The following is a 140,419-nucleotide window of genomic DNA, read 5'->3' as shown; positions in this document are numbered from 1 at the left end:
TGCCCCTCCCCACCTCTCTCTCTCTCAAAAAAGAAAAAAAAGAGTATTGTCCCATCCATCTGATCCCCAGCTCCCACAGCCTGGGATTTAATAAAAAATTTTTAATTTTAGAATAGTGTTGGGTGTGCAGAAAAGCTGGGACGGTAGCTCTCCGTTGCCCCACACCTGATGTCTCCAATATATTGCTGGCATCTGACGTTACTATGGTACATTTGTCACAACTAATGAACTAATGTTGATCCATTATCATTAGTTAGTTCTGATTCCTCAGTTTTTACCTAATGCCTTTTCTCTGCCCCAGGATCCCACATTGCATCGAGTCATCAGGTCTCCTTAGGCCCCTCCAACTTGTGACAGTCTCTCAGACTTTCCTTGTTTTTGTTGACCTCAGCAGTGTTGAAAAGTCAAGTATGTTTTGTCTGTATCAGTATGGACTGGTGAATATTCATTTTATTTGGGTTATAATCCAACACTATTTTATTTTTTATTTTTTTAAAGATTTTATTTATTTATTTGACAGAGAGAGACACAGTGAGAGAGGGAACACAAGCAGGGGAAGTGAGAGAGGGAGAAGCAGGCTTTCCATGGAGCAGGGAGCCCGATGGAGGGCTCAATCCCAGGACCCTGGGATCATGACCTGAGCCGAAGGCAGACGCTTAACGACTGAGCTACCCAGGCGCCCCCCAACACTATTTTATTGACTTTGTTGCTCAAATTGTTCCAGCACTGGCCCCTGGGAGCCCTTTCAGCTGGCTCCTGTGTCCCTTTAACAAACCCCATATTTTTAGAATGTCCCTCAATTTGGGCGCCTGGGTGGCTCAGTTGGTTGAGCGACTGCCTTCGGCTCAGGTCATGATCCTGGAGTCCCGGGATCGAGTCCCTCATCGGGCTCCCTGCTCAGCTGGGAGTCTGCTTCTCCCTCTGACCCTCCTCCCTCTCATGTTCTCTGTCTCTCATTCTCTCTCTCGCAAATAAATAAAATCTTAAAAAAAAAAAAAAGAATGTCCCTCAATTTAAGTATGTCTGATGTTTTTCCTCCTCATAGCCGGACTGGTTTAGTAGAGGAAGGTCACAGAAGCTAAGTGCCATTCACATCACATCAGATGAAGGGCACATGCCATCAACCTGATTTCTCCCCATTGCTGTTAACCTTGATCACCTGTCTAAGGTCGTGTTTGTCAGTTTCTCCGCTGTAAAGTACTGTGATACCCACCCCTTCATTCTGTCCTTGTTGGAAGGAAGTCACTATGGAAGGAAGCCCACACTTAAAGGGGGGAAGTTATAAATTACTTGGAATTCTTCTGCATGGGAGATACGTCTCTTCTCCCCTATTTATTCAACCATTTGTTTATATCAGTATAGACTCATGGATATTTATTTTATACTTTGGGTTATAATCCAGTACTATGTTATTTATTTTCTGCTCAAATTGTTCCATCTTTGGCCAATGAAATCTCTCTCAATTTGCTCCTGTGTCCCTTTGACAAACCCCATCGTACATGGCTGCATGCACTTGAGGGTGAGGGTATGTGTGTGTGTGTGTTTAGCACTTTTGTACTCTCTGGCACTAGAAGATGCTCTAGGCTCATCCTGTGTCCTTCCTGCCCCAGGCCTAGAATCAGTCATTTCTCTAAGCATCCCGGGCTCCTTTTATTGGAGAATGATATTAGAAGCCGAGATCTGGCACTAGATGTGCTCATTGCTGCCGGGGTACCTTGCTTCCATGCCCTCTTGCTGACAGAATAAGCAGACATACGTTCATATACTAACCTATGCATGTACACAGATCTATAAATATTTCTATATGTGTCCATCTGCAGCTGTAGTAAGCTGAGCATGAGTTCATACTGACGTCCCTGACTCTAATCCAGTACCGCACGGATTATTCTAGCCTTCCCCTTTGCTTGCCTGTAACCTCCCACTCCATCAGAGAGAAACCTGGCTGCCACAGTCTATTTACTAATTGTTCAATTCCAGCATGCACATGTGTGATTTCAGAATTGTTAACCCGTACCCCGTGGGAAACAGCTTCCCCAGCTAGAGGTGTTGTGTTCCATATGCCTTTAATTTTGCAGATTCCACTCACTTCCAAAGTTACTTCGGTGAGCATCTTTTTGCCCATCCAAACCTTTTTTCCTGGGCTGGATCTCCCCTTCTTCTGACGATAAATCTGACCGTCGGGGCTCCGGCAGTGATATTCTCCGTGGAGACCGGGTCCCCACATCGGTCCCCTCTGCCTTCGCTGGACTGAGGGACACCCCCTCATCTCAAAACAGCCTAGATGAACCTTCTCGACCCACCTGCCAGGTTCCATGACCTCATGGGTGGACCCAGCCCATGGCCCAGCTCCAGCCAGCCTTCGCTCCTGTCTGAGCATCGTTGCTTGCCCCCCAGGACCACTCAGCAGGGGCTGGCCACTCTGGGCCCTGGCCAAGCTGTCCAGCCATCCTGCTGGTCTGCCTGGTAACTGGGGCCTTCTCAGGTTACTCGGAGGATCACTTTGCCTTAGAAACTCCAGCTGTCACCTCGGGTGCATCAGTAACTGACGCCAAGGCCCTGAGCAGCAGAGGGCTGGCAACAAGCTAGTGTCCTCAGGCATTCCACAAGCCCTGTGCTCTGTCCCTGCGACCACTGAACTTGCCAGTGAGGAAGGTGAGCAAACTTGGGAGCATGGGGTTCAGCCCCCAATATTCTGGGACGGGCGGCCCTGGGATGCCTCCCTCTCATGCCCTGAGATAGTCCATCAGCCCTGCCAGGAGCCTGGATTCCAGTTTCTGGGTGAAGGTGAGAGAGCAGAGAGCGACCCACACCAGGAGCTCGGGGTGGGTGGAAGAGGGCTTGAGTCACTCTGCAGGGCTGGGGACACACGGGAGGGCTTGACCTGGTGTAGAAGCCCAGCGGGGTCCGAGTGATGGCAGCCCCTTTGGATCTGTGGGCTCCACAGGCTGGGTGTAGAGGAGCTAGGCATTGTCTGCTCTGGCCTCTGAGAGGCAGCCTTGCCACAGCTGTGCCCCAGCCCCAAATTCAGAGCTGCCAGCCAGCCCCTCTTTGGTTGTGGAGGAGCTGACTACTTCTCACGGTACAAGAACTGACCTCAGGCTCCTCTAAGATGTGGTGATGCCCCCACCCCATCTGGGCCCAGGGCACCCAGGAGTCCAGCGAAGCCACCAAATGACAGAGTAAGTGTCCCCGAGGCCCCGGGGCAGCATGGCCACCTGGCAGAGGAGGACCACGTCCCCTGGGATGGGCTCGGGAGGCAGCTGGCCAGCCTTGGGGTGTGACAGCCTCCACCATACCCAGGTGAGGAGTGCTCACACTGTCCTCTGGTGTCCCGGTGAGACCGATTCTCCCTGGTTGTCCCTTAAGTGTCCCTGGTTCTTCCTAGTCCACAATGCTGCTGGAACCCCGGGTCTCCTCCTCGCCCCAATTCCCCAGCCGCTAAGACGTGTTCAGGTGTCTTGGGAGAGGGAGCTATGGGCAGATGACTCCATGTGGAGGGCCTTCAAATCCAGCCCTCAGACGTTCTCTGAAGCCAGAGTCAGGAAGTCCTCTGAACTAAGGACCCTTCCCCGGAAAACAGAGCCTTCACACCACATACGGCCTACAGTTTCAGAGGCTGTCCGTGGACTGTGAAAAACCCCTGCCCTAAACAGACCTACAGGAACACACATAGATTGTTCTATCCAGGACAGTCACCTTCGTCTCCCTGGGCTGAGTTTGTTAACCTCAAAAATAAAAGTTATTTTTCCAGGAAAAATGGGTTAACCCAGGAATGGTAGAGAATAGCAATTCAGGACAAGCAAGCTATGGCAAAAGCCATAGACGAGTCCAACAAACAAAGGAGAGGAACTTTATAGAGAAGAACAAGGAAGCTGGGAGGGGTGGTTTTGAACAGAAGTCCATTGGAGAGAAGCAAGAGATGGGGGTGATCATGGTTCCTCATTGGCTGAGTTGCAGGGGTGGTCCTTTTCTTGTAGGAGAGGCAATGTACATCTTTTCCTGTTGGACTTGTAATCGATGATTCTTTTCTGTTTGATGATTCTTCTGTCGGGCTTTGGAATAGATAATCCTCACTGTAATTGAGGGAGAATTGTATGGCTCCCCCTTCTGGCCTCCTGACTCCGTTTTAGGAGGTCTCCCTTTATTAATGTTCACTTTTGTGTCTCCCGCCCACTCACCAGCCCACACGATCTGGCCTCTTTTGGAGGACAGAGGCACCCCCTCCCCTAGACCCAGGAGCTCAGAGACCTCCAAATCAGCCATACCATGCTTCCCCAAGGAAGTCAAAAAGGAGAGTCATACAATTCAAAAGGCAAATACCCGCCAAAGTCAGTGGGAATTTGTGAGCTCATGTCACTGAGAAGTCCTTTTGTCACATGGACGTTGGTGAATTTCAGGCACAGCTGGATCCTGGAGTTGAGCCACTATCTTAAGACCTAATCCTCCACCCAGAGGCAGAGAGGAGCAGAGGCCCAGACTGGCCCATCTCCTGGGTCTTTAAGCGGCCTGCAGCACGGTGGACAGGGCCAAAATGAACCGCTGTGCGGTCTCTCTCTCTCTCTCTCTCCAGCCGCACTTCCAGCGCTGCCATGCCGGCCACCAACCAGGGCTGGCCCGAAGACTTCGGCTTCCGGCTGGGCGGCTCGGGCCCCTGCTTCGTCCTGGAGGTGACAGAAGGGAGCAGCGCACACGCCGGGGGTCTGCGGCCCGGGGACCAGATCCTGGAGGTGGAGGGGCTGGCCGTGGGTGGCCTGAGCCGCGAGCGCCTGGTGCGCCTGGCCCGGCGCTGCCCGCGCGTGCCGCCCAGCCTCGGCGTGCTCCCGGGCCCCGACGGCGACGACCCAGGCGCGGCATCCGGCCATGCTTCCGCGACCCCAGCCCTGCGGCCCCCGCGCCCCGGCCGAGGCCTCTCCCTGGGCCGTGAGCTTCTGCGCCTGGCCCGCCGCAAACGCCCCGAGGCCGTGCACCGGGAGCGCAGGTGCAAGGCCCAGGAGTTCAGCCGCAAGGTAGGACAAACGAGGGGTGGGGCGTGGTTGGCAGGGTCCCCCCGGCAGCTGGGCAGGCTCTTCTGGGGCCTAGCGTGGGCCCGGAGCTGAGGAGTCTTCTCGGGACATACTTACCAGAAATATGACGTGCGAGCTTCAAGGCCCTGTACCTAATTTTGTGATTCTGTGTGGTTTTGTGGGGGTTGCTTTTCTCTTTTATTGAGATGCACAGCTGTACAGAAAAGTACATTAAGTGTACAGCTTACAGGATTTTACAGATGCCCTCACCCTTGTAATCACCCCCTGATCAAAATGCAGATGGACAGAATATAGATAGAGTGTAGAAAACAGAATGATTCCTTCACCCCAGAAAGTTCCCGCGTGCTCCTTTCTCTGTCTGTCCACCCCATGAAGAGGTAGCTGCTATTTTTTTTTTTAAGATTTTATTTATTTATTTGAGAGACAGAGAATGAGAGAGCACATGAGAAGGGGGAGGGTCAGAGGGAGAAGCAGACTCCCTGCCAAACAGGGAGCCCGATGCGGGACTCGATCCCGGGACTCCAGGATCATGACCTGAGCCGAAGGCAGTTGCTTAACCAACTGAGCCACCCAGGCGCCCCGGTAGCTGCTATTTTGACTTGTGTCGTTATAGATGACTTTTGCCCGTTTGTGAACTTTATATTACTGAATACACAGCATGTACTCTTTGGTGCTGAGCTCCTTGTGCTCAACACTTTGCTGTGACTTTCATCCATGTCGTGTGGCCGTGGGTCATTCCTCTTATTGCCTGTATTACTAACAGTGTCTTAGTCTGTGGCGGCTGCTGTAACAACATACCAGAGACAGGGAGGCTTAGGAAAAACAGGCATTTATTGCAGTGTATTTCTCACATTTCTGGAGGCAAGAAGTCCAGGATCTCAGGGCCAGTGGATTCAGTGTCTGGTGAGAGCCACTTTCTGGTCCATAGCTGGGGGCTTCTCACTGTGTCCTCACATGGTGGAAGGGGCAAGGAAGCTCTCCGGGGTCTCTTTTCAAAGGGCACTAATCCCATTCATAAGGGCTCCACCCTCATGACCAAAGCACCTCCCTGAGGCCCTACCTCCTAATACCATCATCGTTGGGGCTTAGGATTTTAAGATATGAATTTGGGAGAAACACAAACATTCAGACAATAGCACATAGTGTTCTTTTCTTTAAAGAGCCATACTTGTTTCAAGCCCCCACAAAACTGGGGCCTGGCCCTGCCTTACACAGTAGTCTGGCTGGCTAGTTGGCAACAGGAGGCCCTGGTTCAAGCCCCCTGACCTTCCAAAGGCATTTCCTATCAGACTTTGGCAGGAACAGACCCTGAGGGGTGGCAGGTGGAAAGTTAGGGCTTCCCCGAGGACTGAGAGTCAGATCCTGGAATGGCCAACATCCTTAGCCACAAGAGGAGTCCAAGGTCTGAGTCACCTACAGGAAGCAAAGGGTGGCCACCAGGAGAGGTAGAGACCCAGAGCTGGAAAAGAACATCTGAGGATGGAGTTGTCCTCTGGCCAGGATCCTGAGCAATCCCCGATTTGCAGAAACCTGGCCCTTTTCTGGACAAATCCAGAGAAATCCAAGAAACCTGGATGTAACACAGGGAAGAGGCTGACCAGTGGGTCCACAGGAGCCCCCTGGAAGGTGTCACTGCAGTAACTACCTCAGGCCCTCCGCCCTCATATACCTGTCCTCCGGGGCCTTCAGATGTGGGTGCCCAGCCCAAGATCTTGGAAACTCAGTTTGATGACTGGGACACTTGAGTTCACAGACACCCTCCCTTGTCCTCCATGGAAAGGGCACTGCTCATTCGTTCTCTTGGCAGAGCGTGGCCATGATGTTTTGGGGGGCAGAGGGCTGGGAGCCCTGCTGTTAGAGAACTGGTTCCCAGCCCACTGCCCAGGTATCAGATCTCCATTCACCTGGCCTTCTCCAGTGCCCAAGCTTGGTCCAGTCCTTCCTTCTAAACTGAACCCCCTCAGGAGCTTCACCTCCACCATGTACCCTGACATGACCCCTTGTCTGGGCAGGACCCCAGCTTGAGCCTTTCAGCCCATGGCCCTGGAGCAGGCCAGCCTCTGTAGCCAAGTATATGCAGTCACTCACACATACACACACGACTCAGCTCTGGCCTCACCAGTGTCCAGCTCCTCAGAAGATGTGGCTTTCTTTCTATCCCCAGAACAGGCTTTGCTGTTATAACAGACATCAAACATCTTGGTGCCTTTGCACACCCCACGGGTTTATTCTCCATTCGCACAAAGTCCTCTAAAAGTTCAGGCGCTCTCCAGGCTGGCTGACCTCTGCACGAGGCCTCAACATGCCAGGCGCCCCCATCTCAAAGTACAGCTTCAGGAGTTTCTGTAGAGGAGGAAGAGAGCGTGGAAACGTGCCCATCAGCCCTTAAGGACTTCAGAGAGGGAGCAAAGCGCTGCACCTGCAGCCGGCGCTCATTGGCCAGAACTAGTCACACCACTGCTCCCAAAGGGTGCCGGGAAATGCCGTCTTCTGTGCACCCAGGGAGGGGAGGGGAGCTAGCAATATTGATGAGCACGAGTGGCTCAGTCCGTCCCTGCTGCTGTAACAGAATACCAGACTGGATGGCTTAGAAACCACAGGAATGTATTTCCCACAGCTCTGGAGGCCAGACGTCCAAGATCAGGGTGCCAACATGGTGGAGCGAGGACTCTCTTCTGGGTGGCAGACCTCTCGTGTCCTCACGGGAGGGAAGGAGCTGGGAGCTCTCCGGGCTCTCTCTCGTAAGGGCACTGATCCCATTCACAAGGACCCCACTCTCATGACCTCATCCCCTCCCAAAGGCCCCATCTCCTAATACCATCATATTGGACAGTAGGTTTGCAACATATGAATGGGGGGGCGGGGCACCACCATTCAGACCGCAGCAACTGGTAATGTCTGCTATAATCCCAGATGACCTGCTACAGAACCCAAGGCCTGTCCCAGACTCCATCTGACCCCTGGAGAGTTGGAAGGGGGCACGGTGAGAGCCCCCAGAAGGGCAGGATGGATGGCAGACCTGGCCGCAAGGCAGGGCCAGGGTGGTGAGCAGCTGCCCAGGCCAGCCAGGGTGTGTGTTCTGACAAGGGGGAGTGGGAGCGGTGGGTTCTGGTTTGAGCTCACCAAGCACCTCCAAAAACCGAGAGCAAATCCCCAGAAGAGACTGCCTCAGGACAAGCAAGGGCTTTCTGACAATTAGCTCCCGGGTTCTCACCGGCGCTCTCCCTGCCCCAGTTTTTTCTCCTTGAAGAGTCTGATATTTAAGAGAAAATCCATTAGTGTCCCGTGATGGTGCCTCACGCTTAGATGTAGGTTGACACCAAAACCACACTGTGGCACAGGACCCAGGGGGGAGGAACTATTTTTTCTTCTTTCTTACGTAAAAGTCTTTCCAGCTAGCCACGTTCTCCTTTGAATTGAGGCTGCCGCTGACTTTGATCGCAAAACCACTAACCTTCCTCAGCACAGTGGGTGCATGAGGTGGGGGCGCTGGTGCTGAGGCCTGCCCTACTCACCGCCAGGGAAACTGAGGTCAGCAGGAAATGCAGCGAGAGGACAGCCGGCCATCTGTGGCTCTTGGGTTCAGCTCCATGAACATTCACTGAGGGCCTACTATGTGCCAAGCCCTGTGCTTGGGGCTGGGCGGGAGCAAGACCTCAGGTCTGGGTCTCAGGCCCTCACGGCAGGTCATGTCAGATGGAGGAGACAGACAGCAACAGACTTTGTGGGGTGCACGTGCTAGGACTCAGACATGAGGCCCCTGAAGGCCCCTGCTTCTGTCACCGCCTCTGGAAAGCCGGCCTTAACCCCCTTGTGCAACTATCTAGGAAGGAGTTGGACATGCAGTTCTGAAGCTCTGGGGCAAGCTCTGGGCTGAAGATCGAGGTCCAGAAGTCACCATTTGGGGTCCTTGCCCAGAGTTGCCATGGAGCGCTGCCACTAGGGGGCGCCCTGCAGTGGGTCAGGGCAACTGGATAGAAATAGCAAATGTAGACAGCTTTGGGCCAGGAAAAATAAGAGGATGCTCGGGTTGCAGGGTAAGAAGGACTTTATGTACTCATGTATTTATAGGTTGGGAGAGACTCGAACATTTATATAAGCTGAAGGGAAGGAGGTAGTAGAGACACTGAAATCCATGTGTTTTGCCATCACTGATGATTGGACCTGTGATGCCCAGGGGCCCTGGGAGACAGCTGTGATGAGGACAGGCAGGGAACCTACTCCCATGCAGCGGGCGTCCCTATGGGGAAAAGCCAGCGAGGAAGTGTACAAATGTATAAACAAGCTATCTGGGGATCATGATCAAGGAAGTGAAGAAATAAACAGGGAGATGAGAGAGAGAGATGGGGGCCGCTTGGCCACAGTGGTCAGGAAGGCTCCCTGAGGAGGTGACTTTCGCGAGCTGAGAGCCGAGTGGCAAGTAGGTGGAGGAAGAGAAGGTGGGGACGGGTGGGGCAGTGGGGTGTCTGTGGACTGGAGGGCCAGCCTTGGTCAGGAAGGCAGAAGCTCTTCATCCTCTGACAGCAGAGGGTGGTGGGGAAGGATGCTGTCTGTGGACGTTGGGGGTGGATGGAAGGTGATGAATGTGGTACGAACAGCCCTAGCTCTGGCTGAGATTGCGCCCACCCTCCCCTGAGAGAGAGGCACGGCAAACCCACACACTCACTCCGTTGCCCAGCCTCCCACCTGCGCTTCAGGGTCAGCTCAGGGCATCGGTGTCCAGCTACACCCCAGAACCCCTGACTATCAAGGGAGGGCTCTCATGGAGTACGGACAGACAATGCTTAACTGCTGCATAAACAAAAACTAACCATTTCAGACACAAAAGCCGCATACTGTTATGATTCCACTCACAAGAAGTATCCAGTAGAAGCAAACCCATGGAGACAGAAAACAGATTAGTGGTTACCAGGGGCTGGGGAAGAGGAGAGTGGGGAGTGAGTACTTCGTGGGCACAGAGTTTCCATTTGGGGGAGTATGAAACTGTTCTGGAACTGGACGGTGGTGATGATTACACCACACCGTGGCAGGTACTTAATGCCACTGAATTGTACACATTAAAATGGTTACAATGGTAGTTGTATGTTATGTGCATTTTTTTAAAAAGATTTTATTTATTTATTTGACAGAGAGAGACACAGCGAGAGAGGGAACACAAGCAGGGGGAGTGGGAGAGAGAGAAGCAGGCTTCCCGCAGAGCAGGGAACCCGATGCGGGGCTCGATCCCAGGACCCTGGGATCATGACCTGAGCCGAAGGCAGACGCTTAATGACTGAGCCACCCAGGTGCCCCTGTTATGTGCATTTTTACCACAGTAAAAAATAAAGGGGAAAAAAAGGAACAGTGATAACATGCCTTCCTTTTCCTGACTGTATAAGTCATATAAGCTCACTATATATTTTTTTAAAGATTTATTTATTTATTTGAGAGAGTGAGAATGAGAGAGAGTACATGAGAGGGGGGAGGGTCAGAGGGAGAAGCAGGCTCCTCGCTGAGCAGGGAGCCCAATGCGGGACTCGATTCCGGGACTCCAGGATCATGACCTGAGCCAAAGGCAGTCGCTTAACCAACTGAGTCACCCAGGCGCCCCCATATAAGCTCACTATAGAAAAGATGGAAACCATTGACTTATTTTAAAAAACTCCAAATTACTATAAAACTTAGTGCATATTTCTAATTCCTAGATATATGTGTAATCATATATGTCTACAAATATAACACTGTGTATTCCATTTGTAAACTGTTTTTCTCACTTGCCTGTTTATCACATTTTTCTGTATATCTTATAACAGCTTTATTGAGATAGATTCGCATATCATACCATCTACTCATTTAAAGTGTACAATCCAGTGGTTTTGGGTATATTCACAGATTTGTGCAACCATCACCATGATCAATTTCAGAACACGCTAGTCACCCCAAAAAGAACGCCCATACCCTTGGCCATCACTCTCCATTTCATGGTTTTATTTTTTATTTAAGATTTATTTATTTTAGAGAGAGAGCAGGGGGAGGGGCAGAGGGAGGGAATCCTCAAGCAGACTCCTCGCTGAGCATGGAGGCCAGCGCAGGGCTCAATCCCAGGACCCCAAGATTATGACCTGAGCTGAAATCAAGAGTTGGACACTCAACCAACTGAGCCACTCAGGTGCTTCTCATGGGTTTTGTTTTGTTTTTTTAAGATTTTATTTATTTATTTGAGTGAAAGAGAGTGAGCAAGAGACAGAGAGCACAAGTCGGCGGAGGGGTTGGAGACAGGCAGAGGGAGAAGCAGACTCCCCTCTGAGCAGGGAGCCTGATGCAGGACTCGATCCTAGGACCCTGGGATCATGACCTGAGCTGAAGGCAGATGCTTAATGACTGAGCCACCCGGGGGCCTCAGCCCCTCATTGTTTTCAATAAGTATCTACAGCATCATTCTTTCTGGCCAAAAAGTACCACATTGCATCAAATTGAAAACATTGTCAATTGAAAGACATCCCATTTTTTTATCACAAAAAGAGAAATACCCCTGGCAATAAACCCATGACACATACTTCCTTATCACCTACTTGTCAGTTAATTTAGTAGTTATTAGAAAAGGACTTTAGACTTATATGAACATATTTAGTACCAGCAATGCACATAAGTCAGTGTAAGTAACAATATGAACACCTACGACCACATCCATATGCATGGCAGCTAGCCATAAGATACATCATGATTTCAGAGATTTTAGAATATGAAAAATGCTCACCCCAGAATCAACGCTATCTGGTACCACAGAGTATCAAGTGAACTTGGCTCTCAAACAACAGACATTGACTCTGCTAACTTAGTCAGGAAAGGGATTTGTGGGAGGAACAGTTTGCAGAATCCGCGCTGGAGATCCAGCCTTAGAACCAGGACAGGACCTGGAGCCCAGCTGTCCTTCATCACCCTGTCAGGAAGAGTCTGCTCAGGGTGCACTGTGGGGCTTGGCCACCACCCTCAACAAGCTCTGCTGTCCCCGCATCTCTGCATCATTTTTTCAAGAGCCAAAACTCTGGACCAGAGCCTCCAACTGCCCAAGGCTTCCACATAACTGCCAGGATCCTTCCTCCCACGTAGCCTGGGGTTTCCTTCTTTCTTAGCTGAATAGCCAGGACTACAAATATCCCCCAAATGGATGTGCTAAAACGATTTATTCCATATTATCAGATATCTCTATTGCTTCCAATGTCTCCGTATTATAAACAACACAGAGGTGAGCCTCTTCACTCAAATATCATTGCGCGTCATCCTGTCTTTCAGGACATCTCTAGGATACATTTCTAGATCATTGGGTAAGGTGATGGGTGCATTTTCAGGCTCTGGACGCACTTACCAAGGCTGGCCTCCAGAAACATGGTGCCTACTTGCATGTCCCTTTCCAAGGAGGCATGGACTCCTCTGAGTAGATGTACTTTGATTGGTATCAGCTGGTTGGTACACACAGCAGAAGAAAACAGAAGTCCCAAGGAAGCCCTGAGGGAGTCCGAATTCAGGGCTAGGCACACACTCCAGGGCTTTTCGGTGGAGCCAGAATGTTCTCGGTGGGATCTCTCAGCGCACAGTGTGGTGGAAAGGAGTATAGTGTTATAATAATAGTAACTAGCAATTACTGAGCGCCTGGCACATTGTAAAGCTCTTGTATTGATTCCTTTGATCCTTATAATACTCAGTAGAAGAGCTGTCTCTGAATTTGAGTCCTGACCCTGTGGCCTTGGGCAGGTCACTCCACCTACACCAGCCTCTGTGTGCTTAGATGTAAATGAAGATATTAGCCATGTCCTCTTGTCTGTCTGTTAGGAGGTGGGTAATGTGATTTGGGTAGAGAGCTCACCACAGAGCTCAGGCAGTGCTCCCATGTCAGCTGTCCCATGGAGGTAAACTGAGGGCGGAAGGGAAGGAAGTGAACAGTGTTCTGCTCTGGTCCCCTGTGGTCATTCACCAAACCCTTCTGCGCAGGTGGATGAGATCTTGGGGGACCAGCCGACTGCCAAGGAACGGGTGTTTGCCGCCCTGAAGCAGTTTGCGGCCGAGCAGCGGGTAGATGACCTGGTGTGGGCGCTCACCCTGGAGCTGCCCCGTGAGGCCCGCACACCACTCCTGGACAACCTCAGGTACCTCGGTTGCGCGGAGGGAGGGGCAGGCAGGGTGTGTCTCGCTCGGTGGTGCCCACTCTCCCACCACCACCCCCGGCATTGCGCATCCTGCTACCGGACGGGGCCCCAATACCGACAGAAGGGCTGCTAGATGCTGGGCTGGGACATGCTGCAGAGAGGACCCACCTCCTGCGGAAAGGACATCCCCATGCTAGAAACAGGGTGTGCTCTCCACCCTTTGATGATGCCAGTTGTGTGCTGGCATCGCCAGGGCCCTAGAGGAACACTCTCTGGCTGGATCATCTCGGTGCTATTATTATCCCCATTTCCCGGAAGCAAACTGAGGCTCAGAGAGGTTAAGAGGCTGGCCCAAAAGTCACACAGCTAATGAGTGGCTGTCACAGGACTGTGAACCCACCAGCTGTGCACTTTCTGTTCTTCTGCTCAGCTTTGGACCCTGTAAGTTTATCCTTTAGGAAAAAAAATTCCTGGTGAGTTGACACTTGGAGTGGCCCCTGAATCTCCCAAGCCCCCCCCACACCCACCCACTTTCCTGCCGGGGCATCACGGCCCTGCACGGCACAGCTTTGATCAGGCCCTCACTGGGCCTGAGTGAGGCCTTCCCTGTCAGGATCCTGGGTGGGGGTGCCTTTCTCTCCTCACCGTGCCTCCAGGGCCTGAGACTCCTCCCCCCCCCCTTCCTGGGCTCAGCCTGCCCCCTCCCCTTGCTGCCATTCACCCCGCAGCCTGCCCCTCCCTCTGGGCCTGGCCAATGTCAGGGACGGGGCTGGCCACCACCACCCCCCCACGCCCAAAGTCCGGGCGGGCGCAGCTGCTTGGCTCTGCAGCTGAGCACAGAAGGCCACCGAAAGAGGCCACCATGAGCTGCCTGGGGTGAGTTAGGGGCCTGCCCCTTGCTACGAAAATCCAGAGAGGAAAAAAAAGTTATTCCTACAGCCTAATTTGCAGTGGAGATGATGTGCTGGTGCTGAGGGCTCCCCGGGGGGGGGGGGGAGGCGCGTGATGGATGGACAGCCCCCCACCCCACCCATCTCTACCAGGGCTGGGCCAGGGGCGCGGGCGGCTGGCTGTCCCCTGGGAAGTTGGCATGCGTGTGTCGCAAGGCTGCTAGCAGCCGGACTCAGCTGGAGGCCCTCTTGATTCTCCTTATCTCCCTTCGGAGCTGCCCTGGCTTCGGTCTGTGTCGCCTCTGCCTCCCAGGACAGCCTGTCTGCCTCCCCACGCCTGCTTTCCCGTCTGCAGTTCGTCCCCAAGCGACCGCCGGCAGCGGGTCAGGAAGAGCAGGGTGGGGGAGGCGCCCCCTTGGGCGTGCTGGATTTAGAGCCTGGGAAGCGGGAACCCTGGACACCGGGGGATGCCCGGTCCCCGCAGCATCCCCGGGGCACTGCTGGGGAGGATGAAACAGCAACCTCTATTGTCAGCGTGTGTCAAGTGCGACAGGAAAATTGGGGAGGATGCTGGAGGGGGGGGCGGCGCCCAGCTGGGCTCTGCAGGGAGAGGGGTACCTTGGCAGTGCGGCTTCAGCCACCCCAACCCCACCTCCTTCCCCTCCATCTCCCCACCCCCACCCCCAGGCTCTGGTGGCCCACATGCTGGGTTCCAGGGTTGCAATAGCGATCCCCATGCAGAATTTTCTAGGGGAGAGCTCTCAGGGGGCAGGGAGGAATCACAGGTATACAGTCATCTGTGATTCTGAGGGCTGAGTGCCAGCAGCCCAGGGCTAACTTAGCAGGGCGGCAATCGGGGCAGGCTCCCTGGAGGAGGCAGCAGGTGCCACTGCTGTGGCTCAGTGACCCTCAGAGTCTGTCTGGCAGGATGTCCTATGGGGTGGAGAGACAGACCCTAAGAGGAGTTCATTGGGGCCAGGCATCTAGCCACAGAAATGGACGCTGCCACGGCGAGTGGTGCCACTCTGTACCCAACACTGAGTACATGACAGTACCGGGCTGTGAACCACCTTGCCTAGGATGGGTGGCCACAAAGAGCGACAGTTTTGGCCTTAGGATACCCCACTGAGAGACAGGGTTTACATGAGAGTGAGCGCAAACAGTGAGTGGAGCTGTGTGTGTGCATGTGTGTGCATGCGTGTGCACGTGTGTGTGTGTGTGTGAGCTTGGCAGAGGCTGGAACCCACCCAAGTCACTGTGTGGCCTCTGAGAGGTGGTCCCAGTGGCCAAATCAGAAGGCTCGGGGAGAAAGAAGCAGTGAGACCATGAAGCACGGTAGCCACATGTGGCTTTTTAAGATTAAATTTAATGACTACTAAATCAGATTTGAAATTCAGCTTCTCAGTCTCACTAGCCACATATGACTCGTGGCCACAGTGCAGGACGGTGCACCTTTAGAACGTGTTCATCATCGAAGAAAGTTCTCTTGGACAGTGCTGCTGTGAGCGTAAGATTTGGGTCAGTGGTGGTAATGGAAGCAAAGGGTCTCATCTTCCTCTATGACAGCAGTTCACCCTGCAGCTCAGAGCTTAATTTGGGTCTATCCCCAAAGGGATCCGAGTTTGATGAAGTGACAAAATGACTTTCTAATTAGGACAGGCCAGGCCAGGCAGCTTGGGAAGTGTGACGTGGTTAGGAGGGAGCAGGAAAGCAAAGGCAGCTGTGTGGTCTTGGGTGTTTCAGGAAATCTGGAAAGAGAGGGAGGAGCCAGCGGGTGGGAGGAGAAGGAAGCGCAGGGACAGTGCTGGAGGAAGCTGGGGTCTGGAATCCCCAAAGACCTTGGTCAGACCCCCAAGTCCACTCACGGGCTGTGCAACCTTGAGCAGGTTCATTGACCTCTACAGTCTGTCTGTAAAACGGGGTGGGTCATCCTTACGTGTTCCCAGCAGAGTGCTCGGTAGGCAGTCACAGAAATGGACCCTGCCAACAGGACACAGAAAAGAGATTAGCTGAGAATGGGGGGGAGGGTGCGAGGGAACACCTGTACCCCCTCCATCCTCCTCTGCTTTAGGGACCAGTGTCGGAGACACCATAATACAAAGTGATCGGGAGAACTCTATGAAACCGTGGGACATGGTATGTGCTCAGTTAGTGTGGGCTTCCCCTACGGAAGGTGTCTTTCTCCCTAGAGCAGGTTTCTCAGCCATGGCACTTTGACACTTGGGGCCCGAGAATCCTCTGTGGTTGGGAGTTGGCCTGTGTGTTGTAGGATGTTTAGCAGCGTCTCTGGCCTCCACCCACTAGAGGCCGGTAGCACACTCCCCATCCCTATTGTCATTTTGTGACCATCAAAACTGTCTCCAGCTAGTGCCAAATGTCCCCTGCGGGGCAAAATCCCCAACTGAGAGCTTCCGCCCCAGAGTGATCTGCCTTTGGTAGCACCCTCTTGCGGGGGCGGGCACTTCAGCAAACTCCATCTGTTGCTTGACCCCAACCCGCCCGCCCCCCCCCCCCCCCGTTGTCTTGGGCTATCTGATGCACCAGCTGCTCTCCCCTTCTGATGGCTTCCCTGTGTGCTGGGGCGCTGGGACAGAGGGGTGCCATGCAGTGCGGACAGACAGGGACAGGGATAGGGGATGACAAGGACACCGGGCCCCAAGGCAGGATGTGCACTTCTGCCTCTGTCCGGATGCAGGCATGAGCATTTGCTCCATGCTCACTCCTCCTCTGCCCACAGTGAGGTGGACAGTTTTCGTAGCCTTTGGGCTGGCCTGGTTCTGGATGCTGGGCCGTCACACCCAGAACCAAAGTACCCAAAGTGGCTCTGTCATGATGGGACGGCTGTGGCCTTGCAGATGTCAGGGAGCCGTATCACTGTAGAGGTTTTCAGGCATTTCTCTCCCTGGCGGGGCTGAGGACAGGCCTGGGAGGATGCGGCATGCGTTCTGGTTCCGGCTTGCTGTTGCTGCAGGGGAGAAAAGCAGCCTTGGCTGATCATGGGAGGGTGGTGGTCTTACTGGGCCAGGAACGCGGGGCTGAGGTGTGTTGGGCAGCGTGGTCTGAACCGAGCACCAGGTCTGACCGGCTGCAGGAACCTATAGGCAGAACCACGTAAGATGTCCCTTTCTCCCAGTGACTGGGACAGAGGGAGGGTCCCAGGGTTTTCTGTCTCTGCAGCTCCTGTCTGTCTGGGTAATGGCCAACTCCTGGTTGGCCTTGTGCTGATGTCCCCCCCAGGAAGTCCTGGGCTGGCTCCCGGTATCTATGTGCCCTTTCCTGCAGGCAAGCGGGACAGGATCAGGGAGAAAATGACAACACAGTGGGTTTCCTGGGGTCTACTCCTGCTCTGGCTTCCGGGAGTAGCAGCCCCAGAGCCAGAGGAAGGGTCCAAACTCCCTTTCTTGTCATCCCCCTCTTCTCCCCTTAGCTCCCTCTCTCCCAGTAGGAGGCCCTCCGTCCACCCCCCCACTTGGGAGTTGCCCCAGCCCGGCTGCCCCTCCTCATTTCTACTCATTCACCAGATCATATACGAGATCTCCTTTCCTCTGATTCCAGAATCTCACCACGCGTCCCACCCCAAACCCTTCCCTCTTCCCCTCCAAGCCTCAAGCACTCCCCTGGTGCACCAAAACCTCTGGGGTCCCTCCTCCTCTCCTTAAATCCTTAGACCCCCCCCCCCATTGAATTCAGTCTCAGCGGCTGGCAGTAGCAATGGCATTCAAGGCCTCCCTCACAAACCGCTTCTTGATTAGCGCTTCCCCCGGGTAGGTGAGGGGGGCTTCCCCTCGCTGACCCACTCCCTGAAACCTAGCGCAAAGGCCACGCCCTCCGGAAAGCCTTCCCATGCTCCACAAAAGAAAGTCGGGGCTCCTTCCGAACCTTGGGGTTCAGTCTCGCTGCAGCCAGGGGCCGGGACTCGCCACGGTGCAGGGGACCTGGGCGCCCCGGCCCGAGGTAGGAGGCGAGACACCTGGGGAGGGACTGATGGAGCGAGCGGAGAGGAAGCAGCGTCGACAGCTCTGAACCGCCCCCAGTTCCCCCGGAGCTAGCTGTAGGGTCCCCCGTGGGGGCGGGGCGGGGCGGGGCGGGGCCACCGGAGGGGGCGGGCGCCGGGCCGCGGGCCGGGAGGGCTCGGGAGGGGGCGAGTGCGCTCGCCCGGCAGTGACTCGTGGAGTCGCGGCGCCCTCGCTCTGCTCGCGGGCTCAGCCACCCCTGCCTGTCGGCACCTGCCACGCCGCCGTCGCCGGCCAGATGGGGAAGGACCAGGGCTTCTCTCGGCACTTTCGGTAGTTTCCTTACCGCGCCCCGCGCCCCCGGGAACTGTGCGCCCTAGGCGCGGCGGACCCGCCTCGGGCGGCCTGAGAAGGGGTGGGGCTGGGGCACTGAGGTGGACACCCACCCGGCATAAGGGGGCGAGTTCCCCGCGTTGGATGCCTGGAACCTGCACGCGCCCCTGGGGGTCGGGATGGGGATCGGAGGGGGGACCAAGGGCTGGGACTGAAAAGCTCTCTTTCCTTCCTACAATTGGGCAGGTCGAGGGAACTGGCCAGAGAGCTGAGACAGGGAATGTGGTAGAGAGAGAGGACCCTAGGGCAGCCCCTAGGAGGAATCTGGACACGGATTTACGCCTGACCCCACCAGGCAGAGGGAACAGAACTGACTGACTGGAACGTCATTGTGTGGCCAGGGAAGCGTCCTGTGGTCTCAGAGAAGCCTGTTGGCGTGGCGGGGACCTGGGAGTCCTGGGGCAGCCATGCTGTCAGGGTCAGAGGAGCAGTGATCTGCCACAGTGGTCCACGAGGCCCCATTGTGCCTGGCTCTCCTGGGTTAGTGGTTTCAGAGCAGACCCGGGCTGGGGTGCCTGGCCAGACTGAGCTGCATGGAGGGCCAACACAGGCCAGGAAGGGCATCTGGCCTCACAAGGCAGCCTTGGCCTCTGGCTTAGTCCCAAGGACACCAAGCAGAGAAAAGGCCACCAATCTTCTCCCACCTGTGCAGTTGGTGACTCACCATGGTTACCACCCTGGGGCGGGGGTGGGGGGTGGCGGGAGGTCTTTTCTAATTGCTGCTGGAGGGTGGAGCTGGAATGGTCATCTGGCCCCTGCCCAGGTTGGACCTAGGGCCTTCTGGAGCCTGGGGCTGGAGCCCAAAGTGTGAGGTGGACAATTTCTGGCTTGTCATCCCTCCTTTGCCTGGGCATGAGGCATGTGGTGGGTCTGGGAGGGTGTGGGGAATGTGTGGGTCAGGCAGATGGAGGTGTCAGGCTCCAGAGACCTTGAGTGACCATTTGGGGAATGAGGCTGAGGCTCTAGATTTTTGGGAATCGCTGTGGGTGGACAAGGATGAGCATCAGGCCAGAATGCTCCTGGAGGAGTTGAGCAGGCCTTTCATTTTGGCCTCCTGGTCACCTAGAACGTTCAGACCTGGAGCAGAGCTCACTGAGGGGCAACCCTGATGCACCCTCCTCCTGGAGGACCCACATCTCTTCCCTCCTACCAGGCAGCTTATTCTGCCTGCCTGGTCTTATTAATCCTACCCATAGAGGTCAGGGAAACCGATTGGGGGCCACTGGATGACCTCAGAGGGGTTGTATTTCAGCTGGCTGCAGAACCATTGTTCCCGTCTTCCTCCCTCTTCCCCACCATGCCCTTGGCACTGGCTCCTGGTACAGAGAACATGGAAGGGAACATTGGGATGCGGCCAGGGAGGTCTCACTAGACACCAGAACTTCAGAGGCCCTCGGCAGAGTCCTGCCACAGTGCCGAGGCTCAGAGGCTGGCCTTCTGTCCAAGCTGTGTCACCCTGGAAAGTTACAGATCTCCTCTGAGCCCCCCGGATCCTCTGCCATGGACAGGGGAGTCCACCAGGATATTAACTGTGCCATTACTGGGAAGTATGGCTGTGCTGCTGGTGGGCCCTCTGTTTACTGAGTCACTGATCCCTCCCCTGTGTCAAACCCTGACCGGTCACTGTGGCTCCCAGCCAAGCTACAGACTAGCCCTCAGAGAGCTTCCAGCCTCGCAGGAGACACCCACAGGCACTAGGGAATCATCCCAGGGTGTAGACCCCACACAGAGTCCAACCAAGCCTCCCCACTGCCTCTCACCACTTCCTCCTCTGAGAACAGGAACCACAGTGCCTTCAGCTTTGAACCCAAGGGCACGGACAGCAGGGTCTTACTGAAGCTTGTGGGATTGAACTGAAGGAAGGCCAGCGTTGGGTGCTGAAGGTCGAGCCCAGTGTAGCCAGGAAACAGAGAGAGTGTACGGGGCAAGGACAACAGCGGGGCAAGAGTGTAAGAGGTAGGACTGGATGTGGCCGTCCTGGCAAATTCTGAGGCGGCAGCTGTAGAAAGGGCTGGCCAGAGAAGCGAGCAGGAAGGCGGGGCGTGTGATGAGGGTCTGGGGGAAGTCTGATCCCGGCCAGGCTGTGGCTTCATTTTTTTTCCACCGGAGCTGCCTGGAATCAGGTAAGAAGATGGGTGGCCAGGGATCCCTGGCTGGCTTTGGCTGGGCAGGTGCAAGGGCATGAAATGAGTGCGTAGGGGAGAGGCCAGAAATGGGAAGAGGGAGGCAGGAGGAGGAACAGGTGCACGGACGGGCTTTGGGGGCACTGAGGTTCCCCAAGACCACAGCAATGGGGATGGTCCCATTGTGACTTTCCCGAGGTGGAGAGCCGGGCACCGTGGTTCTGGTGTGGCCCAGGCCAGTTGGGGCACAAGTTCCGACACCGAGGGGGGAGACTGGAGTGCCGGCTGCTGATTCCCCTGTTACCCCTGTGTAGGGGCGCGAGAGCCTAGGGCGGCGCCCGCAAGAAGGAGCCTTTAGGCCGCGGTTTGGCACGATCGGGGCGCGGTCTGGGGGCGCGCCCCGACTCTGCGGTCCTCGCCGGCAGGATCTTCATCCCCAAGAAGCACCGGGCGCGCTTCGACGAGGTGGTGTCGCAGGGTCTGCTGGGCAAGCTGTGCCGCGCCCGGAGGGCGCAGGGCGCACAGCGGCTGCGCCGGAGCCGCAGCGAGGAGCGCCCCGAGCGCCTCCTGGTGTCCACTCGCGCCAGCGCCGCCCCGCGCCGCCCCGACGAGCCGCCCCCGCGCAAGGCTGCCTCGCTGCTGGGCGGCCGCGCGGGCCCGGGAGGCACGCGCAGGTACCCGGGGCGCGCGGGCACGGGCCGCGGACCCAGTCAGTGGGCTGGAATGAAGATCTGGGCAGAGGGCTCGGGGTCGGGGCGTGGACACCTGGGGTGGGGGTCAGGAGAGATTAAGGGGAGCAGGACACGGGACATCTCTATCCCCTACGTCCCCCAGCCTCCCTCTCCCCAGGGCAGGGCACGCTGCCAGCCCCCCACCCCACCCCTTCTTTCTCCCCAGGACAGTCCGAGTCTACAAGGGCAACAAGAGCTTCGGCTTCACGCTGCGCGGTCACGGGCCTGTCTGGATCGAGTCTGTCCTGCCTGGTGAGGGGTGGGCGGGTTGTCCAGGATGGGGTGAAGGACCCTCTTAGGCCCATACTAAGTAGCCCGTCTTCCCCCCACCCCCGGCTCTGCCCCCAGGTTCTAACTTCATGTAGTCCGTGTCCTCTAAGTACCCCAGAGGGGACATCCAAGTTGGGGCAAACCCCCTCCAAGTTCAGGGTCACCTTTGAGCCAAGAGAGCCAAGTTCTCCATCCAGACCTTTCCTATGTCCCCAGGGAGGGCTGAGGGCACTGCCCCAGACACTGGGGGAGCCAGGACACACCTGACACCCACCCAGGCTGCACCCAATCAACCTGCCCTGTGTGGGGTGCCCACTGTGAACTTGGCACTTGCTGGGCAGGCCAGACTCAGAGAGGCATCAGGCCCTCAGGGCCTCTGCCCACTATCCAGTCCCCTACCCCCAATCTGGACTCTCCTCCTGCCCCCACCCAGCCTGCCTCTTTTTGCTCCTGGAATGGTGACATCTTGAAGAAAGCAGAGCCTTCTCCGTGCAGGAATTCTTTCTTCCTGCCTCTCCAGGGTGGGTGGCGGGGGGGAGTGTGGAGAGAAACTCATTTCTTCCTGTGGCAGCACATTCCACTGTGGAAGGTCTCTGTGGGGCAGAAATGTCTCCTGGTGCTAAACTGAACTCTCCCTCCCGGTAACCACCGGGTCACCCGGGTCACCCGCTCTCTCTGTTCTGCACCCATACCCTCCCAGCACCTGTGGATGATGCTCCTGGTGACACATCCCCATTGCTGAGTCCTTTCTACCCTACCTCATCTCACACCTCCAGTGCAGGGATTTGTGGGTTGGACATCTGATCCCCAGGAAAGTGCCTTAGTGCCTTTGCATCATTGTTCCAGCCATCAGATCATTTTAAGACCGAATCCTGATGACTGATATGTTGTAGTTCTCCTCGGATTTGTGCATTACTAAGTTGTTGACACAGTGTTGTAGGGGAAAGGCCCACGTTGGTCCTCTAGAAAGGAGTCATCTCTCCTCTTTGTCTCTTCCAACTGTGCCACCACGAGCACCACCAGTTCCCACCACCCCCATGTGGGGTGCAGCCAGGGATACTTTGCCTGGGGCCATGTTTAAGATCCAGGGGTGCTATTCTCCCCAACCTAGCCTCCAGGCTGGTAACCCCATGCCTTCCTCGTCATGGGAAGCCAAGCGGATGCTTCAGTGAGAGCTTTTACAGATGGGGAGACTGAGGCCTTTAGAGGCTCTGGCAAAGCAAGGACCAGAACCTGGGATTTCCTGACTCCTGATCCAGTGATCTTGAATCCCCAGCTACAAACCCTCTGGCCCTTCCACCCCAGGCTGGCCCAAGCTTCCAGACAGGCCAGGTTGGATTCATCACCACCATCACCTCTCCCCTCCCCGCCTCTTCAGTCTGGGGGTAGGGAGGAAGGACTCCCCTTCCCCAGCAGGTCTTCCCTGAGCATCTCTCTTCCTCCCTTGACAGTACCCACAGCCTGAGAGAATGCCTCACAATCTGAGAGTACATTTTCTTTAGGCATTTGCCACTTGTTGCCCAATCAAATTTAGAGGAACAGCTGACAAAAGAGGCAGAAATCCACAAGAGCATCCACAGGAGCAAACTACCAGCCCCATCCCTAGGTGTTAGGTACTGGGTTAGGTCTGACCTTCAGCGCCACCAGGGCAGAGAATCAGCTGCTCCTTTGTGTTTAAAACGCAGGTTTTACCATTATTATTCGGGTATGGTGAGGCCAACAGATCAGGAGATGATGGCCATTGGAAAAAGAGTTTGTCCCTCACAGTTCCCAAGAGGAGGGGGCGTGGCCACACCCTGCACGGCCACACCCTGCACGGCCACACAGGGGAAGGATCGGGCAAGGCAGGCTAAGCAGGTACAGGATTAGTTGCAGCAGGCTCTGAGGCATAGGAGCTGTCCCCAGTCAGTCTGCAGGTACCTGGCCCTGGGAGCTTAGGGCAGGGCGCAGTCATGGCCCAGGGTGTGAGAGCTCCATAGGGAAGGGCGTTGGGTGTGGGCTCTGGACTGGTTGGTTTGCATACAAGAGGCATTCTTCAGAGCCAGTTATTTACCACGTAGGGCTTGGCTAGCCACCGAAGGGCAGTGTTTCCAGGGTCAGCAATGGCCCCAAGATGCCAAAGCCTCAGGAAGTACAGAAACAAACAAGCGTGATTAATACACCATGTTTCCCAGCCTGGGGGAGGAAGCTCCCTCCCTGTAGACAGGTGCATTTTCTCCTGATGACAAAGGCACAGAGGAATCTAGGATGTGAACCGTTATGGGTGGGGCAGAGAACAGTATGGAGTGGGCTTCTCAGCAGGTGCACAGATGCTACAGAAAAATGGCTCCCAAGACCTTCTTTATTTTTCCCCCTTCTCCAACAGCTCAGGGCTGACCAGCGGTCCACACTGAGCCCCAAACCCTCCCACCCCCACCCAGGGGCTCACTCCCTGCTCAGAGCAGCTGAGAGCAGAGGGGTGCTGGGTCTAATGTGGGATCTGCTGGCCTGAATTTGGCTCTTCTTGGCAACTCATCCCATTTGGCACCTGTAAAATGGGTTCACAGAGTGCAGCCCTGCCCAGCTGACCAGCACATGCTCTCTTCTGGCTTCTAGGGAGCCCGGCTGACAATGCGTCCCTCAAGTCAGGCGACCGGATCCTCTTCCTCAATGGACTGGACATGAGGTCAGAGGCTACTGGGGACGTCAAAGCTTGGTGACAAACCATCCTCTGAGACTCCTGGCTCTTGGGACACCTAGGCCATGGTCCCGATCTCCTATGACCAGTTTGTCCCCAGGATCTGCCCCTCTTCCTATGGGATCTCTTGAATCTGTACCCTCAGACTAGACAGGATGTCAGTTTAGTCTTCCAACTAGAAAATACCCCAGCTCCATGCAAGGGACACAGAGAGTTTTTTGTTGTTGCTGTTTCATTTTTGTTTTTATTTTTTTATTTTATTTTTTTAAAGGACTCTTTTTTAAAAAAGATTTTATTTATTTATTTGACAGAGGGAGAGAGATAGCGAGAGCAGGAACACAAGCAGGGGGAGCAGGAGAGGGAGAAACAGGCTTCCTGCCGAGCGGAGAAACAGGCTTCCTGCCGAGCAGGGAACTCGATGCGGGGCTCAGTCCCAAGACCCTGGGATCAGGACCTGAGCCACCCAGGTGTCCCTGTTTTTGTTTTTAAAGATTTTATTTTTAAGTAATCTCTACACCCAACGTGGGGCTTGAACTTACAACCCCAAGATCAAGAGTCACATGCTCTACCGGCTGAGCCAACCAGGTTCCCAGGCAACACAGAATTAAATGGACCATGAGTGTCTTGCCCTTGAGGGGGAGCCCTGCCTACGGATGACATGGGCACAACCCCTCTGCACCCAGAAGTGTCCAGCTTGTCCTGGGCCTGGAGCTTCTCCTGCAGAGAAGATAAATGAGCAGGAGAGGCAGGGCCCTGGCTGCTGTGCACTGCTGAGCAGTCTCTACAGGCAGGACAGGGAGATCTGGTGGGTGGCCGTGGACATCGCTCATCCTGGTCAGGCCCTCCTGGGCCATCTCTTCTTGGCAGGAACTGCTCCCATGACAAGGTGGTGTCCATGCTTCAAGGCAGTGGCGCGATGCCCACACTGGTGGTGGAGGAGGGGCTCGTCCCATTCGCCAGCGGTGAGACGCCCACGGCCACTTGGCTTTGTGGCCCACGGAGACCCTGCCAGGGCCTCCACATGTGGGACTTACAAGTCTGCAGAGGACTCTGCTTTTCCCCCAACCCTGCAGCTTCCCTCCCCAGGTGGTGCTGTAGATTCCAGTGGGGCAGCCTCAGGGCCCTGCCTGGGGCTGTCCCATCCCCATCCCCAGCTCCAGGCAGTAGGTGTGCCTCCCAATGCCCAGCTCTCACCCCAGCTGCTAGAGAAACCGCATCTGACCCGGGATGCTGGGTCAGATGTGTCTCTCCTGCCTGTGGCCCCAACAGACTCTGATTCCTTGGATTCCCCCAACCCGTCCTCGGCGCTCACCTCCCTGCAGTGGGTGGCAGAGATCCTGCCCTCCAGCATCCGGGTGCAGGGGAGGACTTTCAGCCAGCAGCTGGAGCACCTACTCACGCCTCCCGAGCGCTATGGGGTCTGCCGGGCCCTTGAGAGCTTCTTCCAGCACAGGTGGCTGGGCCAGAGCGGTGGTGGGAGCTGCCCTGGGTGGGCCCCAAATCCTGCTCAGACTCACCATTCGGGTCTCCCTGCCTGTGCCTCCTGAGCCCCCTGCTCCTGGGAGAGACTCAAAGAAAGCAGCCGCTGGTACCAGGGGCCCCCGGGTGGTGGGCAATCAAGGTGCCCTACCACAAACCCTGACTCTGAAACCTCCTAGCCACGTGACCTAGCCTCTGTCAAGTGAAGCAGTGACCTCTGCAAAGTTGTTTGTGGGAAGGTCACAGGACTACTAGCCTGTGGGCATTTGCCACCAGCCACTGAGCCTGTTGGGGTTGGTTTGGTGTCTTCCTTTTTGTGCCTGAGTAGCAGCAGCCTGCGTCTGTAGGGTCATTGTCATGGTCTGTGCAAACCCCTCACCCGTTCACGCCCTTTTCCTTTTTTGTTTAAACAGCTTTATTGAGGTAAAATTCACACACCCTATATACAGTGCACTGGATTTTAATTGACAAATCTGTGCACCCATCACCACACTCAGTTTTTGAACATTTTCACTCAAAAAGAAACCCTGCAGCTCTTCACTATCACCCCCTCCTCTCCTGCCCCTTCCTCCCCTGCACAACCCCCCCCCCCCAACAACAACCACGAATCTACTTTAGTGTCTCTGTGGCTTTCCCTATTCTGGGCTTTCATGTGAATAGGATCCTATAGTATGTGGGCTTTGATGTCTGGCTTCTTTCACTCAACATCATGTTTTCAGTGTTCATCCAAGTGATAGCATCTACTTCTTCCCTTTTTCATGGCCAAATAACATTCCATTGCGTGGATAGACCACATGTTGTCTGTCCATTCATCCGTGATGGACACTTGGCTTGTCTCCACCTTTCCTTCCCTTTTAGCTCCACTCCCTCTTCTGTGTCCCTCCCCTTCCCAAGGTCACCAGTCCAATGAGTTTAACAGGGCTCCTTTTGTCTGACATGTTCTTGAAGTGTGGGCATTGTGTTTTGTAGGATGTGGGGGTTTTTTTGTTTTTTTTTTTAAGTTTCATTTATTTAAGTAATCTCCACACCCAATGTGGGGCTCGAACTCATGACCCTGAGATCAAGAGTCAAATGTTTTTCCAACGGGGCCAACCAGGTGCCTCCCATGGGATGTATTTTTGGTCTACATTAGAATTGTGGCTATCCTGTGCACATTCTGTGACTTTTTTTCCCACCAAACCCTATGTGTTTAGATCTGTCCATGTTGCTCGTGTACATGTAATACATTGTTTACAACTACAGCCAAATTCCTGTGGATCAAGGGTCCAGGTCTGATCTATTTACCTGCCAGTGACAGACACAGGCTTGTCACCACTCTCTTCCATCTTGACAGCAGTGATGAACATCATTGTGCACATTTCCCCATGGTGCTGTGTACAATTCATTTGGAATTCATATCTAAGAGCTGCATTGCTGGATATTAAGGTATTTGTTTATTTAATTTGACTAGGTCATCCAAAATTGCTTCCCAGAGCACTGCTGTCTCTCACCTGCAGTGCACCTGGGCCCCCCATCCCCACGTCCTCACCAACACTGGGCACCATCCAGCTTTCTACTCATGCTAGTCTTTTAGGCATAAAGTGACATCTTATTTTATTTGGGGTTTTGAAATGACTATTTTAAACATCTTTGAATATCCTTGTCAGTCTTTTCTGTTTCTTTATCTCTAGATTACCTGTTTAGACCCTTTGCCCATTTTCATTTTACTGGGCTTTTTGTTCTTGTTGATTTGCAGGAGTTCCTTGTATATTTTAGATACTGAGTCCTTGTTGATTTTAGACATTGCAAACATCTTCTCCCATTTGTTACTTGTTACTACTTCTGTTATATATAATATCATTGTGTCCAAGTTGGGCTTCTTTGAACAGATATGCTTGCTATTATAAAATCAAATTCAATACGTTTTGGGCCTTATGGCTTTGGCTTTTGAAATTTTAAGAACTCCTTCCCTACCCCTAGGCCAAAAAATATTCTCCTACACTGTCTTCTATTAATTTTACCATTGTATTTTTCATACTTTGTTTTTTGTCCACCTAGAGTTCATCCTTATGTGTGGTGTTAGTTTTATTTTCTCATATAATGCAAGGACCAGCAAACTACTTCTACAAAGGGCCACATAGTAAATATTTTAGGCTTTGTGGGCCATATGGTCTCCATAGAAACTATTCAACCCTGCCGTTGTAGCTCGAAAACAGCCATAGACAATATGTAAACACCCAGTCATGGCTGTGTTCCAATAAAACTTTTTTTTTTTACAAAAACAGAAGGTGGGACAGATTTTGGGCTGCGGGCCATCATTTGCCAATCTCTGCTATAGTGAGTTGATTTACCCAATACACTCTGTGTGTTTTCATCATATGGCGACTCTGTGAGGTAGATGCTATTTTTATCCACATTTTACAGAAGAGGAAACTGAGGCACAGGGGAATTAAGTAACTTGAGAAAGGTCACTTGGCTGGTAAGTGGCAGAGCCAGGATTTGAATCGGGGGGAGGGGAGCCCATCGCCAGAGCCTGCCTTCCTACCTTCCCCACTTTTCTGTCTTGGCAGGGGTGGGTTCTGTGGCCTGGAAGAGCCCCCTTGTCCATCTCTCCCTCCCCACCATGGTGAGCCCCTGAGTCATGAACCCCTTGCTCCTGCACCCTCCCCCAGGAACATTGACACCCTCATCGTGGACGTCTACCCAGTGCTGGACACACCTGCCAAACAAGTTCTTTGGCAGTTCATCTACCAGCTGCTGACTTACGAGGAGCAGGAGCTCTGCCAGGAGAAAATTGCATGTTTCCTGGGCTACACGGCCATGACAGGTAAGCAGCCTCTCCCCCTGCCCAGCACACCCGGTGAAGAGCCAGCCCCTGTCCTCAGATGACAGCCAACCTGGGCCTCTCCCACAGACAGATGCGCCCCCGTAGCCTGCAGACACATGCCGGGCGTACCCAGGCGGGTCGCACACTTGGCCCCACAGATGTGCCTTCCCTGCTCGATGCTTAAGTAGCATCTGCCACATTACCTTAGACTTTAGACACCCCACCTATCCACCCGGAATCCCTGGCTTTGCACCCACAAAACGGGAGTGGTCTCAATGGCTGTGCACTGCACGCCAAGAGACGTGTCGCAGATCAAGAAATTCACGTGGTTGCCGTCCATAGAGCTGGAGGGCGAGGACACAGCCAGGTCGGGCCTGGCTGCCGGGCCATGTGCGGCCTCAGCCTCCCACTGCTGCCCACCTCTTAGAGCAGGCCCCACGTGCCCAGAAAACCACGCACTTCACCATTTAGGCCACAGGAATCGGAAGTGGGCCAGACACTGCACTTGTTCTAGGCCCTCTGCACCTGCTGCGTCGCAGCCTACACATCTCCCGTGAGCTGGCCCTCGGCTGCCCACCATCCCTCGTCCTGGGGACCCACAGTGTGCTGGGGGAAGCTCAAAGGTTTTAGCAAGAGGCTCAGAGTATAGGCTGGCCAGCGGATGTTCCATACGTCTGCCTAGACCCAGAATCTTCCACCTCAGGCCACATGGCAAGCAGGGCCTGGGGTCACAGATTGGTGCAAACAGTGGTTGCCTTCACCCCTCCTGTGTTTGGAGGCCCTTTGTCTGGCTGAGAGGACAAGGGGCCCATCTCCTGCTCATGTCACACTGCAGAGCCGGAGCCCGAGCTGGACCTGGAGCCGGAGCCCGAGCCCGAGCCCGAACCAGTGCCCGAGCTGCAGCAGCGAAGCTCCCTGAGAGCCTCGTCCATGTGCCGCCGCAGCCTCCGGTCCCAGGGCCTGGAGGCCAGCCTCAGTTGCGGTGAGGCTCTGGCCTGAAAGGCGGGACAGTGTGTGAGGGTGCCACCAGGGCTCGGTCTTCCCGCCTGCAGAATGGGGTTGGTGGGATGAGATATGCCCAAGAACAGGTTGGGCAGGGCTGAGTGATGGCCCTCCTGGGGCTCTGGGGCTTGCTGGTTCTTTCTTGATGGCTGCCCGTGGGGCCTGGGCTGGAACCCAAGCCTTAGAGCTCCGAGGGGATACTAGATCTCCCCATGGTGGACTCCACCCTCCCCGATTCCCCTGGCAGGTCCCGGCGACTGCCCCGAGATGCCTCTTCCTCTCATCCCAGGCGAGCGCCAGGCAGGCGACGGCACGTCCCTCCCCGAGACCCCCAATCCTAAGATGGTGAGACCCCGTTGTCTACCCTCCTGGTGGTTCATGTGACTCCTGGGAATCGGTGTCCCATGGGGCTGGGGCAGATGCCTGCCTCCCAGATCACCCAGGCCTGGCCTCTGAGGCCATGTGAGGGCCTCATGGAGGAGGTAACGGTGGGCTGGACTCACCCTGGCCTCCTCTCCCTGAAGATGTCAGCCGTCTATGCGGAGCTCGAGTCCAGACTGAACAGCAGCTTCAAAGGGAAGGTGGGGACCACGTCCAGATCCCGTGCCTCCCCACCAGGGCCCAGCCCGGCAGGCCCAGCAGGTAGGGGCTCAGCCAGCCCTGGTTCCTGGGAGCAGCACTGGCCTCTGGCCTCTGGGCTATCTGCCTGGGTGTTGCCCCATCTGGGGCACATCCTTGGGGCCTCCCCTTTGCTCCGTGACCACATGATTGAGTTGTGGGGAGCCTCAGCAGCCTGCATGGCAAAGGTCCATAGAGGTCAGGGTTGTCACAGGCCTTCGCATGCCCCCCTCTGATCCTTACCCCTACTGCAGATTTAGAAAAGCAGAGGTCCTCCCCCAAAGGAGCCCCAGGTGAGCCTGTGGCTGTTGGATCAACAATTAAGTGCATGCATTGCTCTGTGAATGGCACAGCTAGGAAGATGGTTTCTCTGCAGTTCAGAAGGCAGGACCCCTGGGTTGGCCCCAGGTGGGACCCCGAAGTCCCTTCCAAGATGAGCGGGGGTCTGGCCTCTCCTGGGGCTAAGTAGTGTTCCCCCTCACCTACTCTGACCTTTGATTTCCCTCAGGGAAGGGCCTGGGTGGAAGGGTCATCTAGGGTCTTCTTGTGCTGTATCCAGAGAGGGAAAGGAAGGTGCGCAGGGACACAAAGCCAACCTGCCCCAGGCCCCCCCCCCCTCCAGCCTGCACCTGGAACCCAGATACTAACTGAAGAAGGGTCCTCACACTTGATCCCCCACCCCAGGGCCCAGGACCCTGTCCAGCGTCTCATGGCCCAGCGAGCAGCACCTACCCTCCCCCTGCTACTACCCACTGTGTTCAGGGGGCCTGGCCTCCCCCAGCAGCTCTGAGTCCCACCCCTACGCCAGCCTGGACAGCAGCAGGGCGCCCTCCCCACAGCCAGACCCCGGGCCCATCCGCTCCGACAGTCCCCCCAGCCCAGACCCTGCCCGCCCGCCGAGCCGCAGGAAGCTCTTCACTTTCTCCCGCCCCGTGCGAAGCCGGGATACTGACCGCTTCCTGGATGTGCTGAGTGAGCAGCTGGGCCCCCGGGTCACTGTCGTGGATGATTTCCTGAGCCCTGAGAATGATTATGAGGAGGTGAGCACATGCCAGCAGATGTGGAGGGCCAGGGGCCCAGGTGTGACATGGGGGGCCTGGAAGGGGAACAGGGCTCCTGCAAGAGGCCTGTTGCCCTTGGGATCTGCCCCAGGCTACTCCTCTCCCTGCCCCAGTCCATCCTAGAATCTGTCCCAGGCTACCCCACTCCCTGGCTGAGCTATCCCACCCTTTGACTCAGCTGTAACACCGCTCACTCAAGGCTCCCCCATATTCCTTGTCTGAGGTTACCCCCTTCCTTCTCCCAGACTACTTGTCAGGCCATCCTACCCACAGCCTCAGGCTATCCCACCAGACTAGCCTGTCCTTGTCCCCAGCTAGCCCACCCCCTGCCCCAGGCTATCCCACCCTCCCTCACCTTGCTCTGTGCCCGGCAGATGAGCTTCCACGATGACCAGGGAAGCTTTGTGACCAATGAACGGAGCAGCGCTAGTGAGTGCATCAGCAGCAGTGAGGAAGGCAGCTCCCTGACCTACTCCTCCATCTCTGACCACATCCCCCCACCCCCGCTCAGCCCCCCGCCTCCACCACCTCTGCCCTTCCATGACCCCAAGCCCAGCTCCCGCACCCCTGATGGTCCCCGGGGCCCTGCTCAGGTGCTGGCCAAGCCCCTCACCCAACTCAGCCACCCAGTCCCTCCACCGCCCCCGCCACCCCTGCCCCCACCAGTGCCCTGTGCACCCCCCATGCTGTCCCGGGGCCTGGGCCACCGCCGAAGTGAGACCAGCCACATGAGTGTCAAGCGCCTGCGGTGGGAGCAGGTGGAGAACTCGGAAGGCACCATCTGGGGTCAGGTAGGTGACCGGGGGCCTGGGAGTGCCCTGTACCAGGGGAGGCTGGCCTGGCCAGCAGCACTGAAGACAAGACGCTGTCCAGTTTCTAGCCCCTGGCATTTCCCTGCTTCCATTCCCCCAGCATCAGAAGCCCAGGGCAGCTCCGGTGAACTCACCCCCTGCAAAGGACCCCTCAAGACAGGGCCAGGCCTCTCAGCCACCTCCTTAAGCCCCCTTGGTTGGCTGCAGCCCCTTTGCAGTCCCTTGATCCCCCTGCTCCAGTGCAACTTGCTGCCTCCTGCATGGAGTGTTCCAGGTGTGTGTGCGTTATTGACCTCACGAGGAGGCGGCTCACCGCCTCATCACTTGGATGATTTAGCTTCTCCTGCAGTCTCTTCTGGTCCTCAGGTTTCTCCCAGGGCCTGATGAGGGCTCTCCCTCGGTAGCTCCCCAGGTGGCTTAGAGGATGGGGGGGCTGGGGGAAGGATGGCAGTCCAGCTGCCAGTGTTCCTCATCCCCCTGAACTCCCCCCCCCCGCCCCCCGCCCCCCGCCCATTGCAGCTCGGGGAAGATTCTGACTATGACAAGTTGAGCGACATGGTGAAATATCTCGATTTGGAGCTCCACTTTGGCACCCAGAAACCTGCTAGTGAGTGGCCTTAGGGCCCTGGGGAACCCTCATACCAGGCCCTCTATGGCAGCCCACCTGCTGCCTTCTGTGGCACCCCAGGGCTTAGAGTCCCGGAGGTCTGCACTGACTGCCATTTACTTCCTGTGCCCCTGAGTTATTTAACCTCTCAGAGCTTCAGATTTCCCATCTGAAAGTGGAGATAATCATAGTAGCTGGCATTTATTGCATGCTCACCAAATGCCAGACACCCCCGTTTCTAAATTAATCCTGTGACAATTCTGCGAGGTAGGGACTGTGATTGCCCTAACTTCCTGATGAAGAGGCACAGAGAGGCTAGATAATTTGCTCAAAGTCACACAGCCAGAAAAAGGGAGGAGGCATCCATATCTAGCCAACTAGATGTCCCTTCCAATCTCTCTGTCGTCCCCGCCCTTCTCTGGGTATCTCCCTAGAGTCGTTAGGTGGGGCCAGGCTGCCAGGGATACTGTGTGTGGAAGGTGGTTGCAGGATGGAAGAGAAAGGGCTTGTCCATCCAGGAAGGATCTGCAAGGTGGAGAGGTGGTTGGTTCACCTTCCTTGGGCAGCTCAACCCCAAGGGCCCAGGGGAGAGAGGATGGGGGAGAGGCACCCACCATGCATGCTGAGTATGTTACACAGGCCGGAGAGTCCCTGAGTGGGAGACTGAGGAAGGAGGGGACTGGGGACACCTGGAGCTGATTCAGTTAAGGCCATATCAGGGGTTGTCTGGGCTGTTAGGTGTGGCCACCCCCCTCTTGGGCCCTCCCACCAGCCTAGCCTCCTCTCATTAAACCATTTTCCCTTCCAGAGCCGGTGCCTGGGCCTGAGCCCTTCAGGAAGAAAGAGGTGGTGGAGATCCTGTCTCACAAGAAGGCCTACAACACCTGTGAGGGGTTGGGGAGTCCCAGGGGCTGTGGGGGACAAGGAGGCGGCCCTCTCTCTGGGCCGCAGAGCTTTGGATCCACTTGTGTGGATGACACATTAGGTCTTGGGGGCCCGACACCGGCTGGGTGAAGGCGGCTTCTCGGGTCCTACATCCCACCCAGGTGCAGCCTCCACCCTCTCGGGCCCGTCCCTCCTTGGCCCCGCCCCCACGTGGGAGGGGCTCCCGGGTCCAGGCCGCGCCTCCAGCCGTCGCTTACTCTCCCTCTCGCGGTCTCCTCCCCCGTTTCCAGCTCCACTCCCACAGGCCCCGCCCGTATCTAGGTGTGTCCCTTCGAGAACCTTGCCCTCACCTTTATTCGGCCGTGGGAAGGACCCTCTCCACCTCTGGGCCGGCTCCTGCCCCGCCCAGTTTCCTTGCCCCTCCCGGGCTCCACCCAGTCGCCCCGGGGAACTTCTGGGCCCCGCCCACCGTCCGCCTGGCCCCGCCCCGGCTCACCCTCGCGGCCCCGCCCGCAGCCATCCTGCTGGCTCACCTGAAGCTGAGCCCCGCGGAGCTGCGGCAGGTGCTCATGAGCATGGAGCCCCGGCGCCTGGAGCCCGCGCACCTGGCGCAGCTGCTGCTCTTCGCGCCCGACGCCGACGAGGAGCAGCGCTACCAGGCTTTCCGCGAGGCGCCCGGCCGCCTCAGCGAGCCGGACCAGTTCGTCCTGCAGGTGCTGCGGCCGTCACGGCCGCCGGGGGTCAGGGGGTGCTGCCCAGCGGCCTCGGCCGCCTCCGTCAGGGCTCTCGTTGTGACCGGGGCTTCGTGGGTCCCGCTCCCCTACCGCCGCTGCGTCGCGCCTCTGAGTCCCAGTGTTACACCTTTAACGGCCAGTTCCCACCTGGGGCCCGGGGTAGAGGGGATTGAGCTTATTTTTTGTGCTTATGTTGGGGTTGTGCTTATTTTTCTTGAGGGAATGTCCGGCAGCCAGCTGAGCCCCACCCCAGGCTGCGGGGGGGCGGTGGGTCCCCTGGTGGGGCGGGTGAATCCTGGCCTTGCCTTGGTGACAGATGCTATCGGTTCCCGAATACAAAACCCGCTTGCGCAGCCTCCACTTCCAAGCCACCCTACAAGAGAAGACAGAGGAGATCCGGGGCAGCCTGGAGTGCTTGCGCCAGGCATCCCTTGAGCTCAAGAACAGCCGGAAGCTCGCCAAGATCCTGGAGGTCAGGGTGCACCCCCTCTCTGGTCACCCCACCTGCCTGCCTGCCCCCCGGGGCTTCCAGTCTGGAGACCCATCCTGAGAGTGGTTCCAGGGGGTGGGGTGAGGACCTGGGCAGGAACTGTCCATCTTCCTTTCCACAGTTTGTGTTGGCCATGGGCAACTATCTCAACGATGGACAGCCCAAAACCAACAAGACCACAGGCTTCAAGATCAACTTCCTGACAGAGGTGAGAGGACCAGTTGGCAGTGATCGATGAGCTTGCTCTACCGTCAAGGCTGGGAAGGCCAGGCCCAACCCAAGTTGTGGCAGAGGAGAGGAGAGAATATCAGGACCACGGAGGGCCCCTCCCCCAGGAGGAAAAGCTGGCTGTCCGAAGGCCAGGATGTAACTGCTGTAAAGGTTGGAGTGGGGGCTTTTCCAAGCCAAGCCTCAGGATCTGGAAAAAGGGAGTGTGGGGGGGCAGGGAGAGAAGATTCCAGGAAGAAGGAGGGAATCCCACCTGGTAGGTTCTGTGCCCTTAATACCACCACCACTGCCAAGCTGTCCTACCCCCCAAAAAATCTAGGATCTGAAAAAGGACAGCGTGAATATCCAGCCTTCCCGCTCTTTCTGGGACCTTTCCCCAGGGTACCTTTCGTTGTTTTAAAAAGAGAGGAAGAAAGATTCCATTTGTAGATATGAATGTTTTAGGATGTCTGAGGCACAGATGGGCCACAGATGGTTCCCGAAAACCACAAGAGCAAAGATATGTGAGTGGTGCTCCCCCAGAGGTCAGAAAATCTTGGACTATATCTGCCGACAAGGGCATGCTCCCAAGGACAGGACACCTGGTGACCTCCTCTAGCTGGTGGCTATGGGCTGGTTCCTGGGTGGGAGCAGGGGACGGTGTCTCAAAGATCTGGGCCAGGGAACCTCCAAATGCCTTGGGGAGGCCTTTGGGCATCCCAGCAGAGCTTCACAGTGAGGAATATTAGCAACTTTGGAGTTGGTGAGTGTCAAGGGCCAGGAATTGCCGCCACAGTCCAGGAGAAGTGGGGCCAAGAGTACCCAGACCCATGTGATCAGGAATCTGATGGGGTCCTTGAAGAGGATGTATGTTGGGCATCACTTGCAGCTCAACTCCACCAAGACTGTGGATGGGAAGTCCACATTCCTGCACATCCTTGCCAAATCACTGAGCCAGCACTTTCCAGAACTCCTGGGCTTTGCTCAGGACCTGCCCACTGTGCCCCTGGCTGCCAAAGGTAGGCTGAGTGGATGGGCAGTGGGTGTGGAAGCAGAGGCGTTGCTGTCCTGGGCTGGGAGGTTAGTGCTCATGCGGCTCTGTTCCCTTCCCTACAGTCAACCAACGGGCCCTGACCAGTGACCTGGCTGACCTCCATGGCACCATCAGTGAGATACAGGCTGCTTGCCAGAGCATGTCCCCCTCCAGTGAGGACAAGTTTGCTGTGGTCATGACGGTATCCAGTGAGCAGCCTGTCCGAACACCAGGGTGGACCCTGGGGTAGCCAAGTAGAACCAGCTGTCACTCCAGCGGCCACCGCAGACTCCGTGTCCCGGCAGAGATTCTGGGCAGAGGCTGCTGTGGGTGGGCCCGGGGGTCCCGGCAGAGGGTCCATCCTGGTGATTTAGAAGCCAAGTACTTACACCAAGTCTGTGTAACTAAGAGGAGCTTTTTTGACTGTCCAAAAGCCGCTGCCTTGCCCCATCTGTCCTCGTGGGCAGGAGAGCCCAGGTTTAGGTCACAAGATAGAGGGAGTGACCTGCCAGGCCTTGGCCAGCCAAAGGCAGTCAGGAGAGGGGCACGTTGCCACTGAGCACAGTTAGGGACGAAGGCTACAGGGGAAAAAAAAAAAAGGAGAGATCAAAGTCAAGAGAGTGCCAGGGGGCCACTGTAAGTGGGTGTTGGAGGAGGGGGTCATGGCATCTGAGAAGAGCCCAGGGTGGGGAGAGGGCAGCCCTACAGAGAAGGCAAGTGGACGGCCTTGGGGCTGCGCTGGATGCGTCAGGCTCCAGGAGCAACTGAGAGGGCAATGTGCCAAGGCACTGGAGCCCCTGGACACAGCCCAGTTCCTGGCTGAGCACAGGGCACAGGGCAGGCGGGAGCCGGGCAGCTAGGGAACCCGAGGGCACCTGGTGGTTTCCTTAACGGAGGCTGATCAGTCCTTCCTAGAGACGGCCCAGCCGGTGCTGCGGGCCCTGGACGGGCTGCAGCGCGAGGCCATGGAGGAGCTGGGCAGGGCGCTGGCCTTTTTCGGCGAGGACTCCAAAGCCACCACCTCCGAGGCCTTCTTTGGCATCTTCGCAGAGTTCATGAGCAAGTTCGAGGTGAGCCATGATGGAAGGCGTAAGGGGTCTCTTAGAAGTCCCTCCAGAGGTCAAATGCGGGGGCCTCCATGAAGCCTAGATTGGGAAACGGGCTCCAGCAAGTGTGATGTGACCCCCACGGGGCCAAGAGGTCTCTACCCTGGCTCTCTGGGGAGTGGGGGGAGGAGATGAGGCAGGGCAGGGATCAGGGGCTCCTGGGACCACTGACCAGCCCCTCCCATGTGCCCCTTCCTCCCCAGCGAGCACTCAGTGACCTGGAGGCTGGGGATGGCCCACGCAGCTCAGGGATGGTTTCACCCCTGGCCTGGTGACCTGCGGAGCCCGTCCTGCCTGAGGCCTGTCCCGGTGGCCTGGAGCAGCCCAGAGCGGCCTGGGTGTGGGAGATGGGGCTCGGCCTCCCCGTGTCTCCAGCTACCTCAGCCATCAGGCTCTGGGCAACGGGAAAGTGCAGGGTCCGCCGGCTTCCCCTCTGTGGGCCTTGGCACCCACAGGGGGCATGGGGCAGAGAGAGGCGCCAACTCCCCGGGGAATGTGAACCTTGGCTGCCCACCGGCGTGCTTCCACTGGGAGGCCTGGCTTTGCCCCGCCTCACTCTGGGCCTTGGAGCAGGTGCTGGCTGTGCACACCCTCCGGACTCTGGTCTGGTCCCAGGGAGGGGTGGCGGGGCTGCGACCCGCCAGGGGACTGTGGGACGGCCCCCGCCCTGGGGCAGCGTCTGCTGTCTGCCCCACTGAGCTTGGCCAGAGCCCGCTCTGCCCCAACCAAGGACATCCGAATCTCCTTTTGGAGCCTGCTTCCAGTGGGCTGGAGGGACACCCTTGCAGAACACGCACTCTGGAGCCTAGAGAAGGTGACAGACGCCCTGGAACATGCCATGCCAGTGGGCACAATAGGCCTTGAGGTCTCCCACCCAGCCCTGGCCTCCTGGGGCTGCTTGGAAGAAAGCGGGAGAAAGGACAGCCTCAGGTGCAGGGACCTGGGGGCCTGTGCACCTAGCCTGGGTCTTGGAAGCTGGAAGAAACTGCAGTTGGCTGCAGCCCAGAAGCAGGGCTGGCAGGACAAGTGCCGGGCAGGGATACAGGGGAGGACTGGATTGGGAAGACACGCTATGTCAGACTGGAGAATTGAGGGTTTTTATCCAGCAGACAAATTTAAGTCCAGTTTGGGGAGCCTGAGAATGGGATGGCGTGGGCAAGATAGGGGCAGAGAGAACGGGAAGATGTTCAGGTGCTGGGTGAGTAGGACTTGGGCGCTGGTTGCCTGGCTGGGTTGTGGTGATGTTCCCTGGAATGGGTCACATGAGCAGAGCAGGTGTTGGACTGGATGACACAGTGGGACATGGCTGGGATCCCAGAGGCTGTTTCACACGTGTATCTGGAGGCCCTGGTGAGTTCGGGGGGTAAAGGAGACAGGGAGCAGGGGTGCTGTGGGCGGGGAGGATGGGTTAATTTCCTCCATCCTTCCCATGCTCCCTTTGGCAGTTTCGGGCATCAGGTAGATTCCTGTTGCCTCTTTCCTTAACCTTCTTCCAGAGAAGTCCGAAACGGGCTTTAAACTTGTCTCTTGGATTCTTTTTCTCTCCCTGCATTCAAATGTCTAATGCTGCTCTTGGACAGTATTTGGGACCCGTTCAGTTCTTTTTTCAGTCTCCCACAGACTGCTCTTTGAGACCATGTATGTTCTTTCCTTGTGAGTGGGGAACTCACAGCCACCCTGTAAACCTGGGGCACCAGGGAGGGGGCTTAGTGGGTGAAATATCTGACTCTTGATTTCAGCTCAGGTCATGATCTCAGGGCCGTGAGATCGAATCCCATGTCAGGCTCCATGCTGGGTGTGGAGCCTGCTTAAGATTCTCTCTCTCCCTCTCCCTCCGTCCCTCCCCACCCCCGCTAGGCAGCTTTACTAGTCATGCAGGTCTCTCTCCCATGTCTGGGGCCTTGGCTGGGACAGCTGGGATGACTTCATGTGGCCTCTCATCCCCAGCCAAATAGCCAGGATGGTTCCCATGGTGGAGGCAGGGGTCCAAGAGAACCAAAGTCACAGAAAACTCCTTGAGGTCTAAGGTCAGACCTCAGACCTGGCACACCACCATTCTACCACAGTCTCCTGTCAAGTGACAAGGCCAGCCCAGATTCTAGGGTCCACTCTTGATGAAAGACGATGCCAAGTCACATGGCAGGGGGTGTGGATTCAGGAGAATCGGGGCCATTTTTGCATCCGTCTACCACCTGCCTGCTTGGCCAGACATCCCGGTACAGATCCCAGCCTCTAAATCCTCAGTGGTCTCGGTCCTGCCAGCTCAGCTCTGGTTAGCCATCTCACAATTCCTCCTGGTGGCATGCTTCTTCCTCTCTCTTACCGAGTCACCCATTACCTGTCTCCTGACTCTACTCCATCCAGTGGACAGCAACGCTCTGCACCTGCCTAGGCTGATTAGTCTCCCTTCTACTGGGGAAAGCACCCTGGTTTTCTTTTCTTTTTTTTTTTTTTTTTAAAGATTTTATTTATTCATAAGAGACAGAGAGAGAGAGAGGCAGAGGGAGAAGCAGGCTCCCCGCTGAGCAGGGAGCCCGATGTGGGACTTGATCCCAGGACCCTGGGATCATGACCTGAGCCGAAGGCAGACGCTTAACCGTCTGAGCCACCCAGGCGCCCAGCACCCTGGATTTCATTTGGGAAATTATCCCTCCCCCACTCACAGGCCCTGAGCAGTGCTGATGGGACAAGGATGGTCTCGTGACTCTGGCTGGGTGGCTCAGAGTCCAGTTAAGACTCAAGTTAGCACTGTTTGGAAAGGGAGGCTCCCTCTCTTCTGGATAAATCGTTGGATGGATAGAGGGTGGAACCCTGGATGGGGCCGCGAGGACCACTATGTGGAGGACACTTGCCTGGGTATAAAGCCAATACAGGGAAGAAGAGGAGAGAAGACCACTCCATACATCTCTCTGTCCCTGAGTCCAACCATGCCTGAAGCAGACTTCCGGACTTGTCAGTCTCTGAGCCAATACATTTCGCCTCCATTTGTAAACTTTTAAAATTTATTTTAGTTTTTTGGGTTAGGCTAGTTTGAATGGGTTTCTGTCACTTGCAACACTAAGAGGGTTGGCTAAGAACACCCACAGATGGTTATGGATGTTCACTCTTTTCACATCCTCAATGAGCGCTCTTCATAATTGCATTGGCCAATACTTTTTGACTGCCTACTATGTGCCAGGCATCATACTGAGTACAAACACCTTGTGGGTCAGCCTCTCTGAGTTTGGTTTTCTAGGGTTCTACATCATGGTGATTCTATACCCGAGTCGGTACAAAGCCCTATATGTGAGCCCATATGTGCGCCATGGCCCCCCAGCAACTCCTCATCAAGTGACAAGCTGTGAATGCAAACATTTATGCCCCAGGCATAATTTACTTATTTCTCAATAATACTACCCAAATAACATAGCCTAATTACATGCCGCCTTTCCTAATCACACATGTTTACTAGGTAGTGTGCCCAACATTCTACATATTTTGGCTCATTTCACGTTCACAATAACCCTCTGAGATGGGTTTTTGTCCTCTCATTTTTTCAAATAAAAAGTGAACCTCAGGAAGGTTTGTGACTTTCTGCATCAAAAACTCAGCCCTACATGAAAGCCCATCCTCTGTGTGGAAATGTCTTCTTTGTGTTGCTCAACACAATTTTACAAAGATATATATATTTGTAATCTCGACCTGCTATCTCCCTGGCAGGAAGCCATGGGGCATGCTTGTTGTTCTTATCTTAACTGACCTTTATTGAAGCAACACCGGGCACTGTTTGCCCTCCCTTGGCAAATTCTCACACACCTAGGCTCGGGCTACCAGGTGTCGAGGTGCACCAACTACCCTGTCATCAGCTTGATTTCCCACTGGCCTGGCTGCTTCTAGCCTTTGCACACAGCGAGCGCTCAACCATTGCCCATTAAATCAAACCGCAATCACATCCAGATACAGGGCTCCCAAACTGCTCAGGAAAATGACCACCTTCCTCCTGTAAGATGGTTTGGCTGCATGTATCTGAAGCTCTAAGACAAGGGTTGCAAAGGAAAAGTCCACAGAGCAAACACAAGCAAACAAGGCAAACACAAGAAGTGGGCAGGTGCAAGAAAACGACACAAGACCAGGGACGGAGGGTAGTGACGTGGAGGGACAGGAGAGAGCATGGGGGCGCCGGGGAGCAAATGCCCTGTCTGCAGGGGCAATCAGCCCATGGACTTCCTTGTGGGGAGGCACACTATGATGCCGGATCTTCAGGCTTTCTCAAGGAAGCTAGGAATCCGGATTTTTTTATTTACAATGTCCTGGTGAAATGTTGGCAGCCAGTGCAAAACTGTAAGGAAGAGTATCAATTATGAGCCAAAGAAAACATGTGAGCCAGATAGAGCCCAGCTGTGAGTGCACAACCCCTGAAATAGAGCATCCGCACCAGTTGGCACATTCACACTGCCCTGGGGTATAGTGGGGGTACCCCATAACAAAGGACTTGATTCGTTTTTCAGTTTTAACAAGGGAACTGTGTTTGAGGCTAGTTGGTAGTTCCAGTTCCTGGATGATAAGATGCTGATTACCTTGTTTTGAAGATGCCCTTTGTTTGAGGAAATGCACCCGGTGGGTCCTTCATTCACAGGAAGGCGAGACCCGCACAGTGTTCTGGGGGGGGGAATCCCGTGAGCTACCACGAAACCAAATGCTGGTTCCACAGACCAAGATGTCAAGGATCTGTTCAGTTGTGCAAATTAGCTATCTCTTTACCTTGACAGTGTCTTTAAAGAAAGGGAAAGTGTTTTCTCTAAAGAGAGTTGGACTGGATTCTTAAAGTCACCAGCATTGAATAAACACAGTGATTGTGTGTTCTTAGACAATGTAGGGACAGTGTGGGGGTTTCCACAGAAGGAAATGGATGCCTGGCTTGTTGGGCATCCATGGGCAGGAAGGACTGTAGGATGCAGAAGGGGAGAGCCCACTGGGGTGGAGCTGGGGACCCCCCAGTAGCAAGAGGTGAGTTGGGTCCTGCCTCATGAGAGCTACAGGGACAGAAGCCCTGCCTCCCCCACTGGGTGCTGGGTGGACACCCCGGGGGCAGGCCTTAGTTGCATTGGCAGAACTTAAATGTGTTAGGAGGGAATTGGTTCAGGGATACAAACGGTGGGCAGAAATGGCGGAACCGGGCCAAGGTTCAGGCGGCCACCACAACATGTGGCACATGGCCCCGTCCCTAAAGAATCCCCCAGAAGCTCTTTGAGGAGGGAGAACCCAAGGGAAAGATCAGAACTCCCACCAGTTGTAGCCAGAGCAATCTTAGAAGCATTGTGCTTTGAGCAGTTAAAAACCCCCATGGCGTCATCGTATCCCCCAGTCTGGGTGAAATGGGTGGTGATATCCGTCCTAGGAAATTCACCGCACAGAAACAGTCAGGGATGCAAATAGACATCGAGGCACCCGGTTGTCCGTTTGTATGTGGAGTTGATCTGAAGCAACAAGGACGTCCAAAAACAAAGGACTTGTGAAAGTATACATAACAGTCATATGTTGGAATGGAACATAGCAATTAAAATGTGGAAGAGGTGTTAAGTCATGGGGGAATGCTTATGATATAATAAGTGAAAAAGAAAAATATAAAATTGGATGTAACAAGACGACCTTGGCTGAAATGAGTTTTTTGAAGCCAGGATAAGAGGAGGAGGAGGAGCTGCGCTGGCCGGGGTAACCCGTTGGGTCTGGCTTGTCCATGTCTGCTGCACAGCCAGGCACTCAGAACTGAGTACCGTGGACACTGGGGGGGGGGGGGGGGGGGGGCTAAGGCTAACTTCCATGTGATCGCCTTTCTGGGATATGGGTTTTCTTCTGATGGAAATATAAATCGTACCATCAGTCATCCTCAAAAAGGTGAATCTCGGGGCCTGAAATGAATCAGAGCAAGCTCTAGACTGGGCTGAAGATGACCATTCTTTCTGGCTTGACTTCTGAGGCCAGAAGATGACTGGAATGTTTTTACAGGAGCCAGAGAGCCTGCCCTTGACCCATGGAGTGTGGTGGGCGGCTCTCTTGGTTGTCTGTGCAGACCCCACCCAATGCCCCTCCTCCCAATAAACCCAATGGGCCCTTGGCGGCCATTTCCCACAGTATGTCTTTGCCCACTTGGCCAGTGTGTCGGACTTTGAGTGGACTCCTGGCCTAAGCTGAGCCATTCAGAACCCGTTCCAAGAAGATCTGAAATAAATATCTAGAGATTTCAGGCTCATTACGGCTGCTCTCTGGAACAGAAGAGATGTAAACTTGCCAACAGGGGCTAGAGGAGCCTAGACCAGTCTGCAGAGAAAGAAGAGCAAGGTGCATGCACTCAATCTGTTTTGCCATTTTTAAGTGTTCTTGGCCATTTCGTCTAATCCATGAGAAATTATCCTCAGATTGTCAGGGGTTTTTAAGCAGTCATTATTTTTTAAAAGATTTCATTTATTTATTTGAGAGAGAGAGAGAGAGAGCATGAGCCAGGGGAGGGCAGAGAAGCAGACTCCCCACTGAGCAGGGAGCCCGACACGGCACTCGATCCCAAGACTCCAGGATCATGACCTGAGCTGAAGGCAGACGCTTAACTGACTGAGCCACCCAGGTGCCCAGCAATCATTAATTTAATCCTCACTGGAGAAGGAATCTGCAGAAAGTTCTTGTCTCCAAATAATTTCATATTATTCAAAAGTATATGTATGTGTGTGTACGTGCGTTGAGGCACATGTGTATGTATATGTATATACACACATAGAAAATAATTCATCATTCTTCTGAAGACATGATGGACTCAGATACATAATATGCAGAAATAAATCTCAGGCATAACCTCATTCGCATTCAGAGATTTGCATTTTCACAGCAAACTTGCATGCAAAAAGAGAAATGAGAAGAGATAATGAAGTACAATTTTATATCATTACATTATGTAGCAAACTGAAATGTTTGCACAAGGTTTTGATGATGCTTATACTTAAGGCTGAAACTATCTCCTAAGCTCTACAGAAGAGTCGAAAGAAATTATAAATCTCTTAGGTGTTATTGTCAGTATGAGCCGAAGTGCTACAATTTTTTACCAAAAAAAAAAAGTTCACAAAGCTGACTTTATACCAAAAAAGGCACACACACTATATCCCAAATGGAAGGAGAGATGAACAGAGGACGGCTTTTTCAAAGTATTTGGATACTTTCAGTGCTTAACTTTGTATTGCCCTGACAGGAGGCTGTTTTATCTGGCTGAGGCTAGAAATGAAAAGTGGTTGTGTGCTTGCTCTGAATCTTTTTCACTTACAAAAAACAAACAAACCAAAAAGGAATAGGTGATAGGACCCCAGGCCCATTGCTGAAATATACAGGTGTATGCAGTATATAAATATTTATACAATTGGCAACATTGTACTATACAAATCAATTTGTTTTGCAACGTTTTCCAATGAGTGGGCCAAATCAGAAGCAACCAGGATGTCCAAAAATAGGGGATCAGTGAAAAAATTATGCTTGCCAATGAGTGACCCAAAATATTAAGACCCGTCTCGGATTTTTACTTACCAGTTGGTAGAAGTACTTGAAATACATAATACTTACAGAAAACACACTACTTAGTTACCAAAAATGATCTAAACTTCCCAGAAATAAATGAGAATATTTGTACCTGCATCAATGAGAGCCATTTCTCACATGCTCGAGAAAGTCACCCCAAAACCTTGGTTAACCTTTCTTTATACTAAGTACTGACTGATATCTCTGAAAGAGGCTGTGTAAATGGACACCAATTAATACAATGCTGATTTGGGAGATTAACTGCTGAGTCACAAGGGATCACTGGTATAGGAGATGTTTTTAATTTTGTCAGTTTTTTTCTCAGGTGTGGTGGAAAACTCTGTCCTGGGAAACAATCAGGCCCATTGATTGTCTCCTGGATAGAGCTTCTGTCCTAATGAAGGGCTGGCTGCTGAGCTCTTGTCTTATTCTGGGTCTCCCAGTTTCCACCACTGAAGAATTCTTATCTTCACATTCTTCTCAATTGTTATCCCTTCTTCCTTCTTGGGATCACTTTCACTCTTCTCAAGTACATGTCTTACTTTAGAACTTTAAAAAAATTTTTTTTTAATTTATTAATTTAAGTAATCTCCACATCCAATGTGGGGCTCGAGATCAAGGGTCGCATGGCCTTCCAACTGATCCAGCTGGGCGCCCGTACTTAGAACTTTTTGTAGTGAGAGCCTGTTGGTGGTAGTAAATTCTTTGTTTTTTGTATCTAAAAATGTCTTTTTAAAAAAGATTTATTTATTCATTTGAGAGAGAAAGAGCATGAGTGGGGGAAGGGGCAGAGGGAGAAAATCTCAAGCAGAAGCCCCGTCCAGCATGGAGCCCAACTAGGGGCTCAATCCTGTGACCCATGAGATCATGACCTGAGCCCAAATCAAGTGGGCCGCTCAACTGACTGTGCCACCCAGGTGCCCCTGAAAATGTCTTTTTATCACCCATATTCTTGAAAGATGGCTTTAGGGGTCCCTGGTTGGCTCAGTCGGTTAAGCATCTGCCTTCGGCTCAGGTCATGATCCTGGGGTCCTAGGATCAAGTCCCGTGTTGGGCTCCTTGCTCAGCGGGGAGTCTGCTTCTCCTCCCTCTGTCTGCCACTCACCCTGCTTGTGCTCTTTTGCACTCTCTCTCTCAAATAAATAAATAAAATCTTAAAAAAAAAAAAAAGATGGTTTTAGTGGGTACATGGTTCTAGGTTGACAGTTACATTTTCTCATCAGTTTGAAGATACCATTCTACCGCTTGCTGACTTCCATTATTGGTCTTGAGAAGTTAGCTGTCAGTCTAATGATGATTTTATTGTAAAAAGCAGGTGTATTCATTTCCCAGAGCTGATGTAAACAAATTAACACAAACAGGGTGATTTAAAATAACAGAAACGTGTTCTCTCACAGTTTGGAAGACCAGAAGTCTAAAATCAAGGTGTTGGCAGGGTCAGTTCCTTTTGGAAGCTCTGAGGAAGAATCTGTTTCATATGTCTCTCCCACCTTCTGGTGGTTATCATCACTCCTTGGCGCACATTGGTTTATAGACTCACCACTCCATCCTCCACCCATCATATAGTGTTTTCCATGTGTGTCTCTGTCTTCAGATGGTGCTGTGTGTGTGTGTATCTGCATCTCTGTTTTCTCTTATAAGGACAACAGTCATTGGATTAGGACCCATCCTAATCCCATATGATCTCATCTTAACTAATTACATTTGCAAATATCCTATTTCCAAATAAGGTCACATTCTCAGTTTCCAAGTGGATATGAATTTGTGAGGGATGAGGGAACACTATTCGACCTAGCACAGTGAGTTCTATGTATTTTCTCTGTGGTTAATTTCAAATTTTTCCCTTCCTCTTGACATTCTTCTGTGTCTAGAAGAGATTTTCTTTTCTTTTTTTAAAGATGTTTTATTTATTTGACAGAGAGAGAAAAAGAACACAAGAGGGGGAGCAGAGGGAGAGGGAGAAGCAGACTCCCCAGTGAGCAGGGAGCCCAGTGTGGGGCTCTGGGATCACGAACTGAGCCAAAGGCAGATGCTTAACCAACTGAGCCACCCAGACTCCCCAGTAATGAAAATTTTTTTTAAGACTTTATTTATTTGCCAGAGAGAGAGAGAGAGCACAAGCAGGGGGGGTGGCAGGCAGAAGGAGAAGCAGGGTCTCTGCTGAGCAAGGAGCCTGATGTGGGACTTGATCCTGGGACCCCAGGATTATGACCTGAGCCGAAGGTGGATGCTTAATGGACTGAGCCACCCAGGCACCCCGAGATTTTCTTTCCTTTATCTCACGGGATTCACTGGTATTCCTGAATCCAAGAATTCAGATATTTCATCTGTTTTGGGAAGTTCTCAGTAATTATCTTTCTGAATATTCTCTCATTCTTTCCATTTTTTCTTCCTTCTGAAATGGCAATCAGACATTTTGTTTCTTACTCTATTTGCTATCTCTTTCATAAAATTTTCCATCTATTTGTCCCATAAATTCTGTTTAATTTCTTCATATCTAACTTCTAGTTCATTAATTCTCTCTTTAGCTGTGTTTAATCTGTTTTATTCACCTACTGAATTTCTAATATCAATTATTATCGTTTTTATTTATAAAAGTTCTATTCGGGGGGTGCCAGGTTGGCTCAGTCTGTAGAGCATGTGACTCTTGATCTTGGGGTTGTGAGTTCAAGTCCCACATTGTGTATAGATGGCTTAAAAATAAAATCTTTTTTTTTTTAAAGATTTTATTTATTTATTTGAGACAGAGAGAATGAGAGAGAGAGAGCATGAGAGGGGGGAGGGTCAGAGGGAGAAGCAGACTCCCTGCCGAGCAGGGAGCCCGATGCAGGACTCGATCCCGGGACTCCAGGATCATGACCTGAGCCGAAGGCAGTCGCTTAACCAACTGAGCCACCCAGGTGCCCAATAAAATCTTTTTTTAAAAAAGTTCTATTTGGTTCTTTTTCAACTATGCCAGATCATTTTTTATAGTCTCTTGGTTCCCATTCATATTTTTTTCTCCTTTTATCTACATAAACATGTTAAACACATTTAATTTTTTATTATGTGTCTGCTAATTCTAATAACTAAAGTTTCTGCAAGTCCGATATTGCAGTGTCTCATTTCTGCTGTTTCTATCTCACAGTGGCTTTCTCCTTGTGTGTGGTTTTTTGCTTTGTGTTTGTTTTTGCAATATTGTATTGAGAATTCTTATTCTTGGAAACTTGCCTGTGGTAATTCTTTAAAGCCTGGACTTAAAGTGCATTTCTGGGGTGCCTGGGTAGCTCAGTCAGTTAAGCGCCTGCCTTCAGCTCAGGTCATGATCCTGGAGTCCCGGGATCGAGTCCCGCACCGGGCTCCCTGCTCAGCGGGGAGTCTGCTTCTCCCTCTGCCCCTCCTCCAGCTCATACTCTCTCTCGCGCTACCTCTCTCAGATAAATAAAATCTTAAAAAAAATGAAGTGCATCTCTCTTGGTGGTTTTGTTTTGTTTTGTTTTGTTTTGCCACACAGGTACTATGAATTTCAGCCTCAAACTCATAGGTGGGTAAGGTTGTGTTAAGAATTCTCAAGGGAGGGGCGCCTGGGTGGCTCAGTTGTTAAGCATCTGCCTTCGGCTCAGGTCATGATCTCAGGGTCCTGGGATCAAGCCTACATGGGACTCTGAGCTCAGTGGGGAGTCTGCTTTCAGGATTCTCTCTCTCCCTCTCCCTCTGCCCCTACTCCCCCCCTCAAATAAATAAATAAATCTTAAAAAAAAAATTCTCAGGGAGACTTTTTTTTAATTTTTGCCCCCTTCACCCAGACCCAAGGCTAAATAAAAGAAGCCTTTCACCCTCTTTGATTTCCACTCTGATGTAAATACTGAGCGTCCCACCTCTTGAGGGCCCCACTTTATATGCAGGTCTCCAACCCTAACCCTCTGCCATATTGTACAGGCTTTTTCTCCTGTGTCCTTCTGAGCCCAGAACCATCAACACAAGCCTCCAGGGCTGATTCTAGATCCAGGCCTTCTTTTCTTCTCTGGATTCTTGCTCTTTTGTCATTCTGGCTTTTGACAATATTTTACCTTTCTTCCAGCTCAGCCATGCTGTGTAGGTCTCTCCCCATATCCTGGCCTCCCCAGCAGATAGCTGGAGCAGCCCAGGGTTCCCAAAAACACGTTTCCCAAGAGACAGGATGGGGAAACTGCCAGTCCCCTTGAAGGCCAGGCCCCGAGTCAGAACAGCATCCCTTCTGTTTCATTGTATGGGTTAACGTGAGTCACAGGCGCATCCCAGAACCAGGCAGAAGAGACCTCACAAGCACACGCCTACCAGGTGGTGTGGTTATTGAGGGTTACCACACATGGTCACGCTCCCCCTTATCTTGCCAGTGCTGAGGCTCTGCCCAGCCCTGGACTCCATCTGCTGAAATCCCTCTGCCACACCTGCCAGTTGGTCCCCCTTCCCTCCCACCTGGGAGCTGGGGGATGGGGGACAGAGCCTGCAGAGGTCTCCAGCCACATCCCCCAGACTTATAACCACTTGGCACTCTTTGTGAGGGAGAAAGGTGAATAACTCACCTTGCCACCCCCCGCCCCAGGTTTTACTACATCAAAGAGCCACAAAGCAAGAACGGCTAGTACCCCAATTACAGACTCCAGTGGTGGAGCTGTCCCCCTTCCACCTAGATCTTCCTGCTAGGATAACTAGAGGCAGGCTGTTCTAGTAGCAGCCTCTTCTTCCTTGCTCCTCTCCTACAGGGAGCCCCCTCAGGGGCTCACAGGATTCTCTGGAGCTGGGCTCCCATTGCTTCCCCCCAGTCTTCCCAAACAAGTCCATATTTGTAGAACACCCAATTCAGGACATGGTTTAGATTCCCCCCAACCCCACCCCACAGTCGGCAAGACTCTGTAACTCCGGCCCTTCCCTGGGAATTGGGGTGTTGTCATGCAGGGACCCCCACCCAACACTGCATCTTCTCTGAGCTTTTGCCATGGAGCAGACAAGGTCTCCATTAACTACTATTATCTCTAAGTTGTGGACTTACAGGTGATTATTTTTTCACCTGTTACTTTTACCTTTTTCGATTTTCAAATTTCCAATAATGAGCATGCATTCCTTTCTATTATAGAAGGGGTATAATAAAAGCTTAAGGTCCATGGAACAGTGGTGTTCAGAAAGAATTAATGATGAGAAAGAATGATTATACTGTTTTAAACTATTACAAACAAGATGCAATTTTACATTATATATGTGGCATATATATTAAAAAAAATAATAACAGGACAAGTTGTCCCCTGGCAGTCTGTTTACCATGGAATGAGTGAAGCTGAAGCTCTGGGGCCCTCACTTACCCAGGCTGTTACCAAGACCCTGGCAGGGTGCTTCGAACACTGAATTCACAGGGTCATATGCTTTTGCAAATTTTGCAGAAGTAAAATATTTGAACTTGCTGTCTCTACTCTACCTCTCTTTCCCTCACATTCTAAGTGTTCCTGGAGGCACCACGGGCACTTTGGGGTCTGCTAAGGGGACGCTGCATTGCGTATATGTTTGCTTGAAGTTCAGTGGGGCATATGTAGGGGACCCACAATCCTCTCCATGTAGTTATGTGACTGCTAGTTGTCCCCATGGGTGAATGCTTCCAGAAACACCTGTACCAACTCCCTTGGTGTAGGGACAAGGTCATGAACCCAACATGTCAGGGCTGGTCCTGAGAGGAGCACCTGTTGCCTGGTGTGGAGAGGCCTTTACATGGCCTTCCAGCTCCAGGGAGTGCTAGCTCTCGGGGGAGGGTGGGGAGTGCGGCATGGCCCCAGGCTCCGAAGTATCAGGGTAGCCCTGGGAGCTAGAAATGGTTGAGGCTTCACCCAAATACCTCCAATCTATGTGTGTGGATTCCAGGTTTTTTCAAGCAAGGCCCTACCCTTGACGTAACAGACTCGTCTTGGTTGGGCAAGTTCACTAAGTGACTTTCAAGTTCAGCCCCTGGTCTTTGATGGTTTGGGCTTGAGCCCTGACTCCCCCTCCTCCCACCGCAGGGGCTGGGGGGCTTCCCTGCACACAGCCATTGTATCCGTTGGCGTTCTAGCCTGCCTTTCAAGGGACTGTTAAACTTGTTCTCACCTCTTCATTGTCTTTCTGTAGACGTTGAGTATCAGTGGCTTGCAGTGGCGGCCCCCCAATCCCATCATCCTCCTTGTGCCTGCTATTTTCTCCACGAAGTTCACCTGACATTGTACCCACCTGACATTGTACCCACCAGTGTATTCTCTTGCACTGATACACCCTCCCAGTCCACCACCAGCTAAAGTTTTCCTAATTGAATGTCTACCTTCTGTTAGGGGCTGTCTGTGCTCCACCCACCAATGGGGTAGCCACTGCCAGCCAGCTCCAGAACCACATCTAATCACCCGCTTTCTTGTGACCCCTCCCTGTTCCAACTGTCACAGGATGGGTTCTCCAGGAGCAGCCACTGCCCAGACAGTTGGACGGAATCTATACAGCAAATCTATACTTGTGGAAGGAAGAAGAAGAAGCAGGACTGGGCGTGGAGAAGGCAAATCTTTACACAGGCCCAGCAAACTTCCGGCCACCTGATGGGAGTTCTGGACTAAGTGCAGTCTGCTAGAACGTCCGAGGTGAACTGGCCAAGCCTTTACGATCACCGGAAGCAGATATGGGTTGCCCCGTGGTAGGGATGACCTTGGGTGAAGTGGCAGGCACCCTGTAGGTGACGCCAGCCCTGAAGATGCTGACGGGTGGATCTTGACCACACTTCCTACAACTGGGCAGCAAGCCCTTTCTTGAAAGGGGATCTGGGGCACAGGGTGGGGGTGGGGGTGTGCATCTCTGTGAGGGAGAAACAGGTTGTGAGGGTAGAGGGCCAGAAGCTAGTCTGCAAAAAAATCCTTCCAGCCAGTAAAAGTGTAAAAGGGTAAGGGGAGGAATGAGTTCTCCACAACGCCATATCAAAAATGGAAATTCTCTCCTGCGTGAATAGGCACAATGATCCAGCTTATACAATTATGGACACATGACTCATTTTTGTTTTTATGGAAGTCCAGGGAAATAGAATGATCACAATTCCTCTGTACCCCTGGGTGAGGCATGAGCCCTGGTGGAACTCAAACATCTTGTGTCTTTGGATGAAGTTGCACATTTTATGCATCACTCCTGTTTTGGTTATCTGTGGCTGGGTAACAAATTACCCCAAAACTTAGTATCTTAAAACAGCAAATATTCGTTATCTCAGTTTTGGAAGGCCAGAAATTTGGGATTGGCTTAGCTGGCTGCCTCTGGCTCAGGAAATATCATGAGGTTGGGTAAATAAAAATCTAAAAAAAAATTAAATCCCTGGTGCCCAAAGGGAAAGATCCCCCCCCACACACACACACACATACCTTTTCTTTCAGCATTTCCTTTAAAAAACCTGTAATCTCCAATCTCTTCTGTCTCTTTCAGATGTACATAAATCTTTTTAAAAGCTAAATAAATCTCTTGCCAGTTTTGCATCCTAGTCTTTCTTGGGGGGCTGTGGAGCCATCTCTTTGAAATGCGAACACCAAGGTGGATGGCACCTTGTCTCCCTGTCTCTGTGGGAGTTTAGCTTATGTGCCAGGCTCCAAGTTATAACTTTCTGCTTGTTGGAAAGATATGAGATGGGGCGTCTGGGTGGCTCAGTCGGTTAAGCGACTGACTCTTGATCTCAGGTCTTTTTTTTTTTTTTTAAGATTTTGTTTATTTATTTATTTGACAGAGAGAGAGAAACAGCATGAGGGGATAGGGTCAGAGGGAGAAGCAGGCTCCCTGCTGAGCTGGGAGCCTGATGTGGGACTCGATCCCAGGACTCCGGGATCATGACCTGAGCCGAAGGCAGTCGCTTAACCAACTGAGCCACCCAGGCGCCCCTTGATCTCAGGTCTTTTATCTCAGGGTTGTGAGTTCAAGCCCAGCGTGGAGCCCACTTAAAAAAAAAAAGATGGCAAGTTTTCTTTTTGCTTCTAGACAAAGACAACTCACATATGTGTAACGGCTTGAATCTACTTGGCTATACAAAAGGGTGACGTTTCTTTCTTTGAAATTTCTTTAGCAGACTGCCCATGACTCACATCATAGTTTGGTTTGATACTTATCCAATATTAAAACTGTTTCATTCTTTTTTTACATTTTGAGCAGAGGTTTTAGTGTGTTGACAGGAGATTTTATTTATTTATTTAAGATTTTATTTTTTAAGTTATCTCCACACCCAACATGGGGCTCGAACTCACAACCCCGAGATCAAGAGTTGCATGCTCTACCGACTGAGCCAAACAGGCACCGGGAGATTTTTATTTTTAATTATATTTCCCCAACAGGTGCAGTGAAGACATCAGCTGAGGTTGCATTCATCCAAACGCTGGGCTGGGGCTGAAATGCTGCTTCCAAGATGGTTCGATCACAAGGCAGTTGGCAGAAGGCCACATGTCCTTGATGGCTGTTCATAGGAAGACTCAGTTTCTTACCACGTGACTCTCCCCATACAGCAGCTTGAATGTCCTCACGGCCCACAGCTGGCTTCTCTTAGAGTGAATGATCTGACAGAACAAGGAGGACAAAAGAATACCTTTTGGGACATTGTCTCAGAAGGGACATGATATCACCTCTGCCATATTCTATTTTTTTTTTAAGATTTATTTATTTATTTGAGAGAGAGACAGCACGAGCACACATGAGCAGGGTGAGGCAGCAGGAGAGAGAGAATCCCAAGCATATCTACCAAGCGCAGAGCCTGGGGCTCGATTCCAGGACCCTGAGATCATGACCTGAACCGAAACCAAGAGTCAGATACTTAAGCAACTGGGCCACCAGGTGCCCTGGCCATATTCTATTTATTAGAAGCAAGTCACCAAATCCAGCCCACATTCAAGGAGAGAGGCATTAAACTCCCCTCTTAAGGGAACCATCAGGTCATTTGTGGACATATTTCAAAATCATGAAATACAGCAAGAAGTGCCAACAAGCTGGTTAATTAGCGTCACTAATTCAAAAAGTATCACATAAGTCCCTGCACAGGAAAAGTAGAAATGCCCTGAAATCTTGCAGCTTTTACCTGAAGTAACTTGAGGTTTTCCCAAATGTGACAACTGTCCTAAAAATTTCCCTGATATTATCCATGACCATTTGGGAAGATGAAAGAAACATTTCCAAACTATCATTTGAACTATTTTTGATTGACTGAAGTATTTTTCAATCAATTATGCTGGAGAAAAGATCATTTTCTATTCTCTCTACAGAAAATATTTTAAAATTATTGTCTGGGTCGGAGCAGGAGAAATGGGTGAAGGGGGTCAAAAGGTACAAATTTCCAATTATAAAATAAATAAGTCCTGGGAATGATATTTAAAGCACAGTGACTATCGTTAACAATACTGTATTATACTTTTCAAAGTTGCTAAGCGAGTAGATCTTCAAAGTTCTCATCATAAGAAATAAAATTGTAACTCTGTATGGTAACGGATGTTAACTAGACTTATTGTAGTGATCATAACACATACAGATATTGAATCATTATGTTACATATCTGAAACCGATATAATGTTATATGTCAATTATATCTTAATACAAAATAGAAAAAAATTACAATGTTCTGCACTATTAAGTTTTAATCCCAACACACAGACACACATAAAAATCATTGGCATAAGAAGAGGTGTCCAAAGAGTATACACTGAAAAAAGGAGGTAAAGGGTATTACAGAATTGCACAAGGTCGTTTATTAATAAAAATACTGTGATATTGTCGGGATTTTGTGCTGTTTGCCATATCTGTCAGCAGGGCTGAGTTCATGAGTGAGCGACCAATGCAGTTTCACAGGGACAGATGGACCCCACAATTAAGATTTAATGCTCTGTGGTCACTGTCTTCAAATTCTTAATAATTTTATCTTTGAATTTGTGTTTTGCTGGTGAGGTCCAATGAGACAATGAGACATACAGCGGGGACTTGGAGCCTTGGCTCCTGCATGGTTCCACTCTTGCTGCCTCCTTACCTCCTTAAGATGGGTTCTAGGCTGTCTGCTCCCCTGTGCCCTGGGTCCTCTCTGCTCCTGACAGTGACCACTGCCACGCTCCACTTAGGTAGGGGCCTGGGTGCAGGTATGGGTGGGTCCGGCTGGGTTGGAGTGGGTCTGGTTGAACTCTCGAGCCCTGTGTCCTCTCTGAGCAGGTGGCCATCCCACCGCTTAGTGGGTAACTCGGCCGGGGCAAGCCTGACCATCCCCTGATCCAGGCACCTCATCTGTCCTGGCACTAAGGTTCCAATACCCTTGAGGGTTGTCCTCTGCCTATGGGTTGTGCATGGAAAGGGGAGCTTCCTGGCTGGACCTCCCTGCCCCAGAAATATCAGCTGGTTAAGAGGGAACCAGCAGCCAGCCATCAGGCCCACGTGCACACTCCACTGGAATCTAGAGCAGACGTGCCTCATGGCACTAGCTCATCCAGTACCCCCATGCCCAAAGGAGTGCTCGCCGGCCTGCCCTGTGTCTGGGGGGGCCTGCCCTGTGTCTGGGGGCACCGCCTCTTCATCCTTCCCCTCTTCCTGGGTCTGGCCTGTGTCCATCTCTAGGACAAGCCCTGAAATATGAATCGTGTTCTTTCAGCGATTAAGCATTGGACTTCAGTGTTCCGGTGTTTGCATTCAAAACTGACATGGCCCAATATAAAGACAATCTGTGAAACTCTTGATCATAATTTAAGACTTTTTCTTATTCACAGCATAAAATAGCAAACAGAAAACACCCCGAGACAGACTGCAAAAAGAAGAGAAAGCTTTGTACTTTCGCACTGTTAACCAGCCCTTTTTGTTCCTTCTTTTGAACTCGGGACCCCACGTTTTCTTTTCTTTTCTTTTCTTTTTTTTAAGATTTGTTATTTTTTATTTGATAGAGAGAGGGAGAGTACAAGCAGGGGGATTGGCAGGCAGAGGGAGAGGGAGAAGCAGGCTCCCTGCTCAGCAGGGAGCCCGATGTGGGGCTCGATCCCAGGACCCCGGATCATGCCCCAAGCCGAAGGCAGACGCTTAACCGTCTGAGCCACCCAGGCGCTCCCCACCCCACGTTTTCAATCCGCACTGGGTTCCGCAAATTATGCAGCGGATCCAGTTTGTCAGCTTTGTTCTGCTTGTAATTTCTTGTGATTTCTTTTCTCATCCTACAGAAATGTTCACTTTTCCACCAAATTTTGCACTCTCAAAGAGAGTCCCCAGGATGGTAAAAGCTTCAAGCTCCCCCCGCCCCACAGAAGCCGTATCCTCCCGGGCACCCCCAATAACGACCTTATCTTGACCGAACCCGCCGCGGATTAACGTTTATTCTCCTCTTACACTTTTTCATCCAATAAGCCTGCAGAGCGCTTAGGATCAGTGGGAGGGGGGGAAAAATCCCTCACAAGGGAGTGTCATTTCAAAAACTTAAAGGAAATCGCTGGCACCCGAGCGAGGCCGGAAACCGGCCGGGGGAAGTTCGCGAGGGGTCGGGGTCCTGGGGAGGGAGCCCCTGTGCGGGCGCTTCGGGCCGGGCCTGCGCTGGGCGCGTCCCCTTTAAGGGGCGGGGCCTGGCAGCGGCTCCACCCCCCCCGCTCCCAGACTGCCCCGCGCGCGCCGGCAGTTCGGCCACGTCCCTGGCCACGTCGCGCCCGCTCTCGCCATCTTCGCCGCTTCCTCTCGGGGGCCGCCGCCGCCGCCTGAGCTGCCGAGCCCCGGGCCGCCGCGCCGACCGCCGCCGCCATGAACATCTTCCGGCTGACGGGGGACCTATCCCACCTGGCGGCCATCGTCATCCTGCTGCTGAAGATCTGGAAGACGCGCTCCTGCGCCGGTGAGCGGCGGGCCAGGTCCCGGAGAGGCTCGGGCGCCAGGCCGGGTCGCCCCGAGGAGCCGCCGACCTCGGCCGCCCCACGGCCCGCGGGCCCGCGGCGCCCGACACACCCCCTCGCCTGGCCCGGCGGGGGATCGGCCCTGGCGGGGGGTGCCCTGCGGCCACTCGGGGTGGGCGCCCAGGCCGGGCAGGGTGTCGCGGCTCTGGGCCCCGCTCGGCTCCGGGTCGGCCCCCGAACTTGAGCTGTCGGGGCGGGGGAGGCGCCAGCCAGACTGCGCGGGGCCCCATTCTGTCTGAAAAGTTTGGATGGGGCGGGGGCCGGGGGGGGGGGGGGAGTCCGGCCGGCTTGCCCCCTCGGCCCTCGGCTCTGATGGGCGCAGCTCCGCGCGCCTGGGCGGCGGGTCGGGAGGTGCGGGGAGCCCGCGAATCAATGGGACTGGAGGGAGGAGGATGGGCCGGAGCGCGGCCCGCTCGGCCTGACGTGGCAGCCAGGCCAGCCCGGGAGGTGGAGCGGGCTCGGGGAAGTCACCCCGCTCCCTACCCTGCCCCTTCGAGGACTGGCCTTTAGGTTAGGGTGTCGGGTCAGACCTGACCCTAGAGTTGTGTGGGCTTCACCCCAGCTCTGGGACCCAGGATCTCGCCTGCCACGGGGGTGTGTGTGGGGGGGGGAGGTCCCTAAATGAATTTCTTGGGGACCGTCAGTGCTGCTTTGAGAAACGAGCTAGTTTGTCGAACTCTTAAGTGTCTCCATCTGATAACGGGTTCTCCTAAACCTGCGGCGCCGGGTACCGCCGAGGTCTCGTGTGGTCTCCTGTAATTCCTCGCTCCACGTCACCAGTGAGTTGGCGACTCCCGCCTCTGGAGTACGCATTTCATGCATGCATTGCTGGGAGGCAGTGGGACAAATCTTTCCCAGATAAAAGCTGTGAAGTTTTACATTTCATTAACCCTAAAAGCTTCAGAGGGGCACATTTTTAAACGATTTCTTGAAATGCAGTGTCTTCTTTAAACTTCTTTTTGATGCCACGGCCTCAGTGAAATAACTTTTGAATTCAAGAGCTCAGTTTTTGCACAGGCAGTAAAAGATCCCATTTCCCTGATCATTTTCTAAAGATTTCCATATCTAGGGTAGCACCCCACATCACTGACTGCTGTCTTCAGGACTCACCTGTCTCCCCAGAACATACCTGAGATGGAGGAAGTAAGCAAAAACAAGAGACCTTTGAGCAGTCAAAATGGATGTTACAAAGTCCATGTACTGAAACCAGTGTTGTCTGGCTTGGAGGTGATCTCTCATTTTGTACATATTCTGAGAGATTCAGTTGTAAGATTTACAATTATAGCAAAGTAACTGCAGCAGTTGTGATAGCTGACAATTAAGCACGTGCTGTGTACTAGGTAGCGCACTAAATGCTTTATATAGCTTTTTCCACCTAGTCTTTAAAATGACCTTAAGAGCTAGGTGCTGTTGTCCCCATTCTGTGGAGGAGGGAACTGAGCCTTAAGGGAGGTGAGGAAATTAATGGTAGAGCCAGGATTGAAACACAAGCAAACTCACAGTTAAGGATTTTGAATCAGTATTGTCTATTTTGGCCTCAGTAATTTTAGTTTAAACTCTGATGCCAGACCAGTAGTTTAGGTCATCTTTTCATTGCACTCAGGAAATTTGTCACGCCCCCCCCCCCCCCGCTTTATTGAGATATAATTGACATATTATACATTGTATTAGTTTCAGGTATGCAACATAATGATTTGATATATGTATATATTGTGAAATGATCACCATAAGTTTAGTTAACATCCATCACCACACATAGTTAACCATTTTTTTCCTGTGATGAGAACTTTAAAGATCTGTTCTCTTACCAACTTTCAAATATGCAATACGGTGTTATTGACTGTAGTCATCGTGCTGTACATGACATCCCCAGGACTTATTTTATAACTGGAAGTGTGTACCTTTTGACTGCCTTTACCCATTTCAGCCACCCCTCACTCAGAAAATGTTACTTTTATCTTGATTTTTGCTTCAAAATTTTTCTATGAGTCTCTTAGTTTTCTTTCATGTATTTCTCAGAATCCCGTTCTCTGTCAAGTCCTTAAGTATTGAAGCTTGCTGTCTCTTAAACACATACCTAAATTAAGATGTTGGGGAGAAGCTAGTATACCTCCACGTATAGAATTCTTAAGGAAACCTTGAGTAATATGGAGAAAGTGAGAGGGTTTGCTATTTTGTTTGTTTTTTAATATTCACTATCTTCATTTGGGAGATTTAAGAGCATTTAGGAAAATAGAAAATACTTCAGCCAAGATAATAAGGAAGATAAGTAGTTAAGTTCTTGTGTATTTGTCAAGTCTTCCTACAGTTAACCTGAAGTTATAGGGCATTATTAAACTATTCTCTTTGTCAGACTGAAGATCATTTTAGTTCTTATACATGAGATTTCCTGGCCTTTTAAAAATCAAAATCACCGAGATCATTTATTCAGAATTAAATGCTAAATTTGATTGGCTGCTTTGTTTTTCCATTCTAAATTATGAAAGTTGTTTAGAGGCTTTTGAAAGAGAATTTGATATGAGTTTCTCAAATAACTGGAATAAGAGACTTGTACGTTCAGGTTGTGTTTCTCACTTTGACAATATTGGTATTGGGGTTCATTTTAGGATTTGGGCACCTGTTTTGAACATGCCTGCAGCCAGAACCATGGGGCTTTTTTCCCTTAGGGTAAGGGATGAGACAGGTTAGTGAGGAAGCTGGAGATTCTGTTTTCCTGACCATCTAATTTGAGAATGACCACCTTAAAGGGCCTGTTTTAAAGTGAGGGTAGGAGAGCTGATCTTGGTTTAGCTCTCTGTCTTTGTCTGCTATTGTCATTACAAAGGGGTGCCCAAATGAAGTGTGACTTTCTCATATCCCTGAACTATCGTTGCAGCTGGATCCACAGTACACTCAAGTTATCACTTTATCCTTGTCCTCTACACTGACCTGGATAGCCTTGGGAGAACAAGCCTTGGTTTGTAGATGAAGAACTTCTTATCAACATTTTTCTGTAGGCTGGCTGATAGTTATTAATAGTGCTGTATCTATTGTGCTTACATTACTAGTGGAGTGCTTTTGAGATCCATGACTCCCAGCCGCCCTCTCCTAGTCTCTCCCCTCCTCCCCCATCTATTGCTTTGATTGTTGTTAGCTGTTATGTTGGTTTTGTTGTAGACTTTTTATCCTTCCATACATGACAGGAACATCCAGTGTCCCCTGCTTTTCTCATAATTGGACAGCTTATAATTTTGAATACAAAAATCTCCTCTTTTATTGTGGTCATTGAGTACTTCAGGAAGCTATTGTATCACATTCCCAGCTCCCTCTTTGTAGCAGCTGTCCCCTCTGTTCTTTTGAGTGCCAGTCTGTTGACTAATCATTGCTCCCAAACATCTATTGACCAGGGCGCCTGGGTGGCTCAGTCATTAAGCTTCTGCCTTCGGCTCAGGTCATGGTCCCAGGGTCCTGGGATCGAGCCCGCATCGGGCTCCCTGCTCGGCGGGAAGCCTGCCTCTCCCTCTCCCACTCCCCCTGCTTGTGTTCCCTCTCTTGCTGTGTCTCTCTCTGTCAAATAAATAAATAAAATCTTAAAAAAAAAAATCTGTTGACCACCCATTGAGTGCAAGGTAGTGGGGACACAATTTAGAACAGCAGCTTATAGCTATCAAAGTCTCTGCTTTCAAGAAAGTTGCAATTTACTTGAAATAATAAGACATATATAAAAAGATAAAAATAAAGGGTATTAAAAATAAAGGGTATTAAATGCAGGCAGTAAATCCTGTGGATGTGAAGTGGCTAGAAGGATCCCAGGGAAGGCTCCCCTGACTTCCCAGCAAGGTGTAGGTAAGACCTCTGTGAAGAAAAGTCTGAAACTTTGTTAATGGACATAGAAGATGACCTGAATGTATCTTCGTAACCGTGGTTCTGAATAGGACTAGATAGGCCGGTAAGGAGGCAAGATGATTCATCTCCCCAAATTTACTTACCGATTCAGAATATCATCAAAGTTAAAAGACAATAAGCTGAGAGAAATAATCTGCAATATATCTAAGTGACAAAAAGCTAACATACATAATAAAATAATCCTACAAATAAAAAGGATAGAAAAATGGGCAAAGTTGGCAGTTCACAGAAGAATAACAGGAGGCCCATTAAGCGTGAAAGAATGCCCAGCCGCATTAACAGTTAGGAACTTGGACAGTAAAACAGCAATGCATGCCATCATTTCCTCACTGGGTGAGAAAAGTAAGGGGTTTATAACATGTAACATAGGCAAGGGTGTGAAAGGCCATTCTCATTTGGTGTTAGTGAATATGAAAATTGGCACAGCCTTTCTAGAGGAAATCTGACTGCTTATCAAAACTTAAAGTTGATGTTCATATATTTATACCAGTGACTGTAAGGAATCTGAACTGCAGAAATTGCCATATGTGTAAATAAACTATAGGTATAAAGATGTTCCTTGTACCTAAATAACTATAAAACACTGTTTATAGATAAAAAGATGTTCATGTAGTATTCATAAAAAAGTTGTAAACAACCCAAATGTCCGTTAATGGAGCGGTTGTGAAGATGTGGTATGGTTACACTATGGAACACTATGCAGCCATTAACAAGAAGGAGCTAAAAGTATTAACAGGGGAAGATAAATCTGAGAGGTTAAGATAAAAAAACAAATTGTAGGGGCACCTGGGTGGCTCAGCTGGTTAAGCATCTGCCTTCGGCTCAGAACATGATCCCAGAGTCCTGGGATCGAGCCCTACAACAGGCTCTCTGCTCAGCAGGAGGCTTGCTTCTCCCTCTCCCTCTGCTGCTCCCCCTGCTTGTCTCTCTCTCTCTCAAATAAATAAGATCTTTAAAAAAAAAAAAGCAAATTGTAAAGCAGAAGATTCTGTGGCCCCACTTTAAGGGGCAAACATATATGCAGGTACATATACAAACACATATATAGAAAGGAGCTTTTATTTTTATTTTTATTTTTTAAAGATTTTATTTATTCATTTGAGACACAGAGATACAGAGAGAGAGCATGAGCAGGGAGAGAGGCAGAGGGAGATGGAGAAGCAGGCTCCCTGCTGAGCCAGGAGCCCGATGTGGGGCTCGATCCCAGGACCCTAGAATCATGACCTGAGCCAAAGGCAGATGTTTAGCCATCTGAGCCACCCAGGCGCCCCATAAAGGAGCTTTTAAAAAGCCTGGAAAGTTGCATTTAAAATGGAGGTGGGAGGGATGTTAAAAGGTCCTTTTGTTTTTATTCCTTATATTTTAGCCCAGTTGGAATTTTTAATTAAATAGCATGGATTTCTTTGAAAACAAGAAAAAACAACAAAACAGGACATAGTGAGAGCTGTCATTTATCAAGCATTTGCAATGTGACAGGTGTAATATACAGCACTTTTTCTTTAGCAGTCCCACAAAGTTGTCATAATTTGTCCCCATTTGAGAGATGCAGAAAGTGAGGTTGGGGGTGGGGCGCAATGTATGTCATGGGCCCAGGCTTACCCTGGGTGTTCAGGGGCTGAGCTTAAACCCAGTCTGTCTGGCTTCAGAGGCTCTTTTTCCCTAGGTCACAAGAGTTGTGTTACGAGTCAGTTCCTGACTATTCGGCTGCTGGTTCCAGGGAAAGTTAATGGCCTTTAGGAGAGTATCCACATCCTTGGAGACAATGGGTTAGAGCATGGTGCCTGGGGCCCTTGTTGAATGCTGCCTTGTTGACAGTGCAGACTGTCCTGGTGGTCTAACCTACGGGACTTGGTTGCAGCTCAGCTGTTAACCAGAACAAAAATAATTCATGGAAAGCTTTTCTGTTTGGTCAGGGGTTCTGTTCTGTAAACCACTGGGAATATAAGAAATGCAACTTTTAACCTGCAGCATAATTTAGAGTAATATACACTGTAGGGTATAGTTGTAGGGTTTTATTAAACCTAATTTGGCCCAATGTAAAAGATAGGAATGGTGTTAGGTTTAATGACTGATTTCCATTTAATGTGTCATACTCCTTAATATGGATATTTGGTGCATTTGGTATTGGGATGGCCATTTCAGAAACATTTAGAATGAGTATTCTTGAGAGCTTGTTACCTGCCAGCCTTCACATGCTTTGGTCCCAAACAGGGAGAAAGTGACTGTGGGAGCCCCTCAGGCTTTCAGGAGGTTCTCTCCCTGGAAGGAGATTCCTGCCCCTGCCCTCTCTGTCTTCAGCTGGAATCTCTGCCATCTTGTGAAGACTGGAAAATTTTTCTGTCTTAAAGGAAGAAGCTGCTACTTCCTAATCAGGATCCCAGTCCAGGAAGAATAGGGTAGAACTGTATGAGCACACTTAGATTTCCAGCATGGCAGTTCCTACATGGATTCTGCACCATGAGACAAGCTGCAGGCCACACACTGCCTGACTCTTGCTCTTCTCCTGCTCAGGGGCTCTCCCACCCTCTGGTCGGCAGTAAATTAGGGCAGAGCCCACAGAACATCGCCTATTGACAGTTACAGAGACACAGTATGACTTAGAAACTTCTTGGAAATGTTATCCCAAAATACCACAAAATGAGAATTTACGCCATGACATGAAAATAAAATGAATTCTGTCTCTCTTTTTTTTGACCATTTGTTCATTCATTCGGCAGATATTTTCTTAGCCCTGCTGCATGTCAGGCCCAGTGCTGAGCACAGAGAATACAAAATGGATAAGACATGAGCCCAACCTTTGGAGATCTCAGTGTCTATTAGGGAAGAGGGAAGACAGGCAACCGGATAATTGCAGTGTATGTTGTAAGATCATAATAGGAGCTGGGGCAGCAGCTGCTGGGAAGTAGTTTCCATTATGTATTTGCTGAATGATAAACAGTACCAAGGGGGGTGTCTTCAAAGACGACTTACCAGAGGAAGTGGTATGTGAGTTGGGTCTCAAAGGGAGTGGTAAAATTGATATGATAGCCCTGGATTTTTAATACAGGGATGCCGAAAATGAGGAAAAATCGCAAATCTATCTGGCTTCCAAAGTTCCATTAGAATAAACCCTTTATAACAAATTTGCCTGTATGTACCCTATAATTTTTTTATATAAAATATTGGAAAGAACCAGATGGGAAAGGAACTGGGAATTTCTCTCTCAAAGCTTCAACCAATATCAAATGTGAGTTGCATGCTCCCTATCCTTTTCCCCTTCATCGCGTCTTCTCTTTCTCCCATGTCTCTGTGTGAATGGCAACCTCATTGTTCTCCTTTGGAACATTGATCTCTGATAAGAAAATACGTTCCCCATTACTGGGGAAAACTGAAAGGAGCAGACTGTCTGTATCTCCACCTTTGACCCTTGAAATTGGTTACTACTGATATGTCCAGAAGGAGTCAACTTTTTCTTCAGGTTCTGTTTAGGTATTTTTGTGAATAGACTAGAACTGCAATTATTCGTATGTAGAAAGTAACATTCTTGTATCCAGGCTTTTTTTTAGTTTCAGCAACCTGCAGAATTGTGTTACAAAATATCATTTAAAAACAATGTAATTTTCACATTCCATAGGAGCATTGCCAGTAATGTGGTGAAGCAACATTTCTTTAAAATGCATGCTTACTGAAATGTTTAATGGTGTGAAGTTTGCAACGTAGAGGAAGGTGGGTGGGTTCTGATGTGCAGTAGGATTCAGTTTCCTTCATGAATTTGCTCAATCTTCATCTGAAACCCATAGTTCACATCCTTTGTCACATAAATATTTGGCCAAATTGAGATGTCAGAAAAGCTGAGTGCACATGCTACGTGACCATCGACACTTCGCAGCTGATCTCCACGTGCCGCAGCAGTGCTCTGCAGGTGGACTGGTGGTTGGAGGTGGGAGCAGATTTAAGGTGTTTTTTTGGTTTTTTTTTTTTTTTTTTTTTTTTTTAAAGACTGCTGCTTTTGAGGACTGACTATAGTAGTAGGTTCCACCCTCTTGTTGCCATGGCATCCAGAGCAACATTTCTATGGCTGTGTGATGAATCTAAGACATGGAATTTTTTTTTTTTTAAGATTTTATTTATTTATTTGAGAGAGAGAGAATGAGAGAAAGCACATGAGAAGGGGGAGGGTCAGAGGGAGCAGCAGACTCCCCGCCGAGCAGGGAGCCCGATGCGGGACTCGATCCCGGGACTCCAGGATCATGACCTGAGCCGAAGGCAGTTGCTTAACCAACTGAGCCACCCAGGCGCCCAAGACATGGAATTTTTAAAAATCTTAACATGTCCAGGAAATGCTGCCCTCACAAAATAAGTTGCCTTGGGAGGCCATACCACTGTTCCAGGGTGGTACGCTCAGACTCTTCCCTGTAGCAGTGTTCCTCATCTCCTTAATCAGATTAGATCCCAAGGCCATGAAGGATTTGTCACCATGAGATACACTGTTTTAAAGTAGAAAGAAAGATGCGGAAGGTAGCAGACAAGTTACAACAATAGATACCAGCAGAACTAGTGAAATTATTCTTGCCTGAAGCATATATTTGAAGAATACAGTGTTCAGGGGCACTTGGGTGGCTCAGTCGGTGAAGCGTCCCAACTCGGTTCAGGTCAGGATGGTGTGGTGAGATTGAGCCCTGTGTCAGGGCGGAGTCGGCTTGGTCCTTCTCCCTCTGCTCCTCCCCCACCTGCGCTCTCTCTTTCTCTCAAATCAATAAGTAAAATCTTTTCAAAAGAAGAAAAATACTCATTTGAACAGAACATCCTGGTACAGTGGCGCTGGAATGATTCAGGCACTTTCCCATCGTCGGCCAGCAGGGTAAGACTGCAGAGGTAGAGCCTCCCAGAAGGAGCATGTTCAGGAGTGTTAAGTGAAAGGAAAACTACGGCTGCTCGCGTTTATGGAGTCGTCGCAGACGTCAGCCTTTGACCCTGGAGCCCACTTTCCGTATCTGCGCTTGCTGCGGTTTTCTCTGCGGGAAGCGTTCAGCTTCTCTAAGACAGGCTTTTCTAATATGTTCCTTTTGTTTCTTCAGGTATTTCTGGAAAAAGCCAGCTTCTCTTTGCACTGGTCTTCACAACTCGTTACCTGGATCTTTTCACTTCATTTATTTCACTATATAATACATCTATGAAGGTATGGTATGGCATCCAATGGAATGCATTTTATCCATAACTCACAGGCCTCTGGAAACTATTAAGTTTGTGTCAGCTGTGTACTTAGACATCTTCTAGAATAATGTCTAAACATGCTGTTCTCGACCTAAGCACTTTTAGACCACCTTGTACATAGACGTGGGAAGGGCATTATCATTAAGCACATTTTCTGTTTCAGAGGAGTATCTGTTTAATTAAAGTGCTGTGCAGTTAGAGATTTTTTCATCTTAAATTCCTTGAGTATGATAAACTTCTAAAGCTCTTGATAACCCTGCAAGAAAGAGGGATAACTATCATGTTTTCAAGCAGTGCGAAATTACAGACTCCCTGGGAAACCCAGCAGGTTGGTTCAGAAGGAGGAATGAAAGCCAGGACTCCTCGCTGCAGTACCTCGTTTTGCTGTTGTGGGAGGGATTATGTGTAGGCTTCTACTTCTTTTCTTTCTTTTCCTGCTAACTCCATGTTCCATGAACTTCTTTGTGTGCCATCTTTATTACTCTTTCCATGCCTAAATAACATCTGTACCATAATTCGTTTAATGTATTTCTAAAACCTTTTAACTTGTCCTAAGCATTAGTATCCATGGCTTTGGTGTCCTATTTTTTCTGAATCCACATGAAAACAAATGTGTAATGATTAAAATGCAGGATGTTTGTGTACCACCTTACATCTTGCGGACCACTGGGGGTGCATGCTCCCTGCTTGCCAAGGCCTCGGTTTCGCACCATCATTGAACTTAGACTTACTGAGCACCCACAGTGCCGGGCACTTCCCTCGCTCTGAGGACAGGGCCGAAAACGAGCAGAAGTCTTAGTGTCTGGTTGGGGAGAGTAGACGGATCATCCCAATACTCCGTGAATGACGGCAGTTTGTGATGGGTGCTGTGAAGGAGTATGGGGCTCTCAGGGTGTGCAGTAGGAGTCTCATTTCTTTCATTCATTCGTTCTACATAGCTTACTGAGCACCTGCATGCGGGGCAGTGTTGTGGGCACAGCTGAGGAAGTCATGTTTAACCTGAAGCCTATTGGTGTGGTACTTAAAAAGCATTTTTTATAAGCACAGGTCAGAGTAGACAAAGCCATATTTGGGCCTGTAGTCTTTACTAAGAAACAAATTTGAGTTACCTATAATCATTTCATTCTTCATCGCTAAGTGACCGGAGCCTCGTATTCAGGAAATAATTAGCTTACTTAAAATGGGTAGGTCCCAGGGCGCCTGGGTGGTTCAGTCGTTAAGCGTCTGCCTTTGGCTCAGGTCATGATCCCGGGGTCCTGGGATCGAGCCCCGCATCGGGCTCCCTGCTCCGCGGGAAGCCTGCTTCTCCCTCTCCCACTCCCCCTGCTTGTGTTCCCTCTCTCGCTGTGTCTCTCTCTCTCAAATAAATAAATAAAATCTTTAAAAAAAAAAAAAAAGGGTAGGTCCCTGCTTGTTGTCCAGGCAAGTTAAAACTGCAGGTTATTACAAGCATGTGAGCAAGAATCCCCTCAGGATCCTTGGCTTTCAGAAGATCCTTGCTTGGTTCTAGTTCCCAAGCATGTCCTGAACATCAGAGGAGTGAGAGCCAAGTTTTATGTGCTCATTGCTTTGACTATAAATGCCAGGCACAGGCGAGGGGAGAAAAGCAGCTGCTTACCTCCGTGGCTGCCTAAGCCTTTAGGGACAGAATCTTGGCTGGCCATGTTCCGGGCGCTGGGGAGGGACCCTCCCAGCTACCACATGCCTTGGCCAGATGTTCTGCTGGAGGAGACTGTGTATAAATGTATGTGTTTTGTTGTTACATGTAGATTTATATGTTATCTTATTCATATACATGTATACATATATTTGTATGTGGAGAGAACTCTAACAATATAAGATACTAATCTTGATTTTTTTTTTTTTGGTAGTTTGGTTTATGGGTAAGACCAACAATTTTAATACCTTGTCAACTATTTATTTGCAAGTATAACTTCATGATGAGGTGCCAGGGATAGTTTAGTGTCTTTGTTTTGTTTTTAAGCATATGAGGACTTGATGATTGGTCTCATTTTCTTAATAAGCCTAGATGTTTTCCTATAAGTTTCATAAGGTGGTTTTCCTGAGGAGTAGTACTGGGTATCCCAACTGATATCCCACTTGTTTCCATTCAGAGGCTAAACCTCCCCTTTGGTTCTTGGGCCTAAAATTCTGCATTTTGAAAATTGCTGTAATTTCAGAATAACAGACTTTTCCTTTGGGTTACATGACTATATGCTGTTTGACCTTTTGAATGTGAAAGAACGTAACTCGACTGTATGCCTTTGAACAGCTGTACTCCTATGTGAGCTCCCTTGTAAGCTTTGACAAGTTATCCCTTCCTTTTGGTTTTGCTTTTGGTATGCTACCAGACAGAATTTCATAGAAGTGATCTGAATGTTCTGTGTTAAAGTAACACAATGTAAGTAAAAATGATCATAAAGTTAAATGTGGGCTACATTGTATCTTCTCTTTAGAAAAGCACTAGCTAGGGGTGCCTGGGTGGGGCTCAGTCAGTTAAGCCTCCAAGTCTTGGTTTCAGCTCAGGTCATAATCTCATGGATCATGGGATTCAGCTCCCCGCTTGATGGGGAGTCTGCTTGAGATTCTCTCCTTCTGCCCCTCCCCTCACTCTTTCTCTCTCTCTCTCTCACTGTCTCTCTCAAATGAGTAAATACATCTTAAAAAAGAAAGAGAGAAAGAAAAGAAAGGCACTAGCTAAGAAATAGCCTCATGCTGGAGGGAGGCGCACTGGTGTGGAACTGTGCCCCGTAGGCTGCTATCTAATGGTTTAAAGTGAGATTACAAATACATTCTCTGGAGGGGGTTGGGAGGGATGGGGTGGCTGGGGGATGGACATTGGGGAGGGTGTGTGCTATGCTGAGCACTGTGAATTGTGTAAGATTGATGAATCACAGACCTGTACCCCTGAAACAAACAATACATTATATGCTAATTTTAAAAAACGCCTTCTTTGGCAGTTTCTTCTAAAGTTAAAGGTACACTTTTAACATATGATCCAGCAATCCCATTCCCAGGTCCTGACCCAAGAGAAATGAAAAGTTAGGCTCATACAAGTGCCCGTATATAAATGTTCATAGTAGCTCTATCTATTGTCCTCCAAGCTGGCAACAACCCGCCTGTCCCAAAGGTAGTGTGTGGAGGAACAACTGTGCGCACCCAGACAGTGAACTGCTCCTCGGCAGTAAAAAGGAACCAGTTGTTAACACACAGCAACATGGTTGGACCGAGAACGCATTATGGTACTTAAAAGAAGCCAGTCCTGGGGGACATACTATGTGATTCCATGTATTTGGTATTCTGGAAAAGGCAAAAACTGCAGGGACCAAGAATACATCAGTTATCCAAAAAAAAAAAAAAAAAAAGGAAGAAGAATAGATCAGTTATCGCCAGACTTTGGGCCTGGGGGAAGGGCTTGACTACAAAGGGCAGCATGAAGGAGGTCTTTGGGGGGGTTACATGATAGGACTATCCTGTGTCCTGATTGTGGTGTGGTGGTGGTTATAGGACTAGCAGATCTATATACCCCCCGAAGTTAACTTTATTGTATTTAAGTTTCAAAATAAAGAAGCCAAGGAAAACAATCTTGCTTTTGTGAGCAAATGGATGATGTAGAAAGGCAAGGGAGTTGGAGCCGTTGTAAAGTATGGATGACCTGTGCTTTTCTTCCGTCCTTAGCTCATCTACATTGCCTGTTCCTATGCCACGGTGTACTTGATCTACATGAAATTTAAGGCAACCTACGACGGAAATCATGATACCTTCCGAGTGGAGTTTCTGGTGGTCCCTGTGGGAGGCCTCTCCTTTCTAGTCAATCATGATTTCTCCCCTCTGGAGGTTAGTTAAGAGGTTATTTAGGCAAACAGACATGTTTGCAGATAATGTGGGAGGTTCTGGCTTGTTTGATTTGGCAAACTTCTGGTGCAGCATATACTGTTCGGTGTAACTAAATCACAGACAGGAATTAAACCCCCAGGTATTTGCCGGATTCTTCTCTAGAGAGTAAACCAGGCTTCCGTGGGAGCAAAGACAGTGCCTTGCCCGTCCAAGTGCTTGAAGAACACAGTTCTTCACGTAAGGGTGTTGCACTCTGATACTGTGTGCAGATCCCCTAAGCAGTGTTGCTACGCTGGGTGTGTTGAGGAAAAGTGGTTTGCATGGTGCCCTGCACTCCACAGAGCCCTGCCTCGCCCCTCCCTTAACGTCCTGGGGAAGCTGCTGCTTGTGGATTCAGAACACTCCCAGGGCTACGTGCAAGGCCTTCTGTCGTCCACGTGAATCCAGTTGCGCAGAGTGTTTACGTAATTACAATTCTCGTTACTTACCCCTTTGATTTAACCACACCAAGAAAGTCCAAAGAGTAAGAAACATGGTGAAAATACTGAGATAGTCTGTGAAGGAGACCAGCTGGTAAGGAAAAGCAGCAGTGGGAGAGTAGAAGGCCCCGGCTGTCAGCCTCGTGCACCGTGGCGGAGAGCGCCCTAGATTCGGAGTGGGACAAGCTTACCTGGGAGAAACACATATGTAGATTCACAGCAAATTGTACCGGGAAGGAGATGCTGGAGAGATGGGTAATGAAAATTCAGAGGCAGAGGTGTGTGGGTTACCCAGCTTGTCATTGGGAATGTCGTGCCTCTTCGATGTAGCTCAAGTTTCTGAGATTTATTCCATTGCCGAGCTACTCTGGTTTGTCCTCCGATGCCTAGACTCCTCACTCTTTGTGCCACTCCACAGTAAAGCGGGAGTATTTCCTGTGAACTCACGGTGGGTACTGGGTGCTGACTGAAGCCTGTGGTTTCTCTTACAGATTTTGTGGACCTTCTCCATCTACCTGGAATCAGTGGCTATCCTTCCTCAGCTCTTCATGATCAGCAAGACAGGGGAGGCGGAGACCATCACCACCCACTACCTGTTCTTCTTGGGCCTCTACCGCGCTCTCTATCTTGTCAACTGGATCTGGCGCTTCTACTTCGAGGGCTTCTTTGACCTCATCGCTGTGGTGGCCGGCGTTGTCCAGACTATTCTCTACTGTGACTTCTTCTACCTGTACATTACAAAAGGTACCACGGGCTGCCTTCTCCCTGCTTTGTTCCTACAGCTGTGTGTTTTTAGGAGCTCCCTCCCTGTGTGTTTTTAGGAGCTCCCTGCTCCTAATCTGGCACTAGCTCATCAAGCACAACTGGTTTCAGAAAAACATTTTAATGACTGTCAAAAATCTGGGTCAGGGGCGCCTGGGTGGCTCAGTCAGTTAAGCAACTGCCTTCGGCTCAGGTCATGATCCTGGAGTCCCGGGATCGAGTCCCGCATCGGGCTCCCTGCTCGGCAGGGAGTCTGCTTCTCCCTCTGACCCTCCTCCCTCTCATGCTCTCTGTCTCCCATTCTCTCTCTCAGATAAATAAATAAAAAATCTTAAAAAAAAAAAAAAATCTGGGTCAGGGTTTTCAGCCTTTTTCTTTTCTGTGGCTTTATTGTTTTTCTATAATAACATGTTTTTAGTGTAAGAAATTTAATCAGCTTTTATAATTCTGAAAACAATCACCTGAAACCCTACCACTCAGAGATGATCATAGTTAATGTTTCGATAAGTGTAATTCCAGATATGTCCATGCATATGCACAGATACATGAGTTAAGCTATACGTGCTGTTCTATACATAATCTGTTCCCCCTCCCCTCACATTTTTTCAAGTCAGGAGATAGAAATCTCCATAGTTTTCAGTAGACAGAGAATGTTTCATTATGTGTATTACCATAATTTACTTACTCAGTCCCCTGTTCATGGGTATTCAGGCTGTTACTGATTTGCTGCTATTAAAATCCAGTGCCTGGGGTGTCTGCGTGGCTCAGTCGGTTAAGCGTCCAGCTCTTGATTTTGGCTCAGGTCATGATCTCAGGGTCATAAGATTGAGCCCCGCGTCGGGCTCCACACTGAGCATGGAGCCTGCTTAAGATTCCCTCTGCCCCCACCCCCCAGCTTGCACATTCTCTCTCTCTCAAAAAACAGAAACAAAAACTGCTTAAATCAGTATCCTTGTATATGTATATTTTCACATTTATGTGAGTATAGGACATGCGAACATCACAAAAATCTGATGAAAACTGTGGTCCTTGTTCAAAAAATAAAAAAGCACATTAATGCATGTGCACACAAATGTATGCATATAGTTTTAGGGGATTCAGGAGCCCCTGAAACCCAACCATAGACTTAGGCCAAGAACCCTTGGTAGACATTATAATGCCTTATGGTGGAATTGCTGGCTACAGGGACATATGTATCTTTTTTTTAACGTCCAAAATTTCATAGACCTCTGTACATGTTAACAGTTATATTTTACTATATGTTGATTAGGGGAGAAAGTAATGAGAAGAAAATGCTGTTGTGAATTTAGTGACAATTTCAATCGAATTTGTGTTTCTTAAATTCAGTTGCTGTGACATCAAGGAACATGAAGAAAATTCAAATATGTGTGTGTGTGACATACTCATAGTTCAGGGGGTTTGTTAATTGACACCAAAATCCAATGACTCGTGATGCCAAGGGCTTGTTTCCTTGTACCTTATTCTGTGCTGTCTTAAGTGTGGCAGACCTCTAGGAACAGGAAGAAAGCAACGATAAGCTTGTCAATACCAGTAACCTTTTGTTTTCTCTCCCTCTCTCTCAAATTCTAGTACTCAAGGGAAAGAAGCTCAGTCTGCCAGCGTAAGTGCCAAAGACCACCCCAGCCTCTGTCCTTCAGGGTGCTCGGACAGAATTCTTACCACAGCAAAGGCACAAGATGCGTGATGCGGAAAATCAGAAACTTAACTCTTTTGTTGCAAAAAGTCATCAGTGGCTCTGTAAGAACCCAGAGGAAAAGAACCAGAAGGTTTCTGTTTAATGCATCTTGCCTTATCTTTTTTTATTCCTATGTACAAAGATTTTTTTACACAAAGAAACTTAATGCTGTATTAATAAATTCAGTGTGTAGCTTCAGTTGGGGTAGTTCCGAGAGTGAAGATTCTGTGAGGAATAAGTGCAAACTTTTTTTTTTTCATTCTTTGAAACTGTTGATTCTTGGTGTCTGCAGTGAAATTGTACTCCTTGACAGTTGGTAGATTGTATATTCTTCCATCTATCAAACTTGCATTCCACTATATTTATTTTTTGCCAAAAGATGAGTTCTATCTGTTTGAAATCTGAGACACTATGTTCAATTTGATCTATCTTTGTTCAAATCTCTTCCCACCTAATGTGGAAATCCTCCCTTGGACATCACAACACTACATGTAAGGCTGGTAAGGATGACTCACAAGCTTATGGTTTTCATTACCAAGATTTTTGGATTCTGAATGTAGATGGAGTCTCGTTCAAGAGTCACCAAAGGTGCCTGCCCCCCTCTCCCGCTAAGAAGAGTGAGTTTGAGACTGTCCCAAGGGTGTCCGAGAACTCAGTGGGCAGGGGCTCTGGGCTGCTTGCCATCTAAATGTGGGATGTGAGGGACATTTAATGATTATGCTGGATCTAGGACTATGCTCCTCTGAGGAATGGAATACAAGTTAGTCACCTATCACTTTAATTTACAGTTCCAAAAGCTTACTACAACCATGTCCGTGCTCAGATTCAAATGGTTTTTCGTATCACTTTCGGGTAGTAAAATGATTTACAGTTTTTTTCTTAATTGGCAGCACCAGTTGCCATTCCTTACACTCTTTGATTTTTTTTGTTTTTGTTTTTTGTTTTGTTTTTACTGAGCTCTTGCATGATTTATCTTGTGTTACCATCCTAAATAAACATTTTATTTAACGTAGAATAAATTGTCCTTTTTTTGTGAATTAGGCTTTTGGAACATCCTATGTCAGGATGATTTTTTCATTTTTCAATTGGCAATAAAAGCTCCATATAGGGCCGCAAGCATTTATTGTCCACAAATTAATCTAAAACTTTCTGTATTTTGAGGGAAAATTGGAATTTTTCCTCCTGATTTTGCCATTTTATTGATTTGCTACATTTTTTTGATTTGTGCAAAAGCATATGACTTTGTTTTTACGTGATGCACCATAAATGTTAAAGTGTTGAATACTAACAGTGCTTACTACAAGAAGGATGTAGTATTTTTGCTTGCTGCATTAAAATATCTTGTGGAAGAAGGGAGCTAGATGGGTTTTATTTTTATCTAGTGTGTCTCTTAACATCTTTCTAAATTGGCAGTGTGACTGCATAGTTGAACCTCTTGTCTTGATCTCTCTTTTTGTTGCGTCCCGTCCCGTTGCCCCCCCAACCCCGCCACCGCCCTGCCTCATGGTTGTCCTTTTGTGTATCTGTATCTTCCCAGCATTCTAGTCTTGGTTTAGTTTCTGTTTTCATCCTCCTTGGAAGATTCTGAGAGCGTGGAGGAAGGGTGGGAAATCTCGGTATAGTGGAGCAGACTGCTGCCCACACTGAGGGCGGGGTGGGGGGCTCACACTGTTTCTGTGCATGTAAATTAAACAAAAGCTGGGATCACTGTGGGAGAGCACAATGCAGACAAGGATCTGGGACCTCAGCAGGCTGCCTGACTTCGGAAGTATCAGTGTCTTCTCTAGTCATTCTGCCCATGTAAAAGTGAAACTGGCTAAGATGTTACCACCATTTTGCGCCCAACCAGGATGACATCTTAATAAATAGGGTGGCTGAGTGGGAGGGCGGGACTGGGGCCGCGTCCTCACACACATAGGAAACAAAGACCTTGTATGATGCACTGTTTCAAAGTTCCTTTCACTTCTCCAATAAAGGTTATCAGGTAATTAATACTTTTTTATCCAGCTGTTTTATTCGTGTGAATTTTTTTAAATGAAAGCATGAGGAGAAATAAAGTTCTACTAAGTGGGCTAAGTTGGCTGCTTACAGACACCAATCCATTCCCCATCCAGTTCAATCACAGTGTCAGAATAACGTTTCCTGCTTCCTTACAAGCTGGTTGAGAGAGGAGTAGGTAGAGAAATAGGCGAGGGGGGACGAAAAGGTTGCAGGTGGAAGGGAGAAGATCCAGCCCAGCCTTTCCAAAGACACCACTAGGTTGGACGACTTCGTGGAAAGGTCAAGCAAAGATTTCGTTTCAATAGAAATCATGAGTGGTTGGTGGGAACCCTGAGTAAGGAAAGCACAAGCTTTGGGGTCACTCCTCACACTCTAGCTCCGTGACCCTGGTTTAACATGAGTCTCCATCTCCGTTTCCTGCAGAGACTCCTGCCACGGGAGTTTTGTGAGGTGTGAATGAGCCCATGTTAGTGAAGCTCAAATTAGAGCCTGGTGCACACACATTAAGTGCTCGGCACCGGTGTGACCCCTTTTCCCCTCCCTTTGTGCTTAGTTTGGGACAGTTGCCTCAGAAGCTGGCTGGAAACCACTTCTGGCAGGAGACCCTGTGACCTACTTGATGATATTTGTGAATTTTGCCCTTGCTGGGAGAGCAATGCATCCGTAGACATTGACGGCTAAGTACCTACCCCAAACCACCTGAGTGACGTCTACTGAGGGCTGATTGGACTGGGGCTCCAGGTGGGGTTTTCCTGTGTGCTTCGCCTTCTAGTGATTGAATATGGAAATAGCAAGGAACCCTCACTGTGCTCAGTACCCGCCGCACTTTTTTTTTTTTTTTTTTAAGATTTTATTTATTTATTTGACAGAGAGAGAGACAGCGAGAGCAGGAACACAAGCAGGGGGAGTGGGAGGGGGAGAAGCAGGCTTCCCGCTGAGCAGGGAGCCCGATGTGGGACTCGATCCCGGGACCCTGGGATCATGACCTGAGCCGAAGGCAGACGCTTAACGACTGAGCCACCCAGGCGCCCACCGGCCGCACTCTTTGACCCCTCTGAGCTAGCCTTTGTTGTATGAAGTCTTGTGTGGGTGCTCTGGGCGTTTCTCCTCGGGTTCTGAAACCATTCCCTCTTATCCCTGCAATTTAAAAGCAAGTTGCAGCATAATACAGCACTAATGTCTTAAAACAATGACGGGGATACTTTTGTATAATACTAGGATGCGCCAGGTCTCTACCTCTAGTTTCCCCTTGGGCACTGAAAAGGTGAGAGTCTCTAGGCAAGTACTACGCTACACTTGACTCTGTTCTAACAGAATGGAAATACGGAATGTATTTATTCCTCTAACAAGGGATCTAAGACAATAACTGATAGGGTAACAGGGAAACTGGTGTGCCCTGAAACGAAAAAAGTCACTTGTTTACTTCGAATTCTGAGAATTGAAGATCCCAGGGCTGTAAAGAAGGGCTTAGAGAAACAACTATCCAGTTTCCTGAAAGATCACCTGGCTAACACTGCCTCACCCCCACCTGACAAAGACTAAATGCAAGGATATTAACTTTACTCAGGACACAGGCATTTTCTCAGATCAAAGAAAATTAAGTCCCAAAGGGAGAAATAGGGGAGGAAATGAACCAACTGATTTGGAAAAACGAAAGAGTAAAGATAACAGTTTCTCCAAGTTAATATGAAGGTAAAATGAAAAGCCAAGAAAGTCTCTGAAGAATACTTACTGTACTTTGCAAATACATAGTGAAATTAACCTGAAAGAACAAGCAGAGAAGGATACCAAAGATTTTTTTTCCCCCAAAATTCAAGATAGAGCATCTATGGCAGGATGTTATCTCTTGTTACATCTGGATGGTAGATCCTTAGGTGTCAGGCATCTTCTCTGTATCTGAAAATTTTCATCATTTAAAAGTCATGATGGGGGCGCCTCGGTGGCTCAGATGGTTGGGCGTCTGCCTTCGGCTCAGGTCATGATCCCAGGGTCCTGGGATCAAGTCCCGCATCGGGCTCCCTGCTCAGCGGGGAGCCTGCTTCTCCCTCTGCCTCTCTCTCTCTGTCTCTTATGAATAAATAAAATCTTTAAAAAATAAAAAAATAAAAAATAAAAGTCATGACGGCCCATTTACCTTTTCAAGAGCTGTACTTTGACTTGGATATTTTGGAAGTAGGAAATACAGTTGATCCTGAACAACATGGGTTTGATATTGTATTCAATAAATACAATACAGAACTGTTCATGTATTTTCTCTTCCTTATGATTTTCTTAATATTTTCTTTTCTCCGGTTTATTATAAGAATACCATATATAAGGGCACCTGGTTGGCTCAGTTGGTTAAGTGTCTGCCTTCAGCTCAGGTCATGATCCCAGGGTCCTGGGATTGAGCCCCCTGTGGGGCTCCCTGCTTAGCGGGGAGCCTGCTTCTCCCTCACACTCTGCCCCTCCCCGCTCCTTGTGTTTGCTGTCTCTCAAGCAAATAAATATTTTTAAAAAAGAATACAGTAGGGCGCCTGGGTGGCTCAGTTGGTTAAGCGACTGCCTTCGGCTCAGGTCATGATCCTGGAGTCCCTGGATCGAGTCCTGCATCGGGCTCCCTGCTCGGCAGGGAGTCTGCTTCTCCCTCTGACCCTCCCCCCTCTCATGTGCTCTCTCTCATTCTCTCTCTCTCAAATAAATACATAAAATCTTTTAAAAAAATAAAGAATACAGTATATAATACATATGACATTCAAAATATGTATTAATCAACTGTTACTGGTAAGGCTTCCAGTCAACAGTAAGGTATTGGTTAAATTTTGGGGAAGTCAAAAGTTATACTCAGATTTTCAGTTGTGTGGGGTCAGCACCCCTAACCCCCACAATGTTCAAGGATCAACTGTACTTATTTTTAAAGATAAATCTTTTTAAAAGATCTATTTATTTTTTAAAAGATTTTATTTGGGAAAGAGTGAGAGAGAGAGAGAGCACGAGCAGTGGGGAGGGGCAGAGGGAGAGAGAGAGAAGCAGACTCCCCTGCTGAGCAGGGAGTCTGATGCAGGAATCTGCTTCTCCGTCTGCCCTTCACCCTGCTTGTGCTCTCTCTCGCTCTCTCAAAGAAATCTTTTTTTAAAAAAAGCTATTTTAAATAGAAAATTGAAAAACTTGTCTAAAATAAGGGAATTAATATGCTTTGTATGAGATACCCACATGATGGAATAATGTTTTAAAACAGCTCTAATTCAACAAATGGAATAATGTTACAAGGAAATGGCAAGGGGCGCCTGGGTGGCTCAGTTGTTAAGTGTCTGCCTTCAGCTCAGGTCATGATCCCGGGGTCCTGGGATCAAGCCCCACCTCAGGCTCCCTGCTCAGTGGGAAGCCTGCTTCTCCCTCTCCCACTCCCCCTGCTTGTATTCCCTCTCTCGCTATGTCTCTCTCTGTCAAATAAATAAATAAAATCTTAAAAAAAAAAAAAAGGAAACGGCAAAACATACTCCGAGAGATTAGAATTACATAAAATACAGGGGCACCTGGGTGGTTCTGTCGGTTAAGCATCTGACTCTTAGTTTTGGCTCAGGTCGTGAGCTCAGGCTCCTGAGATCGTGGCCCCCTTTGGGTTCTGAACTCAGCGCAGTCGGCTTGGATTCTCTCTCACTCTCCCCCTGCCTCTTCACCCCCCCAAATAAATAAATCTAAAAAAAAAAAAGCTATACAAAACACATTTCTTTTATTTTTAATGTGTATGCTACCTGTTTGAAATCATAGTTTGGTGGGTTGTTATTGTTTGTAACATTAAGTCATCAGTATCTTCTTTATCTTTACTAACAAAAGCTTATATAGAAGAATTATCTTATTGCTAAGCCTTACAAATCCTGTTTTCAAAAGGGAACTATTACATTTGAGAATATTTGGATCATAGGCACAGCCCTTTAGCTTCTGAATCACTCTCTTCCACTGAATTCCTGTTCTTCCTCCAGATCTCATTTTAGTATCTTCTTCGGGGAAGTCTGACCTCTCCGATTAAGTCACTTCTGGCCACACCAAGTACCCAATGAATACTTATTTTATAATGAATGGTTCTCTTTTCTTAACCAAGTGAGCCACCCAGGTGCCCATGGTTCTCTTTTCTATAGAAACCTTGTAACTTCCCCATCTACAATTCCCTGTATGATTTCCACAACCATCAATATAATTTCGATACTATTTTTAACTCTGAAATCCTGCCCTTTAGCAGATCCCTGAAGGAACTTCAGACTTAGAAAACCTTGACATTCAATTAGTTTGTTTATTCATCAAGTATTTAATAAGTGCCTGTAATTTGCTCCATTATGTGCATAGCAGTAAACAAAACCAGCGAAGTAAATTGCTTATGCAATTTACACCCTAAGGTGGGAGGAGAAAGGTAATAAACGTGGTACAATGTCAGGGAGTGATTAAGTATCAGGGAGGAAAACCGAAGCAGAGTGAGGGAATGGGAACAGATGGGTGTGCTGTTTAGATAAGGTGGCCAGGGAAGGCCTCTTTGAAACGGGGGCACTTGAACTGAGGCCTGAATGACCTGAGACAGAGACATGGAAGTAACTGGGGAGGAGCATCCCTGGCCGAGGAAACAGAGAACGTAAAAGTCCTGGGGCGAGAATGAGCTTGATGTATTTGGGGGGGGGGGGGGGGGAGGCGGCAGGCAGTGAGGTGATGGAGAGAGAGAATGGGAACCCAAACCCAAGGAGACAGAGAAACACGCATTGACAGACTTGTGGTGTGTGACTACCAGGGAAGAGCCTTTCCCGGGGGGGTGGAGTCAATCTCATGCGCAAAGTGCAGACTTGCAAGATCCTAAGCTCTGACGGTTCAACGAGGTCGCCCCAGCTGCCGCAGGGGAAATGCACTGTCGGGGGGCGGGGGCTTGGGCGGCAAGGGCAGAATGAGGGAGCGCAGTGGGGAGACCCGGGCTGGCACGAGACGAAGGGGGCTCAAGGGGGCGCGGACCAGGGTGGGGCAGAGTGGAGGTGCTAAGTGCTCAGGGCCATAGGCTCTGAGGATCAGGATCTTCCCCACGCCCCAGCCCCAAGCCGCCGGATGGTTTCAAACCCTGAACTCGAGAGGCGTCCTAACGCGGCACTCCTGACCGCGGGTAGCACCGACGGTGAACTTCATCACACGCCTGGAGGCCCACAGACCTGGGAGGACTCCCAGATCTGCCATTAACACCCGCTGGCCTCTGCAGGTGCTCATTCCTCCGCGCCCCGAAGACCCCTTATCTACAAAACGGGAATGTTATCAGAACGGACTTCGCACACGTGCAAACCACCTAACAAGCCGACCAGCGCCTTCCGGGTCAGCGCCTCGGCGCAGGCGCGGAGGGTCCAGCGGCTGCGCGGGGCTCAGTGCGCGTGCGCCGGGCCCGCCCCTCGCGCGCGCCTGCGCCGAGTCGCAGTCAGTTTGGCGTTGGATCCCGGAGGGCGCGGGGCTCCGAGTGGCCACCGGCGCGCGGCGGGCTGGCCGAGGCCGGGCAGCGGGGCCTCAGCCATGCCCGGGATGGTGCTTTTCGGTCGGCGCTGGGCCATCGCCAGCGACGACCTGGTCTTCCCGGGGTTCTTCGAGCTGTCCCTGCGAGTGGTGTGGTAAGGGCGGCGGGCTGCGCGGGCGGGCGGCCCGGGAAGAGTGGCCGTGTCGCCGCGTTTGTGCGCGCGGACGCGGTGCCCACGTTCCCTCGTCTGGGCCTCTCCACCGCGCGAGGCCTCCGAGGACGGGCGTGCAGCCGCTCTCCCCATTTCTCGGAGGGCACACTGAGGCCGGAGCGGGGAGGCTGGGCCCGGGGTCCCCCAGGGGGTCTCCCGTCGCGTGCGACCCCGAGGCCTGGCCCCGGGAGCCTCCGGGACGGGGTTGCCGACCAAGGGCCGTGGCCTCCGGGAACTGTTTCCTGAAGCCAGGAACAGCCACTTGCATCATTACGGCGCTCGGCATGGAAATTCAGGGCATCAAGTGTCAACCAAAGGAGAGGATGGGAAATAGTAGCCTGCCTGTCGTTCTGGAGCCGGTTGTGCCCGAATTCCCCGACGAGCAGCCAGGCTTGGCACAGAGTGTGCAACCGATGGGAAGTGGAGTTGGGCGCCTCAAGGCTGCTCCCAGAGGGGCCGGGCAGGGAATAAGAGTGCGTTCTCGAGGGGAAAGGAATGTAAGAACGTGAAATATTGAAAGCGGCCCCTCAGTAGTTTCATAGTTTTCAGAGCCAGGTCTCCCCCGTATCATTTCCCATTGTTATTTCCAGACCCAAAGTCCTAATACCACAAAACTGGCAAAAGCATAAAATGTTCTCTAGTCCCAGTTCCACACCTGGGCTCGAATCCTTAATAACAGCGTTCTTGCCAGCAATGTTCAGCCCTTTGCTGAAATGCTTCTGGTGACTGGTCACTGTTGCTTTGAGGTGTTTGGTGCTGTCTTTCCTTGTTCTGCACCGAGTTACAAAATCTATAAATAAGTCTGCAGTACGTGGCCTTTCAAGCTTAATCAGTGTTCACTGTGGAACATCTTGGCATAACTCGATTACCACCTCCTGGTTTTTGCATTACACACAGCAGATGACAAAAAGTGTTTGTCAGTTTCTTGTTAATCCCCAGAAGTGAACATTACCTTGTTAATATTTTAGCAAGCAGGTATTTTGTTGGTTTACACTTGCATGTTTCTGAGTCATGGTAGGGCTGCTGTTTTTCATCAGCCCACATTATAGTTGCCTGCTTATGGCATTAAATGCCTCTTAGATATTAGAGCAGGCAGAGAATTAGGAACAATCATGTAAGCACAGAAAGGATAAAACTCATGTTTTAAAAAAAGGCCATGCTCTGTAATTGACTTAGTAGATTTTTTATTGTTTTCTTTTAGTAGATCTTTTATCGGAGAAAATTATATTCCAAAGCAAACTTCGCCTTGCTTTGGGAAATATTAGCTTTTTAAAAATCTTTAACTAAAATTTTTTTGTTTAATATTAATTCCTTTTATTTCATTCTGTAATGTTTTATAATGTAGTTCCTTGGTTTCCATTTCTGACCCTCCCTGTCTCTCGGCAGGTGGATTGGCATTTTGACTTTGTACCTCATGCACAGAGGGAAGCTGAACTGTGCAGGCGGCGCCCTGCTCAGCAGTTATTTGATCGTTCTTCTTGTTCTCCTAGCAGTTATTATATGTACGGTGTCCGCCATTGTGTGTGTCAGCATGAAAGGTAAAGGGTAGCCTTTTCTATTTGATACCTATTCTTTTTTAATTGCTTTATTGAGATATAATTCATGTCCTATACAGTTCACCCACTTAAAATGTACAAGTCCATGATGTTTAGTATATTCACAGAGTTGTGCAGCCATCACCACAATTTTAGTACATTTTCATCATCCCCCAAAAAATCCTATGCCTATTAGCAATCCTCCTCAATTTTCCCCAATTTCCTCAGCCCTAGCCATCTGCTAATCTACTTTGTCTGTAGATCTACCTATTCTGGATCATACAGGTGGAGTCACCCACTGTGTGGCCGTTTGGTCTGGCTTCTTAAACTTAGCATAATGTTTTCAAGGTTCGTTCACCTTTTAGTGTGTGTCAGCTCTTCATTCTTCTTATGACTGAATAATATTGGCTCAGTCGGTTAAGCATCTGCCTTTGGCTCAGGTCATGATCCCAGGGTTCTGGCATCGAGCCCCACGTCGGGCTCTCTGCCTAGTGGGGAGTCTGCTTCTCCCTCTCCCTCTGCCCCAACCCCCCGCCCCAGCTCCTGTGTGCACGCTCTCTCTCTCTCTCTCTCATAAGTAAAAAGTCTTTTTAAAAAATTACATCGAATGGTTTGCCACGTTTTTACTTATCCATTTGTTAGTCGGTAGACATTTGGGTTGTTAACAGTTTGGGGCTGTTACACATAAAGCTGCTATGAACGTTCGCTTTTGTGTTTTTGTATAGACAGAGGTTTTCATTTCTCCTGGATGTGTGCCTAGGCGTGGAATGGCTAGGTCATGTGGTAACCTTGTGTTTAACCTTCTGGGGAACTGGCAGGCTGGTTTCCAAGCAGCTACACCATTTCTCTTTCAGTTTATAAAGAGTTTCCATTTCTCCCCATTGTCAGCAGCACTTACCTTTGTCTGACTTTCCGATCCTAGCGGTCCTGGTGGATCTCACTGTGGTTGTGATTTGCAGTTCCTTGATGAGCATCCTCTCGTATGCTTACTGGACATTCGTATATCATCTTTGGGGATGTGTCTGCTCAGATCCTTTGCCCCGTTTTAAGTTGGGTTATTTGTCCCAAATAATGAGTTGTAACAGTTCCATCTATTCTTAATGATTTTTTTTCTCCATGTTACAGTTTTCTGCAGTCACTTTGCTGAAAATGTTGGGAGCCTCCCTGTATGAGTGCTCAGGTTCATAGGAGGAGCCGAGCATTGTGGTGCATTAGTAACTAAAAACTGCAGTCAGAGGCAGGGCTGAATGGCATGCCGCCCTCCAGCACATTTCATCATTGCTTGAGTGGGGATGTGGGAGGCACGCTCACACACTCCAGATGATGGGGAAAGCACTGGGAGGGAATAGCTGATTCACTGGGCGGCAGAATCATGATCTTGATGGTGTGGAATGACCAACTGAAACTTAAAAGATGGGGATAGCTCATGGGGAGTGATAGAGAAATGTTAGTGGCCAAGTGTTTCTTGGCCCTCAAGAGAAAGACCACAGGGTTCTGGATGACCAAGAGGTGTGGCATGTGCCCAGTTAAAGAGAAATATATGGAAAAGAGAGCTCTGTGTAATTTAGCATGCCCCTGAAAACATGAATGCATGCATGAATGTCTAGAGCGAAGAAGGTCCCAGTTCTGTGATCTGTGTCGGTCCCCTCTGTGTGGCTTTAGCACTGTGGAGTTGTGGTTTTGGTGCGGTGGTGGTGTTTTTTAGAGAGTGCGGCGGGGGATGCAGAGGGAGCGAGAGAAAATCTCAAGCAAACTCCGCACTGAGCATGGAGCCCGATGCAGGGGTTGATCTCGTGACCCTGAGATCATGACCTGAGCCGAAACCAAGAGTCAGATGCTTAACCGACTGAGCCAGCCAGGCGCCCTAGCACCATGGAGTTTTTCCATGAAGTCTGAATTTCTGAAAGAAGTAATTAGGTTGGTGTCCCTTCAGCTGTGGTATCATCTCATTTATTGGCCCTTTCTGTTCATGTCCTAGTCTGGTTAGAAGACCCAGTATGCCGCTATAATCGTGGGTTCAGATCTGAAGCAGGAATGTAAGCTTTTTTTCCCTTAAATGGTTTTCTTCAGGTATTTTTGGTGGTGTCAGGGCACGTACGCCGTGATGGATGGCCATGTCACTGAGGTTCCCCCTCGTAAGCACTTGCCTAAGGCCTGCCCCATCTCACACTCACAGTCAGAGCTCAGAAAACATCTGACAGTGTACATGTTAGGCGTTATGTGCCAGTTGTTTGTGTTATGGGTGGGTTGCCTATCCAGCAACCTCTTCCAAACAGAACCCAGTTTTATTTGGGACGTCCCCCATCCCTCTCCCTCACATATGAAATCAGTGCGTCAGAGAAGCCAACTCTCCACCCAGCTCAGGAATGATCCTCATGTGTCAGTGATTGGTTCCGGAATGGACGTGTGACCCAGTTTGAGCCAGTGAAACTCAGGAGTTTTTTGGAAAATTCTGGGGAGTCTTTCCTTGCTCCTCTAGGAAAGATCCAGAAGCAGTAGGCTGTTTTCAGTCTGGGTGATTCTGTGGAGGGAGGAGCTGCTGAATTCCTGCCGTATCTCCACTCACTGCCAGGATGAGCTGACACAGAGGAGGGCAGAGCTGTGAGGGGCCAGAGCGCCATGGTGCCCATGCTCTGCATTTCCAGTCCCCGGAGCCAGGGAAGGTCCCAGGTCCTTCCCGCTTTTACTTTTGTTACTTGTGGCTAGAGATACCACAACTGACCTAAAAACAACAGTTTAGAAATTATGTTAGTTTAAATGCCAACCCCGAGATCATGATCTGAGCCGAAATCGGGAGTCGGATGCTTAACTGACTGAGCCACCCAGGCGTCCTTGTTAGTTTTACTCTTGATCCATGGATGACTTCTGCTGCCCTTTTGTTCCATAAGGCATCTCAGTAATTAAGCTGTCACTTGTGCAGAAAGGCCATGATTTGTAGCTTTGCGCTGGTATTACTCTCTAAAGGAGACACCACAGGCTGTACGTGCTTGGGACCAGTGGGGGTCAGTCATCTTTACCCAAGACACTGATGCTTGGGTATTTACCTCTGCTCCTTTTCTTGGTCATCAGTGTAGCGTGGTTGGGAAGAATTTTGCTATTGTGGCAGTTTCTAGTTTTGATTTGAGAACCTCCCTGGTGAAATCCTACTGTTCCTACCATGTAGGAGGTTTAATTAGGGGAAGGTCCAGCCTCATGACTACCATGTTTTCCTGGCAGAACACCCTCAGCCTCCAGGGTGTGCCATTCGCTGGGTTTGATTGTGATCCTGGGAGGTTTCCTTGCATCGCCTCCGTATTTGTGTTGGGAGCTCATTGCTCATCTCACGCCAGGGAAGATTGCTGCAGTGTAGAGGTGTTGAACCAAAGATTCTGTGACGCAGGCCTGCCTTTTGTGGTCTCTGCCCAAATGGTTCGGCCTGATGAAGACGCGGGCTGCGCTGAGGACATTCCGTCCAGCTCGTCAGTTCTGGGTTCTCAGCGTCACTGCGCCCCCGGGAGCAGCTGGGTGCACGCCGGTCCCCTCTTTGCCTTGAGAGGAAAATCTCTTATCTAAGTAAATGACAATGTTTTCACTGGCGGGTATGACTATATAAAGGAGGTTTTTTTCAGTATCTTGATTTCTTTTTGGAATCTTAGAACTCCGTTTTCTGCTTCCTCATTTCCGACTTTATCCCATTCCCGGAGCGTCGGGCCCGGGTGCTGTCGGTGTTCACGGCGCCAGCCCGGGTCGGGTTGCCTGTTTTACAGGTGATCGGCTGTTGTTAGCAGCGGGCTCCAGAGAGCACCGAGTTTTTATGTCTGCACTCACTGTTCCTCAGAGAGAGAGTGGTGTTTTGGTTACCTTGTATTTTGTCTTCGTGCCAAACATGAAACTGGAGAGTGTCTTAACATTTTAAAATGTGACTCTAAGTAATCCATTCTAATCCCAAATCATTCTTTACATCTTAGAAATGTCTTCACTCACTGTTTCGGGTTTTGGGGTTTTTTTCACTGTTTTTGTTTTAACCATGTGGCATTTTTATGTTGCTTCAGTTAGTATTTATCACAACTTTTTCCCAGAGGGAGCGAGTTGATGTTTTACATCAGGAATTAAAGCACACGGACCTCAGTGGGATGCTTGGGTTTGTTTGAGACACACGGTGAAAAGGTTGTGTCTGCATGTTAGGTTTCTTCAAGCGTTCTCGCACGTCAGAATTGTTCACTTCCCAAGAGTGCAGACGTTGGTGAGGCGGAAAACCGGGACTATGCAGACCTGGATTGTGGGGGTTTTCGTTGTTGTTGTTGTTGTTAAGATTGTATTTATTTATTTATTTGAGAGAGAGAGTGCAGGGGGAGGGGCAGAGAAAGAGAGGAGGGGGAGAGAGAGAATCTCAGGCAGACTCCCCGCTGAGCACAGAGCGGGATGCAGGGCTCAATCTCACGACCCTGAGATCATGACCTGAGCTGAAATCCAGAGTCGGACGCTTAATCGACCCTACCACCCATCATGCACCCTCTGGGTTATGTTTTAGAAAGTAGTTACTAAGCCCAGTTGGCCTGAGTTTCCTCCTTTGTAAAATGGGATGGTGACTATCTTCAGAGTCGTGAGGATTACAGAAGAATGGGTGTGAAGTGTTTCACATGGTGCCTGAACGCCATAGGTCTCAAGCAGATGGTGGACTTACGTTCTAGAACTCAGGTGACCGTGTATCTCTGTTGGCCTGGGACAGCTCTGTTTTGTGCCAGTTGTCCCAGCATAATTTTTAATAGCACCTCCTTCCTCTTTCAGAAGTGTCCCAATTTGGACAATGATTATATGGTCATCCCAGTTAGAACCCTGAAGTATCTTGAAACCCTAGTAAATCTAGGAAATGAATCTGAGGCTTTTTGTCCTGTTTCCACCCCGCCCTTGGCTACTTGCTCTCAGCCTTGGGCATTGATTTCCAGTTACGAGTAGAAGCCACCAGGCGCGCCTACAGTACTAACAGATGCTCGCCACACTCTGTGTCTGTGGAAAGCAAGTCTCTGAAGAAGCCAGGTGCCCGGGTTGAATATCTTCTGTGTTTCAGGAACCATCTGTAATCCCGGACCACGGAAATCTATGTCCAAACTGCTTTACCTCCGCCTCGCGCTCTTTCTGCCAGAGATGGTCTGGGCTTCTCTGGGGTCCGCCTGGATAGCAGACGACGTGCAGTGTGACAGGACGGTGGTGAATGGCGTCATTGCCACCGTCATCATCAGGTCAGGTCTTCGTCTTCTCTCTCAGTTCCTTGGCTCGGATGCATTTGAGATGTAAGAAGCAGACCTTTCTGAGTCACTGCAGATAGCCCCAAGTCATGTGGGCTTCCTAAAATTGTTAGAAGTTGCACCTTTTTGAGTAAATCCTAAAAATTGAGAGACATGGGTTTATAATATAAGAAACAATTCATCTCCTGTTAACGCATTTATTGATATCATTTTCTTTCTTGCTGGTTCTCATTCTTCTGCATTCTATCCCTTCTGTTTTTGTTTTTTTTTTTAAAGATTTTATTTATTTATTTGACAGAAAGACAGCGAGAGAGGAAACACAAGCAGGGGGAGTGGGAGAAGGAGAAGCAGGCTTCCCACTGAGCAGGGAACCCGATGCGGGGGGCTCGATCCCAGGACCCCTGGGATCACGACCTGAGCCGAAGGCAGACGCTTAACGACTGAGCCACCCAGGCGCCCCTATCCCTTCTGTTTTAAGAAGGAAGAAAACCCAAAGACCAATTCAAGGGCAAAAACTAAAGGCAGGATGAGAAGAAACGCGGTGTCAGGAATCGTGACAGGGACTAACGCACGGGATCGGGTTTTCGCAGTTTCCAGGCTCACAGTCTCAGGAACAATCCGGGGACTTGTGCTGATGCCGGCCGGCCCACGCCACATGCGTGCGGGCAGCAGATCCCCTTCGCAGAGGCGCATCTTCCCGTGGCACACGTGTCTGGGAACCGCAGTGTCTGGCATGTTGTTCCTCACACGTATGAATGAAAGACCCATCAGAGTTTCCCACGATGTGGCACAGTTCTTTCGGTTTTACTGAGAAGAACCCCGAGGCACTGAGGAGTAAGGGCCTGGGTCATGGCCAGTGGACCATGGAGAACAGGTTCCAGCTACTTCCGTGCCCAGGCTGCAACTCTGCCTACCAGGCATCTGCTTTTTTCTTTTGTGATCTTCACTTCTAAGGCTCTGATTTTTGTGCGGCCTGGGCCAGCCACAGGCTCATAAAGAACTTTCTAGGGACACCTGCGTGGCTCAGTCGGTTAAGCGTCTGCCTTCGGCTCAGGTCATGATCTCAGGGTCCTGAGATCGAGTCCCGCATCGGGCTCCTTGCTCGGCGGGAAGCCTGCTTTTCCCTCCGCCTGCCCCTCCCCCTGCTTGTACTCTTTCTCTCTCTGACAAATAAATAAATAAAATCTTTAAAAAAAAAAAAGAACTTTCTAGAAGAAACAAGTTGCTCACCTCAACCTGGTTCTGGGAGATCCGCATCTGGATGTGGGACCAGGGTCATCATGCCTTCTCTCTCTGTTTTGCAGTTGGATTATCATCATCTCCACTGTGGTCACCATCATCATCGTCTTTGACCCCCTCGGGGGGAAAATGGTTCCGTATCCCTCCTCTGGCCCCAACCACCTGGATAGTCATGAGTCGAGCCAGCTACTTAACGGCCTCAAGACAGCAGCTACCAGCGTGTGGGAGACCAGAATCAAGTTCCTGTGCTGTTGTGTCGGGAAAGACGACCATACTCGAGTTGCTTTTTCGAGTACGGCAGAGCTTTTCTCAACCTACTTTTCAGTAAGCTGAAGGGGTCTGCTTTCGTCTCTTTCTCCTAAGTAAATGTCTCTTATGTTAAGATGAATACTCTCTTTGGAGCTGATGGCTGATCCCCCGTTCACGTCAAGAGCTCTTGCCCACGTGTGGTCTGTGGTGTGGCGGAGTCGGGGGGAGACTAGGGGCCGTTAACCCAGGGCCCTGAGCTTGTGGGCCCCGTCTCTCTGGTCAGTGCGTCCTGGTGTTGCCACCTGTTTGTTACACTGTCAGGATTTTTAGTTCATTTTTAAGGAGCTAAATGATGGAACCTGCATATTTTGGGATGATTTGCCAGTTGTCTGAATCGTCTGTCCTCCATCCAGCTGGTCCTCTGCAGGCGCCAGGTGTGGGCGGTGTCATGCATCCAGGGTGGTATCAGACCTTGTTTACTACTTTATAGCATGATAGAAATGATAGATTATTCTGCTTTTGAAGGAGAGTTTGAATATGTTATTACAATGTAGGAAGGCATCTTCGTTCTAGAGCAGTTTCTTCAGTGATTTGGAAATACTCATTTTTCTTTCACATCCGTCGTTTTCCTGTAATGTTCTCTGGTAAACTGTTGTGTTCGGCACTGACACCAGGTAAGGGAGACGCGTTCTCATGACGTCCTGCACGACTGCCGGTCCCTCCTTGCTCTGTGCAGTGTCTGCATCTGCAGGGCCCAGGGCCGGCCCAGTAGGCTGGTAGCAGTCGCCACAACAGCCTCCATGTCGGGACTGGAGAAGTGGGTCTCCCTGAAGTAACCTTCAAGGAGTGCTTCAGTCTGGCCTTCAGACAGCTGGGAGAACCGATGGCTCAGAGGCCGAGTGGCCAGTGCCTGGTCCGTCCCTGTGGACCAGAAGTGCCTGGAGGCAGCAGAGGAGTCTGCCTGAGGGAGAAGGGGGGAGGCAGGCACAAGAGACGCCCTCTGTTGCTGTCCTAGTTTGAGATTCTTTTGGAGGCTTGCTGTAGCCGGTGAGTCTAAGTTCAGTCTCTCAAATCTCTACCAGGGACTCTGAACAAAACCAGGGCATCTTGAGCAAGAGGCTAAATTTGGGCTAAAATTGGCCATTACTACAAAGATGGTGAACTTACCCATTTGCTCCCAACTATACAAAAGCTGTGAAGTCAGTTAAGTTACTTGAAATGAAATTTGAAAATAAAAGCTCAGCAACATTTCTGTGTTCTCTGGTGGATTTGTCTGAGGGCAGGATAGTAAAAATCATCAAGCTCACATATAGAAGGAGTCTTGAAAATACTTCTAAGGAACCTCTTTACACATACCTGTGTATGTGTGCGCGTATGAACTGTAAAAAACGGATTTTAAAAAGGAATTCATGGGCCGTCCCTGCTGAGTTTATGACAAGCCACTGTTTACATCCAGGACACAGACCTGGTGCCCAGCGACATCGCGGCAGGCCTCACCCTTCTCCATCAGCAACAGGACAATATCAGGAACAGCCGGGAGCCGGAGGGGGTGATCGGCCATTCCCCGGGGCCCCCCCAGGTAAGCCCCTTTCTGGTGGCTGGTACAGTTTTGACATTTACTCCTATTAATACATCTTCAAAAAACAAAACAGACTGGCCAGCAATGATTTCAGGACAGTTGGCTTAGAATCTGATGTGTGGCTTCTGCTAGTTGTGGTCCCTCGGGTAGAGGGAGCCCATTCCTGACCACTTCACCCTCCATTTTATTTTTTTATTTTTTTAAAGATTTTATTTATTTATTTGACAGAGACATAGAGAGCACAGATAGGCAGAGCGGCAGGCAGAGGGAGAGGGAGAAGCAGGCTCTCCGCGGACCAGGGAGCCCAACGCGGGGCTCGATCCCAGGACCCTGGGATCATGACCTGAGCCGAAGGCAGGTGCTTAACTGACTGAGCCACCCAGGTGCCCCTCCTCCATTGTATTTTTAAAGCATTCTCTTTTAGGAAATTGGCTGAAGTCAACATAGCAAAAATTCTTTCTGGGATGGGCCTGATTCCCCCTGGGCGTGTTTGCTCTCTTCTCTGGGCCAAGGGAGCAGAACAGTTGGGTTTTGCTGGAGGAGTTTTCCTGCCACAGCTGTTTAGGCTTCTGAAAGAGAAGGTTGCACGCGGATGGATGGGTTTCTCTGCCCCTCACGCAGGTGCCCGGGCCTTCCGGCTCTGCTGCCGCGGGGGCCTGGCGCTCTGCTTGTCCTCATGCGCTTCCAACTCAGTCCCTGGCTCGTTCCAGCAGGGGCCACAAAAGTCAGCAGGGATTTTTGCTGTTCATTTCCACCATACTTGCTGCATTCCTGTAAAGTGAGGGGTCTGTTTTAGTCCGCGTTTAAAGACGAGTTTCCCCTGTGGAAGTCTGCTGAGGTCTGTTCAGTGAGGGAAGAAAGGGGCATCAGGAGTTCGAGTTCAGGTTTATGACCTTTGTGAGTTGGTCTTGTCCGTAATGGGTTCCCCGAAACAAAAAGCTGTTTTTCTTCTCTTCAGGAAGCTGATTTGGACGCCGAGTTAGCCAATTGTCACCATTATATGCAGTTTGCAGCAGCGGCCTATGGGTGGCCTCTCTACATCTATCGGAACCCCTTCACCGGGCTCTGCAAGATTGGCGGGGACTGGTAGGTGGGCGCGCCTGGGCCCCCCGCCTGCCTTCCGCCCGTCACTCCGACGGTGCCCCACTGTAGTTTCTAAAAATAATCCCGTTTCCCCTTTCCCAAAAACGTTCTGTTTTGAAACATGTCAAAACCGCGAGTGCAGTACCGAGAAGGCCCGTGGATCGTTTATCTGGAGCCACCAGTCGTGACTTGTGTGGTCACATGCGCTGTGTCACCATCGCTTCCTGCCAGGCTGCCCGCGCAGAGGGCACGGCCCTGTCCGCGTTTCCTGAGGACGAGGCCTCCTTTTACGTACTCCGCACGCCCCGCACCAGCGCAGCTCGCGTTAAGCAGTAGCTCCCTTAGGTTGTGGCCAGTTTCCCATTTGGGCCAGTAGGAGCCTTCAGAGCAAGGTTTCCTCCACGTGAGGCTCACGCGTGGCGCTTGGCTGTCTGTCTGGAACAGTTCCGTGGTATTTCCGGTCTTGCGTGCTGGTGACATTGCCTTGCACGGTAGTCTACGTATTTTGTGAACGGCCCTCAGTTTGTATTTGTCTGATGGTTTCTTCTGGGTTGGAGTCGAGTACACATTTTTGGCAGGAATTCCTCGGGAGGAACATCCTGCCCTTCTTGGTCCATCATAGGAGGAAACAAGGTGCCAGTTTGTCCCATTCCTGGAGATTTTAAAGTCTCTCCCATTCTTAATATAATTTATTTTTTGAATACGTAAAACATTAACATGACCCCAGAAGTCAGAACTGTAGTGAGAGGTGTGCCTGGAAATAGCGCAGGCTGTTCTCCTGGACCCAGAGGAAGGGCTGAACCTTGTGAGCCCGGGGCTCGCGGCTGCTGGGGAAGCGGGGGGCGGGCCTGATGTTCCCTGGTCGGTACTGTAACTGACACATTTGCCTGTGTATTTAGTTGTCGAAGCAGGACGACGGAATATGACTTGGTCGGAGGCGATCAGCTCCACTGTCACTTCGGCTCCATCCTGCACACGACGGGCCTGCAGTACAGGGACTTCATTCACATAAGCTTTCATGACAAGGTCAGTACAGCGGCGCCTCGTCCCTGCTCTGGGGTCGCGGGGTCCTTCGAGAGTGTGATGGAAGTTAGAAACTATCTCCCCCAGAACAGTGCGCGTAGACGCACGCACACACACGCACGCACGGTTTGCATGCCGGTTCAGGGGGCTCCCAGGCCCTCCCATCCCAGAGATGGAGCCGGAAGTCCTTGTAGAGATACATCGTGGGTTCTTAAGCAGACCACCATCTGTGGAAGAACGGCCGGGCCCCACGGCTGAATTGTGAACTGTTAAGAGACGCCGGGCCGGCCGAACTCGGCCCTGTAGCTGCGCGCTCTCACTGTCGAAAACTCATGCTTCTTTCCCTCGCCTCCAGGTCTATGAGCTTCCCTTTTTAGTGGCTCTGGACCACAGGAAAGAATCTGTTGTGGTAGCCGTGAGAGGAACGATGTCTCTGCAGGTAAGGGGCCTGATGCTCGAGGCCCGGGGACAAGGGGTGGGGTGAACAGCAAGCCACGGGTACCGGGAGACCCGCCTTTGCTGGAACGGAGGGTAGAGCCCTCATCGGTTAGAGCAGGAGATGTAGCCGGAAACACCAGGATAGAAAGTGCAGAAGCAGACCCAGGGCTGTGAAATGCTGCCTTTGGAGAAGTGGAGGGAATCGTTTCCTTTCCACCGAGAAGTGTCAGAAACAGACCAGCAGGCTTGGGTTCCCTGCTGGAGAACTTCCTCCAGAGGCGCCCGCCTGACTCTCGGGGGTGCGGGGCCTGCCGTGTATGTCTGTTCCCCCCGCCAGCCAGCCCTGTCCTGGCCGGCCCGGCCCCGCCTTCTCGGCCCTGTGCGGATAAGTGGGCAGCTGCTGCCCTCCTTCCATGTCGTGCTCTCTGGTCTGTTCTTGGCCCTTGCTCCATCTCATTTCCTGGTCCTCACTTCCCTGCTGACGCAGAAAGTGTAGCGAGACGCCACAGTGTGAGCCTTCGGCCCCCTGCGGGGCAGGGCCTGCCGCTCGGAGCGTTGGCGGGGACTGTGCACCTGCCCAGGGCCCTGCCTGGGGCACCGAGGAAAGCAGATGCCTCACCTCTGGCCCCCATTTCTAATAATTCTGCAGCATCCCCCAGCTGGCCCCTGAAGGCACCATGGAGTGGTCCTCGCTTTCTCTCCTGGCTTCCTGCCTGGTCTCTCTGGCTGTCTCTCCATTTACGGCCCCATGGCCCCCATTGTGGCCCCGTCTCCCCTCCCAGGCCTGGGAAGCAGTTTTCTACCTTGGTCCCTGTCTCTGGTTTCTTATCTTTCCAGTCAGTCCTCATACCATCCACAGAGAACTCTTTCTAGAACGTGGGTCAGATGTTATCACTGCTTCTTAGAAACCTCCCTCGGCCCCCCCATTTACTTTTTTTTTTTTTTAAGATTTTATTTATTTTTTAGAGAGAGAAAACGTGTGAGCAGGGGGAGGGGCAGAGGGCGAAGAGAGAGGGAATCTTTTTATTTTTTTATTTTTATTTTTTTTAATTTTTTTTTAAAGATTTTATTTATTTATTTATTTGAGACAGAGAGAGAGACAGAGAGCATGAGAGGGAGGAGGGTCAGAGGGAGAAGCAGACTCCCTGCCGAGCAGGGAGCCCGATGCGGGACTCGATCCCGGGACTCCAGGATCATGACCTGAGCCGAAGGCAGTCGCTTAACCAACTGAGCCACCCAGGCGCCCAAGAGAGGGAATCTTAAGCAGGCTTCTCACCCACTCTGAAGCCCAACACGGGGCTCGATCTCATGACCCTGAGATCCTCTGACCTGAGCCGAAATCAAGAGTCAGATGCTGGGCGCGCCTGGGTGGCTCAGTTGGTTAAGCGACTGCCTTCGGCTCAGGTCATGATCCTGGAGTCCCTGGATCGAGTCCCACATCGGGCTCCCTGCTCGGCAGGGAGTCTGCTTCTCCCTCTGACCCTCCCCCCTCTCATGCTCTCTCTCTCTATCTCATTCTCTCTCTCAAATAAATAAATAAAATCTTTAAAAAAAAATTACCTCTATGTTGCATTTGGGTTACACATTTTAAGACTTTTATTTTTTTGGGCGCCTGGGTGGCTCAGTTGGTTAAGCGACTGCCTTCAGCTCAGGTCATGATCCTGGAGTCCCGGGATCGAGTCCCGCATTGGGCTCCCTGCTCGGCGGGGAGTCTGCTTCTCCCTCTGACCCTCCTCCCTCTCATGCTCTCTGTCTCTCATTCTCTCTGTCTCAAATAAATAAATAAAATCTTTAAAAAAAAAAAAAAAAAAGAGTCAGATGCTTAACTGACTGAGCCACCCAGGCACCTCACCCCATTACTTTTTTTTTTTTTAAAGATTTTATTTTTATTTATTTGACAGAGACACAGCAAGAGAGAGAGCACAAGCAGGGGGAGTGGGAGAGGGAGAAGCAGGCTTCCCGTGGAGCAGGGAGCCCGATGCAGGGCTCCATCCCAGGACCCTGGGATCATGACCCGAGCTGAAGGCAGACGCTTAACCAACTGAGCCACCCAGGCGCCCCCCCCGACCGTTAGTTTTTAATAGAAAATTCACGTGTCTTATCACAGCTCTGTTGATGCTTTGTGACTTGACCCCAGCCTGCCTTTCTGGTTCCCGCCCAGAGCTCAGCCTGCCGGTGGTTCTCCAGTGGGCTGCAGTCCCCTTGAGCTTTGCAGGGTATCACTATGGAGTCCCATCCCCAGCGGGTTAACTGCATTGGGTCCTGGGGATGCACTTGCCTCTCGGGCTCTGCCCGCGGCCCCTCTGAGCACCCATGCGCCTGGCCCTGTGTCTCCTTCCTGTGCTCAGACGCTCTGCAATGGGTCCTCTTGGCCCCTTAGGTGGGGTTGCCCACCTCTCTCTGTTCCCTGAAAGCAAGTTTTCCCTTTAGTCTTTGGCTTAGGTGCCACCTCCTCCAGGAAGCCCACCCCCACCCCCGCCCTGTAATACACACCCCTCTCCCCTCTGATGCATCTCTTACCCTCCCTTAGCTTTCAGTGAGCCGTTGATAGCCCCTTGAGGACAGGAAGCATGCTTTGTTCAAAACCCAGGTACAGGACTCTGTGCTTCATGGGTACTTAGAAGAGGTGTGCAGTGAGGGAAGGCAGCAGGTGTGTCTTAGCCATGTCCCACACCCCCTCCCTGCCGACCGTGGGTCCCTCGGGAGCTTCCTAGCCTCCTGGGTTTCCTTCCCAAGGTCAGGTGTCAGGTTCAGTCCTCAACAGTCTGACCCAGGAGACCGTAGCGCTCCGCGGTCCTTCAGAGGGACCTGCCCCCCGGCCGCCATGCACAGCTCGTCCCAACAGCCTCTTCCAATGCACTCTTTGTAGGACATCCTCACGGACCTGTCAGCGGAGAATGAGACCCTCAACTTAGAGTGTGGGGTGCAAGACTGTTCGGCACACAAGGTACAAGCCCTGGGGTGTGTGTTCAGGAATGTTCCGTTACGGTGAAGCTAAAAGGGGTCAGGATTTTTCCAACTCTGACTCTCTCCCGGGAATGCTAACCATACAACAGGTAGCTACCAGGTGCCAAGTGCTGTGCAAAGTAAGTGCTTTTCATTCTTTTCGTGGAAATTCTCATGACAACCTCGTGAGGTTGCTTTGGTTTTTTAAGAGAAAGGAGCAGGTTCAGAGCCATCGAGGGACTTGCCGGAGGCCACACAGTTACTGGAGTAAGTGCCAGTTGGCATTTGAACCCCAGTCGAACGCTCTTCCCTTGACCAAAGTCCTATATTGTGGAGAAGAGAAGCTTCAGCTGAGTACAGGGCCCCCGCCCGGGAGTGCCTCCCATGTCCCCCCACCCTCCCACGGCCCCCCGAGTGGCAGGCACCCCCAGCACTTCCCCGTGGCCCGGCCGGTTCCCTCCGCCGGTGTCACAACACACGGTTCTCCTTTCGGTCTTACTGTGCGGGACCGCAGCGGCCTGCCTCGGACGGACTTGTTTTCTAAAAGGGTTTTAATTGTGTAACATGATGTTCATCATTGCACCCCTTTCCCTTTGTAAGCATCCGATTCGGCGGCGGCAGAGACTCCCAGAGGCTCTGTACTTCTCATCATCCCAAACATAAACTCTGTATCCGTGAGCGATGGCTCCTCCCGCCCCACGCCCAGCCCCTGGTAACCTAGTACCCCCCAGGGCGCTGGTTCTCGGGACCCCCCAGAAGTGGAGTCACGCGGCTGTTTGTCCTTTCACTGAGCACAGCGTCCTCGAGGTGGATCCAAGCGGTAGCACGTGTCAGAGGCCCCTTCCCCTTGTGGCTGAGCGACGCCGCGCTGTGTGCGGCGCCCACCTTTGCTTGATCCGGTCGTCCGCGGATGGACGGGGGGTCACGCCCAGGCGTCGGTCGGCGTCAGCGCTGTTGCTGGAAACAGGGACGGACAGACAGCTGTCCGAGTCCCTCCTTCCCGTGCTTTAGGGAACCTGCCCAGACGTGGGGTTGCGTGTCTGGTGGTGGTTGCCGCGTTTAACGTTTCAAGGGACCACCGGGCTGTGTTCCAGCGCACTGCACCATCTCCCGTCCCACCAGCGAGCAGCCAGGCCCTCGTTCTGCACGTGCTTGTTGCCGCTTACTTTCCGGGTTTCGGTGCTTCCAGCCGGACGTGCTAGTGGGCGCGAGGCGGTATCTCACTGTGGTTTGGGCTCACGTTTCCCGGATGACGAATCAGGTTGCAGAGCAGGGCGTTTGCACGTTTGAGGGAATGATTCTGTCCCGGAGGTTCCAGCAGCTCCTTCCGGGGAGAGGGATGTCGGGGTGGAGGGCGGTGGGCCTGTGCTGTTTTTATATACTTGTGTGTTTTTTAACCAAAACCCGTATTACTTCTCTGGTGATCATGTTTTAAGTAAAAAGTGTAATCTTTATAAAGATGTGTGTCGGAACCAGAGTGTAGCTGATGGAGCCCCACGGTCCCACCTGGACGGTTTTCAGGACAGGGCCAGACTGGAGCCAGACTGGAGGCTTTTGTTCTGCCACCAGTTAGAAGTGGGACAGCCCTGGGAATGTGAATTTTCCCCTTTAACCCTTAACTGTCTTTTTGGGTCTCAAGTCACAGAAGAGTCCAGTGTCACTACTGGGCACGTGTGAAGAGAAAGAGAAATGTTCTACTTTCTTACAGAGACACATCAACTCGCCAACCACACAATACCCAGCAGGATCCCGTGGGCTGGGCTGCGGCTGTGTTCTTAGAATCGGCCCGCAGCTCGAGGCTTTGTGCGTGCACGAGGTGCACTCTGGGCCTGGCCCCCTCCAGCCCGGTTCCCGCCGGGGGCAGCTCCCTCAGGCCGGGAAGGCGGTGGCGGCGGCGGCGGCGGCGGGCCTGAGGGCAGAGCTGTTCTCCGCCTCTGATCCCGGTCCCAGCGGTTGGAGCTCGAAGCTGTGCCGCTGAACGCAGTCTTGGCCCTTCTGGGGCTGGCGGGGGGAGTGTCGGTGTGTGTGATGCAGGCCAGGGCCTCCGCCACGGCCGCTGTGTCCAGGTCCCTTTCGGCTTCAGCTGTCCCGAGGCGGACACGTGGTGGGTCCCCGCGGCGGGTGGGAGGTGGCTGCACGGCCGGCCGCGGGGGAGGCCGGGAAGCGCGGTGGTCCGTCAGGAGGTGCTCTTCCCAGACGGTAAACCCGTCAGACCTCCTCTTAGCTTCCCTTGGATGTGGCCCGGTCAGCCCTCTCCCGCGGAACTCGATAGCGACCGACTCGGGAATTTGCAGGAGCTTTCGAGGCAGCCGCGAGTCTCCCATCTCGGCCCAGGATCTCTCCCGCTTTGTGCGGGGGGAGAAGACAGGCCCGTCTCGTCCACGGGGTGCTCTGTCCTCCGTGGAGACGGCTTCATTTTCAGGAAGCCTGGTTCTTAGGACAGCTGTATTTGTTAGGTTTTATGTTGTATTTATTCTCTGGAATTAAAACCTAACCTTCCTAGAACTCAGCTTCCAGTGGTCTTCGTTTTGCCTCTGCAGAAACCGGATGCTGAATCCGTTAGCACCGATTCAGAACTTTATGTTTTAACGTCTTGTTAAAAGATCAGTCATTTATCATCTAAATGGGACCGGCCATCGGGACCGTGGCCCGCGCATACAGCAAAATACCGTGTGGCTGCAGAAAAGCCACGGAAAGATCCGTTGGCTGGAAAGGTGTTGTGGGTGGTCCCCGGAACTAGTCACGGAGCACCCGCTCCACGTGGAGCCCATCCCTGCGCCGGGGGCCAGGAGCACGGCGGGGCGCGGTAGCTGCGGCCGCCGATTCCCCGACGCTCACCTCGGCTCTGGGGAGACGCAGAAGCGTGCACGGCGTAGCCCTGTCATGGGGCCGAACCTGCCTCGTCCGATGACCAACAGCCGCCCTCTCTTGTCTGCATTTTTAGGGGATTTCTCAAGCCGCCAGATACGTTTACCAGCGCCTCGTCAACGATGGGATTTTGAGCCAAGCATTCAGCATCGCTCCCGTGAGATTCTGATTTGCCTTTTCTTTCGCTGTCTGTCCCGCGTGCGCAGTCTGCTCCTTGGCCCTCACCGTGCCGCCTTCTCTGTTGGCCCGCAGGAGTACCGGCTGGTGGTGGTGGGCCACAGCCTGGGGGCGGGCGCCGCGGCCCTGCTGGCCATCATGCTCCGGAGCGCGTACCCGCAGGTCCGCTGCTACGCCTTCTCCCCGCCCAGGGGGCTGCTGAGGTACGTGCGTGGGGGCCGCTCCGCCGCCGGGACTTCCTTGCGCGCGCGCCCGCCGCGCCGGCCTGTTTGAAGGCCTGGTCGGTGGAGACGCTGAAGGGCCTCTCCCGGGGCCGCGGGAGCGGAGCTCCGCGCTCCTGCCGGTGCAAGCGGACGTGCAGCCGCCCGGCGGCCCGGCATTAGGGCCGGGGGCGCGAGGTCACGATCTGGGCCGTGACTGCGCGCAACGCAGAAGACGCGTCTGTCGCTTCCCGTAGTGACGGAATTCGGGTTTTTTCTTGTGGGGAGAACCTGGAAGATTTTTTCTCTTGGCAACTTCCAGACGCACAGCAGGTGACTGTAGTCGCCCAGCTGTGTATTCTGTCCCCGTCAGTGACTGTGACGTACTTATAACGGGGACTTTGTGCCCTTTGACTCCCTTCTCCTGTCCCACAGGCCCCACCTCTGCAACCACCAACCCCCAGTGTCTAGATTTGTGAGCTTGGTTTTTGGTTTGCGGTTGGTTGGTTTTCTAGATTTCACACGTAGGTGAGATCCCGCAGTGTTCGTAAGGATGAAGAAGTCTGTGCGCCTTACCTCGGGGAGCATAATGCCCTCCGGGTCCATCCGTGTTGTTACAAATGGCAGGACTTCCTTCTGCTTTATTCCGTCTTCATTCTTTCACGGCCATCGTGTGCATATACGCACACACAACCCTGTCTGATCCGCTCACGTGCTGACGGACCCTTCCGCTGCGCTTTGCACATGCCGGCTGGTGCAAATGACGGTGCCGCGAACACGGGAGTGCACACATCTCTTCAAGTCGGTATTTCGCTTCCTTCGGCCGCGTACCCGGAAGTGGCATTGCCGGATGATACGGTAGTTCCACTTTGCCCTTTCTGAGGAACCTCCGTACTGTGTTGCCCAGCAGCTGCGCCTACTTACATTCCCCCCAGCAGCACACGAGTGTTCCCTGTTCCCCACGTCCTCGCGCCCACTTGACATATCTGGGTTTGGGGGGCTTTTTTGTTTTTTTTTTAAGATAAATTCCCATGGCTATAAAGGACACACGACTTTTTCTTTTTTTTCTTTTTTTTTTTTTTAAGATTTTATTTTTATTTATTTATTTGATAGAGACAGAGACAGCGAGAGCAGGAACACAAGCAGGGGGAGTGGGAGAGGGGGAAGCAGGCTTCCCGCCGAGCAGGGAGCCCGATGTGGGGCTCGATCCCAGGACCCCGGGATCAAGACCTGAGCTGAAGGCAGACGCTTAACGACTGAGCCACCCAGGTGCCCCTCCAAGTGACTTTTTAATATTTTGATTTCATATTCCTAATCTGATATAACCTGACAAGAAAATTATCAATAAATCTTAAGACTGTATTCAGTAGCTTTTTTTTTTTTTTTTTAAAGATTCCATCTATCTATTTGACAGACACAGTGAGAGAGGGAACACAAGCAGAGGGAGTAGGAGAGGGAGAAGCAGGCTTCCCACCGAGCAGGGAGCCTGATGTGGGGCTTGATCCCAGGACCCTGGGATCATGACCTGAGCCGAAGGCAGACGCCCAACGACTGAGCCACCCAGGCGCCCTTGTTTTTGTTTTTGATCCTAGCCATTCTAACAGGTGTGAGGTGAGATCTCACCATGGTTTTGATTTCCATTTCCTGCTAAGTAGTGATGTTGCGCACCTTTTCACGTCCCTGTGGGTCGTGTGCGGGTCTTTCTGGGGAAAATGTCTATTCAGATCCTCTGCCCATTTTTTAAGCTGTTTTTCTGCTGTTGGGTTGTGTGAATTCTTTATATATTTTGGGTATCAACCCCTTATCAGAGGATTTGCACATTTCCTCCCATTCCTTTTGTTGGGGGTGCCCTTTGCCGTGCAGCAGCTTTTCAGTTGGATGCAGTCCCTCTTGTTTATTTTTGTTTTTGTCGCCTTTGCTTTTGGTGTCAAATCTAAAAAATCATCACCAGGACCAACGTCAAGGAGCTTACTGCCGGTTTTCTTCTAGGAGTTTTCTGGTTTCAAGCCTCATATTCAGGTCTTTAATCCGTCGTTGTTATAATTTGTGTGTGTGATGTGAGCTGGGGGTCCGGCTTCATTCTTTTGCACGTGGCTTCAGTTTTCTCACCACCGTCAATTGAAGAAACTGTCCTTTCCCCATCGTATATTCTTGGCTCCTTTGTTGTCAGTTACTTGGGTATTTCTGGGCTCTGCGTCTGTTTTTCTGCCAGTACCATACAGTTGTGGTCACTTTGGCTTTATAACCTAGTTTGAAGTCAGGGAGCATGAGGCTTCCAGGTTTGTTCTTCCCTCTTAAAGATGGCTTTGACTACTTAGGGCCTTTTGTGGTTCCACATAAATTTTAGGATTATGTGGACTATTTCTTGAAAAATGCCATTGGAATTTTGATAGGGATTGCAGTGACTCCGGGTTGCTTTGGGTGGTTTGGACATTTTAACGGTATCGTTCTTCCAGTCCGTGAGCACGGAACATCTTTCCACTCATTTGTGTCTTCAGTTTCTCTCATCAGCGTCTTACTGTGGGCAGGTCTCCACCTCCTTGGCTAAATTTATTCCTTCATATTTTTGGGGGGCAACTGTTAAGTGGGAATGCTTTCTTATTTTTCTGATAGTTCATTATTAGTTTACAAAAAGAACAGATTTCTGCACACAGGCATACCTTGTTTCATTGTGCTTTGCAAGTACTGCTTTTTCTTTTCTTTTTTTCTTTAAATAAATTGAAGATTCGTGGCAACTCTGCCTTAAAAGCAAGTCTGTCGGGGCCCCATTTCTCCAACAGCATTTGCTCACTTTGTGTCTCTGTCTCATTTAATAGTTCTTGGCAATATTTCAAATTTTTTCATTATTTCATATTTTGTTATATTGATCTGGGACCCATGATTATGACTGATTAGCTGAAAGCTCTGATGGTGGTTGGCATTTTTTAGCAATAAAATATTTTTTAATTTAAGTATGTACATTGGCTTTTTAGACACGTTATTGCACACTTAATGGCCTTCAGTGTGGTGTAAACATACCTTACATGCACTGGGAAAGCAAACAATTCATTTTCCTCACGGTGTTGCAGTATTTGCTTTACCGCAGCAGTCTGGGACTGACCCTGCAAGACTCCCCAAGTTGTCCCTCTTGATTTGTGTCCTACAGCTTTACTGAATTTGTTTACTGATTAAGTTTGAAAAGCACATTTTTTCCTTTCTTACTCAACATACTTAACCCTGTATAATCTTTGCCCTGATTATAAAAGAAATTTGTGCTACAATTGAAAAGAAGGAAAAAAGGGGGAAAAAATAAATTTGTATCCAACATAGAAATTTTGGAAAATATAAAAAGGCTGAAAGATCAAAGATCTTCTACCCAGAATTCACCATTGTAACTATTTAAGTTTGGGAGCCCGATGTGGGGCTCTATCCTAGGACCCCAGGATCATGACCTGATCCAGAGGCAGATACTTAGCCACCCAGGTGCCCCTAAGTTCTTTTTATTTTAAAATATATACTTGTACATATGAAAAGACATGAGTGACTTTAAAAATACCTGAATTTATAAATTGTGAAACAACATAAAACATATTTTTGAGATTAAGCAGCAAACATCCATACAGCTTGGATGCATTTTGCTGTCTGAAAAAAGCCCTACACAAAAGACCTATTGTAAGATTCCATTTATGTGACCTTCTAGAAACGACAGAAGTACATGATGACAGAAAGCATACCAGTGGTTGTCTGGGGTTGAGGGTGGGATTGATTGCCAAGGGACACAGGGAGCTTTTTGGGGGTGATGGAAATGCTCTTTATCTTGATGGTGGTGGTAGTTAAAACAGTTATATGCATTTGTCAGAACTCACTGTACACTTACAGTGGGTGATTTTGCAGTGTATACCTCAGTAAGGCTGATTTAAAAATATACACACATCCGGGCACCTGGGTGGCTCAGTCGGTGAAACATCCGCCTTCAGCTCAGGTCAAGCCCCACATGGGGCTCCCTGCTCAGTGGGGAGTCTGCTTCTCCCTCTGCTCATGCTCTCTCAGAAAAAAAAGGTCTGTACCCAGGTTGAGAATCGAGCAGTCCGTGCCTTCGAAATTCCCCGAGCATCCTCTCCTTTCCTGTCCACAGAACGTCACCATCCTGATCTTTGTGAAAATTCTTCCTTTGCTTTAAGGTAGTTTTACCACCTATATGCAGGTCTCCGCATAATAGTTTGGATTTGTATGGTTTTGAAATTTATTTTTTTGAAATTTATAGAACTAGAATTGTACTTAATTTTATTCTGTGACTTCCCTTTTTTGTTCCCCATTGTTTGATGCCTGTAAGACGTGATTCTGTCCGTTCTGGTTCTGTCTCGTCGTACATCGATCACAAATGGTCTGTGTCACTGGTTGTTTGGACGCCCTCTGGTTGTAGATGGAGGTGGGAATTCCTAGCACGCGTGTGCACACGCTCCCCCTTCGCGTTACACGCCCGTGTTCCTGCGCCAGTTTACGCGTGCCCGTGGCGAGTTGGCCACGCCCCATATTCCCGACCGTCAATCTCAGACTTAAAACTTTTTTGCCAGTGTGATGGGTGTGCAGTGATGTTTCATTGCGGTTTGATTTGCGTGTCCGTGATTGCTAATGAAATTGGGGCTCTTTTCATGTATTTATTGGCTGTTGAGTTTCCACTTTTGTGATGTTCTTTTTGGCTAAAAAGCATGTTGGCTATTCTGAGCCCTTGATGCCTGCATGTCAATTTTAGAATCATTTTGCAAGTTCCATAAACAAAAAGCTTAGACTTTTTATTTCAGCTGCCTTTATTTTCTAGTTCAATTGAGAGGTAAGTGACGTATTACTGAATTTTCCCACCTTTGAACATGAAATCACTTTTCAGATATTTAGGGACTCTTGAATTATCTTTCAATTTTTTATGGTTTTCTCCATAGTCTTACACATCTTTTGCTGACGTATATCAATCTCATAGAAATTTGTCTTTTGATCGTGTATCCAACAGCCTTGTTAAATTTGATTAATTGTAATTCATCTGCAGATGCTTTTTTTTTTTTTTTTTTACTGTATAAACTAATTTCATGAATGACAGTTTTGTCTTTTTGCCTTTCGGGGCTGATAGGATCACCATTAAAATGTCCTGTGTCCCTTTGCCCTCGGTCCCTTCCACCCACCCCCCAGGTGCACAAGGATCTTTTTTGTCACTATAGTTTTGCCTTTTTCAGAATGTCATAAAAATGGAATCCTACAATATGCAGGATTGTGTTGCATTTTCTTTTACTCAGTAAGATGCATCCAGGTTATGTGAGTGCTTGCTTTAATCTTAAGTGTATGGTCTTCAGTGTTCTCGATTGAAAGTTTTAGGTTCTCAAATCTGTGAAGGCCTAGTCACGCGTGACTGCCTCTTCTCTGTTCTCCCACTTTCAGAGCCTCCCATCAGACATCGCGCCCCCTTGCTCTTGTTTCGCATCTCCAACCTCTCGTTCATACCTCTGTTATCTTTGCTTTTAGTGCTACGATCTGGATAGTTCTTCAGGTCTGTTTACTAGTACACTGATTCTCTCTTCAGTGCTTATGATGATCTGTTAAAACTATTGCCTTATAATGGAATTTTCATACAAAAATTAAAAATTCAAACCAAAGTAAAGAGAATAGTATAATAAGCCACCATTTCATCAGCTTCAATAGTTAACATGACTGACCAATCTTCATATACCCCACCGTACTGCCCACAGATCCCCGTGGCCGGAGTACCTTGAAGCAAATCTGAGACCTATCATTCATCTGTAAATACCCTAATATGTCTCCAAAGCATAGAGCACTTAAAATTTGATTCTAGTAATTGATCATGTTCTCCTAATTATCTCATAAATGGTTTACAGTTGATTTCTTTAAATTCCAAACAAGGTTGGATTAGATGTCCTGTGTCCCTTTGCCACTGGCCCCTTCCACCCCCTCCCCCCACACTCCCCAGCAGTGGGTTTGTCTTGGAACTGTATTTTTGTTTTTAAATCAAATTTAAAAGCATGTGTAAAAGGGATCCACACAGACACGGAAATTCTGTAACTCTCCTTTAATGTATAGATATTTCAGTTCCCTCTATTTCTGAAACCAGGTTAGTTCTGGAGAATCCACATTCTGGATTTCTCTTGCATATTCACCATGTCACTTAACATGTTCCTCTGTACTGTTGGCTGTATGTCCTAGAAAACACAGACTGATGGATCAGTTTCAGAATGATTGCTGAAGGCAGTTTGAGATTTTTTTTTGCAGTTTGTTTTGTTCTTATGTGATACTCCCACTAGGGATGTACAGCCAAATTTCTGTTCTTGTAGTCACTTGAAATAATTCTTCTGTTTGGTTAATAGCACTGTTTAGGTTCGTTTGTTTCATTTGGCATTTGATTTTAGGAATTGCTTTTGTTGTTTTAATTTTTACAATTATATAAACCAATGACATGGTTCCACAGACAACTCTATAAACAAGTTACATTCAGAAATGTCCCTTTCTGTCCTTGTTCCCTGAGGTAGCCATTAGTGTTTGACTTAGTTTTCCATTAGTCTCATTTATATATGAAAGCAAGGATGTGTATCTTTGCATCCCTTCTCCTGCATACCCTTCATGCCCTTGTGCATCTGCTTCTTTGACTTGACCACACATCCTGAGATCACCCCCCACCGCACACTGCAGCCGTGAAGGACTCGGTACTCTGCGGGCGGGCCGGGTTGTGAATTGAACTGTTCTCCACAGATGGGACATTTGGGGTTGGAGCCTCTGCTATGACAAGCAGTAAGAGCTGCAGTGAATAGCCTTTTGCGTCTTTTTACCATTTTGCCAGAGCGTCTTTGTTAGATTCCTCCAAGCAGGGGTCGCTGAGTCAAAGGATGCAAGCATAGGCTCGCTCAGTCTGCCATCTTAAAATCTGGTTGGTGGATGTTGTGGCTTTACTAGAATCTGGCAAATGAGTTGCTGTGATCAGAGTATCTCCATTTTACTTCTCTTTTCCTTTAAAGGGTAGAGAACAGTTTTATACTCTGAAAACTTACCTCACTGACCTGGCAAAGTGACTTGATTTCCCTTTGGAGTTCTTTGTGGGCAATATAATCCTGAAACTTCACTAATTTTTTTTTTTTTTTCCTGAAATTTCAGCAAATCCCTTTATGAATACTCTAAGAACTTCATCGTGTCACTTGTCCTAGGCAAGGATGTCATTCCCAGGTGAGTCAGCTGGATGCTTCATCTGGGCTTGCAGCAGCTGAAAGACCAAGTACTGAGCCGCCATCTGGTCTTTTGCTAATAAACAGGTTAAGTGTGACTAACCTGGAAGATCTGAAGAAGAGAATCTTGCGAGTGATTGCTCACTGTAACAAGCCCAAGGTAACTTGCGGGGCCCCGTAAGAGGATCTAAGGAGTTTGAGGCTGTGTGTGCCAAGGAGAGTTTGTTTCTCAATTCAGAGCCTCTTCGACCAGGGCATTTGATGCTGTTGCCGGAAGCGCTTTCTGACCCTCCAGACAGACTTCTGTCTGCTGTTCTACAGATGATGCCGAAGAAAGCAAACGGCTGAGTCAGTCATGAAATGCCACAGTTAGAAAATACTATAGTAGAACCATCCCTGTTCTAGTTAAGTGATTTGCTTTCGGTCATACTCTCTTAGCCCTGTCTTGTGACCAACAGTACTTTGATGCTTTTGGTCCCAAAGCTTGGATAATAAGGCTGCTGAACAGAGTTTAAGAAGTACTAGCGTATGTATACTGTGCAATATTATGGTCGTTAAAAATGGTGACGTAAGTTTTTGTTTACCACTAGAGAAAGAGAGTGATGTATTGAAAAGTTTTTTTTTAAAGGGCAGGTCTAAAAATGATTCTTCGAGGATCTATCCCCTAAGGCAGGATATATAAAGAGTTTTTAGAAGTGATTTTAACTAATTTTCTGACATTTTTTATTGTTACTCAAATTCTTTTAAAATAAGCTTCTCCTTACCCCCAACTACCCCCCCCCCGAGTTTTAAAAATTAATAAATGTCATGAAGGGAAAGAGTAAAGCTCGTCGGCAGGATTTGGTTTTTACGTATCGCTTCATGTTTGATATGGCTTCATGGCCCAAGAGATGCAGGAGTTTAGGCCACTGACCTCCACGGCCCTAAGATCCAGGATTTAGAAAGACCATTGGTCTGAGCTCTGAGGGTCACCGTCCTCTGGCACAAGCTTCTGGGGCCAGGGTCTGTGTTGACAGTGAAAGCGTCACAGAGTAACAAGCAGGCTGCCTTCTTGGGTCTCTTGGCCAGTACCAGATTTTGCTGTACGGGTGTTGGTACGAGCTGTTCGGAGGAAGTCCGGATAACTTTCCGACGGAGCTGGACGGGGGCGCCCAGGGAGACCTGACGCAGCCGCTTCTGGGGGAGCAGAGCCTGCTGATGCACGGGTCCCCGACCTACAGCTTCTCCAGCGACTCCCCCTTGGAGTCCCCCACCAAGTATCCCCCTCTCTACCCTCCCGGCAGGATCATCCACCTGGAGGAAGAAGGTGCTTCAGGGAGGTAAGTGCAGGCCACGTGGGCACGGAGCTGACGGGGCTCAGTCCACACAGATCGAAAACACACAGGTTTCAGCCTAAAGGGCCGCTCCGCTAGTTCACCTTCTGTCTTTCCCAGGTTTTGGCGTTCTGCTGCTCAGTACAGTGCCAGGTGGTCACACGAATCACAATTCAGCAAAATACTCATCGGTCCCAAGATGTTGACAGACCATATGCCCCACGTCCTGATGAAGGCCTTGGACAGCGTGGTGTCGGACAGGGCCGGCTACGTCTTCTGCCCAGCCCGAGGCGGCTCGAACGTGGACATGGTGTAACCGGGGCTCATGCAAAGTGCTCCAGGACGAAAGACCGACACTCCTGTTGTTAAACTGACAAAATCAGTGATTCCCATGATGCCAGTACCTTTGATGTCCATCGGTAGAAATTGGATGGTCTTCTAAAATCACTGAATAATTTGGGAAGTCCTTTTGATCCCAGTATTAGCAGGATCAGTTATCAGGAGAGAGCGTGGAGAGGATGGGGCTCACGTAGGAAGCTTCGGGAAGCTCCAGGGCCATTCCTTGGTGATCTGAGAACTGCCCCCAGGAAAGGATGGGAACCCAAGGCCAGGTTTAAGACCCTGATGGATCGATCCGTAGCTTCCCACCCCTGACGCCACCTTTTCACTGACGGGGTCTTACCACTGTTGAGAGGAGTCTGACCTGGGCTTACAGCTGTGCAATTTATTCTGCAAACTGGATTTTCCTGGCTGCACAGATGGGCTTTTTCTCCTGGGTGGCCCTGAGGTCGGGCTGCGAACTGGGACCCCTGCCCCTGAGCACTGAGTCTCCACATCAAGCTCACTGCTTCATTTGCACATAATAATCTGGCTTTTGGAGGTCAGCCAGTGGATTCAGGGGGAGTTAATAAAGCACTTACACGTGTCGTTCGTGTCTGGACAGTGATGTACTCGTCCACTGGATGTTTCCAGGAGGGTCTATTTTACTGGGTAGTTGTATAGCAATCCTGTTTTAAAAGTTTTCTATCTACTGTAAACAACAAAAATGCAGCCTTAAGCTTTCTTGGAGCTCTGGGCTAAAGGCTGGCAATCACACAGGCATCTGATTTAACCCCACTGAAGTGCCAGAAAAATGACAGTAAGTGGATCTCTTTAAAAGCATAAACCCACAAGGATGGGGAAAGAAGAAAAGGAACAATTGGTTGACTAGAGGTAAACAGAATCCTAAGTGGAGGAGGAAAGACCAGAACTACCCTGGTTTACAACTCCGAATCCCCCCTCCCCCACAGCAGAGCAGGGGATCAGTGAAAGTGAGGTGGCTTACTTGAAAGCTGGAGGAAGTCTGGCCCTTAGTTCGCTCTGCGGGGAGGGGGCCCTGGACAGCAGTGCAGCGGGAGGCAAGGAGATGGTGCTCCTCAGCTTCTCACACTTAGAGAAGATGCCAGACCTCTAAGATTCTCCAGGGCAACCTGACCTCTAAAAACCCCTCCTCGGGGCCTCTCGGCCGTCACACCAATACCACCTTAGCCTCTTGAGTACCTGCAAAAGCCCATTTAAAAAACTCTGACTGAAATGCCATGGTGTCCAACTGCCACAAGTTTTGTTTCTAAACAATTCCTGTACGTTCCTAGTGGCAGAAAGCTAAGCAATCTCGGACACCCCTTGACTCCACCATGGTGCCCAGTTTCCAATCTCGCCCCCGCCTCCCATTTTTAAGATTAATGTATTTTAGAGAGCAAGCATAAGGAGGAGGGGCGGAGGGAGAAAGAGAATCCCAAGCAGACCATGCTGAGCAGGGAACCCGACGCAAGGGCTCAACCCCAGGACCCTGAGATCACGACCTGAGCCAAAATCAGGAGTCAGACACAACCACCTGCACCCCCCAGGCGGCCGGCTCTCAACCTTAAGCATGAGCCAACGACTATTGGGCACACGCAGAACAAGGGACTGGGAGAAACTGCCTGGCTACCGCTTGGGAACAGAGAAAGTGTTGTAACCATAAAACAGATCCTGAGCCTGAAAAGTGGAGAATAAAGAAGAATGCCTGAAAATTAAAAGCATGACAGGTGGACCTCCAGAGCAGCTGGGCGGCAGATAGCTGCATGGTGGCAGACGGAGCCCACCCAAGCACAAAGGAGAAAAGCAGCCCAGGATGTGCAAGACGGAAAAAAAAGCCCACAGAACTTATCAACAAAAGTTCACCCCACATAACAGCAACGGCCAAGGAAGATCCAAATGAGTTGCCTTCCAAACTGAGGGGAATGCATTTCCAACCAGACAGAAAGGACCAGGGAAGAACAAAGTTATTTTCAAAGACACAAGGGCTGAGAAAGATTCCCACACACTTCTCAGGAAACTCTTGGAGGAGTTGCTGAAGATGAAGAAGCAAATTAAAAAGGAGTCGGGCACCTGGCTGGCTCAGTCAGTCGAGTATTCGACTCCTGATCTCAGGGTCATGAGTTCGAGCCCCACGTTGGCCGTGGGGATTATAGTAAAGATCAGCACATCGGGAAATGGTGGCCAGAGCATTCTGAGACTCTAGGAAAATAAAAATCGGTGAAACACATAATACAATCATCTTGAGAGATTTACACTGCAGATGGAAGTTCACTTAAATCATTAAGCACACAGGAAATGAAGCAAAAAAGTATAAATTATCCCTAAAGAAACCAGAAGTTTGTGCAGCCAAATTGTTATCCCACGGCTTGGCTAGGAATATTCACACAGTAACAGATACTAAATAGTGACCACCAACCCAAATCATTCTCTTGTGTCGGGGGGGGGGGGGGGGGGGTGCTGCCATGCACAGACTATCTGTGGTAACAGCCAAAACTGAAAATGCAACCAGCAATAAAGTGACTTAGCCTGACCCCCAGGGAGGGGAGAGGGGCTGGAGATTGAATCAAACAAACCGCCTGTCATTTAATAAGCATGGCTATGTAACAAAGCCTGCAGAAAAAAAGGGGGGGGGGTGCAGCTTGCAGGTGGGTGAGCATGTGGAGATTTGGGGAGGGGGCTCCTGGAGAGGGCGTGGAGGCTCTGTGTCCCTCCCCCATACCTGACCCTAGGCATCTCTTCCATCTGGCTGTTCGAATTCTATCCTTTCATAACAAACTGGTGATCTAGTAGGTAAAAAAAAAAAAAAAAAAGACATGTCACTTAGGCATATGGAGGTAAATAACAAAGATTAGTTAAAAGAACTCAAATTGATTGCCTTTGGGGAAGGTGTGAAGGGAGAAGGCTGATGTTTTTGTAGCAAACCTTTGGAACTACGAGGTCTTTAAACTGCGTATTTATCTTTAAAAAATGCTCAAAACTAAAGCAATCTTCAGAGCAATAAAAAGGATAATATAAAAATTTTGTTTTTTAAAGATTTTATTTATTTGAGAGAGAGAGAGAGAGAGAGAGAGAGAGAGAAAGCAGCAGCATGAGAGGGGATAGGGTCAGAGGGAGAAGCAGACTCCCCGCTGAGCAGGGAGCCCGATGCGGGACTCGATCCAGGGACTCCAGGATCATGACCTGAGCCGAAGGCAGTCGCTTAACCAACTGAGCCACCCAGGCACCCTAGAAAATTGATTCTAACATGACAAGTTCATAGTACAGTTTCAGGCTCTAGAAAGGATCTTAAGGTCATACTCAGCCTCCTCCCTACCTCCCAAAATCTGCCTCTTCAGCCCAGAGCTCGGGCCCAAGGTGTGCGCGCACATGTGCCCCAGCGTGGATGTCACCATCTCCCCAGCATTCAACAGATGCAAAACCCAACCTGCCCCCCAGCACCAGTGCTTGCGGACTCCTCCAGCCCCCCACCAGCATGAAAAACCTACACTAGAAATTGTTTCCAACAACCCAAGATTTTCAGGTGAGACAATGGAACACATACCCCAGGAGGCTGTTCTCAAGAATTCAAGTGTTACAGTCATGATTCAAGGATTTATTAAGTCATACATGCAAAACATACTGCTAACTGCATTAGCAAAAGATCAATGTAAAAACACTCCACGATCCTGCAACTGTCAATTTAAAAAATGTTGTTCTAGTGGTTGAGAGGTCCAACCTTATATTCTTGCCAGTGGGTAAGTTGTACAGAACTTCGTTAGCACAAGCACGGGCTTACAGAACCTCACAGACCCAAGGGAACATGGTCAGGCAGAGCGAGAGGAAGCGTGTGTCCAGGGCGGTGAGGCAGAGAGGAAGGGCCAGCATTAGTCAGGGTACAGTACTGGTGATCTGGCAAGACAGTGATGTTAAGAAAGTTCATAGTTTAGGAATATCTAAAATATTTCAAAAACCGTAAAGCTGCAACACATGATTTTTACACCTAGTTACTAGAAAACTAAGGAAAGCGCTTATTAGCTTGAATAAAGTAACAAGGAAACAGGAATGCACTTTTACTAATCTAAAAAAAAAAAATTTCTAATGCATTATCAGAAAGATTTTATAATACAAGGAGGCATATTGCTCATTAAGAAGGGGTTCTATAAGAAAAGCACTAAGTTAGCAACTATGGGAACGACCAGTTCAAAGATGAATTAAATGCCCAATTTCAGGAGGGATGGCAGGTCTCAGAAAAAGGAAAAGCTTAAACAGTGATAATACCGACCTTTCTTCATCATTTACTGCACTGGACAGAAATAAACCTTTAATATTTTACCCGTGACACTTTTACTCAGTTTAATTAGGACGTGTACAATGTAGTGTAAATTAACCTCTGTATTTTGTCAAAATACTGTCTTCATTCTTTGATCGCGTCACGTGCTGCACACCCCCCGGCCCGGGTGCCCACAGCTGGAGCGGACACTTCGCCGGGGGGACATGGGAGGAAGAGGTCTGTTCAGAATCTCAGCAAAAGCGAATACATTAACTTTTCAAAAAAAATCTCACTACAAAATCAAAAAGATTGATTCGAAGAGTTGAGTCATTACACTCACTCTGCGAGGACGTACAGTACAGTGTTAGGGGAGGGCGCGGTGTCAGATGGCCTCCTGGTGGCAGCTGGGGAAGGACGCTGTGCCGCTTTCCTACCAGAAAGGAGCGTGGCAGCGTCTGCGGGGGCAGACCTGAGACGCTGGTTCTTCTGAAAGACACAGCTCTCGAACGGTTTAGTGCTTAGTGTTCTCAGCACAACGCAACTTAGTTCACAAGGTATTTTGGCAACTCTTAATCTGAGCAAGAATAGGGGCTTTTGAAAAATAAGGCTTTAAGAAAGCTTGCCATTTTAGGGCTAAATTTTAATATAATGTGAAAGTTTGAAATCTTACACTTAAAACCTAAAAATTACTGATTGGTTCAAAATGGTTTTATGGAAAAACTAATCTGTAACAAAAACTTGGCATTGAGTGCGAAGGCTCCACACCATTTTTGAGCAAAGCGTACAAAGGTTCCGAGGGGGACGGGGCGGGCCCGGACATTTACAACAGCAGGCATTTTCTCTTCCTCTTCTTGACGGGAGGGGGGCAGAGAACCGCTCGAATCGCTTCATCAAACACTGTCTTGAGGCCTCGCTGCGTGAGTGCCGAGCACTCCAGGTATTTTACGGCACCTGCCGAGAAACACAGCCTCATACAGCCACCCGGCCACGTACACCCACGCGCAGAGCCACCCTTCCAACCACCACGAGGGTGGGAAGCAGCTCCCCAGGCCCTGCCTCCTGCTGACCCACTGGGTGCAGGCGAACAACCCCTGACCTGTGCCTGGCTCCTGAAGGCTCACACCGAGGGCCTTGCCTCGCTGGCTCCCCAGAGGTCAACAGGAGCCTGAGTCAGAAAGACTCACTTTCTACCTGCCCAGACTGGACTCCCGTCTCTGCCACAGAAATAAAACCACGTGCAAAGCAGATGTGAAAATGCAGATTTCCTACCGATCTCCTTAGCCATGGCCAGACCCTGCGGGTAGGTGATGGGTGTCAGCTTCTTTTCCTTCAGCTTCTCGATCGTGTCTTTGTCGTCCCTGAGATCAAGTTTAGTCCCCACCAAGATGATGGGGGTGTTGGGACAGTGGTGTCGCACTTCGGGGTACCACTAGATTCAAGAAAGGAAAAAAGTCACGACACACTCCCTCCCTGATGAACATCCTTCGCCTAAATTCCATTTCCACGGGCGCCAAACTGTGTCAGCCACCCCACCTTAGTCCCTCAGCAGGACACGGCAACCCGCCCTCCAGCCCTGCTCACCCCCCCCTTGCAATACCTTCCAGTACCACAGGCCTACCTGTGCACATTCAATTAGCAAGCTGGGACTCCCAAGACTAAGGAGCCTACTCATCAACAAGAGCAAGGGGAGAAGGGAAGGTCCCCCTCCCCAAACAATTACCTTTTGGTAAAATGAGTCAAGTTCTTAGATTATCTCCGAGAATCCTTCCTAAATCCAGTGAAGAGAGTGAACTCCATCTGGACTGAGGTCTCAGCTCTGCCACCATGACCCCCACCGAACACATCCCTGATGACCACAACTTAAGGACATCCTGCCCGTGTCATGTTTCACTAGGAAGCATGTGAGATGCAGGGGTGCAGAGTCATGGTCGCCATTTTTATTAGACGACCCCATCAGACTGACTCCAAAGTGCTTGTTGTTTTAATAAGGAGCACAGCATTTCTGAATCAGACCCTGAAACTTTAGAACTCTACATAATAAAGTCCTATACTTCAAAAATTGATTTGCTACCTAAATAGAAGAGCAATTTAAATAATTAAAACTCCTATCACTAAATGGTATTTTTGCCTCCCGAGAACGACATTATGTAACAAAATGTTTCTCTAAAACATCCCCACTTACCTTTGCTCGAACATTTTCAAATGATGCAGGACTCACAAGAGAAAAGCAAATTAAGAATACATCCTATAAAAAGGAAACAGGGAGGCGTTTAGAAATGGTCTTACAATGACAAATGCACTTTGCTCTGTAAATGCTGTTGGGAATGAATCATGAGACAAAATGCACGTTATGTACCAGCAGCTTGTGTCTAAAGCTTACTCCCTCGTTAGCCCTTCAGTTCTGTCAGAAGGCTCCCAAAGCAGAGCCAGCACATGAAGCAGCCAATTACTTGGGAGAAGAAGGGAGAAGACTTACTGGAATGTGCCAGAATCTACTGGAGGCCAGGGAGGCCTCAAATCAGACCCCCCAAGAGGCTTCTTTTCCACCATTCCCAACTCCCACTAGGAACTTAATGGCCCTATTTACATACAGGGATAAAATCAAGTGTCAAGATACCACTGCGGTATTTCTGTAAAATGTGGTCTCAGTTTATCAAAAGCAGAGTCTATTTTAAAACCATTTACCAATGGCGTGCTTTTCAGTAAGCTCCCCGTGTGCACGTTCGATACACGTTTAGTTGACCACTGGGTTGCAATTAAACTGCTTCTTTAAGAACTGCCACGAGAGTCCCTGGCCCAAAGTGGGGCTCAGCTGTTTGCTACGTGAGCACATTCTACCGTGAAGGCGGACGGTCTAGCGTGTGAGGGGCATCCTCCGGGCTATCAGCTTCTCAAACCCAAGCGGGGTCTCTGGAGGACTTAGAGCACAGGGCAGTAGCAGCTGAAGTAGAGGTTCAAAGGAAAAGTCGGTGTAGAGTAAACACCTGGAAGAATTTCTGACTGAATCCAGTGTGTCCCACTCTGTACTGGGTAAAAAGCTGAATTTAAAGATTTACCTATATTTTAAAATGCCTAGGAGTTTCTAAAATGCTAAGTTTTTAAGACATTTTCCTGGAAAAAGGCAACTATGCTACTTTGTGAAATGTACCCAATTCCCAAGCTAACACTTTCAATCATCCAGCTGATATCTTGTACCTGGAAAGGGAGAGAAACATCCCACACAACAGCTTTTTATAAATGACATTTTAAAAACGCTAGTGCATGCACAGGCTTGTCCAAGAATCACCGTGGCATTTGGGCACCTGATTACGTCATTTCAAAGCAAGGCTGAGTTAGCTCCCCAGCACCACATAGCCATGCCCCAGACAGGCCCACTGCACCGGGACACCAAAGCGGGGGGAAGGCCTGGCAGCCACGGTTAGTCCCACTCCGGCTCAAGCACACGCTCCGAGGTGGAGCCTCCACGCCTCCATCTCCAACCCACCCAGAAAGGCCCCTTCACAGGAGTTCCTCCTTTCCCTCAGGAGGAGGGGAGCAAGCAGTTCACAAACCGCTTTAATTCAAGCTAATAGGTAAACTGCCTCGCTCTACTGAAAGCACATTTGGTCAAGCAAAACCCAGCCTTGAGTGAATTAAATACAGAACACTCAAGGAACGTGAGGCTCAATAGGAAATCCTGGGGAAACTAAGTGAAATGAGAGAACAGATAAAGCTTGAAACTGAGGTCGACTGAAAGTTTTACATACGGCAATCGGCTTGTCTTTGCCCCTGGAGGTTATATCCTTACCATACGTTTCTGCAACCTAGTAATGCATGAGAACTTTGTTTCAGTTTAGTAAAAACTGAGGAAGGTAAAAGTCAATATAATCCATTATTTCTTCATCAGAATTCTGTCTCAACCCTCCCAAAGGATCTGACAGCAGATGATTATCTAACAACTATGCCAAATACCACCAAACACTCCATCAAACCCTGTGAAGGTCAACGATGGTGAAGACACGAGGTCAGGCAAATACCGGGGGGAGGAGTAGGACGGAAGCGCCCTTGTCCACCCGTGACAGCCCGCAGAGTGCTCCTTGTCCAGCAGAAGCTACGACACGCCTGAGGAAGCACACAGGCCACGGCCAGTCAGGACTGTTAAGGAAGTGTCCTTAATGAAGGTGCGTCCCTAGGCGTCGCTGGCACCCGCTAGCAACAGGCACACCTGTCAAAGACCTCCATCAAAAAGCTCTGAGACATGAGCCCAGCTGAAGCCGCCGCAAATGGGAAAGCATCTGTCTGTAAAAACAGGCCTCTGAGAGGAAAGGCTCCCCAGGAGCACGGCCAGGTCGGAGAGCCCTGAACGCCGCAAGTCTCCCGTACAGACGTGCTGGTCCTCTCTTCCCCCAAATGCTGGGAGTGCGGTTTGAGTTTAGGGACCTGCATTACTGGAGTGAACAGCACTGACGCACTGAGACCTTTCATTCCCCAACCCCCCCAGCTTTGGACAGGACTGCCCAGAAGGGACAGCATTTCCAGTGTTTACCACAGTGCTTTCAATTCATTCCTTTGTTCCAACAAAAATCGAAAGACTTGCTCTTCAAGCAACATAAAAACCTACAATTCTTTTAAGAGACAATTGGACAAGAGAATTATTTTAATTTCACCTCACTCAGCTTCTGGGATCTACAGTTATGAGAATATTAAAATTGCTGTAACTATCCGGGTTTAATCTACGAGCTACTTTTGAAGATTTGTGCCCCCGACACCTTGACGTGATGCCAAATCTTTGTGACACATGGACTCATGGGCATCGGCCACAAAAATGCAGCCTCAGTTCAAAATACCCTCCAACCACATCTGTTCTACCCCTTTCATTTTTTAAGAACATCTTTTTTGATGAAGAAACACGCTTTGTACTACATTAACATGCCATCTGCCTGTTCCTTTCTCCTTTCTTCCCCCAGACAAAATACGGCTTTAAAAAATACTTCTCGGGGTGCCTGGGTGGCTCAGTCAGTTAAGCATCCAACTTTTGATTTTGGCTCAGGTAGTGATCTCAGGGTCGCGGGATCGAGCCCCATGTCAGGCCCCGCACTGCCTGCTTAGGATTCTCTCTCCCCCTCTGCCCCTCCCCATCCTCTAAAACAAAAACAGAAACTAGCACTTCTAAAAAATTAAAATTAAAAAATAAATAAAATGCCTTGTATTTCTGATACTTACCTCTTCTAGTAGTAATTTCTTCCAACCTTTGCCTTCTAACCCAACACCCCGAAGAGTCTGTGCTGCTCAGTATTTACGCGGCATCTCCAGGTTTACGCCCGTCCTGGTAAACCCCCGAGCTCTGCAGCAGGGCCACCAGGGGCCAGGCATGGCCTGGCCTGCTCAGCCTTCCTCCCAGGGTCACCGTGTGTCCCGGAGCCTCTTTATTCCACCTGAGCTGTCCTGGGTCACAGGCTCACCTTTCCTCTGGCTGGGACACCGCCTTCCCCAAGCTGGCAGGACATTTCTAACCACACAGGCTCCCACTGTGCCTTCAGTGACTTTATTACCTGTGTATCACAAAGCAGCTCCCCCTCACCGGTCAAAACCACTGCCTCCCCTGAATGTGTGGAGGGCACCATCAAGAGACAAGTCGGCTCCTAGCAGAATGGCAGCGGGCACTTGGGGTCTCCCAGCTCTGAATGCACCATCCAGCGCTGCTCTCTCCTCTCCTCTTCCGAAGACCTTCCACCTGATTTTACTTCAGGCTTGGAACATTTTTCACTACAGGCATTCTCCAAACCAGGAAAAGGAACAGGATACATACAAACAGGGCAAAGACACTGTGCCTGTGGCATCCACGGGGAGCTGCTAAGAAAACAAGCTCTGGAGAGAGAGGTGCAGCCTGACCCCTGGGAGGCAGCCTGTGACCAGGCTGGAATGAGACCAACGGTAAAGCAATAAATAGAAGACCACTTCACAATCTTGTCTGACCACAGAGAAAGGTCGCCGTGCAAACTGTAAAAACACCAAACATCCCCCTCTCCCAGCCAACGAGACTGTGTGCCTATGTCTGCACCAGTCACAGCTCTGGCCACACTTCATCCCCACCTTCTACAGGATATGGATTAAAACTACCCTGCTTCCCGCCAGCACCCCATCCACAGCAAGCCCTGCCTTCTCGAGCCCTCACCTGAATCGCACACCCCAGAGCCCTGAAGGTGTGTGCCTTGCTGGGGACAGAGGGACAAACCCAATTTGGTTTAGCCACAGGTGTGTTCCTAGTGACCTTTGGCCAGAGGACACAGATCCTGTAAAAGCCAACTTAATAAAGTAGAAAGCCATTTGAAAATCAAAGCAGCCAAGCTAAACGCTACTGTTTTTCCTTTTAACCAATGTCGAGCAGTCTAGCCCTTTCTCCAGATGAGCTCACACAGAAGGCGCCCGGCTGCCCAGGACAGGAGAGGCCCAGTTTATCAGCGGACAGGTGGGGCACTGAGAGCTTCTGAGAACCCACACAGAGCTCAGGCCTTGTGACTCTGGCAAGTCACCTAGGTTCCCACTCACACCACTAAATCCTGGAACAAGAAGACAAATACGGTGGGCCTGACACAATGCTGGGCCTGAGCACTGCTCAGACCACACCGTGATGGGGAGGGAGCAGGCCACCGAAGGTGAGTGAGCAGAACTCAGGGTATTTTTAAAAAAGAGAGTATTAAAAAAAAAAAAAAAAAAGAGTATAAAGGTAACTTATTCAAGGATGGAAGAGGCTGAAGGACTACTTAATTGAAAAAAAAACAAAAATGTAAGGACAGTTTCTACTAAAAAGTACCACCTGCTTGTTATCTTTTGGAGAAGTAGTAGAAACAAATGCCTTACACAGATTTAACTTCGCTCCCCAGAGCCACCCCACAAACAAGGACAGCAGCGTTAAATGACCACAGGAAACAAAACGTCTGGTTTTTGGGTCACAAAGCCGTAAGTAGTGGTCAGATCTGGGTAAGAAATAGCCCATGGGCCCTTCGGGAGAGGGTCTGAGCCCAGTCATGGATGAACCACATAACTAGGCCTGTAGACCAAAGAGTCAACAACCAGAAACCATGTTCCAGTTAGTGCAAAGTTTAAAGGCGTCCCCTCTGCCAAGGTGCCAGCCCGGAACCACCAGGCCTGCTCCTCTGGGTAGGATGGCATTTGGGGCCTGCCCCCCAGGAGCCAAGAAAACTTCCTCATCCCCAAAGGAGTCCAGCAGGCACGTCTTTAACTGCCAGATGGCTGCTCTCCCCTCTTTGCTCTAAGCACCATGACACCCTCCTGTGCCGGTGTGTGGTTTGTTACACACGACATGTGGGAGCCACCTGAGCAAGAATCCTGCCTTACCCCCTTTTAGACGTCCAAGTATTTGACAGGAAAATAGCACCTTACACAGATGGGACATAAATAGTTTAAGTCCTGCCCCAGAAGGATAACACCCCACCCAACACCCCACCCGCCTGGCTGTCAGGCCTCATACCCTGTGGCTTGCTTCAATCTGTGACTTTATCTATGCGTTCTCTAGTGTGTTCTCTAACATACAGAGTGGGAATCTTGCCAAGTCACCTTTGACTTACTGTGAGTGACTCCCTCAGAGAAAAAGGCCACACCCTGCCTGGACCCCTTGAGTCACAGGAGGTGGTTCTCATTTCTCAGAAGTGATACCCCGCCCTTCTAGATGTATCCAGTGGGTTGGAGACTCCTACTCTACCAGTCATAGGTTAGCAAATCCACTTAAAATCTGGAATTATCAAGCACCCACTGGGGTTAGAATAATTTCCTAAACATACTGAAGACCTCAAACCATTTGGTGATTCCGAGCTGATTTTTAAAACTTAATCACAGTTAATTTTTAGCTGGAGAGATTAACTGAGACATCACTCATTCAGACCGCCCATTTTATAGTCTTGGTCTTTGTTTAGCACTATTACTATAATTCAGCTAAAGGACAATCAGCAAAACTCCACAGCTCAAAGAGATTGTACTTGGCAATTCCTCCAGCAGGAAATAAATAACAAAAGACAATGACTATTGCATAGAAAAGCTGTAGTCAAAAACAAAAAAAAAGGGAGGGCACCTGGGTGGCTGAGTCCAGAGTGTCCTGAGCGTCAGACTCTTGATTTTGGCTCAGGCTGTGATCTCAGGGTCATGAGATTGAGCCCCAAATAGGACTCTGCACTCAGTGGGGAGTCGGCTTGAAGATTCTCTCCCTATGCCCCTTTCCCCCATTTGTGCACGCGCAAACTAAGTTTAGGGGCACCTGGATGGCTTGGTCGGTTAAGCATCTGACTTTTGGTTTCAGCTCAGGTCATGATCTCAGGGTCATGAGATGGAGCCCCACATCGGGCTCTGCACTGAGCGCAGAGTCTGCTTGGGATTCTTTCTCTCCCTCTGCCCTCCCCCACTCTCGCCCTCTTTCTTTCTCTCTCAAATGAATAAATCTAAAAAATAAAAAATAATTCTAAAACTATCATTTACTAAATAAGAAGTTAAGTTTAAAAACAAAAAACAAGAGGCGCCTGGGTGGCTCAGTCGTTAAGCGTCTGCCTTCGGCTCAGGTCATGATCCCAGGGTCCTGGGATGGAGCCCTGCATTGGGCTCCCTGCTCAGCAGGAGGCCTGCTTCTCCCTCTCCCGCTCCCCCTCCCCCTGCTTGTATTCCCTCTCTCGCTGTCTCTGTCAAATAAATAAATGAAATCTTTAAAAAAAATAATAATAAAAAAACCCAAGATTTAGATAGACTGGAAATGATTGGTTATTTTCACCCACACTACGCCCCCCCCACACTACCCCCCACCCCGACCGTAATGTCAAATCCATCCAAGGGTCAACACCTGCCTTCTCCAGGATGTCTCCTTGACCCTGACTCTCTGGTCATCCCGGCTTGCTGAGAGCATGTACAGCAACTTCCATTCATTTGGGCCCAGTCAGCTCTGACTTGAAGAGCTCTCCAGATCTGTGAATCTTCACAGCAGCTACACTGGAGTGTCTGTGATGTGCCTGGACTGTTCTGTGTGCTTTATACAGATTGCTCATCTAATCCTATGAGGAAACAGGTCATGACTAGAACCGTGAAGAAACCTGTCAGGGTCACAGAGCTAGGAAGAGCGAGCACAGGATTTCAACCCGAGGAGTTTGCGCCACTGCCCCTGGTGTGTATTCCTTTGACCAGTGAGTCACCTGAGTCTCTTTAAAAGTCTTTAAAATACTTTTAAAATGATGAACAAACATGTAACAAGATAAGCAAATGGTACAAATAAGACAATTACTTATTTCAAGAAAAGGGCTTCTCAGCATATTTTCACCAGCTATTGATCTGATTCGCTTTGTATATACATCATTTAATTGTCTAAAATGGAAGCAAAACTAATCTAGAAGTTTTTCTGACTGGACACAGTGGACATATTTTTACAAAACTGAAACCTGAATCTACACTGAGATTTAGGTACTAAAGCCATAAAAGATGAGCATGTTTTATAGAAAAATAATACTAAACCCAAAAACAAGTCATTAACTTGATTTTTAAGAACCTTAATCTTAACTGTTTAATTTGACTCTATGGTACCAAAACTGTTACAAAGCAAACTGACCTTGAAACTAATTACTGCTGAAACTGGTTTGCAAGAATAAAACAGTACCTATTTCATATGGCTGTCCTGAAACGAAACATGTAAAATGCATAGCACCACAATCAGTAACTGGTAATGCTACCAAAAAAAAAAAGGAAACAAATCCTTGGTCCGCATTTACGAGGACATTCACTATTGAACTTAACCTTGCTACTACTTATGCCCTTGAACAATGCAGGAGGGTAGGGCCACTGCCCCCCGCCGCCCAATGCAGTCCAAACTCCATGTATTACTCTGATTCCCTGAAAACTTTTAATAAACAGCTTGTTGTTGACTGGAAGCCTTACCGATGACATGACCAGTCCATTAATATATATTCTGTATGTTATGTGTAAAATACACTGCATTCTTATACTAAAGTAAGCCAGAAAAAATGTTACTAAGAAAATTTTGAAGAGGAAATATACTTACAGTACTGTAATGTATTTATGGAAAAAAGTCCTGGTCTAAGTGGACCTCTGCAGATCAAACCTGTGTGTTCAAGTGCCAACTGTGTAATAAGCAAACCCATAAGCGATACCCAATTACACAGTCAAAATAATATATTCCGAAGGACACGTTAAAAATCAGTCATGATCCTTACTGTTTGCGGATAGGATAAGGGACGTAATCGGTCATAATCTTCTTGTCCAGCTGTATCCCATAAGCCCAGATTCACCGGTTTTCCATCTACCATAACATTGGCAGAGTAGTTGTCAAAGCTGTAGAGTGGAGAAAACACAGTCAGTCCGCAGCTCCAGAACATTAAGCACAGACTGGGGGCTTGAGTTACTGTTGTGGCGAGGGTCCCAGAGGTGTGCCAAGGCTAGGAGTAGCCTGGAGGCTTCCAGGGCAGCAGATGCACCAGCACGCAGGCATGAGGAGCCTGAGTAGCTAAGAAGTGGAGGGAAAACCGGCTGCAGTGTAAGGAGAAAAACATGCACCTGAAGAAACATGCCTGAGAAACAAAGGACAAGCTATTCCATTTAACTGAAACAAATTACTGTCAGCAATAGAAAACCTTCGCTTTTTTTTTTTTTTTTTTTTTTTAAGATTTTATTTAGGGCGCCTGGGTGGCTCAGTTGGTTAAGCGACTGCCTTCGGCTCAGGTCATGATCCTGGAGTCCCGGGATCGAGTCCCGCATCGGGCTCCCTGCTCGGCGGGGAGTCTGCTTCTCCCTCTGACCCTCACCCTCTCATGCTCTCTCTCTCTCTCTCATTCTCTCAAATAAATAAATAAAATCTTAAAAAAAAAAAAAAAAGAATAAAGATTTTATTTATTTATTTGAGAGAGAGAATGAGATAGCATGAGAGGGGGGAGGGTCGGAGAGAGAGGCAGACTCCCCGCCGAGCAGGGAGCCCGATGCGGGACTCGATCCCGGGACTCCAGGATCATGACCTGAGCCGAAGGCAGTCGCTTAACCAACTGAGCCACCCAGGCGCCCGAAAACCTTCGCTTTTAATAAAGAGAACATTAAGCTTTTTCTCCCATGGGGCACCTGAGTGGCTCAGTTTGGGCTTATTTAAATTTAAACTGGGGGGTGCCTGGGCGGCTCAGTCGTTAAGCGTCTGTCTTCAGCTCAGGTCATGATCCCAGGGTTCTGGGATCGAGCCCTGCATGGGGCTCCCTGCTCGGCGGGAAGCCTGCTTCTCCCTCTCCCACTCCCCCTGCTTGTGTTCCCTCTCTCGCTGTCTCTCTCTGTCAAATGAATAAATCTTTCAAATAAATAAACAAATAAATTTAAACTGGTTAAGTGTCTGCCTTTGGCTCAGGTCACGATCGCCAGGTCCTGGGATGGAGCCCTGCATCAGGCTCCCTGCTCAGTGGGGAGTCTGCTTCTCTCTCGGCCCCTTCCCCTGCTTATGCTCTCTGTCCAATAAAAATAAATACATAATTAATCAATTTAAAAAAGAAAGAAAATAATTTTTCTCCCCAGGAAGAAATGAAGTATAAAATTAGTCCCTCTTTCAAACCTCACTGTTGACTTTTTTGTGTACATATCAGACTCATCTTCAACAAGGTGGCATACCACAGAGCCACACCGAAGTGTTCCAGAACACCCGCACTGAGTATAGGGTGAAATTAATCAAGCCCTGGTCATCCAGGCCTGCAACCAAAGGGACATGGTAACACAAAGCAAACCTGATTTGAAAAGCTATAGTGTAACGTTTCCAGAGTGAGTGTACCAAATTACACACATAAATTAACATGAAGTTGCTACACAAAAAGTAGTTACTGATAAAAAGAGACAGTCCAGAAAAGCCTGTCTGACGGGCAGAAAATAAGGTGGACATTAAAAAAAGGCGGGGGTGCTGGCTGCTCAGTTGGTTAAGTGTCTGCCTTGGGCTCATGTCATGATCCCAGGGTCCTGGGACTGAGCCCAGAGTTGGACTTTCTGATCAGCGGGGAATCTGCTTCTCCCTCTGCCCCTACCCCTGACTCATGCACTCGGTCATGCTCTCTCAAATAAATAAAATTAAAAAAAAAAAAAAATCATTAAAGTACCACCAAGTACTTCATTAAAACGAAAATCTGGCATTGCAATTCAAACCTGGGCAAGTACCAAACAGGACACAATACATCGGCCTGTAAGATAAAATTCAGAATTCATTTTCACATGCTCTCAACACTAAAACTTAGGGTCTTGCTACATTGCAACAGCAAAATGAAGGTCTGAGTAAGCCTGCAATGTAGCTTACAGAACGGAATGACAACCAGATTTCATAAAGAAAAAGCCTCATGTATTGCAAATCTGCTTCCATGAGAAAAGGAAAAATTATTCAGTAAACAGTATCATGTTTTTCCATCTTGGAAAAAAGAATCAGATGCCTGCCTCCTACTATACCAAAAAAAAAAAAAAAAAAAAAATTCTAAACAAATTTAAACTTTAGCCACAAAAAATCTAGAAAACCTACTAGAGGATATTTTTGTATCACTGAAGTAGGAATGGTCTTCCTAAGTAAGACATAAAACTCCATGAAGGTGGAGTGGTATATTTACATAAAAATGCCAAACTTCTTTATGGCAAAAGACCCCATATAACAGAGTTCACAGACAAATGAGACAAAGGGGTTAATACTCCTTATGTACAAAAGTCCCACCAGTAAGAAAAAATTTCAGTAGAAAAACAAGCAAAGGATTTCCACAGGCCATTCACAGAAGACTGCAAATGGACAGTGAACATTCATGGAACCTTAACCTCACTGGTGATCAGAAATGCAAATGAGAAGGTAACTTTTTTCAACGCCTGCTGCCCACGGTCCAAGTTGAGGGGGCCACTTCAGTCCCAGCTGGTCCAAGTGACAGCCTTTTTGGCAGCAATTGGGTAGTATCTATCAAAAATTTAAATATCCATTCCCTGTTGACTCAGCACACTTCCACTTCTAAAAATCAATCACATGTGCACAAAGACATGTGCAATGATGTTTCTAACACATGGAAAAAAAAAAAAAAAGACCTAACGACCAGTGGTGTTATCAGGTATTGTAGTTCAAAGTCACTGACAACTGACAACAATTTAGCTCTACCTATGTGTAGATTAGGAAAGTCCCCACCATAAAACCAGAACACGGACAGTATGATCCCACTTCTACAGAACTGTGGACACCTCTGCAGCATACAGTGCTATGCTTGACGAGGTCAGCACAGGTGGGACCCGTGCTGTTTCCTCTCCTCCACCATGGCAGCCGTCAGGACAGAGCTGACACCATGGCTGCAGGGCGATACGTTACGAGGCTCGGCTACATGGGGCTCCCTAGTAAGCCCATCATCAGAACAGCACTTTTCCGGGGTGCCTGGGTGGCTCAGTTGGTTAAGCGACTGCCTTCGGCTCAGGTCATGATCCTGGAGTCCCGGGATCGAGTCCTACATCGGGCTCCCTGCTCGGTGGGGGGTCTGCTTCTCCCTCTGACCCTTCCCCTCTCATGCTCTCTGTCTCCCATTCTCTCTCTCAGATAAATAAATAAAATCTTAAAAAAAAGAAAGAAAGAAAGAAAGGAAAGCACTTTTCCATCTCCACTCAATTCTGCTGCCAAGAGGGTTTAAGCAGCTCAGTAGCCAATTCTGTCCTCCCATAACTGCCCCCAACACACACCCTGGTTTCATTTTGACCGCCTGATAACTCAACAGTGACATGCAACCATCAGATTCCTTGCCAGAAAAGGCCAATTACAATGTAACAGCATATTTCATGTTCCAGTTCTTTGATCCTTCACACACAGAACCCAGAGCGCCAAATTTATCTGAAACTCTTATATTATCCAGTCTTCATACTTCAGTTAGTTAACTTTGTTTCCTGAATGTCTAAAAACCAATTAGGAAAGCTGTGTTTCGTCACAATGTAGAAACTTTACATTAGATTATTTTTAAAAAGCTCAAACAAATACCTTATAATTAGACTTTGGTGAATGTTTGGACAGAAAATTAATTAGATCTGTTCATGTGCAAATTAAGAATGCCTTTATAGCAAAAACAATGGTCAAAGGTAAAAAACAAACAAACAAACAAAAAATCACAAACAAGTTAATTCCCAGTTTAACTGGATACTTACACAGTGGGGATGTACTCTCCAGGAAATGCATTGGTTGTGTAACTGATCAGTAGGCAAGTTTTACCTACAGCTCTAAAGAGAGAGAAAAAAAAATGGTGTAAGTTGCTTTGTCAACATGAACGTAATCCTTTCATTATTCTGTTAAATTTCTAGAAAAATCAAGGAGTATACACCAAGTACTTAGCACTGAATAGTTTCTATAATCTTTTAGTTAACACTACACATTTTTATCCTGAAATGTATAGTAAGCACAGTCGAATTTCTCAAAAAGGAGCCTTCATGTTCTGTTTAGGTGTACAGCATTAGCATTCATGGTCAGAAACAGCTGTTTAATAAGCCAGGTTGAACAGGAACAAGATTTTTAAATTGAAAGTCTCTTCTGTGAACATCTGTACCAGTCTTTCATCCAAGAATCTTCAATTCTATCCTCAAATCATTTTGGAACACAGCCTTCCTCTACAACTTCCACTTGGTTGCTAGGTAATATATTTTGCTGCCTCAGAGTGGTAGCTCAAACCCACCACCTTTTAAAGCCTTCCCTCTGGCATCAGTAATGACTGTTCTCTTAATAGAGTGCTTAGTCACTAACCACACACACAACTGTGAACCACAAAGAGCCACACAGAACTCACTTTAATTCATCTGTATTCATCTGCCACCTCCCCAGCCCCCATCCTCACATATCACCATAAGCTTTTAGAGCAACTAACACAATATATTCCAGACATATTAATTAATGGCTCAGGGATGCTGGCATAAACTTCCAAGCAGCTGCAAAGAGGAGAAAGTAAAAAAGAATCATGTAGAAATCCTCCAGAGACAGAAGGGCCTCCTGCACAACTGGTGGTGGGTACAGTGTACCATCAGGCAGAGATCAGAGTGGTGGTTCAAAGTCTCCCAGCTGCTTGAAATGTTTTTTCATGAGAATGTCCCCTACAAATTAAGATCATTGCACCCTTAGCCAAAAAATGGTTTCCAAATTTTACATTCTTACGGTGACTTCAAGGGCTTCTGAAAGCCTGTGTCCCTGGCTTAAGGATTCACTAAATGCTCTCCCTAAAGGAGCCCATCTCCCGCTGTCTTCTCTTGCCTTACCAAGGTCATGTCTATCACACAATGAAGTTCTGAGCTGTAAGATTTTGTTGTTCAATCTCAACTACCAGGAATTAGGATTCACCATAAAGAAGTTAAGTGCTTTTCTATCTTTGTAGCACTCTTAGCTGAAGGCAAAAACCTCTCAGCTAGAACAGATTACAGGCCCATCCAGTCTTGCCAATACTCGTTTTACTCACAACATTATTAAGGGCTTAAAAGTTGGAACTCCCCCACCCCCAAAGACCTCACGGAGTCAAACATTACATCATCAGGAAGTTGCTTCCAACTCCTAAAGGCTTTCTAAACAAAATGACTCACTGGCCACACATTTTGTTAAAAGCTTACAATGTCAAACCTGTGTGAGCAGGAGGCTGAGATCTGCAGTCGTTACCCTGGATTTGAGACCCAGAGCCAGCTCTTTATCACTTATTGGCTGGAATTGTTAGTAGGTTTCAACTTCCTTATGCCTCAGTTTTCTCAACTGTAAAATGGATGCAAGAGTACCAACTCCATCACAAAACTACTGAAGGCATTAATTCTAATTCAATCTATACCAACAACGTGTATGCTATGCAAGGAAGAACAGTAGGTGCTGAAGATACTGCAATGAACAAGACCTCATGGAATCTGTGAGGTTATTAAAGTAAAAAATGAAGAATGCTGTCATTACATAAAATTATAGGTGTGATAAGTGTATTAAAGATGCTCTGGAGGGGCACCTGGGTGGCTCAGGTCAGTTAAGCGGCTGCCTTTGACTCAGGTCATGATCCTGGAGTCCCAGGATCAAGCCTCACGTCAGGCTGCCTGCTCAGCTGAGAGGCTGCTTCTCCTGGTGCGCTCTCGTTCTCTCTCGTGCTCTCATTCATAAATGAATGAATGAATGAATGAATAAATAAAATTAAAAAAAAAAAAAAAAAGATGCTCTGGAAATGTACGGCAAAGGGATCTAACCTAGTCTTGGGAGGCCCACAGAGGAGGCTGCAATGTATACAGAAACTTAGAGGCGTGGGGCCGTGACAGAAGGAACATTCCAGGCAAAAGCAACAGCATTTATGGGGAAGCCCAGTATACCTGAAGAACAAAGAAGTAAGGGGGAAGCAGCAAAGGAAAATATGAGGAAATCGTCATCTCTTCTTGCTAAGGGTATGGGACTTGATCCTACTTGGGAAGTCCCAGAAAATTTTTAGTTGCCGAGAAACCACTAAATTTGCATTTTTAGAAGCAGCCTCTGACTGCAGTGGGGAAAGAGGACAGAGGAAGGAAGCTGGGACTGGAGGCAGGAAAACAAGAGTGGTGTGAACCAACGAGGGGGCTTCACGGTGAAGAGATGTGGGCCATTTCAAGAGCTTCCTAGGCACAAGGCAGAACAAGACAGCTCAGCCATAGGTTGGATGTGGTAGCTGAGGGAGGAGAGTGGAGTCTAAGGCCATCATCAGTGAACCTCTTCAAAATTACAGATGTTGTGTAAAAATGTTACTACTTACTGCCTCTTAATGTCAAGAACAAGCAGCTATGAAGGTTTTAATGGTTATGTTAAAATGTCAGAGTAGCACTTCCCTAAATCTCTTCCATATGTATGAAGAACAAAGCCATTACTTAAAAATACGACCAACTCTGTTTTAAATGCTCTAAAATTTTTTTCCTGAAACTTCACCTTTAGCTGAGGCATCATCTTTTGAAAGGTTTAACTGTAAAGGAATTCAAGGTACTGGCATAACCTGATATTGACTGGAATTTTTTTTTTAACAATCATTACAGTATTTGCTATAAAGCTAAGTTCTGTAAGAAATTATTAAATTATAAAATTCTGACCTTTTATTTCTTTTTTAAGCAGGCTCCACATCCAGTATGAAGCCCAATGTGGGGCTTGAACTAATGACCCTGAGATCAAGAGTCTGATGCTTCACCGACGGAGCCACCCAGATGCCCCAAAATTCTGTCTTTTTAATTAAGTACATGTCCAACCTTTGATTTAAATATTTACTTAGTTTTTAAGAAAAGATAAAAAGAAAAAGGAAACGGTTATTCACCTCCCATTAGTGTTACTTATTCACTCCTTTTAAACACACTCCACAAACAAGCTCTAGAGGCCAAAGTCAACACAGGCTCAGGCAGTCAGAGCTCCTCACACGGAGAATGGAAGTCACGTTTGGTCACAGCCTTGCCTGAGGCTGCAGCAGAATCGCTGGAAGTTGCTATCTGCTTTGGAGTTTCCAACTTTATATATACTTACCTGCTCAGTTCAACCTCTTCTTAAAAATCTTTGAAAGCTGCCACAACATTAAAAAATAAACATGAGTCTACTGGAAGAAAGTTCACATGAGCACATTTTTTTTTAGCCTATCTGTGCCTGTCCTGCTCTATCTTGTAGAAATAACCAAGATTAAAGCCAATAACTTGTGTTGCTATTTTTTTTTTTTTAAGATTTTATTTATTTATTTGAGACACAGAGAATGAGAGAGAGAGAGAGAGCACATGAGAGGGGGGAGGGCCAGAGGGAGAAGCAGACTCCCTGCAGAGCAGGGAGTCCGATGCGGAACTCGATCCCGGGACTCCAGGATCATGACCTGAGCCGAAGGCAGTCGCTTAACCAACTGAGCCACCCAGGCGCCCCTGTGTTGCTATTATGTTCTTTGTTTTTCCATTAGAACTTTAAGGAAACTTTTAAAATTTGGGGGGTACATCTCAATATTACCAAAATCTATAAACCAAAACTTAAAAAGCACATACAATAGGGCGCCTGGGTGGCTCAGTCATTAAGCGTCTGCCTTCGGCTCAGGTCATGGTTCCAGGGTCCTGGGATCGAGTCCTGCATTGGGCTCCCTGCTCTGTGAGAAGCCTGCTTCTCCCTCTCCCACTCCCCCTGCTTGTGTTCCCTCTCTCACTGTGTCTCTCTCTGTCAAATAAATAAAATCTTAAAAAAAAAAAAAAAAAACACATACAATCAATAAATCTGGAAACACTGGCAACTTCCTCATGTTAGAAAAGTAAAGGAGGGGTGCCTGGCTGATTTGACTCTTGATCTCAGGGGTGTCAGTTTGAGCCTAAGCTGGGTAGAGAGATTACTTAAAAATAAAATCTTTAGGGGCGCCTGGATGGCTCAGTCGTTAAGCGTCTGCCTTCGGCCCAGGTCATGATCCTGGGGTCCTGGGATAGAGTCCCACATCGGGCTCCTTGCTCCACGGGAAGCCTGCTTCTCCCTCTCCCACTCCCCCTCACTTGTGTTCCCTCTCTCGCTGTCTCTCTGTCAAATAAATAAATAAAATCTTAAAAAAAAAATTTTTTTTACCCCACCCCATCCCCAAAAAGGGAAGGGATACAGTACAGGAAGTTAAAAAATAAGAACTTTCTGCATTGCCTTACTTAAAAAAAGATATATTGGGGGGCACCTGGGCGGCTCCAACGCTTGGTTTCAGCTCAGGTCACGATCTCAGGATCATGAGAGGGAGCCCCATGTCAGGCTCCGCACTAAGAGCAGGAGTCTGCTTGAGACCCTCTCCCTCTCACTTGCTCTACCTCTAAAATAAAATCGTTTTAAAAAATAAAATAAAATTTAAAAGCTACACTAATCTTAATAGGACTGGAAGACCAGAGAAAATAAGCGTCTCATTAAGCGTCTGCCTTCGGCTCAGGAGAAAATAAGGAGCCTGTACTGCTGTCTAAAAGTACCTAGATCTTGGGGCACCTGGGTGGCTAGATGGTTTAGCATTCAACTCTTGGTTTCAGCTCAGGTCATGACCTCAGGGTCCAGGCTCAGCGGGTGGTCTGCTGGAGATTCCATCTCTTCTCCCTCTTCCCCTACCCCCACTCCTGCCCTTGCTCTCACTCTCTGCCTCTCACCCTAAAATAAATAAATCTTTTTTTAAAAGTACCTAGATCTTAAAGATGAACAGAATGTAGTGAAATGTGAATTACATGTATTAAATATGTATTTATGTTTACTGCATAAATGAAAGACCCTGAATGAAAGTCCTCAATTTACCCTGTGAAATGGGGTTTGGGAACTCTCCAACAGTAGGCCTTCAGTAAATGCATAACCATGCAGAGAATAAATTCAGAAAATGCATGAAGAGGGGCGCCTGGGTGGCTCAGTCATTAAGCGTCTGCCTTCGGCTCGGGTCATGGTCCCGGGGTCCTGGGATCGAGCCCCGCATCGGGCTCCCTGCTCGGCGGGAAGCCTGCTTCTCCCTCTCCCACTCTCCCTGCTTGTGTTCCCTCTCTCGCTGTGTCTCTGTCAAATAAATAAAATCTTAAAAAGAAAGAAAATGCATGAAGAGAGTAGTTTAGTGCTACAAAACCACAAATTCTAATCTGAAATTCTGATATTCTGTCACTAACAAGGGACACCACAACCAACTTACAGAAAACTATTATCACCATTGTAGGCTTCAAAAAAATTAAAAAACCCATGTAGTTTCAAAAACCCCCAGAGCTGAAGATGCTACCTCTAAGAGTTCAATTCTGAAGTAGCCTTTAGTCTATAGACCCCTGCCTTCTAGAACCACCAAGCCTAACCCTGGAGTACTTGATATTCGGACGTGCAGAAGATACAGAGTTCAAAAACAAGAATTTTTATCTAACTACTTATCACTCTCATTCTCCCTCAAAATCAAATCCTCTTGGGCACCTGGGTGGCTCAGGTCATGATCCCGGAGTTCCGGGATCAAGTCCCGCATGGGGCTCCCTGCTCAGCGGGAGGCCTGCTTCTCCCTCTCCCACTTCCCCTGCTTGTGTTCCTGCTCTCGGTATCTCTCTGTCAAATAAATAAAATATTTAAAAAATAAAAAAATAAAATCCTGTTAAAATATTCCGATAGGGGCACCTGGGTGGCTCAGTCGGTTAAGCGTCTGCCTTCAGCTCAGGTCATGATCCCAGAGTTCTGGGATTGAGCCCTGCGTGGCTCCTTGCTCAGCGGGGAGTCTGCTTCTCCCTCTCCCTGTCTGCCACTCCCCCTATATGTGCTCTCCCTTTCTCTGTCAAATAAATAAAATCTTTTTTTTTTTTTTTTTTTTTTTAAGATTTGAGAGAGACAGTGAGAGAGGGAACACAAGCAGGGGGAGTGGGAGAGGAAGAAGCAGGCTTCCCACAGAGCAGGGAGCTCCATGCGGGGCTCGATCCCAGGACCCTGGGACCATGACCTGAGCCGAAGGCAGACGCTTAACAACTGAGCCACCCAGGTGCCCCTCAAATGAATAAAATCTTAAAAAAAAAAAAAAAAAAGCCCTGATAATGGGAAGATATGGGATATGGAAATAGAGCAAAATATTGATTACAAAATCTAAGTGGAAGGTGTTCACTGCACAACTCTTTCAACTTTTCTGTATGTGTGACACTTTTCATATGAAGATGTGGCAGGAAAAATATTCCTCTGATGACATGTGGTAACTGCCTTGGTAGCAGGATTCCTGATAAAACATCTCCTTTTTAGTAAGACTAAAATGACAAAAACTACCTGGTGGGTGATGCTGAGGTGAAAAAGTAGTAAGTACTAATACATTCGATGATTAATGCAAAAGATTATAAAAAGTGGCTTTAAGATTTTTTTTTTTTTTTAAAGATTTTATTTATTTATTTGACAGAGAGAGACACAGCGAGAGAGGGAACACAAGCAGGGGGAGAGGGAGAAGCAGGCCTCCCGCCGAGCAGGGAGCCTGATGTGGGGCTTGATCCCAGGACTCTGGGATCATGACCTGAGCCGAAGGCAGACGCTTAACGACTGAGCCACCCAGGGGCCCCTGCTTTAAGATTTCTAAAAATTACTGATACTCCTCTACTGAACCCAACCTCACACTTTTACTGGGATTATCATTTTAAAGTTAAAAAAAAAAAAGTAAGTATAATTTTAACCACCAAGATCAGAGTCAAATAACAAACCCAAATTTAGAAGCCAGTGCAGAATTCAAACTCCTTTACAACAGGTCAAAAATATGGAACCCCATGCCTCAAGACAAAAATACACAAAGACATTTCATGAAGCACTTAAATTCATGGATCATACCTTCAGTGATTATTCAATGGAAGTGAGTGGGGAGTAAGTGGTGTACATTCCTAAAAAGATGACATCATCATGGAAGGTATTTTTCACACTCAACTAAAAAAATTCCTGGACAGCAATGTCTAAATTAAACATTGGGCTGAAGAGACCACTAGTCCAAGCTGGAGTGAATGTAGGAGGGCTCAAGTCACTCACTCCCAGCCTTCTGGTCAACCAAAGTCAAAACAACACTATTAAAAATGGTTTAGAAATATCTGAATGTGAGGGCGCCTGGGTGGCTCAGTTGGTTGAGCGACTGCCTTCGGCTCAGGTCATGATCCTGGAGTCCCGGGATCGAGTCCCGCATTGGGCTCCCTGCTTGGCAGGGAGTCTGCTTCTCCCTCTGACCCTCCCCCCTCTCATGTGCTCTCTCTCTCATTCTCTCTCTCAAATAAATAAATAAATAAAAATTAAAAAAAAAAAGAAATATCTGAATGTGAGATGCTGTCTTACCTAAATAAAGCTGGGAGAAATTCTTGGGGGCAGAGATCCCCCAAATAAAAGTGACAGACCCTGTGTTCAGGAAGGACTAAAAGAATTAGGACCAACAGAAGGATTTGCAGAATTAAAAAATATCAAAATTTCATTTCATATTTTATACTCAATGGCAACTGAATTGCTATATAGGAAAAAATCCATAAAAAGAATATAGGCTAATTGATCCTACTTATAATATGGTTATAACGTAGCTTTTAACCGCACTTTCCAAGAATATATTTTAGATAAGGGAGCTTGCAATTTGTGCAACTTCAATCAATTTGCCTTTATTGCTTAAACTGCCCTTAATTGCCTCAAATTCCATAGCATTGAGTTCTTTGCCCCACAAAATTTAGAGCCACATTTACAGCTTTAACAATTTTTGAATAAAAGAACGTTCCAGTTATATCATCAGGCATGCTTTGTTTGGGTAAAAGCAGAAGAATATTTTTGGTATGGAATATTATGTATCTAAAATTTTCACTGAAGTAATGTTTGCTATACGTAGTCCCTTATTTAAAGTAATAGAGGGGGCGCCTGGGTGGCTTGGTCGGTTAAGCATCCGACTCTTGGATTTCAGCTCAGGTCTTGATCTCAGGGTCACGAATTCAAGCCCCACGTTGGCCATGGAGCCTACTTAAAAAAATAAAATTAAAATTAAAAAAAGAAAGTAATAGAGGGCGTACCTGGCTGGCTCAGTGAGAGGAACATGCAACTCTTGATCTCAGGGTCATGAGTTTGAGCCCCATGTTGGGTGTAGAGATTACTTAAATAAACGAAAAATACTTAAAAAATAAATAGAGCTTAAATTGTTTATTCCACTTCTAACAGGGCTTAGCCCCAGTCTACATCAATGTCAAATCCAGTACAAAAAAGGCTGAAAACTGAAAGCCAAGAATTGTGTTTTATGCCTTGCACTCCCCTCACAGAGCCCAGCAGCGCCTGAGAGTAAGAGAAACAGCGACAGTATGACTGGCTGTAGGCACTTACTCAGCTGGGGCCAACCACCTGTGAGGCAGTTAGTATCCAGCATCTTGTTTAATCCTCACAACTTCAATTTGAGGCCCCTGTCCTGGGGGATGAGTGATTTGCCCAGGGTTTCCCCCCAGGCAGTGGGGTGGGGATTTGAAGGAGGGATCCCGATCCCACAGTAGGCATTCAACAAGTAGGTAACTAGATAAACAAGCTAATACAAATAGTAGAGGTCCATAATCTATAAGCATTAAATAGATCTGCTGCGCTTTAGTTTCAGAAATTTTCAATTAAGAATATTACATACTACAGTTAGATACTGAACTATCAGCAGTTTGACTAAAAAAAAAATAGTATTATTTCATACTCTTAAGCATTTTTAATTTTTAAAGTAAATTCAGTTAAAGTGTTCCTAAAACAATGTGATACAGGTTTAGTTAATTCATTACACAAAAGGATCAAACTTCGTTTAACCAATTTACTGATTTCCCTACTAAACTAATTAGCTGAATATTTTTTTTGCCCCAAACGAAAGTAAAGCTTTCTTTTGAAGGGTTTAAAAAAAAACGGGGGAGGGGGAAAAAAAAAAACCAAAAAAAAAATACATTACTCCTAAATAGGTGAAGTTTTAATTTTTAACTATACACACACAACCATTAAGTGTTAATGTTTCACACGCTGATCCTGACAGATCACACAGATGGGCATCTTTTAAAAATCAGTTCAACTGTCCTTGCATCTGAATTAGCTGCAGAAACAATTCTGAATGTCTAATGTACGACCATCTCAACAAGCTAATTCACAACTTGGGAGGCATAAAAGCCACATCAGTTCTAATGACAAGTTTGGGGAATATTAATCAAAAGGAAGAGCGATGCCAGAACTCTTCCTTCGACTTTACGGGACCTGAAAAATGTACCAACTGCATCCTGAGTTTGATGAAACGGATAGTAATTCTTGGAGCTTCCTTGTTAACACTCAACACTACTCGAGCACTGCGGAGACACACAATTTTGCTCGGATTACACTGAGATTCTTGTTTCTATGGGAGAAAAAAAACTGCATAAGCCAAGTCTTGTCTTCCTCTAGGGCCTGTAACCACCACAGACAGTAATGAAAAGAAATGCCTTGAGTCACAGGGCAGCTCCGCTCAGGGAGCCTGTTCTGCTACATCCCATACCTAATGCAAGAAGCGAAAGCCAATTTCTTTTTTTTTTTTTTTATGACCACACCACTTTCAGAGAAAAGAACCGTCTTAATCACACCCAGCTCCTCGCAGCCAGGATCTCAAAAGTTTCTCCACGGAAAGAGCAAAAATTATCACATCCCCACCCAAAAAAAAATTTTTTTAAGCGGCGAAATACAGCGGAAGAGACCCCGTGGTTAATCAGTTTAGGGGTCACCAAACCAGCTCAGACAAATATTCGTCAAGTCCTATCGACCCGACCGCCGGGACACACGGAAGCTCCTCACCGGGCTCGAGAGGTTGAAGTAAAAGCCCAGAAAGGGTCCTTTTTTTACGAAAGGCAACTCCAAGCCCACCGATGTAGGGGCCGACGAGCGAGGGTGGCGGCGCGGCTGGGGGGTCCCGCCCGGCGCGCCGCCGGCCCGAAAGAAGGCGGGAGGGTGGAGTTCACTTTTCCCTTCGGCCGCCGGTCGGCGACTCCCTGCCCAACCCAAAATTTAAAAAAAGAAAAAAAAAAAAAAAAGCCGGAACGAGGCCCGTGCCGTCCGGTCCCGGAGGGAGTGAGGGGCGGCCCGCGCCCCGCGCCGCTGAGGGGCCGGCTGCCGGCCCGCGCGAGCCCGCCCCGGCTCCCGGCCCCCGCCCCGGCCCCGGCCCCGGCCCGCGCACTCACCCGTCTCCCACCACCACACACTTGATGGCCTGCATTTGGGCCGCTCGCTGGGCCGCGGCGGCGGCCGGGCGCTGACGCGAAAAGCGGCGAACTCGGGGCGCGGCGGACGGGCGGGCGCGCGGCTGCGGGCGGCAGGGCGCGGGGTGCCGGGGCCGCTGTCCACGCCGCCTAGCCCTCCGCCGACGGGAAGCCGGAGCCCAGAAGCGGCCACCACCCAAAGCTGAGGGAAAACTGCGGAGAAACAGGAAATGGCCGCTCCACTCACATCCGGTCTCCCCTCCCCCACGCCGGCGCGCCGCTCCCAGGCTCCGGGGCGGGGCCGCTCCTGCCCGCGCGGCTCCCGGGCTTCCTGCCGGCTTCGGGGACGCTCGGGAGCGCTCGGGAGCGCTCGGCTCGGGGGAGGGAGGGCGCGGGGGCGGGCCGGCCGCCATCTTTGTGCCGCCTGGCGAAGGGCCTAAGACTAGCCTTCTTCTGAGACAGGAGACGAGATTCTTCCAGAAAATTCGGAACCTGAAACTCTGAAGGAAATACCCCACGCTGTACCACTTTTCGAAGATAACTTCTGTTCATTAGGCCAAAAATGGGTTGAAATTTCTTCCCTTACCTCTGCGTTTTCTGTTTCCGGTGCGTTGAGCATTTACTAGGCCTACGCTTTGTACCAAGTTCTGGAGATGACGTTCTGTCAGCAGACCAGTAAGGTGCCAATATTTTGGTGTATTTTCTGTCAGTTTTGTTTTTTGTTTGTTTTTTGTTTTTTTAAGTGGGCTCCATGCCTACCCTGGGGCTTGAACTCACAACCCTGAGATCAGGAGTCACATGCTGCACGGACTGAGCCAGCCAGATGTCCCTCTTGGTTGTTTCTTACTTTTTTTTATTATTATTATTATTTTTAAAGATTTTATTTATTTATTTATTTATTTATTTATTTATTTTTTAAGATTTTTATTTATTTATTCATGAGAGACAGAGAGAGAGAGAGGCAGAGGGAGAAGCAGGCTCCCAAGGAGCAGGGAGCCCGATGCGGGACTCGATCCCAGCACCCTGAGATCATGACCTGAGCCGAAGGCAGACGCTTAACCATCTGAGCCACCCAGGCGCCCAAGATTTTATTTATTTATTTGAGAGAGAGAGAGAGCACATGAGAGGGAGGAGGGTCAGAGGGAGAAGCAGGCTCCTCGCCGAGCAGGGAGCCCGATGCGGGACTCGATCCCAGGACCCTGGGATCATGACCTGAGCCGAAGGCAGGCGCTTGACTGAGCCACCCAGGCGCCCTAGGGGTGAGCGCTTTTAAAGCTTTGATACCTGTTGCTGCATTGCCCTCCTGTAAGGTAGTAACCAGTTTCCACTCCCATCAGCTCTGAGAGTAGACCCTCCCGGGGAGCTGATTTCCAGTGACGTTTTCATCTTGTAGTTGTTCTTTTCCTGGGATTTGCTCCGTTGCTCAGTACTGTTAACAGTGTTCTGAAATCAGACGTTCTCTACACGGGTTTTGTTTTGTTTTTAAAGCATCTTTGTCCTGCAGTTATTTTAAAATAAACATGTTCCCAGGGCAAAGGACATCTCCTTTTTGCTCTGTTCATAAAGATCTCCCTCGAAGAGGAGTTGAAAGGTCAAGGATAATAGAGCCACAGTGTCCCCTTTGCTGATAAAAATTTCCAGTGAATCGGGGCACCTGGGTGGCATGGTCGGTTGAGCATCGGCCTTCAGCTCAGGTCATGGTCCCAGGGTCCTGGGATCGAGCCCCACATCGGGCTTCCTGCTCAACAGAGTCTGCTTTTCCCTCTCCTTCTCCCTCCGCGCCCACCCCCGCTCGTGCTCCCTCTCTCTCTCGCTCGCTCTACTCTCTCTCAAATAAATAAATAAAATCTTTAAAAAAAATTTCCAGTGAATCTATGACAAACCTACACGACTCAGTATAATTACCTTCATGTTTCTAGACCAGGAGCAAATAAAAGGGTGGGGCCTCAGGTCAATAATTCAATGGAACAAACGTTTGAGTATGGCTGTTGCCTAATGGACTGATAGTAAATGAACCAGATAGGGACATAGTTGCCAGGATACCAGGCCCACTGTTCTCAGTGCTGTAAGTGGGGTACAAATATAGTGCCAATCAGGGAGCAAGAACTCTACTCACACTAATTTAAAAAGTCTTTTATCAAGAAGATGAGAATGGAAACTTGGCAGTGGGTGGGATTTTTGATGGGTCTTGATGGAATGAGAAGAAAAGAGTTTTGCACGGGGAGAACAAAGTCCTGGGAGTTAGAGGCTCCGGGCCATCCTCAGATGTGACCCAGAGGGAGCTACACCTTTGAGCTGCTCCAGGTCTAGAAGCCAAAGAGATAATCATAGGCTGCCTTGAGTATGGACTTTATCCTCATAGGACATGTGTTTTTGAGCCAACACACGACACAACCCACATTCAGATCATCATTTCTCTAGATTGGTAAAGTGAAAGTCCACTGTCCAAGAGATTTGACCGTGACTATACAGTAACAAAAGGTACAACTCACATATGAAAATAAACTGATTCGAAACTGAGTTTCAGGGGGCACCTGGCTGGCTCGGTCAGTAGAGCGTTCAACTCTTGATCTCAAGGTCATGAGTTCAAACCCCACGTTGGACATGAAGCCTATTTTTAAAAAAACAAATGAATAAATAAAAACTGAGTTTGTTTAACACTCAGTTTAAAACTTCTTCAAGTTTGACCTTGAGTGTCTATTTATAATGTTCTCCATGGCAACAAATGGGCCAGAAAAGCTAAAATTAAAACTAAATAAGCAAATATTAGACCATGTGTGTTTCTGCATGTGCTACATGGTTATTTCTCAAGTGGCCAGTATGTATGCAATTATGAAAATTAATAAGGGAAGCCTCATTGAAGTGGCCTCAAGATGCTAGCAGGGGAGGCTGGTAGGGGGAGCCCTATCACTCAATGTCAATAACAGGAAAAATTGTCAACTACAGACACCTAACAGAAGAATCTCAACAGAAAAGAATCAGTCCTAAAGGGTCCCAACAGGGAAAGGTGTACATTGCATCTCCTACAAGAAATCAACGGCCCCTGCAACTCAGCCAATGGAAAACCATCATCACCCTGAACTCTTGCTTCTTTCCAATGGACTTTAACTCCAAACAACCCCTTCCAACTTCCTCCTTCTTCTCCATAAAATAATGTTCCTCTCCTTCATGTATTGGACAGTCCTGTGGTTTGCTGTAGCCTGTGTGTCCTCAATTGCAATTCTCTGCTGTTCCCAAATAAATCCATTTTTACTGGTAAAATAACTGGCAGTTTTATTGTGAGTGTGTGTGTTTTAAAAATTTCATTTTTAAGTAATCTCCACACCCAATGTGGGGTTCAAACTCACAACCCTGAGCTCAAGAATCACATAATCTACCAACTGAGCCAGCCAGGTGTCCCCTGGCCATTTCATTTTTAAGGTTAACACAATCATATCTCCTACAGAGGTCCTTCATTCAAGGTCAATCAGTTATTCTGTTGTGAAATGAGCAAAACAGATCCCTACCATCAGGAAACCTACTTTCTAGTTGGGGAGATGCTTACATAAGCAAATGAACATCTTATTCATTTCCAGATTAACATGATGGATTAATTACAAGAATCTAATTTAATTTTGACCCAAAACCCCACTAGAACTTCAGAAAAGAGATTAAAAAAAAAAAAAAAGACATAATCCTAGAACAGTGTGAAGAAGAAAAGAGATGTCAGAAGTAGGGATGAGGGGACAGACTGGTTATAACTGATTTAGTCACTTAGACCAGCAGTGGGAAAATTGATGGACATCAGATTTACACCAGAGGATCATCAAAGTGCTAGGAACTGGGGTGGAGGGAGAGTAGGGTGGAGGAGATGGCCTGAAAGTTGATAAACAGAGGTGGACAGACAGTCTCCACTGCCTCCAATCTTGCACTAGGCAAGGTAGCCACCTTCTCTTCCCCTACAAAAGACCGTAGGCTCCTCTGCAGGGTGTATAAACTGAGGGTATTTGGATGGGGTTGGGGGGGGTGGGGAGTGAGGCAGGGGGAGTCCAGGCACAGGGCCTGGAAAACAAAACAGAAAGGGATTTGGTAGCCTGGGCTGAATCTCTAACCCCCTCCTTCATGGCTCCTGCAGGCAGTTTACTTCAGAGTTGGGGGGTTGGAGAGTGGAGGGCTCTTCTCTGAGCAACCTTCCTGCCCAGGAGGATTAAAAGATATTTGAGGAGGGGCGC

At 49.3% G+C, this 140,419-nt stretch overlaps 4 protein-coding genes and 1 long non-coding RNA gene across 5 annotated transcripts; 3 read left to right on the top strand and 2 right to left on the bottom strand.

Annotated features, from left to right (window-relative positions):
• The first annotated feature begins 4,582 nt into the window (after positions 1-4,582).
• GRID2IP (Grid2 interacting protein) lies at positions 4,583-42,637 on the top strand. The gene is made up of 22 exons (XM_045875842.2): positions 4,583-5,006; positions 12,993-13,147; positions 20,932-21,180; positions 21,404-21,489; positions 24,103-24,172; positions 25,052-25,146; positions 25,454-25,637; positions 28,315-28,469; positions 29,305-29,451; positions 29,719-29,816; positions 29,996-30,113; positions 30,774-31,129; positions 31,525-31,941; positions 32,482-32,569; positions 33,378-33,455; positions 33,971-34,167; positions 34,505-34,660; positions 34,800-34,886; positions 35,775-35,904; positions 36,002-36,120; positions 36,824-36,988; positions 37,228-42,637. The coding sequence occupies exons 1-22, from the start codon at positions 4,590-4,592 to the stop codon at positions 37,297-37,299; spliced, it is 3,639 nt and encodes a 1,212-aa protein (XP_045731798.2). The 5' UTR covers positions 4,583-4,589; the 3' UTR covers positions 37,300-42,637.
• A 13,528-nt stretch (positions 42,638-56,165) lies between these two features.
• Positions 56,166-74,279, top strand: KDELR2 (KDEL endoplasmic reticulum protein retention receptor 2). Its single transcript, XM_045875846.3, has 5 exons — positions 56,166-56,375; positions 65,376-65,476; positions 69,190-69,348; positions 70,319-70,571; positions 72,180-74,279. Exons 1-5 carry the CDS (start codon positions 56,285-56,287, stop codon positions 72,212-72,214), a joined length of 639 nt encoding a protein of 212 aa, XP_045731802.1. The 5' UTR covers positions 56,166-56,284; the 3' UTR covers positions 72,215-74,279.
• A 5,419-nt stretch (positions 74,280-79,698) lies between these two features.
• Positions 79,699-107,946, top strand: DAGLB (diacylglycerol lipase beta). The gene is made up of 15 exons (XM_045875841.1): positions 79,699-79,892; positions 81,336-81,487; positions 86,532-86,703; positions 88,014-88,272; positions 89,654-89,776; positions 90,735-90,862; positions 91,759-91,885; positions 92,238-92,321; positions 95,190-95,267; positions 98,211-98,291; positions 98,387-98,514; positions 105,640-105,708; positions 105,795-105,867; positions 106,776-107,026; positions 107,141-107,946. Exons 1-15 carry the CDS (start codon positions 79,798-79,800, stop codon positions 107,334-107,336), a joined length of 2,016 nt encoding a protein of 671 aa, XP_045731797.1. The 5' UTR covers positions 79,699-79,797; the 3' UTR covers positions 107,337-107,946.
• Positions 107,947-110,936: 2,990 nt separating this feature from the next.
• Positions 110,937-136,636, bottom strand: RAC1 (Rac family small GTPase 1). Its single transcript, XM_045875839.3, has 6 exons — positions 136,191-136,636; positions 125,757-125,828; positions 121,811-121,928; positions 113,791-113,853; positions 112,878-113,037; positions 110,937-112,559 (listed from the first exon to the last, which is right to left on the bottom strand). Exons 1-6 carry the CDS (start codon positions 136,619-136,621, stop codon positions 112,429-112,431), a joined length of 975 nt encoding a protein of 324 aa, XP_045731795.2. The 5' UTR covers positions 136,622-136,636; the 3' UTR covers positions 110,937-112,428.
• On the bottom strand, positions 114,386-121,804 carry LOC135364595 (uncharacterized). Its single transcript, XR_010412032.1, has 2 exons — positions 121,639-121,804; positions 114,386-120,640 (listed from the first exon to the last, which is right to left on the bottom strand). It is a non-coding gene; the product is annotated as an uncharacterized LOC135364595 (long non-coding RNA).
• Positions 136,637-140,419: the final 3,783 nt, after the last annotated feature.

Source organism: Mirounga angustirostris, unplaced genomic scaffold (genome assembly GCF_029215605.1).
Source record: "Mirounga angustirostris isolate CCGP_5_RB_7025 unplaced genomic scaffold, mMirAng1.0.hap1 SCAF_5, whole genome shotgun sequence".
Taxonomy (NCBI): domain Eukaryota; kingdom Metazoa; phylum Chordata; class Mammalia; order Carnivora; family Phocidae; genus Mirounga; species Mirounga angustirostris.
Note: the sequence above shows the minus strand (reverse complement) of the source record. Positions and strands in the feature narration are given on the sequence as shown.

What these genes read in the sequence shown, in the direction of transcription:
- RAC1 (XM_045875839.3), bottom strand. Translation starts at nt 136,621, where the DNA reads ATGGCGGCCGGCCCGCCCCCGCGCCCTCCCTCCCCCGAGCCGAGCGCT. An exon ending in TGTGTGGTGGTGGGAGACGG is followed by an intron (nt 125,829 to 136,190) that starts GTGAGTGCGCGG and finishes CTCTCTCTTTAG; the next exon opens with AGCTGTAGGTAAAACTTGCC. An exon ending in TTGAAAATGTTCGAGCAAAG is followed by an intron (nt 113,038 to 113,790) that starts GTAAGTGGGGAT and finishes TCTTGAATCTAG; the next exon opens with TGGTACCCCGAAGTGCGACA.
- GRID2IP (XM_045875842.2), top strand. Translation starts at nt 4,590, where the DNA reads ATGCCGGCCACCAACCAGGGCTGGCCCGAAGACTTCGGCTTCCGGCTG. An exon ending in TGGCACCCAGAAACCTGCTA is followed by an intron (nt 32,570 to 33,377) that starts GTGAGTGGCCTT and finishes TTTCCCTTCCAG; the next exon opens with AGCCGGTGCCTGGGCCTGAG. An exon ending in TGTGCCCCTGGCTGCCAAAG is followed by an intron (nt 35,905 to 36,001) that starts GTAGGCTGAGTG and finishes CCTTCCCTACAG; the next exon opens with TCAACCAACGGGCCCTGACC.
- KDELR2 (XM_045875846.3), top strand. Translation starts at nt 56,285, where the DNA reads ATGAACATCTTCCGGCTGACGGGGGACCTATCCCACCTGGCGGCCATC. An exon ending in TATATAATACATCTATGAAG is followed by an intron (nt 65,477 to 69,189) that starts GTATGGTATGGC and finishes TTCCGTCCTTAG; the next exon opens with CTCATCTACATTGCCTGTTC. An exon ending in CTACCTGTACATTACAAAAG is followed by an intron (nt 70,572 to 72,179) that starts GTACCACGGGCT and finishes CTCAAATTCTAG; the next exon opens with TACTCAAGGGAAAGAAGCTC.
- DAGLB (XM_045875841.1), top strand. Translation starts at nt 79,798, where the DNA reads ATGCCCGGGATGGTGCTTTTCGGTCGGCGCTGGGCCATCGCCAGCGAC. An exon ending in AAGCATTCAGCATCGCTCCC is followed by an intron (nt 98,292 to 98,386) that starts GTGAGATTCTGA and finishes GTTGGCCCGCAG; the next exon opens with GAGTACCGGCTGGTGGTGGT. An exon ending in CTCACTGTAACAAGCCCAAG is followed by an intron (nt 105,868 to 106,775) that starts GTAACTTGCGGG and finishes TCTCTTGGCCAG; the next exon opens with TACCAGATTTTGCTGTACGG.